Source organism: Peromyscus maniculatus, chromosome 16 (assembly GCF_049852395.1).
Source record: "Peromyscus maniculatus bairdii isolate BWxNUB_F1_BW_parent chromosome 16, HU_Pman_BW_mat_3.1, whole genome shotgun sequence".
Taxonomy (NCBI): Eukaryota; Metazoa; Chordata; class Mammalia; order Rodentia; family Cricetidae; genus Peromyscus; species Peromyscus maniculatus.
Window position 1 is genome coordinate 35,886,578 of NC_134867.1, and position 136,162 is coordinate 36,022,739.

The window sequence follows — 136,162 nt, forward strand, 5'->3', positions numbered from 1 at the left end:
AGTATTGTTTCTGAATGGCCTGTTTATTGGCAACCCTTGGACATTATATCATATGGGAATAAAACTGGGGGAGCCTTAACATTTGCCCTTTCTTCATATTTGTATGTTTTGCCAAGCACTTGAGATCCTTTACCAGAGCTGGCAACTACGTGCTCCCTGGGTGCACCTTTACGTGGGCTTCCTCTTCTCGCGGTAACTTTGGCTAAAGGTTGGTGGTAACATCCCTGCTGCAGCCGCGCTGTCTAGAACTTTCCTCTGCCACACCAACACATTGTTGCCCTCTGACGCCTCCAATGAAGTCTCAGACAAAAACACAGCCGTGTTCTTTCCCATCGCGCTCTCAAGCCTTCATTCCCATGTGAAGCTTAATCAACAGAACCTTTCCTGCCCGCATTTCTACCAGCGTTCTGGACTTTTTCTAACCTGCTCCTTCCAGTTTTTCTTATTTCCCTCCGTAACTTTATTTCAAAGGAATCTACAGACCGCCAGACATGGAGTTATAGTCGATGGCCTCACTTATAGGCACCAATTTCTTCTATTCATCAGTTTTCCATCATGATATCAAAATACCTGAGTTGATAATATTAATAAGGAATGAAGGTAGAAGTCAATTTTGGCTCATAATTTTAGAGATCCTGATGTATGATGGGTGGACCTTTCTTTTGGGTTTATGGCGAGGTAGTATACTGTGGAAGTATGTAACCAAGCAAAATTGCTCATCCTATAGCCAGGACATGAAAATAAGAAGTGTTCGGGTCCTGCTGCGTCCAAAGGAAGTGCTACATTCCTGCTCTATGGCAATACCTCTCCCCGGACCCCCACCTGACTAAGGCCACTACTACCTTCCAACAGTGCCACTTTCAGAACCAGGCCTTGAACAATGGTCCTTTGGGAACACTCCAGATCTAAGCTATAGCAATATGACCAGCGGCTGAGTTTTCCCTATAGCTCTGTGAAATAAGAAAACAATCTTTTACCCTATCAGTTTATCATATTATACTCTTAGTGTACTAGACATAGCCATGATACTGGAGCAGCTGATGCTGTGTCAGGGAAGTGCAGCAGCTGTGAAAGATTACTTCCTGTTCCTATTCTTGACAGACAGACAGGAAAACCAGAAAAAAAGTGTGGCCTGTCATCCTCAGAGCCACATCCATGTGCCTTTATCCAGTTTTCACCGTCTCTCTGGATCCTTCGAAACTAGATTCTACATCCTCAGAAGCAGAATGCTGGGCCAGAATGAAGGAGCGGTGCTTGGGGGTGGGTGATGTGGGAAGCAGGGGAGCGTGACAGCTTATTCCTATTTGCTCTGTAGTCTTATTCACATCTTCAATAGGAGGGGTTTTTTTTTCCAAGTATGTTTTTTAACATAACTTTTTAAATTGATTCTTTGGGAATTTCACATCATGCATTCCAACCCCACTTATTTCCCCGTCCCTCCATGTCCTCCCTCCACCCTCATAGCCTCCTTCACCTAAAGAAAAGAAGAGAAAAACATTTCTCTCCTCCATCTTTCTGCCTCTGCATCATATATTCATTTGTTGTCGTGGACCTGGGAGCTTTGGTGGGTCATACAATATACCTCCTTTCCAGAACAGATTTCCTTGTTCATTGCAATGGATGGCTGGTCTGTTTCAAGGCCTCTGGCTTCTGGTGCACCATCAATACTGGACCCTCACCGAAACTCCTCTCAGGTATCCCGCTGTTGCCTTGAGTCATGAAGATCCTGCAGCTATGGTTCTGCAGGACGAGTCCCTCCACAGGCTCCACCAGATCAATAGATTGGGTAGATGTTGGGTTGGGCCAACCCAAAGCCTCAGATAGAGGTCTGGATCATAGCTGAGTTGGTCAATCTGGACCTCCACCAGGACCACCCTCCTCAGGCAAGGGTCAGGACCAGCTCTCCCATTGCAGTAGCCATGAGGGGGACAGTTCTCCCTTAGCTAGCTCTTCCACACCCACACCACTGGGGCCAACTCTCCTGTGGGGAGTGGGTGCGGGCAGCTTTCCTACCAAGGCCAATGAGAAGCCGGACCAGTTCTCTGGTTCCCAGGCCACCAGGGCCAACACGGGCCGTGGACATCCACACCCGCTGAGGCCAATCAGATCAGTATGGTACCAGTGGACACCATGGCCTCAGACCATGGGCATCCATCCTCATGGCTACAGTGGTAACATGGGCCATGGATATTATCACAGCCCCTGACTGCGGTAGGGCCACAGACACAGACATGACCCTCAGCTGCAACTCAGGCCTGGATGTCAGCATGGCCTCAGGTGGTAGCATAGGCTACCTGTATCAGCCTGTTCCTCACTGCCACTGCTTCTTCACTTCTGTTTCCCTCCACAGTGAATGAACCACTCCACTTCTCCTTCTCTCCCATTTCTCCACTGTTCATCTTAGTGGCGCCTGCCCCCTGGGCCCTGGCACACTGGATGGGCCAGTGGCTGTCTTTCCGGCAGGGCCTGTGACAGGCTTTGGGCCTGCAGGGACTGTGCGAGCCGGGCAAGTCTTTGTTTTATGACTTGTAAAAATTCAGACTACTTCCTGAGGAGAAATTAAATATTCTAAATACACCATTTGACAGTGAGCTAATAACACAATGTTTTATTATTCCAGTTGTGAGAGCCAAAGTTACATTTTAAGTTTTAATTACTATGCCTTAGAGATCCCTGAAACAAAAATGCCTCGGATCTACATACCCCTTGCCCAAGGACAGAGAGTTCCTGAAATGCTGGAGGCTATTGTTTATGGGAGATAACAAGCCATGTGTTTTCACTCCCCTAAACAAGTTTGTTTGACCCATCTGCACTGGATGGGCTTGATCACATGTGGGCGGGAGGTACTTAAGCAGGAAATATGTCAGGATATATGCTTGCCTCTGATTGGACCTGATGGGAAATGCAATGAATTATGGGTTTTCCTTCTTAAGCCCTTGCCATACTTGATTCTGGGTCAGTCCCTGGGAACCTGGGTATGGACCTGGCCAGACCCCATCTACCTGGCCAGTATTTAATTAAATATTTGCTTCAAATTTGGCTTTAAATTGTGGTAATGGTCTTATGGGAAAGATTAACAGAATGACACTTGTGATAGTTACTGTTAATCGTCCACTGGACAAAGTGAGAATCACCTGAGAGGGGGCCTCTGAGTATGGCAGAAGGGGGTTGCCTTGGTTGTGAGAAGAGCCACCTTAACTGCGGTTGGGGACACTCCCTGGAGAGAGAGATTTCTGGACTGTATAAAATGGAGAAAGAGAGCGGAGCGTGAACATGGGCTCCTTGCGTTCTGACTGGGAATGCAATGTGACGAGTTGCTTCAAGTTCCGTGCGCGTGGATGGACCAGAACCTTGAACTGTGACCTTTTCTCTGTGAAGTGGCTTTTGTCGGGATATTTTATCACCGCAACAGAAAAGAAACTAAGACAGCACTTATCAGAGGACACTCCCCCAAACTGATCTCATGGTTTCTTCTACTCAATGGGCTCAAAGTTCAAAGACACACAGCTATTGTCCTGGACTAAAACTACCTCTGCTGCAGAGAGCTTGGTGACACACAAGCAGTTCCCCCCTGGGAAACTTACTGACCACTGAGCTTTCATTTTGTCACCCCCAAAATTAGGTCAATAATAGCCTACTCCACCAGTTACTTTTTGTGAGCCCTAAATTATGTGCAATAATGTTAAAACATTTAGTAAAACTCCTGGCATACTATAAATATTCAGTACATGTTCAAATAGTTACAATTTCTATTACTTTAATTATTTATACTTAGAGTATCTGCAATTAAAACAAACAAAAATCTTTTCTGTGTTTCAGGGCCAAGCATTTCTCAGGTTGCAATCTCCTTGGCATATTGGGCCATGCTGTGGGCCAATGCACCCTGGAGAAGGCACAGTAATGGGCCCTTCGAGTCCAGGCACACAGGCCTTCTAGCAGAGAGTCAAGAGTAGGGACATAAAACCCAGTTGAACTGAGTTTAACCCCTCACTGTGTAGCTTTATATGTTAGTGGGGGATAAAGAGAAAACACTGTCTTGTTCCACAATGTTTCAACAAGGCCCAGATGCATAATGATGGCCTCCTAAGACTACAGTGGACCTGAAAAACTGCCATCACCAAGTAACACCAGAGCTATGTTAATGACATAATGCAACAACACTCATGTCTGTGGATGATTCTGGTGTAGGTAGGGTGATGCCAGTCACTGGAAAGTGCAGTATATACCCTGAAGTATGGATCATAATACTGTCTCATAAGAGTAAACATCATGTGCCAGTGTACATATTTACTATATTGTATATTATTATATCATAAACACTCAGCTGACAGCAGTGTTAGCCATTCTGTTTGACAGGTCTGAGTTGCATCAAGAGGCCACATCCAGTGATGAATCAAGGTTTGTGGATAAATAGCCCAGTGACTCATTTTCATGGTCATGTTGTCATTGTTAATTGACAAATAGGAACTGTAAGTAACATACAGAAGTATTTAATCTTTTTTTCTTTCTTTTTTTTTTTTTTTTTTTGGTTTTGTTTTTTCAAGAAAGGGTTTCTCGGTGTAACATCCCTGGCTGTCCTGGAACTCACTCTGTAGACCAGGCTGGCCTCAGACTCAGAAATTTGCCTGCCTTTGCCTCCCAGGTGCTGGGATTAAAGGTCTGCATCACCATTATGGAGAGATGGCTCAATGGTTAAGAGCACTGACCGTTCTTCCAGAGGACCAGGGTTCAACTCCCAGCACCCACATGGCAGCTCACAGTTCCAGGGGACCCAACACCCATGGCAAAACACCAGTGCACATAAAATAAAAATAAATACATTTAAGAAAACCTGTTAGAATTGCCAGGCATTGGTGGTACATACCTTTAATCCCAGCATTTGGGAGGCAGAGGCAGTCAGACCTCTGTGAGTTCGAGGCCAGCCTGGTCTATAGAGTGAGCTCCAGGACAGCCAGGACTACACAGAGAAACTCTGTCTCAAGCCACACCCCCTTCCAAAAAATTGTTAGATTTACCCTGTTTAAATATTGTATTTAATCTTCTTAAACATCAGATTCTCATCTATAAAAATAACAGTGACTTCACCCCCTTCAGTGCTGCTACCTAGTATGATGGGGACACCTTGAGAAGTTCCACCATCTTGCTATAATTATGTTATATTATGTTGTTACAATCTTTACTATTATTTTCAATCATCCACCTAGCCTTTGACACTATAGACTTTTTACATTTGGCTTTTTGTGTATACCTCTGTGGCTTAGGGAAGAGCTCTAACTCTGAGACTGCCCTCATTTGTATCCACAACTGCCACAGTGGTATATCATTATCTGCTGTCACTCATAGTTTCTCTTGAAGATTTTTTTTTATATCAGTCTAAATTTGGAGAGGCAGACTGTGAGTTTCTTCCCCTCACTCTGCAGTTTTCTATCTCCCGAGACTATGCTGAGCCCAGAAAAGAGTGATGGGCACTCTGCGTGGAAAGGATCCTGGAAAGTGATGCTAAAAAGCAGATGAGTGTAGGGGACAATCGATGTCTGAAACCCTTCACATCACAGCCGAAGAGGAAAGTCTGTGAAGAGTTATTCTTTTTGGCCTTGTGTTATGGAATAGGCACCTCTTGTAAAAATGAACAAATTAATTCTAAATTCATTCTGCAGGTTCCAGAATGAGGAAACAAAATCTAAGGGAATGGAATACTGTAGAATCCAGTCATCAATGCTAACGCCCCAGCCCTAAGCAGCCCCAGAAAGCTATAGGATGAGCAGCCTCTAGAGTAGCTGACAATGAATGAAACCTACTTCATGCTAAGATCTTCACCAAGATCATGTCATAGCAGGTCATTGTGGTGGTATATTGTGTACCCTAATAAAGTTTGCCTGAAGATCAGAGAACAGAACAAGCCACTAGATTAAACAGAGTCCAAGCAGTGGTGGCATACACCTTTAATCCTAGCACTCAGGCGGCAGAGATCCATCTGGATCTCTGTGAGTTTAAAGCTACCCTGGACTACATGAGATTGACTCAGTTTAGGAGAGAAACAGAGCCAGGCAGTGGTAGCAGACACCTCTAATCCTGGGAATTACATGCCTTTAATCCCAGCACTTGAGATCTCATGCCTTTTGCTACCAACATCGTGGGAGGCACACAGGCGTTTTATCCTAGCACTAAGAAGAAAGTGATGGCTGGGCTGAGAGAGGTATATAAGGCATGAGGAGACAGGGACTAAAAGTTGTTTCAGGCTGAGGAGTCCTAGAGGTAAGACACAGAAGTGGCTTGTTCCTTTGTCTCTCTGATCTTTCAGCATTTACCCCAATATCTGGTTCCAGGTTTATTATTATAAGACCTTTAGAAATTCGAACCACAGGTCATGACATGAAGAAGAGGCCTTACGTATCTGGATGCCTGTGGTCCCACGGTTCTACTTCCTGTAACTATTCTGAAAGCAGGAGCAGTCCTCAGAAGGCCATACTATGTAAGTAACTTATGCCAAATTAAACTTTTATCAATCCTCCCTTTATTTTAGAAAGTTTAAAAAAATACACACAAAAAATCTGACCATAAAATTGTATTTCTTTTGAGGAAAATGAAATAAAAATGTGGTTTTAGACAAATCTACTTTGTGAAAATCAGACTGAGAAATACATATTCAGCCAGGGAGGGCTTGGTTGCTTTTATGACTCAGCTCATCCCTAGTAAATGAGAGCTTTATCTTAATAACACGTTCTCCAAATACACTAAAACATTAAATAAAAAAAGCAATGGTTTCCACTCACTCACTGACCTATGTCATGAGAGGAGCCATATCTGAACTGAAGAGGACAGATAACATAATGTGGAGTTTCTACTTATTAATTAACAAATGATGATGCCAGTGAGTTTTCCTTCACCCAGATATCTGCTGAGGTCTGGTTAAGATGGAAGAATTATATTTAACAGCACACTTTGCAAATGGGAAGTGGTAATACATTTGGGAGGTTTTGTTAATGCTTCTTTCTCAGATTAGAGCCACTTACCTTGTCATTATTTTGAAGTGATTCCACTAATGTCCTGAAGATGCTTCAAGGAAACATACTCAGGTTCAAAGCCAAAGGTTTTTGTCTTAACTGGGGTTTCTATTGTTGTAATGAAACACCATGACCAAAAAGCAAGTTGGGGAGGAGAGGGTTTATTTGACTTACACTTCCACAGCACTGTTCATCATTGAAGGAAGTCAGGACAGGAAGCCAGGACAGGAAGCCAAACAGGGCAGGAATGTGGAAGCAGGAGCTGATGCAGAGGCCATGGAAGGGTGCTGCTTACTGGCTTGCCCCATGGTCTACCCAGCCTGCTTTCTTATAGAATCCAGGACCACCAGCCCAGGGTGGCACTATCCACAATGAGCTGGGCCCTCCCCTCTCAATCACTAATTAAGAAAAAGACCTATAGGCTTGCCTGCAGCTTGATCTTATGGAGGCATTTTCTCAATTGAGGTTCCTTCCTCTTAAATGACTTTAGCCTGTCAAGTTCTTTAGCTTGTCAAGTTGTCATAAAACTAGCCAGTACAGGTTTACACAAAATTCCTTTTAAAAGCCTATAATAAGATGAAATTTCTTGTTTGTCTTATGAAATAATATCAGGAAACATGATGGTTGAATAAAATGGCCCCCATAGGCCCATAGGAAGTGTCATTATCAGGAGGAGTGGCCTTGTTGGAGTAGGTGTGGCCTTATTTGAGGAAGTGTGCCACCGTGGAGGCGGGCTTTGAAGTCTCATATGCTCAAGCTATGCCCACTGTGGCTCACAGTCTTCCTTCCTGCTGCCTGAAGATCAGGGTGTCCAACTCTCGGCTCCTTCTCCAGCACCATGTCTGCCTGCACACTGTCATGCTTCCTGCCATGATGATAATGGACTAAGCCTCTGAAACTGTAAGCCAGTTTCAACTAAATGTTTTCCTTTATAAGAGTTGTCGTGGTCACAGCAATAGAAACCCCAACTAAGACAGGAAATATAAAATTTCAGTAAACTAGGCATGGCGGCATACACATGGTGCTAATCATAGCACCATGAGGGGAGGGGTTGGACATAAGAAGATCAAGTTCAGACTTGGCTACAATGCCAGTTTGACAGATGAGATAAATAAATAAATAGACAGTATTAAAATTAAATGGCATTAGTATGGCATGTTGCTTTGCATATTTCTGGGGCAAAATATCTTATAAAAGCAACCTATGGAGGTAAAGGATTATTTTGTCTCACAGTTTGAAGATCCAGGCCATCGTGATAGGCAAGAGACTGAGGAAGTTGGTCATATTGCATTCCAGGTCAGGAAGCAGAGAGAGATGAATGCTGGTGTCCATCTGGCTTCCCCCTTTATGTGAACCCCTGGACTCTGGCCTCACACGATGTTGGCACACACATTGAGGTTGGGTCTTCCCACTTCAGTTCACCCAATCTAGTTAATCCCTCACAGACATACTCGGATGCTTGTCTCTTCGGTAATCTGAGATCCTGTCAAGCAAACATTATTAACCCTCATGTATGTCGTTTGGGATTCCACCAATCCTCAAATACTCACTCAGCCATAAAACAGTATTTATGCTCTTCTTTTTATATTATATATATATATATATATATACATATATATATATTATATAAAATATAAACCATACATGGTGTGGTATTATGTGAGTTTTGAGTCATGTAACACCTATATTAAGTCAGATTAAGTGTATCAATCTCAAATATTATTTTATAATTTATGGTGGAACATCCCGAATCTTTTCTTATTTTGAAAGATGTACAAGTAAAGATGTATATCTTAAGTCGCCCTATTTTGCAATTGCACACTAGAAATTCTTGCTCATTCTTTCACTATAGCCTATGACCCTTTGATCAAATCTTAACCTTCCTGAAGTCAGGATTCCACACATTTGTTATTCTCTTTGCAAAGCAATAGGTCTACCACAAGAGGGCATCGTGCTCACCGTTCACTCAAAACGAACCTAAATTCTCACACGCTTAGAGCCATCCTGGATGGTCCCAGAAAGTTCCAGGTGTTGCAAAAGAAAGCTCTTGCACCTGTCTCTTGCACTGGGACGGAGCTGAAACAGAAGAACCCATTGTGAGCTCGCGCATGAGTTCTAACAGCAAGAATACAAATGTGACCATTGGTTAAGAGAGTCATTTTTGTCAACGCCACACGATGGCGCCTCGTCCTCAATTACAGATGCGCGGAAGCAGGGAGGGAGCCAGTGCAAAGTTTTTTATTTTTCCCCTCAGAACCCTCATTTTGAAAACAGAATATTTCTTCAAAGAAGATGCTTTTTAAACCTTGCAGCTTTTAGTTGTGTCTTGTTTTCTCAACTGATCACAAAGATCTGTTACTTCTAGAGAACGTTGCGCTAACAATGACCAAATGTTTCAAGTTAAAATGAGAAACTGTTCCCATTTTAACCTTGGGATCTTCACCACGTGGTGGGCAGACACCACTCTGTGTAACAGTGTTGGTTTCCGGCGGTCACGTGTGTCCTGTGCCTCTTTATTCTCTTAATAAAAGTGAAAATCCATTAACCATAATTCATCTACCTAACCATAAAGAAGATGTTTGTTGTTGAAAACCCGATGTATAATGGTGCACACCTTTAATCCCATGATAAAAGTCCTGGATAGATTAGGGATACAAGGGACTTACCTCAATACACTAAAGGCAGTTTACAGCAAGCCCACAGCTAATATCTAAACAGAAATTTGAAGCATTTACACTAAAATGAGGAACAAGACAAGGATGTCCACTCTCTCCATAACTTATCTGTATAGAACTTAAAATTTTAGCTGGAGAAATCAAACCATTCAAGATCAAGGGAATGTAAATAGGAAATGAAGAGGCCAAAGTAGTGTCTCTATTTATAAGTGATATAATTTTATACATAAATGACCCTAAAAACTCAACCGGGAAACTTGTGCAGCTGATAATCACTTTCGGCAAAGTAGATACAAAATTAACACACAAAGATTAGTAGCCTTCCTATATACAAATGACAAACAGACCAAGAATGATATCAGGGAAACAACATCCTTCACAATAGCCTCAAAAAGTATCTTGGCATAACTTTAACCAAGCAAGTGAAAGATTGTATATAAAAAGCTTTAAGACATTAAAGAAATAAAATTGAAGGAGGTATCAGAAGATGGAGAGATCTCCCATGCTCATGGGTCCATAGAATTAATATAGTGAAAATGGCCATTCTACCAAAAGCAATCTACAGATTTGGTGCAATCCCCATCAAAATACAATGCAATTCTTCACAGGAAAGAATGATTTCTAGCTTTATATGGAAACACACAAATGTGCGTGCACACACACACACACACACATACACACACACACACACACACACACACACACACACACAAAAACACACACACACACACCAGCAACAACAACAACAACAAAAACAAAAACTGAAGACTGAAACCAGGATAGCTAAAACAGGCCCCCAAACAGTAGACGGCCAACACAAAATGAACTCAATTTTTGAGACTTTTGTTTTGTTTTGTGTTGCTTTGTTTAATTTTTTTTAACTTTACTGGTATTTTGTTTGTATATTATAGTTACTGACTTTGAGGTTTTATGAGTTGTGTGTGAATGTATATGCATGTGTGTGTGTCCCCATATGTGTGTGTGTCCCTGTATGTGTATGTGTGTGTTTCATGTGTCTGTATCCATATGTGTGTCCGATGAATATTTAAAATGCAGTTGTGGATTATGCTGGTTTAGTAAAGTGGTGGTTGTTAGTTCTCCATGACTTCACCAGCCCTGGATAGTTGACTGGGTGGCTCCCAGTATCAGGCTTGTTTTGCTCTTGTTGAGAAGTCTTATGTCCAATTAGAAAGCTGTTGGTTTCTGCCAAGGTATGTGTGGCATGACTGCATCTTTACTGTTTTCGAACCATGCGGATCATTGTTGTGGTTCATGGGCATCAGCTAGGTAGGACTGTTGGGTGCTTCCTTCCTTTGGAAGCTTGAACGGCATCTTCTGGTACCATGAGAGCTAATCCTCAGGGAGGAGTTTTCCAACTGAGGGGTGTCTGGACCCTGCATCTGAAGTATATGACGTCTTCAGCAGTAGGGACTTACCTTCCACCTCTGATCTTCCTTTGATGTAAACACTCTCCCCTCGTCCTATTTGCCTGGCATCTTTCCCTATTTGCAGTTATTAGGCAATGATTTTACTGAGGAAGATGATTTGGAAATGTCTGTTTTTCTAGGCGTACCCTAATGATTGAAGGCAACTTATGAAGAAGTCCAAGTTGCCTTCAGACATAAATCAAATATGCAAGAAAAAAAGCTCACAGAGCAATAAAAGAGAAAAATGTAAAGCAACCATCATAAAAATAAATCATACAAAAGACAAAGGGTATACTGGTTCTATTTAACTCTCAAGTTTTAGTATTGTTAATGAGATTGGACTCCTTACAAGAGGACAAAAAGAGCAAAGGGTGGTACATCTTTTCTTCTCAGGTGCATGAGACCTAAGATGCACAGAACCAGTCATTAAATACTTTCCTGAAAGTGATGGTCAAATCCCGTTGGACCTGATATTTATGATTGTCCTTGGCTCTGCAACTTTCACCTAGCATCTTTCAACCCATAGGTTGAAAAAGGATTAGGACTTAAATCTCTCTCCCTTTACCACTACAGTTCAACATGCATATGCTGTGTTTTTCTGGTATAAAAGCTCATTTAGGAAAGCAGTTTTAATGTTAAATGAGAAACAAAGAATCACTTTGTGGGTTCTGAAATATTCTACACATATATGTTACTTTGGTGGCAATGAGTAATGAGTTGCTGGAGAAATTGGTTTAGTTCACACTTGTTCCCTCTGTCTGTAGAATATCCTTCCCGGTGTCTATTTGTATTTTTATTACATCTACTCTGTTTCAAATATTGGAGAAAGTGGGACCCAAATGATTTCACTAAATAAATCTTAAGCAGAGGCCACAAAGTCCTCTGGGCATGGTTAATCAAAAGACAATTAGTGGAATTCTAACCAAGCAATGTTCAGCAGTGGCTACAGCAGGCCTTCCTTGTGGTAAATGGACTCAGCTGCTCACTATCAGACGAACCACTGGAAACATTTTGCTCTAAGTGATAGAAGACTGACAAATGTCAAAAGGAAGAACAGGTGAAAGAGTTGCTTAAAATAGATCTCCAGGGATCCGTTTCCTGATATTCTCCTTCCATTGTTGGGAAATAATGCATAATTTTAAAATACAACTTTCTCTTGGGAACTAAGTGAATGAAATCAGTGTATTCTCTACATATTTAGCCATATTTGTCAAATTTCTCGATACTCCATTCATACCATATAATTGCTAATGTGTATTCTTCTTAAAATATTTTTTGTTAATTTCAGACATGTATATGTACACAATGTATTTAGATCACACCGCTCTGGACACTCTCCCTCCAATTCCTCTCAGTGATTTATGGTAATATTGTGTCCTCCAATATACTGTGTATCCTAATAAACTTATCTGGAGTCAGAGAACAGAACATTCACTAGATAGACATAGAGGCCAGAAAATGGTGGCACACACACCTTTATTCCTATCACTCAGGAGGTAGAGATCCATCTGGATCTCTATGACTTCAAGGCCACACTGGAAACAGAGCCAGGCATGGTGGCACACACTTTTAATCCTAGGATTTGAGATTTCACATCTTGCTTGGGAAAGACACATGCATTTAATCCCAGGAAGTGATGTCAAGAAGCAGAAAAGTTTATCAAGTCTGAGGACCAGGAACTAAAGGCTTTTAAGTTTTTAGGCTTTTAGTAGCAGTTCAGCTGAGATCCATTTGGGTGAGGACTCAGAGGCTTCCAGTTTGAGGAAACAGGATCAGTTGAGAAGCTGGCGAGGTGAGGTTACCTGTGGCTTGTTCTATCTCTCTGATCTTTCAGAATTTACCCCAATACCTGGCTCCTGAGGTTTTTTTTTTTTTTTTATTAATAAGACCTTTTAAGATTCATCTTACAGTGATTCAACTTTGTCTGCTTCAATCCTCTTCCTCACACTCTGTTTCCTTCTTTTATCCCACTGAATCCAACTATATGCGACCTTCAATGGGCCACAGCCCTAAAGAAAATTGCCTCTCCCTCCCTAGCAGCCATCAATGCCAATAGCTATTCAACTATGGGGGGGGGGCATCATGAGTTGCTCTTCTATCCATACCAGAATCTTAGTGGGCAGGCAAAAGGAGTTGTGAGTGCAATGGCACTGTCACGTCTAGAAGACAGTATTTTACAGGGGTCCTCTCCAAACTCTGGCTCTTATAATATTTCTGTCCTCTCTTCCTGAATATTTCTTGAGCTTTGGGGAGAGAGGATATGATGTAGGTGTCAATTGTAGGGCTGAGCATTCCATGGTCGCTTATTCTCAGTCCTGCTACCAGCTGTGAAACACTGTATTAACTACCATCCACTGCAACAACAACAACAAAAAAAAACCACAAACAAACAAAAAACCCTGAGGGCTAGCACTGTACTAATTGATGAACATAGGGTTAGATGTCAGAAGGCGGTTTGACACTATGCCAATTTAACAGAGTAATAATAGAGGGTTCTCCCTTTGGGCCCGTGAGTTCCCAGCCATAAGTTTTTGGATAGATTACAGCACAAGGCAAGAGTTCTGTGCTTTGGAGCAGACTTTAAATCCTTATATGTTGGTATCCCTGTGACATTCTTTATTAGAAGGTAAAGACTTTTCTTTATTTCTGTAAATCACACCACTCTAAATTAATAAACAATAGGTTATTTAACAATCAATAAAACAGAGTGGCAAAGAACCAGCTTAAAAAGTTGTATCCCAAAGAGTGTTCCTTTACAAATGTTGTCTTACCACCATTGACACAGTGGCCAGTGAGTCTGGGAAACCTTTCATACCAGACAAATTCTCTTGGATTTCAAAGGCACAATTAGATATTCAGGAATTCTATAATCAGTGTGTTGTACTTTGCAGCAATTTTCACCCTTCTTATTTTCCATAGAGCATAGCTCTCACCTGAGCAGTAACAGATTCTTCCATGAGTCTGTTTGATTGAGAATCTTCTGCTCATAATGTATCAATTTGACTCAGTTGGATTTGGACTGCCAATCAAGATCTTTGCAGGGTGTGGGGTGAAGATGAAAACTGTATCAATCAATTGAATAGTTGAAATCATCTTTGGAAAAATTAATTGTCCCTGATGATGAAGTAGGCTGTTCCTAAAGCTGTGTTTATTTAATTTAAAGGACTCACATCTGTTCTGAATCTATCCATTTTCAGAAATGAGCTGTTCATGGTAAGTTTTGATTTACTCAGTTATGAGCTTCACCATGAAACTCTGCTTCTCATCATGGTACAGACAATGCCTGGTTTTGTGCATGTTTTAAATATAATACTCATTGAGAATCTATATCTAAGTAGGCATTTAATGCAATTAACAATGACTATTATTTCTCTTGGCTACTATTTTGCAAAACGTGCAGTTGATATACTCTGGTAGTTATTTCTAGAACTCAAAAATCTTAGAATTACCAGACTAGATAAAAATTAATTTTGCCAACATGTATCCTACATCCATGGAGTCTTTCCATCAGGCATCATCATTGTCGAAGTACCAGAGACCATATTCTTCACCAGTCTTCACATTCTAATGAGGCCGCATGACTAATTTTAATGAATAATGTGCAAACGGAGTGACTTATGTCCCTTCTTGGTAGCCTTTCTCCAATATTAGCTTGGATGCAGAGTACCCTTGGGTGGTAAGGATGCTAGAACCACAGGATCCTAGGGCCTTACCTCTGCACAAGAAGGACCGGAAATCACAGAAATGGGCCATGCCCACTAAACTATTAAATAAAAAGTAAACTTTTTGTAACTAAACTGGTAATATTTTGAATTTCTTCTGGATTTTAGTGTTCCTTCACATTTCTACCAACATCTACATATGGATGCACACAAATAGATACCTTCCTGGGCATATAGTAGAGGCATGCACATCTGAAAGTTAGAAGTGGTCTTACCTAGCCAAGTACCACCACATTTTCTGTTTTTCCCCAGTAGATAGGCACTGCCACACATTAGGTTTACAAGCAAAGGGAAGCCTTTGCTGTGTCTCCTTTGTCATGATCCTCAGGCATAATTCGTCCTTCATCTTTGCTCTTGGGACTCTTCCTCTCTCTTGGTTACTCGTCCCACCTCCCTTTGTGAACTTAGAAACTAATAACAGACTTATTTAGTGACAACCGGAAAAACTGGACGTCAGAAGTCATCTCTCCTTCTTCCTTGTGCATCAGGGCACAAAGCCCAGACACAGCCTTTGTGATCAGTTGTAAGTCCGATTTAGCAAACCGTACAGCCTCTTTCTTCGTCACCCCCAAAGGCAGGGCTGCTATAGAGGACAGAGGGCCCACTGGAGTGTCTGTGCCTTGGATCAAGTCAACATTAGCTGCTCTATTCTCTCCTTTGCATTTGTAACTTCTCATTCTGAAATAGTTCCAAACAAAAATCATTGCAAGAATAATACAATGAATCCCCACACTCTTCCTTCTAGCTCCTTAATTGTTATCCTTTCATTATGTGTAAAAAATAATGTATTCTCCCTGTAAATAGAAGATAAATAGGTAGATGTCAGAAAATTTGAAGAAAAGTTAAAGACAATTTTCAATATTCATCAGCATTCAAGGGAATGCATGTGATTATTTCCCTAATTCTTCATATATTAGATCAGTTGTAGAGACATACTCAGAGGTATGAGAATTTTTCTTATAAGAAACTTAATGATACTCATCATACAGAAAACCAGAAATGGTCTTCATGCTGAGTGGTGAGTTTGATTAAAGCAAACTGTACAACATGATTATTTCTGCTTCCAAATGTCCCTTCACTGGTGTCTACAGCCATTAGAATTAGGGTCAGGTCAAAGTTGCTCAATATATTTGCCTCTGCTGAGTGCATTGGTCTTATCAGTGCTAGGACGTTGCCTGGACCCTTTCAGAAAAGCGTGACTACCCAAGGTCCTCCCAACCATGATGAATTCTGAATTTCATCATACACATTTCTCTTACATGCCCTGCAGCTGAGGATCAAAGCAGAGGTCATCTCGTTTGTTTGGATTCCATTTTCCTTCAAACGTTAGGCTTCTCTGTCTGACAGCCTTAGGAAGCAGCTAATGTGTTGACTTAGTCCAAGGCAACATCACAAAGACCATGAAGAAGCGCTGGCAGCATAAGAAGGTCTACTTCATGTCAGATCAAACAACTTAGCATGTAATGAGCTCTGTGCAGAATTCTCACTACATAATCTCTCCTATTACCAGCATTTTTGTAATTGCTCAAAGCCATGTGTAGTCATAAAAGACCCTAGCAGAACAACAATGCCAGCTTTGCGGCCAGCAATGCCGGTGGAAAGAGGTCTCCTGGGTGGGCTCCTTACATGCCAGCTTCCAAAGCTCTTCACTCTTTTATGGTTGGGTGTGCTCATGTTTCTTACAAAGAACAATGACAGTAAATGGAGTGCTGCTTCATCTACAATGGAAATAATTTGGTTTTGATACCTCAGATCCAGAAATTCTGAAGTAAAATTAAGCCTAAAATTTCAAATAGGGGTTATCTGAGGTGATCATATTTCTTATGCCAATAACTGAATGGGGAAAAAAACCACTCTGATAGGAAACATTTACACAAACAAAAATAAGTAATAGTAGCCACAGAATATCTCAATATTGCCAAAATGGAAAATTCTTTGAATCAAGAAGCAAACACTCTAAAACATAATATTTATTCAAATGACAATATAGTTTACGTTTGCAAGACAGAAAGGGCTTAGAGTGGAAAAAAATACAGTTTCTCAGCTGATTTTATTGACATCAGTATACAATCACTTAATTCTCTCGAGGGCCACATAAGATACTATACAAAAACTTTAATTCCATTAAGTTTATTAATATGATCAAAACATAGACCATATGAATAAAGATAGGACATAAAACAAGATTTAACTAGCTAATTCAAAGAGAACCAAAAGAATGATAAGATCTTCAGTTGGTGGAAATTTTATGTTGGAAGTCAGTTTATTAACTAATATAAAAATAAATCTATCATAGAAATGTGATTCAGATTGAGGCAGTGTGAAACACCCAGTGGTGAGGAACATTACGGACCCATGGCTTCCTGCCTGCTCACACTGTCCGCTTTGCTTTGGAATTTCATCTCATCTAGGACCCTTCACAGCAAGGGGTTTGCGGCCATCTGCATTGTTTTCTTAGCCTACAATCAGCTACCACCACCTCTACATTTATCAGAATCCCTTTCTTTGAAGAGAGTGACAGAGCTTAATAAAAAAAAATCAGCTGAACAGTACTGTGGAGACAGGGAAATACTTAGATCTGGGTTTGGGTATCAACAGACTCAGATGAACAAGGAAACACAAGAGCTACCACTGAAAAGCATTGAGGTCAGAGGTCATAGAAAACTCAGGGACTGGACAATGCCAGAGAGAGCAGGGCTGTGCTCACCCTTGCGAGTTACACCAATGAAGGAAGGTGGAGTGGAAAGCAATTCCTGTGATGTTGTTCGTGAAAAGAAGGAGGGATGTCAGGTTGAACAGTGGATATTGAGTAACACCGAATATAGAAAACAATTAAACATTCTTTTCGTTCTGCTTGTCCAACTTTCAAAGTGGTTAAGTCAGGTCCATTTTATTTTACTAACCATAGGCACAGAACATGAATTTTTACAAGGAAACTCTTGAGAACCCCAGTGACATAGCTCAGGAACACTGGGGAGGAAAATAGAGGGTGTGTGTGTGAAAGTGAAGTTTCTGTGCTCATCACACCAATCTCTTCAGGCCCAACATGAACACAGTCTTTAACCTGACTTTAAAGGACAGTCTCAGATTCCAGACTCTAGTGTCACCAAGGACAGCAGTCACAAGCCCTGGGTGCTCAGCGTACTTCCAAGAAGCAGACAGTACACGAGCAACCTGAGGGAGAAGACGTCATGTGGAGGAGAGGAAGCTGACGTCCCACACACCAAAGGTTCTGCTTTATAAGGCCTTTTGATGTCAGGAGGTAATGCTGTCATCCCTTGAATCTGAAAAAGAACAAGGCAGTTCCTGTGAGCAGCTGTGTAAGAGCAGGGTGTGGCTTAGTTCGCTTCAGGGGCTTGAATGAGAATGACCCCACAGCTCATATATTGGAAGACTTGGTCCCCCATTGGTGGAGCTGTTTGGGAAGGGCTAGACAGTGTGGTTTTGTTGGAGTATGTATCAATAAGAGTAGGCTTTGAGGTTTCAAAAGCCCATGCCATTCCTAGGTCTCTCTCTCTCTCTCTCTCTCTCTCTCTCTCTCTCTCTCTCTCTCTCTCTCTCTCTCTCTCTCTCTCTCTCTCATTTCCCCCATAGGTTCCTATGTTTGAGTACTTGGTCCCCAGTTGGTGGAACTGCTTGGGAAGGATTAGGGGGTGTGGTTTTGTTGGAGAATGTGTGTCACTGGGAGTGGGATTTGAGGTTTCAAAAGCCTGTGCTATTCTCAGTTAGCTCTCTCTTTCTGTTTCTCTCTGTCTCTCTTTGTGTCCTCCCTCTGTGTCTTTTCTCTTTATCCCTCTGTCCCTCCCTCTGTTTGTCTCTCCCCTTCTTGGATAAGAATGTAAACTCTCTATCATCATGTAAACTCCTCTATCATCATGCCTGAATGTATGCTGCCAGGTTCCCCACCACGATGGTCGTGGAACTGTAAAAGCCCCCAATAAACTCTTTGTTCTACAAGTTGCTATAGCAGTGGCGTCACAGCAATAAAGAAAAAGTAACTAAGACAGTTGCCTATCCACCTTCACTTCTGGTGGAGATTAGGGGATAGACTGTACTTGCTGAAGAAGCCAAGCCTCAGAAGAGGCAGAAACTTTAGCCCTGGACAGGAGGGAGGGGTAAGAGGACTAGACACTATTTGGAAAGAGCTAAAGCAGGTCTCCATGGTTTCTAAGCTGCCCCATCGATTCCACTTCATCACAACTAAAGTTCCAAGAAAAAAAAAAATCTCTCTTCAAAGGGAGTTCTCAGCAATCAGAGGTTGGTTGTCCGCCAACTCCAATGATCACCAAACAAGTTCCATGACCAAACATGAAAGGACACTCAGACCACTGATCGGTGGATGGCTACCTGAAGCTTAGAATTTCCTCTTTGGGATTCAGGTGTGACAACCAGGTTCTTAGAAGATGAAAAGCGGGGCTTACCGACCACTCTGCATTGTCTGTCTTGGAACATCTCACGTTCACGGGCAGGCTAAGGACAAGCTTATTGAAGGATAGCCCTTCTTTTTTAGTCCACTTAAATTTGTTCATTGCATCCATGAAAGAAAGGTTTTTATATTGCTTCGGGCTTTTGATAATGAAAGGCCATGTCCTGAAATTAAATAATCACAATTACATTTAGTACATCACATTGCAGTATAGTACATTTCATATTTCCTGTAATTTTCAACATTCTAACATAGACTTCATGCATACTCATTTTTTTAAATATAAAAATAATTCCACATAAGGCATTTATGGACTCATTAGTTGTTACTGGAAGTCTTCTCCAAATAAGGAGACTTTCTCTTTCTTTGACATTTATTTATTTTATGTGTATGAGTGTTTTGACTGCCTATATGTATGTGTCCCCCATGCATGCCTCATGCCAAGGGAGACCTGAAGAAGAAATCAGATTCTTTGAACTTGAACAGTTATGGATGGTAGTGAACTGCTATTTGTGTGCTGAGAACTAAACTTGGATTCTCTGTAAGAACAAGTGCTCTTCACTGCTGAATGATCTCTCCAACTAACAAGTAAGGAGGCTCTTAAAGGAATGATTCATCTTCTTTAGATGCAAGTGGTTATTACTTTTATTTTTATTGCTTTAGGTGAAATTATAGGCAACCTTTATTTACACTTTTCAGTTCCATACACTGATCAAATTTTGTTGCTGGGTGGTTTGTTTTGTTTTCAGAGAGATTCTCTTCGTTCAAATTCTCTTTGTTCTTGAGAATTTCATACACATATACAACAAAATATGACCATATAATTATATGGTCATCCGCATGCCCCCAACACACTCCCTCCCAATTTCATGTCTTTTCCTTTTCTTTTCTTTTGTAACCCACCAAGTCCAGTTAGGGCTGCGCATATGAACACGAGTGTGGGGCTGTCCATTAAAGCATGGGAATCCGGCCAGTGGTTGTTAACTTTTAGACAAATAATTTTGCTTTGGAACTCTTTCCTAGGGCTTGAAAATTCCAGTTAACATTATAGCATAACTGGTAGGTATTAATGTCTGAACTGGACGATGCTACTGATGATTTGGTAAAGAACACTTCCGGTTCTTGAAAGTTACTGTAACCGGTTTAAACTTCAGAGTGTCCAGCAGAAAAGCCACCCCAGAATGTCCTGCTCTGGTTGCTTGAGAGGATAAGCACTAAAGGTTTAGAACTGAATCGGTGGCTTAAGATTACACTGAAGCTGTACGTGGTGGCATCTGCCTATAACCCTAGCACTCAGGAGACAGAGAGGGGGATGAAAACTTCAAGGCCAACTTTTGCTACCCAGTGAGTTCAAGAATAGCCTTGGCTACATGTAACTCTGTCTTAAAAAAATAATCTTACTGAAAAATTATACTTCACACCTAATATACTCTGCTTCCGTGGGCACCCTTTTAAAATAAGACACATGATTTTAAACGCCAAAGAAAGAAGATAACATGGATGTGCCTTAGTCAGCTTGAAAGGAGATTCAGGAGACTGCTTCCCCCAATGCTGCATATTATTGATTTCTAAAAAAGAAAGGTAAACTATTTACATGTCCAAAACTTGACATTAACTAAATCATAGTTGTTACACAAGATTATCATGAGTGACCGATAGCCTGTGACAGCCCCAGATGATGATTTAGGGATTGCCAGTAGTCACAGATAATCATGCCCAGCTGCTGAATCCACAGTTTAAATGCTGGGTCCTCACATCTGTTCATTGGCTTGTTCCTGCCTCTCTCCAACCTGGGCAGCCCGCTTAGGCACCCTGGATGTTATCTTTTTAAACAAGATACACAAACTATAAATCCGAGGGGCAGGAAGTTATAAAAGTAATATTTTCATGACAAAATTGAAAATTGTTTTTCATCTGTTCTAAGAACCGAGAAAATAAGAAAAGTGGGTACTATTTTAGTAGGCTTCTGTCCTTCAGCCCTAATCCCTCCCTCTAATTCAAGTCAATATAACTTTGTAGAGTCTTATATATATATTATTTAACACAGTCTTTAATGCTGAGTACTGTAATAGCAGTCAGCATCATATTACGTTAACTGTGTCATGCAGTTTTCTAAAATCTATAGCATTTTCTAATAAAATTTTGGTGACTTATAGATATAACCCAGAATTGCCATAGAGCAAACCTTGACTAGAAAGAAGCCTGTTAAATTTGCATATTCTACCATTTAAAATTTGCTGCTAGTTTTTTATACATGTAAAGTAGTTTTGATATTCAATATTAAAATGACATTTACCTTTACAGAGACAAGGTATCTATACTGAAAAAGAAAGAAAGAAGGAGGGAGGGAGGTATGGAGGGAGGGAGGAAAGAAAGAAACAGAAAGAGAGAGAGAGAGAGAGAGAGAGAGAGAGAGAGAGAGAGAGGAAAGAAGGAAGGAAGGAAGGAAGGAAGGAAGGAAGGAAGGAAGGAAGGAAGGAGAAAGGAAGGAAGAAGAAAGGAAGGAAGGAAGGAAGGAAAGAAGGAAGGAAGGAAGGAAGGAAGAAGAAAGGAAGGGAGAAAGGAAGGAAGGAAGGAAGAAGAAAGGGAGGGAGGGAGGGAGGGAGGGAGGGAGGAAAGAAAGAAACAGAAAGAGAGAGAGAGAGAGGGAGGGAGGGAGGGAGGGAGGAAAGAAGGAAGGAAGGAAGGAAGGAAGGAAGGAGAAAGGAAGGAAGAAGAAAGGAAGGAAGGAAGGAAGGAAGGGAGGGAGGGAGGGAGGGAGGGAGGGAGGAAGGAAGGAAGGAAGGAAGGAAGGAAGGAAGGAAGGAAGGAAGGAAGGAAGGAAGGAAGGAAGGAAGGAAGGAAGGAAGGAAGAAGAAAGGAAGGAAAAGGAAAGAAAGGAAGAGAAAGAAAGACCAACTTTGTAAACAGAAATGGAGGCGGTTCAGGGGTTGGAGAGCAAGTAGCTCCCTGCAATCTCCTGAAACACCACCAGGGGTCGCCTGGACTTTTACCTAAGGGGTTCAGTGTGATTAATGTGGTGGTCAATGTGACCTTTGTGCAGCTTTGCTGGCCGAAGTGAACACTGTAAGCATTCTGCAGAGCTGACTCTGAAAGCTTTGATACTATAATAAGCCAGTAAGTTAATATTTATGGAGAATTCACAGCAAAAAAAAAGTGAAAGCTGTAACTACGTGTGTTGGTAGGGCAGCCAGGGAGACGAGAGCAGACTGAATGGCCCAGGTATCGGAGACAGTGCTTGAGGACTGGGAACCTGAAAATGTAGGACCAGCCTCCTCTGAGCCTCTCTGCTTCATACTTTGTCTCTTTCGACCCTCCTTAATAAATGTCCCTTTTGTCACCTCTCACCAAAAACCTTCCAAGTTTTCTAACCACACAGCTCAGATTACTCCCTGGAGAACTGAGGAGAGAAGAGGACAGAAGAATCGCAAAAGCAAGTGTGCTAATTATTTGTTTGAAAAGGACTAAGCTTCCCATCAGAAACAGTGGCGGGATTAAATAAATAAATTAAACTAACATAAATAAATTAGATAAAACAACCAGTACCCCTGCTATTATTGGGACTAGGGTTCAGTTGGAGGAATTGAGAATGTTATAGAAACTAAAGCAGTTTCCGGTGTGTCTACGCAGACACACATATGAATAAATTGATATTATAAATAATCACTGTAGTTGATTTGAACAAATTGTGTTAATATTATACTTTAATACTGATGGATAATTTTTCTTTGCAAATCAAATTTAAACTCCGAGATACATTTTTCTTATAACACAGCAAAACGTAATACTCCCCACAGTAGCACAGAGTGTGTTTTGATTTTCTTTGCAAAAAGCATGCAATTTTATTTGTAAATTCAGTTCATCCAATGAGTCATTTCACATGTAATGAATTTAGGCATGGCTTTCCTGCTCTGTATAATGTAAAAGCAGATGGAAGAAAATAACTTGTAGTTGTTAGACCTAGTATCTGCCTGGAACCCCACGGCTGTTTCAAAGGTCTTGCTGCTAGAGTCATTCTTGGGAACAGGAAGGGGTGTGGGGAGAAGGAAAGAAATTAGGTAACTTCAACCAAGAAGCAGGGCCAGGTCCATACAGCGGAGTGAATAGCTTTACAGATTCAACCTCTATCACACAAATAAACATACGGTCAAAAATTAGTAAAACAAACAACATGCTCTTTAATGGACTTTTACTCCCGGCCATGAGGAGTAACAGACACCAACTGACTGTGATAAATGCCAACACTCATTAACAAAGTTGTACAGAATGTCTGGGTTAGGAGAGTGGAAAACAGGCAGGAAAAAACTATAACCCCAAAGGAAATGAACACAGGTCATATTTGAACACTGTGTTCATCCCAGCGTTCTGCCTGTGAGCACGCCCTGGGTCACAATGCCAAAAAGGAGAATTTCCGAGCCATAAAATGACAATCTCAATGAATTAATGAGACAAGAGTCAGAATTAAGGGATTCTGAAGTTCTGCAAGTTTCAAAGCAGAGTGCTACAGAGGGATAGATCACAGACAGAGAGAGCTCTTTAAGTCCGTAGGGTAACTAAATACGCACTTGACTAATGAGTCAAATAGATTTAAGATAAAATGGCACAAGGTTAGGCAAAGAGTAACTGGGAACTATTTAAAAAAAAAACAGAAACAAAACAAAACTATGATTCTGAGAGCTCACACGGCTGGTACACATTCAAGTTCCAAATAGCCAGAGTGGAGAGTCTTTGCTGATGACACAGGCATTCAGTGATATCTCAGAGATCCATCTTGGAGACTGGAGAGTGGATCCGGCCTTAATAGTAAAGATCAGTGGCCCTAAACCTTTATTCTAGAGTCACACTGACAGGGATATTAAAGAATTAGGGACAGTATAGTGATCATCAACACAAAATACATACATACAGTAAAAAAAAATGACTAAGCACATGAACAAGTATGTAAAGATGAACCCTAATCTAAAGACAAATTGGAGAAAGTCCAAGATCTGGAAATTGCCGAGAGACACATTACAAAATTACCACATAAAAGATATTAAAACATAAAAGATCAATATTATTAATAAAACAGGTGAAAACATCTATACTAAAAACTATAAGAAAAACCACACTAAAAACTACTGAGAAGAAGGAGAAAATGTTTTAATGAGTGATGCATACTATGTTCATGGAGTAGAATGACTATGGTTAACATGTCAGTTCTTTCTAGTTGGTACAGGAACTCCATATCACCCATATAAATCTCCTTTGGTCTTGACTGTTTGTTTTTAAACTTCTTGTCCAGGGATGGAAACAGGGGCTGTTGTATTGCTAATTGGGGCTGTCTAGTTTTTATTGGGTGGCTGATGGGTTCCTTCTGCATGCCCTGAGCTTTCTGTAGCGTTTCCAGTCATATTATTTTAGGTTTTTGTTTGGGTATTTGTTTTTAAGAAATCGATAAATTCTCTTAATCTTAAGTGTGAAAATATAATGAGCCTAGACTATCAAATTAATTTGGGAAAAGGTGGGACTTTACAGACTGTGTTTTGCTATTTAGTCTTCCTCCAGGACTACAAAAATCAAGTGTGTACCAAAGTAAACCTAGGTACATAGCCATGAACAGAGTCCACGCCAGAGTCAGCATATGGTCAAATAACTCTGCAAAATTTTTTTCCAAATTTCATAGTAAAAAGGCAATTTTTAGGCCTGCAAGATGGCTCAGCAGGTAGATGCCAACTACAATCTGAATTCTATCCCTGGGGAACACATGGTGGAAGGTAATAGTTGACGCCTGCAAGTTGTCCTAAACACACACACACACACACACACACACACACACACACACACACCCCACATATATATATATATATATATATATATATATATATATATACACACACAGCACACATACACACACACACACATACCACAACACACCACACACACACACACACACACACACATTAATAATAAATGTATAGTTTTTTAAAGATTTCTTGGAGGGCATTTCAAAAGACAAAATGACAGAAGGAACCTCAGTCAACAGTAAAACAATGAAAATCAAGCTATAGATTGAGAGAAATTATCCATGGCTCAGTATCTAACAGGAGATGAATATCCATAATATAAAGATCTCTTACCATCCAGTAATATGTGACTCAGTTTGATAATATATGAAATGTGCATAAAAGTAAAAAGAAATCACACACATTTACAGATGACTTAAGGGAAGTTTCTTGCTGTCATTCTGAAGATTAACTGTAGAGTGTTCTGGGAATGTAAAATGCCAAACAATGGAGGGACAAACTAGAAACATCAGGGGTGGTCCTAGTACCCTTGCTGTGGTCTGAATGTTTGCATCTCACTGAAGCTGTATTTCCACAGTGATGAGCCTATAGGAAGTGGACCCACCCAGGGGAATATTGCTCAGCGAGAAAAAGGCATTGAGTGAAACAGCCACAAATACAAGTGAATCCCAGCATCATTATTAATAAAGGGTCCAGACACAAGCACAGGCTACAGCCACACTTATATAAAATTCAGGAAAGAAAAAATTAACATAGTGACATACAGCAGATTTTCAGCTTCCCAGAACTTTATGGAGGAGGGGGGTTTTATGTTTTGATTGAATATGATAGGTGTGACATTGATGAAATCTTATGAAGATCTCATTAAAGATAGGTACACTTAATTTTAAATTATGCCCCAAGCAATTGACATAAAAGGTGAACACAGCATCTGGAAGCAGATCATCAAGAAGAAAACAAAACAAAATGTAACACGGCGTCGTAATCTTCTGATTGTTGAAGAAGGACAATGGGAAATCTGTCTCAGTAAAGCACAACCCTGTTGAATGACTGGAAGGAACACAGCCAGATGGAGTCTCATAGAGAGAAGACAGTCTCCAGGGTGGCAAGAGACTGGACATCCCCTTCCAAAGCTGACACATTCCTCTACAAAAATGACTCAGCCCACCAGAGAGAAGGTGGCTCCTAACAGCAGCAATAAATCCGAGGCAGGGACAATACACACATTCAACCAGGGAGCGTCCAGTCCCACCCTACAGCCCTTTCCTCTCAAAATAAGTGTGCAGAAAATGACTCATCGAATCCTCCAGCTGTGGTGTGGTGAGAAGAAAGCCTAGGTTCAAATATGTGTGATGAGGTTTGGACAGAAGCCCTCAGAATAAGCAAGAAATGAGATGGGACCCATGAAACCACAAGGCTGAAGACAATCACGTGGTACAACTTAAATACTTATAAAATATGAATAAAAGGGGTTGTAGAGATTTCTAAGTGGTCAAGAGCATTGATTGCTCTCCCAAGAGGACCCAAGTTCAATTTCCAGCACCCAAGCACCGATAGGGAGCTTGCCTATGGCTCCAGCTCCAGGTATCTGACACCTGTGGCCTCTGTGTGCACAAACACACATGTGCACATACCCACCCCCCATACACATAATTAAACATAATAAAAAAAATCTTTAAAAATACAGGAAAACTGATCTCAGAAGAAAGTAGGAACAAATGAAACTGGAGAAAGTTACAGAAATTGTTTCCTCTTAGAGTTTAATTATGTGGGTTTAATAATATGGATTTAATGAATTTAATTTAATGACTAAAAACTCAAGTTCAAGGTAATAAAGCAATAGAATAAGATGGGAGGCAGACTACAGAGCAAAGGAAATAAAGACAAAATAAATTATAATAGATAAAGTGTGGAAGATGAATACTGAGAAGTGTCAACAGTGAAAGAAAATATTTGAAGCCAGGTTTGGAGGTTCACCTCTATTAAGTCCATAACTTGAAAAACTGAGACAGGAGAATTGTCATGAGTATGTGGCCAGTCTGGAAAACACTGTATCTCAGCCTTTGCCTCTTAAAAAGAAAATACTTTCTTATATAAAAAAGGAGAAAACATCCGGGGAAAATTCTAAATAGATTAGAAAAATTATACAGCTATAATACAAGAAAACAAAATACTATTTTTCTGGGTAATGATAGCCCACAGTTAACCTAGTTTTGGAAAGTAATTCTTCCTGTAATTCCACATGACAAAGGCACAAATGTAGCATTTCCCAGGAAGATAGAAACTAAGGACACTGGCAAAGCCCATCAGGCGGTGAAAGGAATCTGTAGAGATGCCCAGTCCATGGTGATCATAAAGGATGAAGCAAGGTACATCTATTCATTTGTAAACATATAGTCATTTTTTTTTACATTTTTTGCTAATAATCACACAATTAGGAAATTTCCTGTTTGGGGTGTAGAATATATTCTAAAGAGGAAAATCTACTTGAGGTAAGGAGCAATATGATAGGAATATTTGGGAAGCTAGAGGTGTAACTCAATGGTACATCACTTGCCTGCCATGTGCCAGGCTCCGAGTTTGATCTCCAGCATTCCAATACATAAACATGCATGCATGAACACATACAAAGACACACACACACAAAGACACACACACACACACACACACACACACACACACACACACACACACACACATGTGTGCCAAAATCCAACCATCCAAATATTCAAACAAATCATACCCTTATGTTTCCAGGGGTTGAACTTAGGTCCTCACTTGCCTGGTAACAAGTGCCTTTTCCCACTGAGTCTCCTCACTGTGCCCTGTCCTAGTGTATTTTAGAATTACATTTCATGTATTGTTTTGATGTCTATTAATAGTTTATTAACCCTATGTACTTTTGTCTAATCACATCATACTTTCATTTTGAAAGGTTGAACTTCTGGAAAATTCTTCCATGCATAGGTTGTGAAGAGGATATTGGATTGTGAACCCTAATTTTCCCATTTATGATATACTGTGCAGTGTCAAGCAGTTTCCTAATCTTAGTTTCTGTTTTCTCCCCTATGGAAATTTAGCCCCATGCCCTCCTCCCCAACTGGGATCATGTGCAAGAAGGTTAAACTAACTCATGGATGTGAACAGACTTAGTAATTGCTGCTCAGTTCACATAAGTGCTTTGTGATCAGTATTTAGTGATGACTAGATGGTGCCTTCTGCACTCATGGTCACAGCAGGGCTTAGAAAGGAGCAGAGGAAAGCATATATATATATACACGATGAACAAGAAAGCACTTAGTTTACAATTTCTAATTCTTGGCTTATTTGGAACATAAATTATTATATGTTTTCTTTGACTATCCACATTTTATAATGTCTTCATTAAATGGTTTTCTTATCCTATTCTTAAAAGCACTCTCAAAAATCTGTGTATATGTTTGTCCAATTATATCAGTCTTTTTCATTTTGTAAAGTCTTAATTATCAGAAAGATCTTCCTGTTAAGACACATTACATCATCCATAAATTTCTGCCAACCATCCTTACGCTTTGTGTCACTGTTCCTGAGAACATAAACTCTTTTTCAGCATCTCCCATAACGCATCCTTAGCATGATGTCATGCCTTGGTCCAAGGTGCCCTTGGCTTTCAATGGACAGTCACAGTAATTTCCTGATCAGTACTCTTTCCCCATCTTATCCTCCTGTGGTCCTTCCTTCTCACCCTCACCAAATTGACTGCCACTATCCCACGGTGACTTCTTTTCATACTACTCATAATGGCCTGTGTGGCCCAGTCTACTTCTGACACTACATCCTCACACATTGGTCTCTGCCAATCTCTGCTCTGCCCCAGCTAAAGGCATCCTCTTGTTCATTCTCAAACCCAGCAGGCTCATGATATACACACACATCACTCTTTTCTCTGCATACAACATCTTTGCCTATCTTTCCATCGTTGGCTCTTCAGTCTGTAGGTCCCTGCTCAAATATTACTTCCCAGAAAGGTTTTGAGTCTTCTGCTGGCAACAGTTGCACATTCCCTTCACTATTTTCACTGTTTTATAACAACCAATACTATTTAATGCCCATCTGTTTGTCTATTACCACCCCCCAAACTCTAGTTTCTATGATATGCAATCATACAGTGTTTACAAAGCATGTCTGAAACTGCTCTTCATAAATGCTTGCTTCTTACCCGAACATGGAGGCACATAACCAGAATACTAGCACCTGGGAGGCAGAGGCAGGAGCATCAAAAATTGGAAGTCAACCCAAGTCATGCAGGAAGACCCTGTCTAAAGCCTGACCACATGGTTCACTTTTGGTTAGCAATTTAAATAGTTGTCAGTTTCCTAGATTGATATAAAACTTCCTCTAAATGATCAAAAGGCTCAGCACTATAATCAATATGCTTTGTGCTGAACACCTGCTTTCTATTGGCAAGTCTGCAAATTGGGCATGCATTAGGCAGGCAGCCCCTACAGGAGCATCTCCAGTAAAAAGCCTAGGCACATCTGCTCTATGGAGCTTATCTAGGAGACCTCCGTAGGGACATTATCACAATTGGGTGGGTATTCTGTGTGGCTACATGGAGAGGCCTCTGGGAGCTTGGGTGCTCTGAACTTTGCCTTTTCCTTTGCTGATTTCCCTTTGTATCCTTTCTTGGCAATAACTTTATCCAAGAGTACAGCTAACAGCTGGATCCTTTAGGATCCAGCTATCAATGATCCCAAGGGTTTTTGGAGGAACTTGGACATAGCAACCAAGATCCTTACTTGGTCTCCTGAGTTACAAGCAATTAAAAAGAGCAGCACATAAAATAGCCCATAGTGTCTCAGTATGGAGATGAGACCCACTCTTGGAAGTCTATAATTCACTGCCACTCACGTGACGGGTCTGTAGATCTCTTTCACACCAATGAACTGCAGCTGTTCCATGATGTCCGGGATGCTGGCACACCTGGTCAAGTTAATTCTTGGATAATAAAGAAGGTAGGAGAGACACATTTCGTTTCTGGTGCTTAATCCTCCCTGAAAATAGAGATGTTTTATTTTGCAAAGTTTCCCTCAGCTCTCACACACAGAACACAAAGCCAACAGTGTCATGCAGATCCCCAGTTCTGAAATACATTTGGTCTTTATCATTTGTAAGTAACAGCTTATTATTATTTCTTGTGGTCCTGAGGGTCAAATCCAAGTCTCAGAGTTGGTGGACAAACCACTACCACTAAGCTCTATCCCGAGCCTCTCTTTAAAATGCTTTAATACTGGGTCCCACTAAGTTACTAGGGTTGGCCTTGAACTCACAATCCTTTTGCCTCTGCCTCTTTTGAAAATTATTAACTTAAAGGACTCTTAACTTTCAAAAATTATTGCAACATTAAAAATTAATATTATTTATATCTCTTTAAAGGGTGCCTTTCTAATGCAAACAAAGCAAAAACAAAAAGGGGTGCCTTTCTTAGATAATCTATTAAAGTCCCGAAGAGTTCTATTGATCTGATATAAATTTGTGCCACAGTAGACATTTCAGAGGTTCCTGATGATGTTTGCATGTTACAAATCACTTTGTTGGAATTATTCAGGGTTATGAGGGTGAGAGAGAGTCTCATGGAGCTCAAGCTGTTTTTGAATTCCTTAGCCTCTTGCCTCTCCCTCCCATGGACTTTTGGAGTGTTTTCTCAGATGACCCGAATTTTCTATATTATTTTTAGGACTACAAATATCAGTAGCTATGTGCCACGGTGGCAATGGGTAACACCTTTTAACTATAAGCGGGTAATATTCCACTGTATCTGAGGAATCTAGAGTTGCTTCAACAATTTTCACTGCCCAGTTTTCCAACAAAAATTATTAAGTAAACAGTGAACTGTTATTTTTACTCAAGAAAAAAATGTCACTAGTCACAAACTGTGAGAGGATACAGATGTGGATTGACAAAGGCTGTAGAAGTCAAGCAATTAAAGGCAAATATGATCAAAATGTGGCAAGAGTACAGGAGTGGCAAAAGAAAGATAAAACCCAGAAAAATGGATGTTTAAGAGCTGAAAGTCCACAAGATGAATTCAACAGCATATTTGCTCCAACCCAGGGAAGAATTAATAAATTTTAAAACCGATTGATAGAAATGATCCAAATAACAGAAAGGGGGAAAATTATAAAAAGACAAATTTATTTTTCTCATTATAAGCAGTCGATCAGGTCAGCATTAAATAAAAACACCCACAATGCCTCATTTATCCAAATGCCCTGACTTATCCACAACCACATTTCCAGATGTAGGATGAGTACGTTTGTTGCTGAAATTCTAACTGTGGACACAAACCACCCTGGATTAGTTGCCACAGCTGTAAAATAAGGTTTGATTTAGCTCACTTCCCATCTGACTCTCATTAGCCATCTTTCCTATTCTTGACCCTTTGATCCTCCAAGTATATTTTTTGATGCATGTAAAAACTAAAACAGCAAACATTTTTGCAAGAATGAAGAAAGAGAAGCTCTTAGTGGTGACTAGGCAAAGGTTTATTAGTTAGCAAACTCCCCAAATCATGAAATTTCCTTCACTGGAATCACATAAATTTATAGACCACTATAAGTAGGTTTTTCTTCATTTTACTTAGTTTTTCCATTTTTTGGTTTTGATTTTTTTCATTGGTGTATATTAAGTTATACACAATACTGAGTTCAGAAGGAATCTTTTATATAAATGTGTAGTATACTTTGAGCATTCTATACATAAAAACAGTGTGTAGAGACCCACAGAGGATTCCTAGTGAGAATTTACTCAGGGTCTAAGAACTTGAGCTTGTTTTACCCAGGAGGGCTGCATAAGGGAATGATTTGACCATGAGCCTGCTTATCAGGTATTTGGAAGGGTCTATACTTGGCTGTGTGGTGTGCTTTGATCTAACAAGGGGGAGGTCTTTGCATCAGAACTAGGGACTTGGGGGCAGAAGAAGTAAGTGAGAGTACAGAAATACCATGGGAAGAAGTTGGCCATGTCTGGTTTTGTATTAAGGTTAAGGCTGTGGTATTTTATTCTTTGTGAGCAAAAACTGTCTATAAAAATTTAGGCTGCAGCAAGTATCTCTCTCTGTTTCTCTCTCTCTCTCTTAATTTTTATCTATCAAATTAGGTAAAAAAAAAATATATAGGGTTTAGGTATAGGAACATTATGTAGGAAGAAACTTAGGCTAAGAGTAGAATTTCCCTAGTGCTGGACCTGAAAATAGCATCCGGGAACAAGCAGCCATCACAGACTTAGAAGTCTGAGAAAGAAAATCTTCTATAGGGCAGGGAAATAGTCGGCAGATGCTTGTATATTTGCTTGTAAAAGTTTGAAAACTAGGGGAGTTAAGGCAGAATTGTTAACAAGTACAGAGGTTCCTGGAGTTCATAGGGTAACTGTCCTTGGTTTTCCAACAATGGGACTCTGGACACAGACTCCTGGGAGAGAATTGGAGCCAAAATGCAAAAATATTATGAGGAGCATTGGCTGAAAAAGATTCCTGTGGAAGCTGTTGGCCTGTTGGCATTAATTCAGGACAGCTTAGATCTAATCCCTGAGCAGCAGGGGGGAATTTTTCCTGAGGTGGACATGGACAGAAGGAAACCTTCTCCTCTGCTGGAACTGCCACTAGATGAGAATACTTTTACAATACTGCTCAATCAGAGTCACTCCCTCTTGGCCATCAAGCCGAGTTTAAGGAACAGAAGCCTTGTGATGAGACAAGGGAGGAACTAAAGTGCTTGAAAAACTTAGTAATTTCTCTTTCTCAAATACTGGATGCACTTCAAGTTTCTCCTTCCCAGGTCTCGTTTTCTTCTGTAGGGGTGGATTAGACTCACCTAGGGGGTCATCTGTCAGAATAGAAAGATCACCCATAATTTCCCTGGCACAAAAACCTTCCAAAACATGGCAAATCCTCACTGCTAGCACTGTGTCTCCTCTTCAAGACAGTATTTGGGAGGCAGCAAGCAGAGGGGAAAGGTGCAAGGCTTTCAAATGTTCCCTGTAATTGAGTAGCAAGACATGCAGGGAAATATCATGCGAATGCATGGCCCAATTCATCTTAAACAGTTTAAAGAGTTAAAAACAGCTTGCTCTTGGTACAGCCCCAGTTGTTACTTTTTCTGCAAGCTTTGTTAGAAAGCTTAGAAATCTTACCTCCTGGGGCCTGGAAATGGATGACCAAAGCTTGCCTATCAGGAGGCAGTTAAAATGCTAATGCCACTTGTCAGGCTGCTTTGAGACCCTCCTTAGAAATCAGGGCTCACAGCAAGGGAGAGATGTTGGGACACCAGGAAGTTGCTTTGGGTGTGGAAAAAGCTTAAGGGCAAATAAAGAACCTGGGTTGAGCCTGAGATGCAAAAGAGGGAAACATAGGGCTAATAAAAGTCTATCAAGGACAAGGCATCATTGAGAGAGCTCGTGGCAGTTTTAGATGCAGTTTCAAAAAATTAAGAGGGGGAAATTGTACCCTCAGTCACCAAATAAAGCTTGATGGCTGCCTGAGCACTTGGTGCACTGCATGGAACAGAGGAATGCCAGTCAGCTCTGATGACACTGTAGCTGCTGACACTCTCCCAGAGGATTTGGAGTGAGAGCAGCCAAACTGGTATTCCTGACATGAATGTTCCATCCTTCAGTCTGGGGAAAGTAGGAGATAAAGGGGGTCCCCCAGACTTCTGAGAAGGAGTTTGGGACAAAGGTATTGTCACTATTTGGTGTTCAAGGACTGAGACTGTAAAGCTGGAATGAAACAGAGCCCAGAGCCACACAGCTTCTGATTGCTAGTGGCAAATCAATGCACGGTTCCTTTAAGAGACAGTTCTTGACTTACTAGCTGAGCAGAGAGGCAGCTCAGTATGGTAATTCCACCTTTGCCCTAGGGCAGCTCTCCTATGGAAAGTTAACTGAAAATGCCTCTGTAGCTGAGAGTGAAGAATCAGCAACATTTGTTACATTCAGGGGAACTGCAATGAATTTGGGTAAAGGGACTGAGCCTTGGCCAGACGACCATCTACCACTGGACACACTTCCACTGGCTCCAGAATGGCTGGGAAGACTGGGCGGAGAAGGTGGCTGGGGATGGTGGGGAAGAGCAGTGGCATCCTGAGTGTTACAGCCCCCTAGCAGTGGCACTCACTGAATACTAAGGTCGAGGGAGCTGGATTCAAAGACTCAAGAGCTGCTGACAAATTAGGCTCTTACTTGAAACTTTCAGGGGAACTACAAGACTTATTAGAACTGACTTTTTGAACTTTGAACTTCAGAAATGAAACAGTTTTGAGTTCACCTAGCAATTTTAACTGTGGTGGCTCACAATTCATGTACTCTTTGTCTTGTTGGAAGAAAAGTTGCAAGTGTAAATAGTTCTGTTAAGAGCTCTCTTTTAGATGTTTGCTAAAGTTTGTAAAATGTAAATAGTCCTATAGAGAGTTTGTTTTTAATATAAGTTTGTAAGAATTGTAAATATGTATACTAATATTCATACTAGAATTATGTTAATCTGTTGATATTAATGAACAATGGTTTGGTGAAGTTAAGGGAATCTTTAAGTTTGATGCAGTTGCATTGGGAGTTTATTGATTTGTTTGATGTGTTTGCATCAAGAGTTTATTGATTTAAAAAAGGGCTTGGCACAGCAAAGGCTGATACAGATATCTTAGACCCATTCAAAAAGGACATTCCATCTTGGTCATTCTCTACTCCTTTATTGGGCAATGTGGCAGCTCTAGGGATTACTGTGGTTGTTCCAACTATTTGCAAGCTCTTAGTAGGGACCTGCCTCAGAGCTCAGTTAAACTCTGTACTTCCCCCTGCCAGAGGCTGGTAGTCAGGGATGAGTAACATTCTTCTTTCTACCTGCCAACCTAAGGCAGAGTACACTTGATGGAAAGCATTTCTCTACAACAAGTAAGGCTGATTAGGGAAGAAAGACAACCTAAGACAGACATAGTCTATCTGAGGAGTCTGAAGGGCTCTTTAATACATTAAGAAGGGAGAGATGTAGAAACCCACAGCAGCTGCCTAGTGAGAACTTACCCAAGGCCCGAGAATCTGAGCTTGTTTTATCCACCAGGTCTGTATAAGAGGATGATTTAACCACAGGCATGGTTACCAGGTATTTGGAAGGGTCTACATTTGGGTGTGTGGTATACTTTGATCTAGCAAAGGGGAGGTCTTTTGCCCTGCCCCTTGGCATTGTTATTAAAAGCCCTTTTGAAGAGGGACATTTGGGTTTTGATCCAGGTCCTCCGAAATCTATCCTGTGTTTCTGTCTGTCTCCTTTCTGCTATCTTTCTATCTAAAAGTCTCTTATCCCTCTCTCCTCCTCATAGGAACCCTTTAAAAGGTGGGAGCTGGCCTCCCACAACAGTGTCTCTTAAATTCTCTAGCTGATAGTTATTGTCTCCCACAAATACTTATATTTTTATCTACAAGATTAACCATATCTAATGTTGGATTTTATTTCTATATAACTTCTTATTTTCGATTATTTAACTTCAAGATTACTCTTTGATGTTAAACTGCAATTACTTTAAAATATAAACTTGGAGAGGTTTGGATGTATTTTACTCTTTTACCTTTTCCTTCTTGATATTTCTAATTCTGTTTTCATTCTTTTACAATAAGACAGAATGAAGTTTCATCATAACACCCAATAAAGACAGTGATTAAAAAAATCCCTACATTCTTTACAAATGTAAAGAAATATTTTAAACATTTGATTTACTATTAGCTACAGATTTGGCCATAGCTAACTTTGATCTAGGTAAGGCAGTTCCTTCCTATTCCTGGCTACTGCCTTTTTTTCTCCCCCCTATGATAGTCTTAAGTTTTAGGGGGTTTTCCCTGCCTCTTCTAGATAAATTGTATCTTTTTCCTTCAACCTCTTAATTGGTAGGATATATTTTCTGACTTTTCAGCTTTATATATCTAAACTCTAACCGGTTATAACAGATTTACATATAAAACAGGAGGCAATTTGTCAATATTTTGCCAACAGTGCATATTGGCCTACTTCATGCCTTGTATACAGTTTTAGAGTGAAGATTGTGTTCTCTTAATAAAATAGGCTGGTGGGAGATGACCTCTATCTATGTTCCTAGCAGAGACTGAGAAAGGCATGAAATATCTATTTCTTCAGAGTTTGGCAGAAGTCCCCAGTAATTCTGTTGGGACCAGATTTCCTTTTGGGTCAGAAGCTCTGAGTTCATGTACTTCATTCTTCCTTTTGAAGTGGATTTAATTAAGTAAACATCCAGGCAGACCCAAGTAATGTAGAGACAAGATAATTCCTTGTCTATCTGGTCAGACAAAGATAAGGAAGGGTAGATTTCCTGAAGCACCAATAAATTACAAGCATAGTCATTATTGCAGTTCCATCAGGGTTTGAAGTCTGATAAAACACTAGCACAGCTTTTGCTTCACCTCTGTGATGCTTCATGCTGAAGACTTTCAGAGTTTTGTTTCAATATAGAAACGGACTTTGCATTTTAGTTTTGGTCTTTAAAAGCAAAGGTTATTTCTTCTTCTCTTTAAATGAACTTTAAGAATAATATTTTCTTACCCAAGTCATGCCAGATCTGTCCTTGGTGTTGTACCGACATTCAGTGATCAGGTTATCTCCCTAAAACAAAAGCAAAAGTCTTCAGGTTAAAGTTTGAGGTCATTTTGTTTATCTAATATATCATTAGACCAGCAGTTTATAGTTACTGCATGAGGGAAAGCATCAGGCAGTTGGATTCAGAAGACTTTGATTTGCTTAACTCCAGTGTGTTAACATAATCAGCAAGCAAGCAAACAGGAGGGCTCTCTAAATTCACATCAGACTCTACAATAGTCTGGCACCTACGACACCTAGGTAAGAAACTGAACAATTCTGGACACAATGTGTTCATCCAAGCATAGTGATTAAAATCAGCACTTTGCAAGGCTCTTATGAGAAGATTTAATGACATAATTAGTATTCATTCTTTAGTAGAGATGAGTTATTTAATGAAACATTAGTCAAGATCCTACTGTGATTACTTAGGCATCCATGATCATCCTTAAACATCTTTAGTTATGTTCTTATTTCCTTATAAATTAATAGTAATTAATTGTTTTAGTGCTTTCCAACATTTTGAATGTTACAGCAGACGTGAAGAATGATGATATTTTTATAGCTTTCCACCATGTAGATAAGATATTTCTGCTGGTGTCATTTCACAAATTGCATAAGAATCTAACTTTTGAGAGCAGATTTAAAAGGCCAGTGAGATGTTTCAATGGATAAAGGTTCATGCTAGTAACAGCCTGAGTTTGATTCTCAGGTCCCAGGAGAAGAAGGAAAAAAAGCATCCTATTGAGTGCACAGAACAACTCTTCATGGCCTGGAGTCATCCCTGGCACTAGTCCCAGGTTTTCCTCCCTGCACCTGAAGATCAATATCTCAGCTTGCATATGGCCCTAATCATAGCATACCCATTAGACAGTGATGCACTAGTAGTATAGAAAGAATAACAACAAACCACTCTTTCTCAACGTATCTTATGTCTGTCAAGGTGTATAAAAATTTCCAAAAGGAATAATGAGTCAGAGCTATGAGTAAAGTGTGATCATTAAAGAAAATAGGTCCCCTTTCTCTTCATTAGTTAGTTCTTTTTTCACACTCTCTTCCAACATTTTGTTTTTTTCTTGACAGTTCACTCCATCTAAAACATTCTACTGCAAGCCTCACTCACCTAGAGAAAACTCGTATGCCACTGTCATTTCACAAATTGTGTAAACATTTAATTTTTAGTAATCTATTTAAGGATAGGAAATGGTGTGACTACTGAGCCTGATGGGCATAGGACAATATCTGAAGGGAGACAATGCTTCATAAAATTAAAGAAAAATGAAAGGTTTCACTATTGTAAGACATATAATTCTCTTCTTACACTCTAACCCCAAGAGCTGCTACAAGTTGGCTCATAAAGCAAAGGATAATTACCTATGTCTAATAACTTTGCTTGGGTGTGTATGTGTGACATGTGTGCATCTGTCCTCCAGCTCCCAGGTCTGTCCCCCAATATACCAGTCATAGGCATGCAAGGCTACTTCCAGTTTCTACAAAGTTGCTGAGGACTTGAAGGCAAGTCCTCATGATTGCACGGCAAGACTCTTAACCACTGAGCCATTTCTCCAGCCCTGCTCTTCTGGTGGAAGGATTATCCTAGGTTCATTTTTCACAAAAAAGAAAGTAGTAAAATGTGTTCCCTCTTCAAGAAAACATATCATAACATGCAATTTCACCATTATCATAATTGCAACCCAAAGAATCACTAGTCAGTGATCTGAACATGTGCTCTTCCGTTGTTTTGTTTTGTTTTTTTCTTTCTTTCTTTAATCAAGAACTTGCATTGCCTCCAGGGGATGGTAGGAAAAGTGAGTTTCCAGTTTGGGAAGAAGATCAAACGCATTCCCTCTGATGTATGCAACACCCACAGTGGGTGGCTTTTAGACTATGAACTTGATGAGCAATTCTCTTGGCTAGCAGGATCCCTACTGCATCCTGGGAGATAAACTTCAAGACACAATAGTCCCTGAAAAAGACCACTCATGCGTACTGGTAAGATTGTTTGTTCTTCCTTCAGATACTGAAACTCCTGGAAATTGAAGTCGAAATCATCATCGTAAGCCAGCGACTGCATTTCCTCCCCATTTCGAAAATGACGCAGCCTGACGCCTCTGCCTGCCAGGTGAGCATGAAGAAGAACTGCAAACACGTGGATTCCACTTGGCTTCTCAGCTCCCAGGGCCTGTGGGACAGCGAGGAGAACCCGATTAGCCCATCAAAGGCATGCTCAGACAGTTCAGACATACTTGAAGTATAACTGACAAAAAAAGGTGAAGCAATTCAAGTAAAAGCCTGAGCTGCCAAATACTTTGAATTTGGATAGTAGACTGTTGTCTTTGTGCTCATCATTTACCAGGAGAACGAAGGGACAGGTATCAGGCCATGGTGAGCTTGGCTTTCTCTTCACTTCCATTGGGAGGTGAAGAGTCAAACAATGGTCCCGTGAAAAGACCGCAGCAGCAGGTCAATAACGGGAAAATGCAAACTCTCACAAGGAGAACCTGTGCCTACTTTCCTAGATAGAAAAGGACGTCGTCCCCAGTGGGATTAAATGATTCACCCAGGTTCTACAGCTGATATGTGTGTTGTCATGGTGATTTGAATCAGGGTCTAAATGACTCAGCAGAACATAATCATTCCATTTTGCCAGGGAACAATCACAGAATCCTGTATTTCAGAAATAACATGATCCACATTGAAATACTTTGATTCAAGAGAAAAACTGTTAATGAGAGTGGTCATGAAATGCCTACAGTTCCCGGTTTCCCTTTGGCATCATCTATTTCACATTGCTTGTTCTTATTAAAAGAAGAAAACTACAAAGCAGAGGAAAAGAGAAAAGCCAAAGTGAACAATGGAAAAGAGCAGAAATAACAGGCAAAATGGTAAAAAGAAAAAGAAACTAGACAAATGAAGAAAAGTCATCAAATGCCCAAAGTAGGAACCAAAGTAGCCAAGAAAGGAGAAGACACCTCAGCATTTCTGCCCCCCCCCCGCCCCCATCATTCTTCTCTTCCAGCCTTTGAGAGTTAACAGAGACAGTCAAAGGTTCTACTGGAATTACACCAACATCTTTACAAGATGCTGTCAGCGAACGCATCGTACACATTCAAGGAAACGTTGACAACACAATAACTAAGACCATGCGCTAATCTGGAGATGGCAGCTTGAGAGCCGTGACACAGCTTACCTCCTCCAGGCACTCCAGAGTGCAGTGACCCTCAGAACGGAACTCAGGCATCCCTGGAGGGATTGTATGGAAGAGGCTCACCCAGAGGCCAGCCTCAATCACTCCTGCGTCATATTTCCTAATATCCGTGGTATGGAAAAACCTCAGCCCAGAACTGTCTATTAAGCCTGTAACAACAGCAAATAACAAAAAGTGAATTGGAATACTTTAAAAAAAAAAAAGCTTTCACATTCATCTGAAATGGGCCATTCATGGGTTTATTTAATGGAAATTAAAATCCCATGAGGAAAAGGAATGCAGGCAGCAATGACTGGAAGACAAAAGTTAGCTTTGTGAAGAGAAGTCACCAGATTGTCTGTGATCATTGTAGACCCACACAACATGCTATGGAGGATATCTTTGAGTTATCTGGTGGAGATGTTTCACAATTATCTAACACAATGGCAGAACAAAAATGTTCAAGTCATTCATTATAAGATTGAATACCATAGAAATTTTATTTCATATTGTTTTGGGGTGACATATTACTCTTACAGGTATAAACCATTCATCTTAGAAATCATCTATGGATAGAGAAAACTACTAAAAGTTAACTCTATACAGTCTATTAACATTCTCTTCATCCTTAACAAACTCATCAGATGTTTAAGGGTTGATATGTGAACAGTTATGTGGTGGGCATTGTGGAGTTAAAAGACAAAAGACAAATAATACATTCTTTGCCATGACATGTCACTGAAGGGAGGGAGAACATGTGACCCAGATGCTATAAACCTGTAATTAATTTGATTAATTGAAACCTTTCCCAGAGGTACCTCGACATATATCTATGAAGAATCTGTTTTTACAAGGAAAACTTTATAGACTTCCACCACATCCATCTGACTCAATTGGGTCAACAATTAAATACTCTCATACTGTCAGATACATCCCTTTTGAATCAACTGGCAGAAACATATAATGTTATTTTAATTGTTTCCCTTTCCTACCAGACTGTAAGTTTGGTTTGTGTCATTTTGTTTTGTTTTGAGTCCGGGTCTCATTATGTAGAACAAACTGGCTTCAAACTCCTGATTCTTTTCTCCCAGGCCCCAAGTGTTGGGATTATGGGCATGCACCACTATACACAGCTAAGACTATAACTTCTACGAGTGAGAGAGTATCTTTTTCACTCATATTAAACTTCAAGCACAGAACAAGCACATAGTTGATTTTCGGTGTTTGTGGAAACATTGTGGATTAAAATAACTAAGATTACTTTCATTGGAGAACTCACATTGACTCTACTATGTGTTTCAGAGGGTTAGTCCATGACTATTACAGTAGAGAGCATGGTGACAGGCAGGCATGGCACTGGAGAGAAATAGCTGAGGGTTTACATATTGAGACAACAAACATGAGAAAAAGAGCTAACTCAGAATGACTGGCGTGGGCTTCTAAAGCTCCAAAGTCTACCCACCTCCAGTGACACACCTCCTCCAACACGCAACAACTCCCAATCCTTTCCAAATAATTCTACCACCTGGGGACCAAGTATTTAAATGAGCCTATGGGTGTCATTCTCATTTAAACTTGTCTCAAACATCCTGTCTCAAAAAAATGAGGTGGAGGGCAATTGAGGAAGACACTCAAAATGGATCTCTTGTCTGCATAAGAGAGGGAAAGGGGAAGAGAGGAACAGAGAGAGGGAGGGAAAATTATTTTAAGCACCACATATAATTGGAACTAATTTATATCACAAAAGGAACTTCCATTTTCCTACTGCCTGGTGGGAAATATGAGAATGTATTCTTAGGATTTGTGACCATATATATATGCCCATTTGTCTAGACGCCGCTGGGTCACAGCTACTGTCCTAGTGTAATTCTGAATGGCAGAATTCCTGTTTGGCTTCAAAAAGCATCTTCATTTTGATGACAACTGTACAGGTTAACACTTTCTAATACAGAGTTCCATATTTCACTTCAACTATGTTACAGACAATAGTCACATGACATTTGAAAACTGACCGTTGAAAACAAAGAAAGATCTTACCTTTCTTATGTGTGGGATTATCATAATGGACTTCTAAAAGCACATAATGAGGATCTAGTGGCGTGCCCAGGGATAATCCAACATGAGGTGGATAGGTAAAGCCCTAAATATGGAAAAAAAAAAAAAAACTTCATGAAATAGTAACCTGTGGAAGTCCCTAAGAGTTCTGATTCTCAAACCCAAACATTCCCACAGGACACTTCAGGTATGGAACAATACCATTCATTAAGCACAGATGAAATATGGTCATTTAAGGGAAGAATCCTTTCCTATAAAAGTATAAATACAAGTAAATCTTCATGTATTTTTGTGTGACAGTGGTGTTTTTCTACTACAACCATACATGCAGGAGAAGCACAGTCAAATAACTGGCTATGAATTGTTCATTATCATCAACATTACCTCTCCGCCAATGGCCCAGGCAAAAATCACAGTTTCACAGGTCAGGAAGGCGTCAGGCATATTTGGGTGGTAGCACTCATGGCCGTAGTCCAGAACACTGTCGTTGAAGGTGCTGCTACACTGATAGAGCAGGATGTGGTGGACCAGGCCCTCATGGCCCCTCTCTATCACTGGTTCAACCTACGCACATACAAATAAGAGGGAGGGTGTCACAAACGGCAGCACCTCACAACATCCCAGAGCGAGCAGGAAAACAAGGTCAATGATGGTTCAGTCTTCAAAGGAATATCCCTCTCTGTTATATAAAGGGCACTGAGATCCAAGTAAGCTTTGTGCTGAAGATGGTCATGACGGTGATGATGCTAGATGGATGGATGATAACAATGAAGATGAGACAATCATGTATTTCAAAAGTTGCTGGACTTCACCAATTTTCTCTTTCCATCATGTTTAACTCGTGTCTCTTTCCGTTATCCATTCTCTAATAAAGCTTACTGTCTCCCAGGCCCCTCACTTTGCATTGCTATTATTCCTTCATATGTTTCCCCTCACAGAGAAAATATACACCAAGGCTACTGGTACAAACTCTCTGTCTCCTTCTTCTCTACCTCAAAATATTATTCTTACCTTACCAGAAGTAACAGATGATATCTTGGTAATTTCTATATATACATGGGCTGGGCATGAAATGGGGGCTCAATAATGGATACTTTTATTTTAATGATAAAGGTTGCATTCTAACAACAATTTGGGAGGCTGGAACTTGGGAGTCAGTCAACAACCCCAACTATTAGTGATGGACTACTATGACATTTCTTGAGTTGTGAGGGGGAATCTGAAGGCAGTTCAAATGGAAAAGATAATTGGAACCATCAGCTTCTTTGTAAGTCTCCTTCCTAGCACTTGTGTCCTTCGAGATACTTGTGTCCGTTTCATCCAGGAATATGTGAACCTAACCAGAACAAGTTATCAGGTCACCCTTCCAGAGATCCCCACACCCATGAAATAGGAGCTTGGGCTGAGGGTGTGGGCATCAGCTCTAGAGGGCCCTGCAATGCTCCAGGTGTTCTGACATCCTTAGAGCTCAGCAACACTCCTGCTTTAGCTCTCAGTCCTCACGTGCAGGCACTGCATTCAGAAACCTTTGCTCTCCACTTCAGAATGCAGATGTAGATGAAGCATCTTCAGCCTTTTTCTTCTAGGGCATTGCATCTGTTATTTCTGTAGATTTTCTCCATTTGGTAGGAAGATCCGAGAAGCCAAAGGGGCATGGGATGTAGTGTGTAGTGATTTGAAGTAAGCTGCTACTAGAGCCAACCTTTTAAATTAGATTCTGTTTGGTATTACCCACTTGACCACTTATGGCCCACATTTATGGAAACAAGTTAGCACAAGGCTTTGTTTGGGCTTATCTTTAAAGGCCACAAGTCCTGAAGCCATACACTATTTTTTCATTTGCTTGAAAATGACAGTTATGGTTTAAGCATCATACAAAATTAGCCATGATTTCACAGAAGTCTAATTCAGAACGTCTATCAAACTTTTGTTTCCATATCTAGTCTAACTGTCTTGTAATACTCAAGACACTTTTGGATGCTTTGGTCCACGCACAAAGACAAAACAAGGATCTCAACAGCCGTATATTCAAATCCATGTGAGGTTTCTGGTACATGCCTTGGAAAAGTTCAGGCAGAGCCTGGAGTCTGCATAGAATTCAGCAAAATGGAACTCAGAAGGGGCCACAAGAACAGGGAAGAGTTGGCTGTCACCAAGACAGCTCCATCAAGGCCTAGTGAGAGGGAGCTAAGAGTATGTGATGCAGGGTGATAGTTGAGTTTAGGGACCTCTAAATACCACTTAAAAACTCTTTTAGAAGCAAATCTTCATTGTTGCAGGAAGCATTGAAATAAATATCAAGCTTCTAGATTACAATGCCTTCTTAGACTAACAATATCTCTCCTATATTTAGCAACTCCCATGTGCCAACCACAGGATCACTCTTTGTTTCTGTATCTGGTCTACACACTTCATATTAACTGCATAGCTTTATGCTAACCGTCTCCACCTTATCAATGAGAAAACTGAGATTATGAGAGAGTAGGCAACAAGCCACACACACTGCAGTTATGGAGTGGGAGATAAAGTTGAGAAACCAGACCGCTCTGACTCCAAAGTCTCTTCCGATGAGAACATGCTGTGGCGGGAAGGTGTGTTGGAAAGCCACCAATGCTACAAGCCACTACCAGTGGGACAGAGATGAAAGGCTACACAGTAAGCCTAGCTGGAGACAGCTGGTGGGAGAGAAATGGCATCACAGGTTAATGCCAGGAGGTTCTTTGGGGCACAACTAACAAGAGGCACCACCCAAAGCTCCCATCAGAGAAACTGTATCAGACCAGAAGTCTTATGCTGGATGGGGTCTACTGGTCTTACTGCCCCATCCCTTGGCCTGTTAATATATTCTTTTCTTAAAGAGAACAGAAGGCAACATGTCTGCCGTGAACCTGCCAGAGCTTCAAGGAGAAATTGATTATGATTCCATCTATACATTACAAATTGAAGGTATAACCTAAAAAAATAATAATAATAAGGATTTTTTGAGGAGTAAACTGCCTATAAAACAGAAAGGAAACTTGATGCAGACCTAGGTACTGACTGTGAGAGAAAACAAAAAGTAGTTTGGAAGAAGCAAAGTCCTTTGGAGCATAAAGGGATGGGAGAGAGAAGGGGGAACGAGAAGGAAGCACTCTAGCCCTGCCCCCACTTTGAGCTAGGATAGAATGTCTGTGGTTTCAAGATGGCCTGCTTGCAACTATTTATTCTAGCATCCCAGAGAGCTGATACATCACCTGTTCTAAATTTTGTACCATAAATTAACAATTTCCAGGTCTGTACATTTATATAGAGGCCGTGACTGCCCCTACAGTTGACACATGGATACACGTGTCCCTTGTGACTAACACTACCTTTATCTAAAGCTAAACCTTTGTGTATTTTGCCTTAGTTTTAATGTGGCAGTAAAAAAAGGGAGAAGTACCTTGCTTGTCCTACGGGACTGGGCTAAGCCTAACCACAGGGCGCTGGTGACTAGAGCTCTTTGGAGCGATTTCCATTTTCTCATCCTTCCAAGTTATCTGCCTGAGATGTGGTTCCTTGCTTGCTGGAACATGAGTAGAGGAGTGGAATGGAAGCTGTCCAAAAACAACTTGCGATTCAATAAATTAAAGTTTAAAACCAAGGGGAGAGGCGATGGGAGGAATCTGGGATGAGCTGGAATTTTTTTGTAAACTCCTATCACCTTTCTTCTTGTTCCTGGCGCTCCCTTCATGTATCCCTCTCCCCAACCAGCCCCAAGTTAGTGTCCATGGGAAAGTCCATAAACTCTCTGGCTCTGACAAAGGGCATCCAGAGGTTAGCAGGCTCTTAAAGTGGTACTACCTCTGAGGTCCCCAGCAGAACAAGCGCTGTTGGTTGGTCTCTGTGAGGATCTCATTGACATGCTCATGTGAAGATGGAAGGAGAAATGTCTACCCTCACCTGCCCTGGCCTTGCCCTCATCTCTGAAATAGATGACATGAGCATAATAATGTATTCAACCACATTGGATATGGAATGGAGTCTTCATACCACAAGTATTCCACTATGAAAGCAAGTCAGGGATCAAAGTAAAGCATGAATTGATGTGGCTTCTAAGACCCAACAAGAAAGAACTTGGCAGCTAAGGGAGGTGACAATAAGAAGAGGTCAAACTGGGGTAGACATGGGGGGAAAAAAAGAATAAAGAAACAGAAGTAGGGAGAGGAGAATTCTGGGAAATCATTCACCCCTTACTGCAGTCCAGAATTCCCAAGAGAATTACCATCTTACACATATCACAAGTGACCAGCTCAGATCTCTATGTCCTTGTTTTGTTTTGTTTTGTTTTGTTTTTTTTTAACTATTAGAAACAATCTGCTCCTCTTAAAAGATGGTCAGTATGAGGTCAGCAGATACCACAAGTGATGTGCTTCTGCACATGGGAAGAAGCCCCAGTGCAGTGGGTGCCACAAAGTTGGCACATAGAGAAGAGATGGACCCAGGGAAGATTTACTATCTAAGGTTTATTAATTCAGTTCCTTCTCTGCCATTTGGAGGTTTAGTCACTTTTCCTCCTAAGCTGATATATTCCTTTTCCTCCCAAGCTGGTTCACTTTGTTGTTGTTGTTTTTCTTTGTTTTTTTTGACACTGGCAATTAGAAGCTCTCAAAACATGAATACAGATCACCAATTCTTCTGTGTGTAAGATGAATCTTAAAAGGCCTTATTAATAAAAACAAACCCAGGGTATTGGGGTGAATGCTGAATGATCAAAGAAACAGAACAAGCCACAGCCACCCCACCTTTACAATTCCTTAGTTGATCCCGTTTCCTCAAACTGAAAGCCTCTGTGCCCTTATCCGAATGGATCTCAGCTGAACTGCTGCTAAAAGTTTAACAAGGCTCTAGTTCCTGGTCCTCACAACTTATATACCTTTCTGCTTTTTGCCATCACTTCCTGGGATTAAAGGCATGAGTCACCATGCCTGGCTGTTTCCAGTGTGGCTTGAACTCACAGAGATCTGGATGGATCTCTGCCTCTGGAATGCTAGGATTAAAGGTGTGTGTGCCATCATTTTCTGGCCTCTATGTCTGTCTAGTAGCTGTTCTGTCCTCTGACCCCAGATACGTTTATTAGAGTGCACAATGTATTGGGGGACACAATATCACCACATCCGTGTGTCCTGCACACATCACCTTGAAGTTGTCTTTTTTTCTTATCTTAGAAATACTGGCACCTAAAGTTGTTCTTATTTACTATTTTAACTAGATCTGGGCAAGTTATTTCAGTGGATTCCCTGTAAAAGCTGTAAGAGAGAGAGAGAGAGAATAAAACACAGTCTCTTGCTGTGGGATGTCTTTCTGTATGCTGTGAATATGTGTGGCTTCCATTGGATAATAAATAAAGCTGTTTTGGCCTATGGCAAGAAAGCTTACAGCCAGTCAGGAGATTCAAGCAGAGATACAGAGAAGAATGGTGGAGTCGTGAGACATCAGCTGCTGCTGAAGGAGCAACAAGATGCCAACAGACCAGTAATGCCACGGCCGCATGGCAACATAGAGATTAATAAGAATGGGTTAATTTAAGATGAAAGCGCCAGCTAGCCAGAAGCTGAAGCCTTAGGCCATACAGTTTGTAATTAATATAAAGCTTCTGATTGATTATAAGCATCTGAGGAACTGAGGGTGGGAGAGATTTATCTGGACTGCAGGGCCAGGCAGGATTGAGAAACATTCTGGCTACAGTCTCTAGTGTACAGACCTTTATCTTTTGCCTGCTGACTCCTGAGTTCCCACACAGGCTTTAGCATTTAAGCTGTTTCACTTGATGAACAGGCAAGTCCCCTTCAGAAAGGTAACACATTGCAAGTGATAGTTATTTATATCTGAAGGGAATCTAAAAAAAAACTTATTAAATAAAACATTGAATATTGAGAACATGCTGAGAGACACCTTCAGAAGGTCTTTCATGTTCCTCTCCAATCAATTATTCTAGCCCACACTTTCCATGCACACACATAGAGCAAGGATCTCCTGTGCAAGCAGGGAACAGCCCTCAGCAGTTAACAGTGCCAATATCTGGTTTTCAAATAAAACTTTGCCATATTGACAGTACATGTCTTGGAAGTTTGGTGTGATAGTTCAACTCATGTGTACAACACTGACCAAATCTGGGGAGTCAGGAGGTCCCCCTCTTTATCTTTCATGTTTGGACCCACCAGGGGCCAGCCTTACAGATCTTCACATTAGTGCCTTTGTTTTGGACTTCCCAAAGGCCAGAACGATAATCAAACTTCTGTTCTTTATAAATTCCAAGGTCTGAAGTCTTTTGTTATAGCAGCATAAGCAATCTAAGACAGATGTTTGGACACTTGCCCTCTGAGAGCACTCCAGCACTGACTGACTAGCCAGTCTCCCCAAGACAGCACTTTGCACACTGGCAATCTAAGCCATATATGGCAGCTGACCAGAGGAGCATTCTTTTTTTTTTTTTTTGTAATAGTGTTTCCCATTTTTTAAATTTTTTATTTTATTTTATAATTTAATTTTACATATCAGCCATGGATTTCTTTGTTCTCCCCACTCCTCCCGCATCTATCCCCTAGCCCACGCCCCATTCCCATCTCCTCCAGGGCAAAGACTCCCCTGGGGATTGAGTTCAACCTGGTAGATTCAGTCCTGGCAGGTCCTGTCCCCTCCTCCAAGGCTGAGCCAAGTGTCCCTGTATAAGCCCCAGGTTCCAAACAGCCAGCTCATGCACTGAGGACAGGTCCTGTTCCCACTGCCTGGATGCCTCCCAAACAGATCAAGCTAATCAACTGCCTCACTTTATCCAGAGTGCCTGATCCAGTTGGGGGCTGAGAGGAGCATGGAAAAAAAATTATGTTTTGAGTAAATTTTCTGACATTCATGGTCTTCTTTCCTTAACTAGCTGCATGTTACCCACACAGTCCTATTAACACAAATTCCCAGGCATCGAGCTCCCCAATTTCTTCTTACACACATCTATTCCTGCCACAATAATCCATTCCTTCCCTTTCCCCACATCCCACCGGTCTCCTTTATTCAACTTACTTACTAACATCTTACTCCTTCTTGGGACCCATTTTGTTTCTTTGGATGTCTCCTCTGAATCTGGCTCATATTTATCATGTTTCTCTTAGTTTACCTCAGGATGCAGTACTGTGTTCACAGCCTGATGCCAGAGTCTGCGTTTGGAATCCAAGGTCTGCCACTCACAGGGTTTACGATCTGATGCCCCTTCCTTTACCTTGGCAAAACTCAGTTTTCTTTTTTATGAGTAGAAATCCAAATCCAATTTTCATCTATTATAAAACTGAAGGAGAAGTGCCTCCAGCACGTAGCTTACAGTAAATAATACTGTACTGAGTTCCATTCAACTTAGTAGATAGCTACATTTCTTTCATTGAATGCACTTATTTCACAAGTTTTTTCCTCCCTTACAGGAGCAACTCACTGTTTTTCTCATGCTGCCAAGGGAACAGAGGTTTGCAAAACCTCTAGTGTGTGTGTGTGTGTGTGTGTGTGTGTGTGTGTGTGTGTGTGTGTGTGTGCAGTGCACACAAATGTGCAAGAGAGTTAACAAAATACATCATGGAGATAAACTCCTGCACACACATGTACACACACATCCATACTAACAAGTACATACAACACACAGAGAAACGCATATACACAAAGAACATGCTAGATGTTCTCTGACATGATATTGCTTAAGTCCTTATAAGTGTGCATAGTTTTTGAAAGATGTATTGTTTTGTATGCTTCAAACATGCTATGACATAAATAACATTTCAAATGCTGAGAACTTACAGAGCTCACTGTGTATACAGTTCACATATATGTGGTTTGAATCTTTCACACTATAATAAAAATGGTTTAGAGAACATTCAAAGAGTTTTTTTTTAAAACAATATATGGTCTTTGATGCAGCAATAAGTCAAAGGGATAAATATAGCTAGATTTATGATGGATCTACCCAGAATGGATAGACAGATATGGAACAATTTGGTATGTGGTGCTTGAACACTGTAGAAACAGAGATCCTTTTCCATAACTACATATCACAGAGCGACAAGGAAGTCATAGCTTGGCAATGACGGGTACACACATATACCAACTTTATTTATGTATCTCACTCCCCATCCTGGAGAAGAAAACTAAATGTAGCAGAAGAAAGAATTGGAAGCAGCGCTCCACTGAGCAAAGAAAGATAAGTAAAATAATGGAGAATGTATTTGCAAATCTGTGCCAAATGGAGGGTGAGACCCTTACTATAAAATAATGACAAGTCAACAACACAATAGTGAAAGCAGACAAAGTACACGAACTAAACATTTATGTAACCGCATCTCTGGTTACAGAGAAAAAGAGGTCACAACTGAGTCATGAGTAAGTATATGCAAACGAAAACAAAAATAACATGTTCATTTACCCACCAGACTAGAAACACTTAGCTCTGTTAAAAGGTAATGTTGGCTCAAAAGAATGTAATGACAAAAACCTAGAAAACACTTTAGGTTGTTAATCAAATTAAATTCAGAATGAACAGATACACTCATAAAAATGAGATACATCTCCGTTTAGAACATAACACTTTAGGCGACACTTCTAAATTTAAAAGGCAAGCATCAAATACCCTATCAGAGTCTGTGTTAGTCCAAGTGTTCCTGGCTGCTACAGAACACCCAAGGAAAGAACCTAGGTGAGGAAAGATCGCTATCTACTCATGGCTTCAGTCAGCAGTGAGCGGCTTCTGTGCTCCAGACCTGTGGTATTTTATGACAGAAGGGTGTGACGTAGAGTTCCTCAACTCATGACAGCCAGCAGGAGAGAGTCACTGGAAGGAGCACGAGACAGGATATGTCACTAAAGGCACAACCAATGACCTCCCTCTAATCAGTCACCCTTCTCTCCCACAGCTCCAACACATGCCAACAAATCTTTTCAAATGCTGAGTCTGCCAAGGGATTAAATTGTTCATTGGGCCAGAGCCCTCCTGATGTAGGCTCCTTTGGAAAACCCTCACAGACACACCAAGAGACTGTGTATTAACCTCTTGGCCCTGATAAGTGATAACCAAGATTAACTAAAGTCTAAAAGCCAAGGGGAAAAAAATATATGTGTAAAGAGCAAATAATATCAAAACAGGCAGGTTTTCATATAGCTATAGATATATAGAAAGAATTTTTTGGAAAAATACATGAAGATATTAGTGACATTTTGTGAAGAGCTTGGGCAGTAGAATTCAGGGTATTTTGCTATTTAGTTTAACAATTTGATTAGTTTTGCTGCTAAGAAAATATTAATTCACACTACATGTTTAAAATTCTGATTTTATCACTAAATGGACTAAGACAAGTTATTTAACATTATGAGTCTCCATGTCCTATCTTGTAAGGTGGTCATGATGACATGCTGAGTTAGAAATCTCCTACAGTAGAGAGTGGACACAAAAGCATCAACCCAGCATTAACACTCATGTTTCTCTCCATAACTTATTTCTTTGAAAAATAAATAATATTTATTATGGGCTACCACAGTTAATTAGGAAAAGTCTGTATAAACCTTCAAAAATAGTTATGTCTATCCACCAAACTCTCCACATGCTAATTTATAGTTTTATAGAAGCAGGTTGTACTGTGCTATGACCCAGAAGGACTAGAGGAAATAATATGCATTATATTTCTCAAGAACTTAAAAGAAAAGATTTCAAATGCCTTCAGCTTAAAAAAATGAGCAATTTTGAGGAGACGGGCATGTGTATCCTGATTTCTATATTATTCAACATGTACATATGCACTGAGTCATTACATGATCTTCATATATGCACAATTTTTATGTTTTTATATATTAAACTTTCTAACTTAAATGTTATAGATATTTACTTTCCAAATACTGAGTTAATACAAGACAATTAATCTCATTTTATAATTTTTATTTAAAATTTATCTTTAGAATAGTAATTAATTACAGTAGATTTGGAGATAGGCTTGTCAAACAATGTATACATTCCTTTTGAAGACTCAGATATGACCCCTGAGGCTTTTGTCTCTTAAAAAATCCAACACAGTTTTCTTATTCAAACCTGGTGTCAAACCTTCCCAGTCCAAATGTGCCGATTCCTTGACAGCTTCATCTCCCATCAGAGGAGGCCAGCAGGTCTCCTGGATGCTACATTTCATATTTTCTAATTTCTGAGCTATCATTCACCTCCAGGTCTCCTTTGAAGATCAGCCTGTAGGGTTCCATCTTTGTTGTTGCGGATATATGTTTACTGTATTTTATTATTTTTTAAATGTATGATTTCAGGGTCTTGATGCCAACCATGATGGAACAGAACTTAACAGATGACTCTCATGGCAAAAATGTCACAGCTCCAAATTAGAAGTGGAAAGAGATTTTCATTTAGTCCAATCTAACTTATAAACAAAACCAAGTTGAATATATCAATTAAATCCTTCATGTTTTAAGCCTTGTTTTAACTTCCTTGTACTATATATATTACAAATAAATATGTATATATAAATATGTATTCCTTGTAATATTATATATTATATATATATATCTTTTCATCCTGAAACTTTGATTCCTATATTAAGTATAATGCATCATAATAATTTTGGAAGTTTTAAATAAAATATACTATTTTAGTATTTATTCATCATAATTTAACAATGAATTTATTTGCCGGAGGAATTCAATAACTGAGGTGTCTTGTTTTATCTTCTGAGAACAGGGAAATAATACAATGGCAGTTTTTATTCCTTCAGACATGATCTATAGATTTTATCTAATTGCACCCAATACAAATTAGGAACATTGCTTCATGCAGAATTCTGTGCTGGACTTTATCCTCAAACCCCAGAATTCCTTACTCTTTTAAAGGCTTTCAAAGTAAATTCTGTTTTATCAGTAACAAAAGCAGGACACTGATGTTGTTTTCCTCTAAGATTCAAAATAAACTTGCTTTAGACCTGATAACCAACTGGCTCATTGACTATTAGTTTGCTTTCCTGAACTTTGGTTTCATCTATGAAGTGTCTGTATGCAGTGCAACAGGGCTCATCTGGCCAGCCTTTCAGTTAAACACAGACTCCTCAGATACAGGTCACCCCCTTTAAAGTTCATTCATTCTAGAGAGAAAACAGATGTGCTGAACATTGTTAGAACTCACCATCACTTACTCCACTCAGTCTAGATTTAAGTCATTGATTTCATAAAGATTGACTAAGCTCCTGGGACCGGTGCCCAGCGCTGAAGATCAAAGATGGCATGACAGTCGTCCCAGGACTTAAGGTCAAGACAGAGATGCTACGATGGTGACCGACATTTGTGCATTTGTATACACACACACACACACACACACACACACACACACACACACACACCACTCCACATATATTACCTGCATTATCTCGTTTAATTTCATGTAATCTTTATGCAATGTTGAGATTCCCTATTTACTATTTTCACTTTATAAACAAAGAAACTGAGGACCAGTTAAGTAATGGGAACACATTGACACAGCTTCTAAGTTCTGAGCCTGAATTTGCCCTTGGAGTTTACTGGTTTCAGTCTCCTTTTGAGGGTGATACAGCTTGTCAGCTGCTCGTACCTGTCTAGGCTGCTGGGGAAGAACAGAGTGAGGACTGAGGTCAGGAAAGGCATTAGAGTGAGACCCAAAACAATTTTATATTCCAGCATTCTTTCAAAAAGTCATTTTAGTTTATGGAATATTTCTTTTTGGCTGAAAAGGGGAAACATTTTTAATTAGAAAAGTCATGTTGTCCTTTTTATTAATCTGTGGTTCCTCATTCCTAGAATTGAAACAGAGAGTCTAGGAGTGGCAAGATGGTTCAGTGGGCAAAGAGCCTGCTCTAGGAGCACGGTGACCTGAGTTTGAATGCCTGGCACGCAGGTCACAGCTGCGTGCACTAGTGTGCATCTCTAACCCCTGCTGTGGGGATGTGAGGAGAAGAAGATCCCAGGTGGCGGCTGGCCAGCCAGTCAATCCCAAACACGACAAACTCTGGGTTCACCGAAAGACTCTTTGCCTCAAAAAATTACGTGGAGAGCAATTGAGGAGAACACCAGATGTGGATGTCTAACCTCCATACCCCCCCCACACACACACACACACAAGAGGGAAAAGGGAACATGGTCTTTTGGATTTTATAAAAGTCGATAAGGTGATAGATTTTTGTTGTTATGACTTTATGTGTTTAAACAGAAGATACCCATTAAATATGTCACCATCCATAGGACAATTGCATGAAAAGGAGAAAATAACAACCTCAGTCGTCTCAGATCATGACTGGGTTAAACACTGGTGTCACGGCCTGCGGGTGACTCTCCTCTCTAGATAGGTAATTCCCACTCCAGTAAGTCTGTCTGTCTTCATAAGCAGGCCCACACTGAATTTGCCTTAAAGCATTTAGGGCTCCTGCTGTTATCCAGACTATGTTAGTCTTTTCCCGTAGATGTCGATATTCTGAGAGCATGGCAAATGTCTTATTAGTCTTTGCAGTTGTTTGCTTGCATTATATTTAATAAACTAGTGCATAGGGAACGTATTTTAGCATTCCTCACACAGCAACTCCCCGGAGTGAATTCACACTTTCTAATGTTTACTTTACCCCTCACCACCCCCACTGAGTCCAGCAAATTTCTGCATTCTCTCCAGGTACTTCTAGTGATAAACCCACTCATCACTATGAGTCTCAAGCACAAACTTGAGTTCATTTGTCTCAATAGAGCTCATCTTTTTTTTTTCCCTAAACATATTGCCTCCTTTTAAAATAAAGCAAATGTAATGGCTTTGCCAGAATTTAAATATCCTTAGATTGTGAGCCATAGAAATTGCATTGAAAACCTGATCCAGTTACAAATGAAACATAATAAAATGGGTGATTTATTCTATATTTGGGTATTTTCCCAGGCAGATAAAAGCCACAGTCCATTTAAACTTTGTAACTCAGAGTCTCCTTAGGTGCTCAAAGAGAAGGTTTACAGTCTTAGAAATGTGGTCAGTTTCTTTTCTTGGCAGAGGAGGACGAGATCTGGGGAGCTGATGAATTGAGTTATAGTTGTCATTCTAAGAAAGAACTTACCGTCCCCTCTCCCCTTTGAACCATGACTTCATTTTAGATGTTTATTACAACCCTATCGCCTAACATTGAATGAAGTGACACACCAGTCTCCTCCTCTGCAACAGCTCTCCTGGGCATCTCTCCTGGTCCTCAAGGCTGCTTCCTTCCTTCTCACCCCTGCCCCATCCTGGTACCTCTGACTGAACTTCTAGCTCTAGAGATCCGAACTCTAAAGTCTACAGCACATCACTCCATTTCTCCAGTTCAAGCACTGCTGTGGGACAGTCTGTATGTCAAATTGCTCTGATTGGTCAATAAATAAAACACTGATTGGCCAGTGGCCAGGCAGGAAGTAGGTGGGACAAGGAGAGAGGAGAATTCTGGGAAGCGGAAGGCTGAGGGGAGAGACTCTGCAGCTGCCGCCATGACCAGCAGCATGTGAAGACGCCAGCAAGCCACCAGCCACGTGGCAAGGTATAGACTTATGGAAATGGATTAATTTAAACTATAAGAAGAGTTAGCAAGAAGCCTGCCACGGCCATACAGTTTGTAAGCAATATAAGTCTCTGTGTTTACTTGGTTGGGTCTGAGCGGCTGTGGGACTGGCGGGTGACAGAGATTTGTCCTGACTGTGGGCAAGGCAGGAAAACTCAAGCTACAAATGGCGCCCAACGAGAGGGCAAGAGTTTCCACCTAAAACCTGAGAAAAGATTCTAAAATGGAGCTTAAAACAGCTTCCTAATTGTCTCTCTCAAATGAGCGGCAGCTGCCGGTTTGAGCTACTGGCGGGTTCCTAGCATGCAAGCTCGATCTGCAGTATGGCGGGAATGAGGCCTCTGCAAGTGGCACATTAAGCTGCATGGTGGATTTAGCCTTTGCTAGTACAAAAAAAGAGGTTTCTGGGCTACACGCTGCTTGGATAAAAGCATAGACCCACGATGGCTCCCAGAGCTGGCGGAAAACGTACCACTGCCATGTTGGGAAGCTGAAGTGGGCGGAGCCAGCAGCCACAGCGCTGTTTCAGGCTTAGAAGGCTGCAGTTTAAAGCAATAGGCTCAAGGTAATATAAAACATAAGCCACATAAAGATGGCTACCACACAGAGAATCTGGATTATGTTCTCTTTGATATTCGTAACTGAAGAGAAATATTTGATTGCAAAAGCTGTTGAGTTATGCCAAAATGTGTGTTTTAAAGGTACCTTAACTTCAAAATGTGGATGTAAGGATATGTTGCTTTGGAAAGGAGGCTCTGCTTTTGTTTCCACAGAAAGCCAGAGGCTATGGATTTGTTCCAGATTAAGATACATCAGGTTTGACCAGCCAAGACCACCTGAAAGGTCTCCGATGACACCATGGCCCAGATGATCCAACATCCAGAATTGTTTCAAGGCAACTGGCTCAGACGATATGGTCTCACGGACTACTCCATGATCCTAAAATTTTCTTTGTGTCCCCATAAGATACAGCGCCCCCCTCCAGCAGGAAGTAGTAAGAGAAGCTACGCCCAAATTCCCAAATATACCAAGCTGACTTTGGAGATGTGTAAAAGTTAAAACCTTCCTTTAAAAAAAAAGAAAGGGGAAGTGCTGTGGGACAGTCTGTATGTCAAATTGCTCTGATTGGTCAATAAATAAAACACTGATTGGCCAGTGGCCAGGCAGGAAGTAGGTGGGACAAGGAGAGAGGAGAATTCTGGGAAGCGGAAGGCTGAGGGGAGAGACTCTGCAGCCGCCGCCATGACCAGCAGCATGTGAAGACGCCAGCAAGCCACCAGCCACGTGGCAAGGTATAGACTTATGGAAATGGATTAATTTAAGCTATAAGAAGAGTTAGCAAGAAGCCTGCCACGGCCATACAGTTTGTAAGCAATATAAGTCTCTGTGTTTACTTGGTTGGGTCTGAGCGGCTGTGGGACTGGCGGGTGACAGAGATTTGTCTTGACTGTGGGCAAGGCAGGAAAACTCAAGCTACAAAGCACAGTAGTTCTGGCTAGGGAAATGACCCAGTAGTGCTTGACTACTAAGTATGAGGACCCTAGTTTGCTACTCGGTACCCAAGGAAAAACAGTGCAGCAGCACATGCCATGTCCATCATCCCAGCACTTGGAAGGCCGGCAGGAGGAGTCCCAGTCTTGCTGGCCTGGAAGTCTGGACAAGTCATTGAGCTCCAGGTTCAGTGAAAGACCCTTTCTCAAAAAATCAGGTGGAAAACCGATGGGTTCCTCTTGCTGAACTCTTCCTCCACAGTCTCATGTTTGTACACATGTGCTCACATACACATGTGTTTGGTTTTTGCTCCAGAAAAACTCATTTCAGAGACTGGGGAGATGTCTCAGGGGTTAAACGTGCTTGTTCTGCAAGCATGAGGGTCTGAATTTGAATCCCATGCCCCATGTAAAAAGCCAGGCATGCCTGAGTGTGCCTATAGACCTGGCATTGGAGGGCAGCGACAGGCAGATACTGACAGCTCCCCAAAAAGATTAGGTGTCTGTCTCAGAGACCCTGTCTCAAGGCAATAAGGCAGAGAGTTATAGAAGAAGACCTCCAATGACCTGCTTTGTCCTCTGTATGTACACATAGGGACACATCCCCACACATTTACATGCAGCATACTCATACATGTGCAGAGAGGGGAAGAGATGGGGAAAGAAACACACACACACAAACCTCTCTCTCACCCCAACCCCAAAATACAGACTTTATTTTATGGCCTAGCATGCATTATCTTTCTGGTCCTTTTACAAACCCTTCAAATACTCCCAAGACTACCTTTTCCTCTATGCCTTTGGCCGTGTCCTCCTAAACTTCTAAATCCCAAGTCTGAGAAAAGAAAGTTGGAGCCCCTCAGAACTTGAGTTTCTGACAGAAGGATAACAAGATTTTTCAAACATCCCTTACAACCATCCATGTTTTTAGCCATCAGTTGGCAATGACCAACATACTCAGTGATAAAAGGATGTGGTGATATATTGTATACTCCAATAAAGCTTGCTTGAGGATCAGATTAGACATAGAGGCCAGACAGTGGTGGTACACACCCTTAATCCTATCACTCAGGAGGCAGAGATCCATCTGGATCTCTGAGAGTTCAAGGCCACACTGGAAACAGAGCCAGGCAGTGGTGGCACACACCTTTAATCCCAGGAAGTGATGGTATGGTGGAGAAAGGTATATAAGGAATGAGGAAATAGGAACTAAAGCAGTTCAGCTGAGACCATTTCGGGTGAAGACTCAGAAGATTTCAATCAGAAGATTCATGGAGTTGGTAAGATAAGAGGTGGTGGTTATGGCTTGCTGTACTTCTCTGATCTTTCAGCTTTAACCCTGATATCCAGCTCTGGGCTTTTTATTAAAAGATTTGAACAATTGAGAAAAGATTCTCACATCCTGCTGGTAATGTGAGAGATGTATTAGAACCTGACCTGGTAAGTATATTTAAATGCATAATGTCTACACCCTTGACCCAGTGCATCTTGTAATCTAACCTACAGAAATGAAGCCATCAATGCTTAAGGTTATGCTTACAACAGCAAAAAAACTCAGGTCACTTTGAATGTTTGTCAGGGAGAGATGGCTGCAGAAACACGACTTAAAAAGAACACAGGAATAAAATAGGAAGTAAAGGCTGTTATATTTTAACCTGTAAAAAAAAAAAGAAAAAAGAAAAGTGTGGGGGCTGGAGAAAAGGCTCAACAGTTAAGAGCACTGGCTATTCTTCCAGAGGACCCAGGTTCAATTTCTGGCACCCACATGACAGCTCACAACTCTCTGTAACTCCAGTTCCAGGGAATATGACACCTCTACACAGACATATGTGCAGGAACACCAATGCACAGAAAATAAAGTAAATAAATAAAAAGCATGGTAATTTTAATTGAATTTCAAAGTAACTTTACAAAAAAAGGGGAATTAAACCAGTAAAAATCTGTATAATATTGTAATTATTTCTTTTTATTTATTTATTTATTTATTTATTTATTTATTTATTTATTTATTTATTTATTTACTTATTTACTTATTTATACATACAGTGTTCTGCTTGCATGTGTCCCTTCAGGCCAGAAGAGGGCACCAGACCTCATTACAGATGGTTGTGAGCCACCATGTGGTTGCTGGGAATTGAACTCAGGACCTCTGGAAGAACAGCCAGTGCTCTCAACCTCTGAGCCATCTCTCCAGCCCAGTAAGTATTTCTTTGAGTATAAAAATTATAAAGAATACACACATGTTATCATTGGTCAACTTCCTCCTGGAAGTGGAAACAGGAGAAAGGCCTCACTAATTTTTTAAATGCTTCTCACTCTTACTTATTTTAACAAGTATATAGACTTTGGATTTGGTTAATTTTGATGTGTTATTTTTTTGTTTGCAAGCTTTTTGTATTAAATTAATGAAATTAAAACATAAACAGGAAAATATTTGAGGAATTAAAATAAAAACACGTATCATTGCATTGGAAATGAAGCAAGCCCATGCAGAGAGTATTCTCAGGCTGGAAAATAGAGTACTGTCTTAAGAGCTGAGGACATGCTCCTTCATCCTCCCAGTGGGGAGTGATCAGAATAAGGTTGCTTTGACTTCTTTTCAAGACCTTCAAAGGCCAGTGTGGGAGAACACGGTGTGACATGGCGAAGATTTCCCATTACTAACTCAAGCTGAAGATATAAATTATTTCATAAATGCTAACTTTTAGCACCTCAATAAATAGTATTTGGAAATATGTGACCACATCAGCAAACTGTCGGAAAATTTTAATAGCTATATAAGTGGAAAACATTTCTCAGAGAACTGCCGTTCCCTGTTTATCGTTAACAAAGAGGAACTTAGTTCTCTGACCTTGTAAGTTTAACTTGGTTGTAAATCTTATAAACCTAACCTATCCCAGGAGAGAGCTTACCCAACAAAGTGTGTTGGCGGTCATCTCTTAAGTGTCTAGAATGAAGAAATGAAAAGTAAAGATGGTCAAAATATTGAATTCCAAGATATAAATACATCTCATGGAATCCAGTCAGCTATAAACAAATACATTTCAATTATCTACTCAGAAATGTCTTGAAACAGTCAATGAAATCAAAGTGAATTTCCAACTGCTTTGAATTATTGGGTAATTACACCCAAGCAATTAGAGCTTTTTCAAAAGCTCTGAAAATTCTTTAATTACAGGTTATTAAAAGATGACCCAGTAGAAAACACTATAAATACCACATATATATGTATATCATCTGGAAATTCTTTTCAATTTCACATGTTAAAAAAGAGACACAGATGAGGAAGTAACAGCAATGTATGATTTAAATTTAAATCCTAGTCTAATTAACAGGTTGAGGAAGTTTTGTTTTGTTTTTTTTCTTTCTCTCGCTAGACTTCATTTTTAACAACCACGAGATAAAGTGTTGACAAAAGCAGACCGCTAGTTTAGACTGTCAGAGGAGGAAAGGTGACTGTAAGTTGACAGTGTTGCATCTATCAACCTTGAGTGCTCTCTGAAGATTTTCAAATAAGTTCCAAAAGCATCTTGAAAACAGGTATCCTATCTGTTTTGCCAATACAGAAACCAAGACTCAGAGAAGTTACTGAAGGTCAAGGGTAGGGCAAGCATTTGAAGCCATCCATCCCTGTGAGCTGCAAGTCAAGGCCCTTCAACCTCAGCTAAACTAAATAAAATTAAACAGATCCAGTTCTTGGTGTCCATTGTGCTCATATTACCTATGGATAGAAGTATGGATATAGGAGACTTGAGCATTAGACTCTGACAGCCTTCCTATCCTGCCTGCCTCCATCTCTGTGACTTCGGAAAAGATGCCTGTCATTTCTGAGCCTTGCTTTGTTCTTTTGGACAATTCCTGGTGGTTAAGTAAAACAGTGTTTAGGGATACAATGAGCAATCGTAAGTGTGTGTTCTTTAAAACTCGGCCCTTTTTAAGCATTTGCATTTACGTACAGGTATGCACACTAACACCACAATTGTGACCATTAAAGGAAAAGCACAGTGGCATTTTTCCCTCACGGGCTGCTGTGGCCACTGTCATGATGAGGAATTTGTGTTGAACTTCCCCCCAAAGAGATGAATTTTACCTCAAAATCATGGGTCAAAAATCAACTACTGCGGATATAATAACTGGTTTCATAGTGGAAGGGATTATAGGGAAAAAAAGATGAAAGGACTGGGAATATGGCTTAGTAGTTGAAGTACTTGATGCAAAAGCAAGATGACTGAATCCATGCAAATGCAGGTAGGGATGGGCTTCATTTGTAATTCCAGCCTAAGAAGGCAGAGGCAGGGCATCCCTAAAGTATACTGGCTTGAATAACTGCATGGGGTTAGCTTGAAAGTTGATGTTCCAACTCAAAGGACAAGGAGGAAGAATGACCAAAGAAGATTCCTGACATCAACCTCAAGCTTCCATATACCAAGGATGGGCGTGCACGTGCGCGCACACACACACTCCTACACACAAATGTGCACACACACAGAGAAACATACATGCACATGTGTACATATACCAAATAGTTACACATGCATGAAATGAAAAAAAAATATGGAGGGTTTAATATTTAAGAGAATTAAATATAGAGTTCAGGTAGGTGGCTTTTACATGACTGTAGCTAGAGTTTTCCTGGTCCTGTCTGGCCCACGGTCAGGACAAATCTCTCTCACCCGCCAGTCCCGTAGCTGCTCAGACCCAAGCAAGCAAACACACAGAGACTTGTATTACTTATAAACTGTATGGCCGTGTCAGGCTTCTTGCTAACTGTTCTTACATCTTAAATTAACCCATTTCTATTAATCTATAAGTTGCCACGTGGCTTGTGGCTGACCGTTATCTTAACATCTGCTTCTCATCATGGCAGCTGGCAGCGTCTCTCTGCCTCAGCCTTCCACTTCCCAGAATTCTCCTTTCTCCTTGTCCTGCCTATACTTCCTGCTTGGCTACTAACCAATCAGCACTTTATTTATCAATCATCCACAGCATATGACAAATTTTCTTTTTCTTTTTTGAGGCAGAGGTTTGCTACAATATCAAGGGCTGCTCTCAAACTCATGATCCTCCTGCCTCAGCTTCCAGAGTGCTGAAGTTATAGATGTACACCAGCATGTCTGGTTAAAGCAATATTTTTCTTAAATGTTGGACAATAAGAAAATAATCTTGATATCATTTTAGGTCTGCATGTCAATAAAGTAGAAAGCTGAATTATACAAACATCTTCTCCACAGAAGCCCACAGCTATGGTACACGTTTAAACTGTAAGAAAGGGTGAACATCAATGAGATGAGGACAGACATTACTCCAATAAACTCAAGTTGTAGTCCCCAAGGAAGATCCCTTCATTTCCATGAGAACTGAAGGGCTATTACCCAAATCTTAGGAACAGTCACAGCTTCACTTCTGACAGTTATATGCATGTGCATGTAATTATGAGGTAGCCTTGATATCTATTACAGAAAGTATGATGCAATTTGCCAAAGTTTTAACACTAAATGAAGTTGTGAAACCCACACAATGATATCATTCAAAGACAAAAATCTGTAACTCCATTTAGGTATGAAAGGCTACAGTATGCAGCCCCTTTCAATATTTCACAGTTTTGTCTTGCACGGTTAGGGCATTCGATGATTAAAAAAAAATGTGGTTTCCCTGACAAGAAGTCACTGTGCATTCAAGTTTGACATATTTAGACTAAGGATCTGAAACTGAGCCAGCAGCTGCTTGCTCCTTGGCTCTGGTACAAGCAGATGCTGGTTATAGCATCAATGCTTCTTTGCCACATGTGGAACCAAATGGAGCTTCCTCCATACTGATGTGTAATGTTTCAGAATGCTAAAGACAAAGCAAAGGCCTTAGGTTTTAGTCAACAGGTGCTGTTTTTTTTTTTTTACAGATACAGTAGTCCCATTTAAGGCTAAAGTAACCAGAGTGCTGTTCATGGTTACTTTTGCAACTTACAGTCTTCCTCAAGGGAAAGGATGCCAAGAGGAGAATGATCAGCCACAGGCAAGTTACTTAACTTGTTGGGCTACAGTTTCCCACCTGTGGAATGAGGTGACATTGTCTCTTTTGTGGGTTTCTATGTGAGGATGGACAGAGCTCTCAGTGAGCCTCGAAAACTTATGGTTTTATGTTAATACCAAGTCTCTTCCAGAGAGCTTGCTTCCAGTCATCCTCAGTACACCATCACTTCTTCCCACTTGAAATCTATCTCCTTTGTATCATCTCCAAATTAGTGTTTCCATAGGACATGGAACTGTACCCTACTATGGGATAATCCTTCTGTGTGCTGTGAATATGTACTGCTCTCATTGGTTAATAATAAAGCTGACTGGCCCATAGCAAGGTAGGATAAAGTTAAGCAGGACAATCAAACTCAGGACTATGGAAGAAGAGCATAATCAGAGAGATATGAGTCAGTTGCCCAAAAAAGCAAGATGTTAGAGGACAAGTAAAGTCATGAGCTACGTGGCAATATATAGATCAATAGAAATGGGTTAATTTAAATGTAAGAGCTAGTTAGTAATAAGCCTGAGCTATCAGCTGAGCATTTATAAGTAATATAAGCCTCTGAGTGGTTATTTGGGAATTGGCAGGCAGGACAGGAAATGTCTGTTTGTAGTATGTCAAACTCTACTGCTCTTCTTCTTTTACTTCTACCATGAAGTTGGGCACAAAGGTCTACAAGTTAGTTGTATGTATGGGCTCTCTTAACTTCTGCATATGCACATTTTCTCCTTATCGGGGCGGTGAGTTCCTTCATGCAGATGGCTATTATGTTACATGACTTTTATGTGATAAAAAGACAGGGCACTGAATACTGTCTGAAGTAGACACTCCATAGGCACTCACTTATCCTTTGCAGTTTAAAAGTGTCAGATGAAAGGATGGTTCTGGTAGTTAAGATATGTACTGGGCATAGTAAGCATCTATCTAGATTGTACTGTTAATTAGTGTTGCATATATTTTAGGGCTTCTTCGAGCTGAGAAACTATAGATATCAAGCACATGCTAAAAGCTATTGCTAGGTGGTAGTGGTATACACCTTTAATCCCAGCTCTTAGGGGGCAGAGGCAGGAAGATCTCTGAGTTCTGAGTTCAAGGCTAACCTGGTTTACAGAGCTAGTTCTAGGATGGCCAGGGGCTATACAGAGAAACCCTGTCTCAAAAAAGTTATTTAATTAGTCTTGCTGTTACTTAACATTTAAAATACAGATAGTGATTCAGTGAGAATTTGGTTTCAGTGATGAAAGTTTCTCTAAGATTTGGTGAGATTTTGAGTGATGAAATGATTTAAAAAAAAATCACCTCTTAAAAGTCTGCTAGGCAGTCTTCAGTATTGTTTCTAGAATATCATTACATTATAAACATTACTGTCTCCACATAAGGTCAGTGCATCAGTTTCACTAGAACATAAGACTTTTCCTTCATGAACAAAGCATCCTTGAGCTCTGAAGTGGCTCAGGTTTTATAATAGAGTGCAGCTGTGGCTCCAGGATGCAGCTGGGTTTCCAGCTTCTCTATTTCTGCAAATACACATACAATGTACCAAGGAATAAATGATGCCAATACCATAGACTGTTGAATTATAAGATTTGTTTTTGAAATTGCTATGTGTATGTCTATTCCTGCCTGAGTTCATACATCCTTCATCCCATGTGTGTGCCATCCCCCAGAGGGCAGACAAAAGCATTGGATTCCCTAAGCTGAAGTTAGATGGCATTATGAGCCACCATGTGGATACTGGAAATAAAACCTGGGCCCCCTCCAAGAGCAGCAAGTGCAGCCACCTGGGTTCTCCTTCACCAGCAGACTACAACATTCTGATAGTAGATGTTCAACATGTGTTCAACCTTCCATTTTACTACAATTAAATGTACTATTAGTGTTACTATGAAAAGCACCTTACTGTGTGCTAGAAACTATTAATATAATAATAAGTGCCATCTGGGAATTTTAAATAAGTACAAAATAGTGATTCTCAAACAGTAGGTTGGCATCAGGGTTAATTGGGGGAACTTTTCCAAACAATATCAACAATTACCCCTTCACACAGGAGTTGGCACCATCCATCAAGGTCTAACTTAAATGATTTTTAAGCTGTCCCCTAAGGATATGAACCAACAGAACAATAGTGACTCAAAAGAGCAAGATGCATCCATAAGGTTTTTAAATTTGGTGTAATTTCCCCTTTCTAAAGTAGTTATATTATTAAGCTTTTATTTTGACTTTTTGATGAGTAAATAAGCTTAATAGTGTGTCAATTCAGCTTTGAGAATGTAAAGTACAAAGTTGTGAAATATAGGCAATTCATGAGTTACACAAACTTGGATTTCAAATATCTCACTTATTAAAAGTCAGTTTTCATTGCATGCATGATTTTTTTTACTAATTGTTAAAAGTTCCAACTCTAAAAACTATAATAATTTGTGCATCAGTTGGGTCTGATGTATACTAATATGATTTTTTACACTGAAGGTTATAATATAATCTGTTCTAGGAACACACAAAAATTATCTGCATTATTTTTAAAATTTTAACATAATTTTGTATTACAACTTAATTTATAAAAAAATGCAAAGAAACACTTACAAATGTATGTATTTATAAATGCCTAGCTTTGCCACTTACACTACTTAGTGAATGAAGGCACAACATTCTTAAGGATTAATAATCACACAGAACCACTTCTCAACATCACAGATTTACTGTGTTTTGGGTAACATGAATTTCATCTCCTAGAGGCACCATGGTATTGGTTTCCAGGTGGCCAGTGGTTGGGGTAGGATTAGAATCTGGGATCCCAGTGGTTCTTAGGCAGCTCTGAGATGCTAGTTTTTCCAGCTTTCTTCCCAGTGTGTCCTATTCTTGGTTTACAGTACTACAGGGGTTTTTAAGGCCAAGCACAAATGTTAGTATTTCATCTCACGGGTCACTTTATATAGACCACTGTCAGGATGGAAATAAAATGGCCAGTTATCATTATTTTCATTTCTGAGGAAGATTTTTAACTTGACCAAAAGCTGCTTGTTTCCAATGATCCTTAGGCTGTAGCATATGCTCAATAAGATTAGAGCTCATAACCTTCTTTTCATTTAAATTATCGCTAATTCTTTTCCCCCTAGCATCATCTCAGATTCAACATTCTGTCCCTTTCTATAGCCATATGCATAATCTTTAATCTAAACATCTTAACTCTAACCTTAAATAACTTCCTAAATCATTCATGAAGCTTTATATGCATCATTCATCATTGGCAGTTTGTTTGTTTGTTTGTTTGTTTGTTTGTTTGTTTGTTTTAATGTGGAGCATTGCAACTCCAGGCCTCTGTGTACTCAGATGCCACACAACATCTGCCAGTTCCCAGGATCTTTAAGCTGAAGTTTCTGAAGGTTCTGGTTAGGGTTGCCTTATGCAGCCTGAGAAATATGTTTACATTCTATGGGACTCAAAAGCACCCTTGCCCAATATGGTTCTGTATATTTCAAAGTTTGTTAAAATGGCACAACTCATGTTACGTGTTCTTACTTCAACAAAAGAAAAGCAACATTAGGAAACTTTGGGAGGTGGTGAAAACATCTTTTACCTTGGCTTTGGAAATAAGGTCAGGGGGATTTACATGTGTTCAAGGTCATCACTAGGGCACATTACACATGTACAGTTCTTTGTATAACATGTCTCAGTAAAGATGTCAATAACAGGAACTAAAGCAGCCTGAGCTCTGAGAAGTCTACTGAAAAAACTCAGGCTGAATGTGTGCTATCAGACATTCCCCACATGGATCTTTTGTTCGTTGTAACACAAATATCTTGTGTATGTTTGGGGGGGGGTGCAGTCAAAAGGCATGAGTTAGTAAGACTATACAGAGAAAGGTCTGTTAGTTTTTCACCGAGGATCTATGCTCAAATCTTGGCTCTGCTTCATATGCATTGTACGGTGTTAACTATGTTACTTTGACCTTGTCTGACACCAGAAAGTTGTAGAAAGTGAGTTTATCTTGTAAAGAAATCCTGATGAGATGATATATCTAAGTAGCAAAAATAAGCACAGGTTTTACCTAAATATTTCCTTGGGTCAAGGCAGTCATTCATATCTCAATGCCACCAACATCTACTAATCTGGCTGGACCACCCATACCTAGAATTCAATATAAATATTTTTGTCCTCTGTCCATAAAAGTGATGATAGAGTCTTTTGCCAATTTTACAGCCATTAACTTCCATTGTATGTGCTAATGCTTTATCATGTTCTCATCCAACCTCTGGCACTACCTGAAAGTGATCCACTAAATAGGGGGTAGGACTGGGTGGTAGAACATAAACCGAGGAACATAAGTATCCAATGTCTGTTGAAAATGTCATTATTTAAAGTCACCATATGCAAGACTAATGGGAGAGCTAAGAATGTCCAAGAATGTCCCCGAGGAGAGTCACCAGCTGGACTTTGTCCTTACTTAGACAAGAGTAGGGGAGAGAGTAGCTTACATTTCATTTGGCTTAGGGTAATGGGAGCAAGCAATGAAATCTAACTCCTAGGGAATCTTTCTTTCAAAATAAAATAGTGACTTACTGCCTAGCCTGGCCTCTGTGCAGCCTGTGAGAAAATACTAGAAGTCAGTTTTCGTCATCCATCGCTATAATCCCCTTCGAGGGAAGAAAACAAGCAGTTACGAGCTTGTTATGCAACAGGTGGTTTCACTTGTCTATTTATCTTCACTGAGAATTACTCTTCCTACTTTACGACTGAAGAGGCAAGCTCTGATGGTTTACTTTGCCCAAGGGCACTTAGCTAATGAAAAGCAGAGTCAGGATACAGTCACTGTGCTCTGTTCCAGCCCATTTCAGGAAAGCCTTGCCTCTGTCTTATCCGAAGATTTAAGAGGTTTGAAAACCATGGTAAATTGGTAACATGACTTAGTCCTTATTAAGCCAATATATGCGGAACATGTAAACACTCATTTGATAATAACAACTAACAATTGAGACAAGCTCTTTTACTAGACCTGTTTGTAAATGGTTAGCCTAAGACTCAAAGAAGTGAAGTAACTTGCCTGGGATCAGCATCTAGTGCCTAAGGAGCCAAGATTTGAATCATAGACTCTGTTTGAGCCAGTACATAATAGAGACTGTAAATGTGTGATTTCATTGTTTTGTTTAATGTAAAATCTGAATATGTTCATAAGAAACTGTTATAGAAATGAAATAGTCATTGAATAAAAATAGCAGCAAGTTCAGTAACTTGTAGGTATAAGGATTAAAAGGTGAATGGTTGATAGCCCAGATAGAATAAAGTCTCCTGATCTCTTTTTTACAAATTGAGTCTTGCTGTTAACATACTAGATTGCCACAATTGTGTCTAGACTTCCCAGAGTCTTCTGGTGGAATGCCCAGGAGAGGATTGAGATGCATCAAAATCTACGGTAAAGGAACCCCTACCAGGGTCTTTTAATTTCGAGGGGAGGCATTTGCACTCCGGACTGCTGCAGGGTTGTGAGAAGCTGGAGTATGGGAAACTCAGACCACGGGACATCTGGTCTCCCACACAGACTCCAGCTTTTGTTTTCAGCAAGTCATAGACATTTAGAACCAGAAAGAGCCAATTGAGATCATCTGGTCAAATCTCTTTATCTGACTGCGAAGGAATTTGAGGAGCAGGCAAGGTTAAGTGTTTTCTCTAGGGTCGGAAAGCTAATTAGCAGCAGAGCAATAAATCACGCTCACGAACAGACATGCTTTCAGAGTGAACTCAATAACTTGTACTGTATGTGACCATAAAGAACACCCAGGTAGCTAGACAAATCCCCAATGTATCTGTGACACAGATGTATCTATGACATAGACAAAGATCTGTGACATAGAGGATACAGAGCAAAGTCTTTAAAACTGAGCACCCGTATCAAAAACCTTTAAAATGTGCTACTTCGAGTCACATCATTATCAGTAGGGCTGGTGTTCCTACTAACAACTTTCCATCCAAAGTTTTAGGTTTAGTCATAGTAAATACCCTAGTCTTTTCATCTCTTCCTTAATACACACACACACACACACACACACACACACACACACACACACACATACACACACACACACGTATATACTCGTGTTTATATATAATCAGATTATTTAAATATTAGGGATATAATTATTTTACACCAATAATCTTTGTGACACAAATCGTCAAAATGTGGATTTTTAAAAATTTTATATTTACAGCATTAACTTTTACTAGAATAGTTAGTGTTGCAAAGTTTTTTAAAAGGAGTGAAAGGTGTTTTCACATGAGGCTTCTTGTGAAAGTTCATTTGTCTCAACTTGTTAAATAGATCCATCTAAAGATCCAAAGATTTGCCTCCCGGGAATATGGTAAGAGCCAGGGATGAAAGGGAGACAGCGGTGAGCAAACACCATCCTCCACGATTAGAGAAGATCTGGGAAAAGCACAAACAACCATTGAGTCAGAAGTCGATAGCACACCTCGAGTTTCCCACAGGAGAAAATGAAACAGGAGGTGGACACATGAACAGGATTCAAAGCATGGAGACTTCCTGATAACAAGATTGAAACCGTTTCCATGAGGAAGAAAGCCAACACCAATTAAGATGTCAATTCAGGGGGGAAAACAGGAATGAGATGCACTGTGAGAAAAAAAGTTAATTCTGATACTCACAAAAAAAAAAAAAAAGTCGTTTTATACCAGTCATTCCCAAATTCTCACGATGACTAATATTTACTCCAAAGGTTTACCTATTACCACATCTGGTGTTTTTGGCATGCTTTAATGATGAAGTTCTCCATCTAACAATGTCTTTTTATTTTAGGAAAAGAGTGAATGCAATAGGGAAACTGGTCAGCTGCATATATTTAATATAGGATATGAGGACAAATATTTATGCTATATGCCTAGGGCAGGGGATCCACTTTCTAGTAACTATTTATGATTATACAGTATTCAGCTTTCAAGGACTCTTCATGCCTATTTAATGGCAGTTATGCTCAGGTTTTCCTAGGAAGCATTCACAATCCATCATTGCAATTTAGCAGCCATGTTGTCCAAAAAGCCCAGAAGCATGTCTAATCACATGAAGAGGGCTGTGCTTGCTTCAGGGACATACAAAAAGCATAACATTTCCCTCCAAGGGGTTATTGAAGATGACAGTGTTTCCTTTTACCTCAACATTTTTTTTAGTGCATTCTCTAAAGCACACATTTTTCAAGGTGCTCTCTGTAAATGAAGTGACTGATAATCTAGGAGCTCATTGTTGTTGTGTGGTGCATGTGTTCATGTAGAGGCCAGAGGTCAACACTGGATGTCTTCCTCAATGGCTCTCACACTGAACTTGGAGTTCAAATTCAGCTGGACTGTCTAGCAAGCTCCCATGGGTCCTCCTATCTTGGTGTCTCCAGAACTGAAACTACAGGCATTTTACTTGGGTGCTGGAGATCAAACTCAGTTCCTCACGCCCACTCATCAAGCACTTTACTAAGTTATCTCCCAGCTCGATTATGTAGGTTTTATTTAAATCTCTGAATATCTAGAAAGGCTAATGGAAAATCTCTCAGCAACTCAGACACCTAACAAGATGATCAACAAACTAGCAGCTATTTGTTGCAAATGCATTATTTGATAGAGTAGGTGCCAGTTTGCTCATGGTTCTAAATATTAAACCCATTTGATTCATTCATTTGTCATAGTAACATTGTTAATAATATCTATCCCCGCCCCCAATTTTTAGGAGGGGAAATTAGAGAAAGGTAAACAGTTTATCATTAGTCAAAGCAACCCTATCTTAAACCTCAGCTCTGGTTAAACTTTTAGCATGGCACTTGTCCTTACTCAGGCTTTCAGTAAATATAGTTTTCAGTGAAAAGTCATTCCAGGAGAAACGATAAACATAAATCGCCCAATAACAACAGTCAGGTTCATGAAGAGTTTCTGTGCCCAATGCTGTGATTAGAAAAAAAATCAACTGCCCAAACTCCAGTTTAACTTTTAGTTTTAACAATTCCTAAGGTACATATTGTTTCCATTTAGTGAAGACTGGGATGTGGAAATAGCTAACACCTTTACCATAGACACGTTGAACAAATGGTTTGCAAGGATTCAAGTTCAGTAAGGCTTGATGCTTCCTATAGGAAATCAGTAAAGACAGGCTCTGAGGAGATGCGGGGACCATGATTATTCTAAGCTACACATAGATTATTTTCTTTTCTAACAGAGCCAGCTATCAATGAATACTTGTTAGTTGAATGATATTGTGAGATATTTGATCTCACTGAGAAACTCCAAGAGTGTGTTAATAAAATTAACCTTGGATCAGGAGGCAAAGCCAGGGACTAGTTGACAAAAATTAGCCATAGAGAGTACAGAGGACCAGGGAGATGGATAGAGAGATGCACAGGAAGTAGTAGGGAGAGACTTAGAGATTTGAGGTCTTTTTTGGTCTGGGACCTGTGGAGAGATGCACTTGCTGGGTCTCAGATAAAAAAAGGGTAGGTCAGCTGGTCGCTCCTCTCACCATCTCTTTGATCCAACAGGTTTCACCCCAATATCTGACTCCCAAGTCTTTATTGGTAATAGAACAACTTAGATAAAAACAACAAAATGATATACCTGTTTGAACAGATAAATTCAAGGTGCGGATTACCTGTGAAGAGAATTCCCTGATGATAAAAACCCTTAAAGGACACTGAATTAAACCAACTAATAACTCCAGCTTCTAATGCAGCATGTTTAAGTGTTATTTGTCATTACAATATTTTCACTGTTGAGCACATCACATGAAGAAATCATTTATTAAAATGAATTCCAAGCTGAAGGTAAGGACACAATGTGAGAAAGCTACATAAAGCAGCCCATGCTGAACTGTGGCAAGATGGGCTGAGCATGGGTTGCCAGTGTGGGGAGCAGATGATGTGAACAAATGATCCTCCCAAGCAAGAAGAGTGGGTTTAATAGAAATTACCAAGAACTTTCTACAATTTCCACAGTCACTTGCAATAATGAAATGCTGTCATCTAACACACACATTTTTGAAGCCCCAGTATTTTATAAATAACCCAGGCTTGCCTTTGGACATTTGAACATTACTCCAGCCTTAGCCTCCTGGGAGCTTAGAATACAGGGATACCACTATGCCTAGTTTCAATTCACAATTCAACCAATTTTTTTTCAGTAATCAAATAGAAATCAATATATTGAAGTCATAAGAGAATTTGAACAAATAACTTTTGTTATAATCCCATCTTGCTCCAGAAAAAATATTTATTGTGTGATTTTAGTAATTTTCAATATTATTTACCTTATCATTTCATAATCCTTATCATAAATCATTTTACATGTTAAAGTTAAAATTTTAAATTTAAATAATGTTATTAACTTCAGTCACTCCCATAAAATTAATTCATGATTAGGCTACTGATATGACTTATCTGTTTAGTTTTGTTATTGTTTACAGCCATAAAATATATAGCCTCAACATTTAAGCTACAAATAAGAAACTTTCTTTGAATTATAGTGAAATTTTTATCTTGTAAAAATCAATCTATAATCAATATTTTAAAAACTCCGTATAAATCACATACTTGATAATCCAAAAACTATCTTCTGTAAAAAGTACTTTGTATCAGAGAAGGACCAAGGCCTAAACTTTTTTTATATTTTGTGCTGGATAGTTTATATCAACTTGACATAGGCTCAAGTCATCTGAGAGGAGGGCATTTCAATTAAGAAAATACCTTTATAAGACCAGACTGTAGCAGGGCTTGTAGAATATTTTCTTAACTAGTGATTGATGTGGTGGGGCTAAATCCCTTGTGGGTGGAGACACCTCTGGGATGGTGGTCTTGAGTTCTATAAGAAAGCAGGCTGAGCAAGTAATGAGGAACAAGCCAATAATTACTCTATGTCCTCTGCATCAGCACTTGCCTCTAGGTTCCTGCCCTGCTGGAATTCCTGTCCTGACTTCCTCCAATGATGGACAGATGTGGAAGCATAGTCAAATAAACCTTTTCCTCTCTACTTTGCTTTTGGTCATGGTGTTTCGTTATAGAAATGGCAACCCTAACCAAGACACATTTGTTTGTTTATTTTGTGTGTGTGTTGGGAGGTATGTGCAGGCAGCACAGAGAAATACATAAATCACATATAGAGCTTGAAGAACAACTTGTGAGGGTTGGTTCTCTCCTTTGACTGCGTGTGTTTCGGGTTGTCAGGCTTCCCAGCCAGTGCCTTTCCCTGCAGAGCCATCTCTCCAGCATGGCGGAGCCCTTTTAACACATTTCATTGTTGGGCAAGGTGCAAGGAAAAATGGGAAACACCACCACTTGTGACTTTTCAAACAAAGCAGGAATCTTTGTTTCCATGGGAAGATTACATATTAGAGATCATCTCTTCCAGGACAGAGAGGCTGGAAACTAGATGATATCTCTAGGAAAGTTCTAGACCTATGAATTTTACTTCAGAAGCTTACTAGAACTTCATTATAGCATTTATTAAAATTAAAACATCTTCTGAAATATGGTCTGTAAACAAATTTTACAGCACAAATATTTTGACCCTGTTCCCAGTAGGGCTTGATTCTTTGTATGTTGTCTTAGTTGGATGATTGTGCTTCATGATATTAAGTGAACTTTACTTTGGGGCTGTGAGATAAGATCAGAAATCTATCCTGTGAGGGATACTGTGAACTGATTAATAGAATTTTGAAGTGCTGTCACTAAAAGTCTTCTCAGGCACAAACTTGACAGGAACCTCCTTCTACTTGATAGCCCTCTTTCAAACTCTGTCTTACTCAAAGTAAAGATCTATTGGGTTTTAGTCGAACTGCAAATCCTACAATTGTGTGCGTGTATACATATGTATGTATAGAGTCTTTCGTGCAATTGTTTTTCTTGCTACAAACATGTAGTAAAAGCATCAATGGATTTCACAGTACCTACTTCAAGGCCTTCTTATCTGTGTTACTGTGAGAGGCTTGTGACAGAAAAGCTACCTAAGAATTCTCAGTGAGGTGTCAAGCAAATGAAAGCCATACTGACATTCCACAGACAGACACAATTATCTTTATTTCATTCAATTCAGTCTTTAGCATTAATGATGATAAGAATAAAGTATGTGAGTGGAAGCAGTTAAGGATTTTACCATCTATCAAGGTTTAAGATGAATAAAGGACTTATTTTGTGAAATGTTTGTTTTCATTTCGGGACCTAGTTTTACATCTGTTTCTTAGGCCAGAAGCTTGTAAATGGCTCACAGTGTTCATGAATATTCTATTTTCTGACAAAGACTTCACTGACACGAGTGAAGAGCTTTGGCCCTGCATTAAGTACATATTCGAATCCACCTTCTGCTTACACATGCATGAAGTCAAAAAGAGCTTCTTTTAGAGGCAAGCAATGCATTTACTGTTGTATGGTTGCTAAGACAACTGTTGGCAAAATACATCCTGTAAATGTTTGGGACTATGTATTAACTCATACATTCCCTGTACCCTACACAGCTGTGAAGCATCCTAGAAGCAAAGACAGATCTGGGCAACTGGATGAATACAATAGAAATCAACATATATAAGTCACTCTAGAGGGTATGAGAATTTCCTTCCCTCAGCTTAAATGCTCTGAGCTCGGTAGGGAGAATGTTATGATCGAGACTGTTTACAGCAGAGAAAACTGAGGCTACAGCATTATTCCGTCATTTACCCAAGCATGTAATGATAATGAAAGGAAGAACCAGTTCAAACCTATGTGTCATCTAGAGGCCAGAATCTAGTCATTGGCTCCTTTCTTACATCCATACTATTTCATGACATAATCTGGGTGCCAACAAACAGGTAGCAACATCAGGCATTCTAAGGGTTCACATTATTCAGTTGGTGATATTTAACTCTGTCTTATTCTATAATAGCCCTGTGAAGTTTTGGAGAGCTTATGGCCTAATTTTCAATCTCTTTGGAACCGCCAATAATTGTCAGAGGCAGAGGTCTGTTCATTCACCAGTTGGATGTTAAAGTTTTGGGAGACCCAATCTCAGGGAATGGGAAGAGAGAACTGCATGTCAAGGGCAAGAGAGAGCTTATCCATGCTTTGAGCTTGTCCAAGTTTTCATTTTCATCAGTTGAGTAGCGATCACTAATTATCTTTTTTCCTATCTTCAAGCAAACACAACAGTCTTCTTTATGACAACATCTAGTATTTTGAATGAAGTAGATATTCTCAAACAACATAAGTGGGAAATGTCACTTTCCTGCTTAGGATTTGTCAATATGTAAACATACTATTTAAAACAGCAGTTCCTACTATAGCAACATCGCCTGCTTACTTTAGATGTGTAAAACTGGAAGATACCTGAAATACTAACTGTAACCCAAACTTTCAATATCTGAAAACAGTGTGTGGATCAGATAAAATAGTTTCTTCTTTCTCACTAACTTCCATATACTTAGAAATCATTTCTATAGTTTTTTTTACTATTTTTCAATTTAAGAAATTTTTTTTTTCTTCATTCACATCAATGAAATTTTGCCCACATGAAAGTCACATACCTTTATTACGTGATGCTTTTCCTGGAATGCAGGAATCTTAAACATTTGGCACCAGTATGTTGTGCCTTTATTTGGAATGGGGACCTGTCTTAAGAAGAAGGAGAAGAAAATAAAAAGTCACATTCAGTTGACATGGCATTAAATTTTTTTTTGTTATCTTATCTTTTTTTTTTTTTTTTTTTTAACAGAGCTGAGGACCGAACCCAGGGACTTGCACTTGCTAGGCAAGCGCTCTACCACTGAGCTAAATCCCCAACCCCCGACATGGCATTAAATTTAATAACATGAGCAAATAGTCTTTTACAAACTTCCAGTTAACTCATCTCTTTGTTTAAAAAGAGAAGAGGAAAGAAATAAGGAAAGAAGAAACTTACGTCTTGATTTACCAGATCAAAGTATGGGGAGGCTGCAGACAACACATTGGCTTTCTCTGGGTTCAGCAACCGCAGACTCCTTGTGCCTCGATTTGAGTCATGGTACTTGGGACCAGATTCTCCAGGATCTTCATGGTGGTAGGCCCAGATAACTCTCACTGTGCTGTCCTGGTAATCAGACATAGGTACATTATGTCTCATAAGGGTACTTTCCTTGCCGTTGAGTTATGTTTAAATGACTCTACTTAAAGCAGTGTATAAGAATGAAGAAATGAGAATAAAGATATTTAAAGTATCCAAAGAGTTGATTCTAATCTCTCCTGAAGAACCCTAAAATGATCTAATTCTAGCCAAACTAATCAAAATAAAAAGCAAGAATATTCAAATTAATAAAATTGGAGATTAAGAGGGGGAATGTTATCAAAATATAATCCAGAAACTCAGTAGAGAACCCCTTGAAAACTGATATTAATAAAATGGAAAAAAATAGAAGAAATGATAAATTTCTAGATATACATGTGTTATGTAGAAATTTCCTCTTGAATAAAATCTTCCATCTTTGAAGGACACTCACTAATCTACAGGATGTTATAAAGTGAGGTGAAACATTCTGTCCTGGAAGTAACTTCCTTAAACACGAAAAGTAAACAATTCAAGAGCTTCAGGAAGTCCCTGAAATTGACCAGATACTCTAAGCTCCTCCTTCCCCAAGTGTATATGAGCACTAAGGACTTCTGAGAGACACACTCAGACAAATGGAGGCTCTGAGAATACTTTCTAACCAGCTGAGCTATTTAAAAGATTCAGACAAGCTGAACTATCTAGAATAGGCTCAGTTCCCATCTGCCCATATACCCGAAAGAAGTAGAGAGCAGTTGAGCTACTTAGAAGATAGAGTCCAGCCTGTCCAGCTGCCTGCAAGTTGTACAGTGTGCCCCAGGTTTCCAGCTTTCATAAGCTGTGACCCATGCTGAGGCGAGCTTTTAGTAATGCAGCTACCTGAGCATCCTCTCACCCATCCTCCTGTTAGTAATCCCAAGCCTGACTTTGGTACTATCTTTACTTTGATTTGTTACTCATTTCTTATCAGGGCGAGTAGATGTTTGTTCATGTCTACCCATGAATATGTTACAACCACATAACCTACCCAAGTTAAACTAAGAGGATATAAACAACTTAAACAGGTGTGTAACAATCAACAAGACTGAAATGGTAATACAAAGTCTCACAACCAAGAAAAGTTTATGACTAGATGAAGTCCCTGCCAAATTCTACCAAATCAATTTCAACATGAATACATAGGCAAAAATTCTTGTTAAAATACTAGCAAACCAAACTCAAGAGCATAATAAAAAGATCATACTCCATGACTAACTTTATCTCATTTCAGGGTTGTGAGGTTGGCTCAATATACACGTCAGTAAATATAATACAGCACTTAGACTTAAGAAATCACCTAATGATGTCAACAAATTCAGTATAGGCCTTCTAAAAGGTTCAGTATTCCTTCATGATAAAAGTCCTGAAGAGACCAGGAATAGAAGGAACTATCTCAACAAAATAAAGACCATATATGACAAAACTGTTACCAAGTACAGAATATAGTGGAAATCTAAGAATATGTTCTCTAAAGTTAAGAATGAGATAAGGGTGCTTCTCAACTTTTATTCACTATGGTAATTGAAATCTTTTTTTTGTTGTTGTTGTTTTTGTTTTTGGTTTTGGTTTTTTCGAGACAGGGTTTCTCTGTGTAGCTTTGCGCCTTTCCTGGAGCTCACTTGGTAGTCCAGGCTGGCCTTGAACTCACAGAGATCCGCCTGCCTCTGCCTCCCAAGTGCTGGGATTAAAGGCGTGCGCCACCACGCCCGGCTAGAATTCTTATACTACTAAGAAAAGAGGAGGAAATAGTTATACAAATAAGAGAGAAAAAAGTCAACTTACTGCAATTTGCTATTGACATGATCCTACATCTTAAAGACCCTAAAGATTCCACCAGGAAATTCTTATACCTGATAAACACATGGGGTAAAATAGCAAGATATAAAATTCATTTACAAAAATCAATAGCTTTTATATAGATCAATAATAAACTTGTTCAGTATGAAATTAAGGAAAATATCATTTGCATGACTTCAAACCAATAAAATGCCTAGGAATAACACTAAACAAGGACGTGGAAGAGCTCTACAATCAAAACTTTAAGACACTGAAGAAAGAAAATGAAGAAGTCCCTAGAAGATGGAAAGATCTTCCATACTCATGGGTTGGCAGAATTACTATGAAGCAGACATGTAGGTCAATAGAATACGATAGAGGGCCTAGAAATAAATCCAGGAAGCTACTGACAGCTACTTTTCAACAAAGCACACCTTGAAGAAGAGACAGTGTCTTCAATAAACAGTTCTGGAGAAACTGGATTTCCACATGAAGAAAAAGAAAGCTAATATTTTACCTGAACAAAAATTGACCCAAAATGGATCAAATAGACTTTAATGTAAGACCTGAAGCTTTGAAACTACTAAGTGAAAACACAAGTAAAACACTTCAAGAAGTAGACATAGGTTAGAACTGTTTTTAAATAGAACTAGAAATAATCCCAAGAGTTGAGAAACGGGAGGACGGACAGTATCTGGACATCAAAAGAAACACTCACCAGGGTAAAGAGACAGCCTGACTACAGCATGGAATATGTCTTTCCCAACAGCTCGACAGAAAGGAGAATATTATCTATGGTACATGAGGAACTACAAAAATTAGTTAGCAAAATTCCAAATCATCCAGTCAACAAATGGGCTATTGGACAGAATAATATATTCTCAAAATAAAGACAAATGACCAATAAATATAAACAAGTGCTTTAAATCCTTTGCCATTAGAAAAATTTCAAATTAAGCTTCGAGATCTTTTGGGTTTGTTTGGCAACCCTTTGGGTAACAAATCAACTAAATGAGATCCAGTCCTGGTAATGAAGGTTTCACTTGGTGGCATAAAATGTCTGCTTGAGCTTTTATCGCCCACTGTTTGGTACCTCCATTTCTGCTTCTTTGCTAGATGTATATATTTTCAGAAGCTTCTACAGTAGCAGGTTTCCATATTGTCCCTTAAATGGCTCTTAAAGCCAGTTGTCTTTCTCCATATTCCCTTCCTCACCCCTCTCTTCTCCTCCTTTTAGTCTTGAGATTCCATTTTTTCCTCAGTCAGAATAGCCATTGCCAAGAAAACAAATGACAACAAATTCAGGTGATTGTGTGGGAAAATTCACCCTTAATTCACTGCTGCTGGGAGTGTAATCATGTGCAATCACTATAGAAATTAATGTGGCATTTCTGCAAAAAGTGAAAAATACAAGCATATAATCCAGCTATTCCACTTCCGGACATATCCCAAAGGACTCCATATCCTACTACAGAGATACTTGTCTATCCATGCTCATTTCTAGTCTACTATTCAAAATAGTTAGAAGATGAAATCATCTTAGATGTCTATCAACTGCTGGACGGATAATGAAAATGTAGTACATCCAGATAATGGAACAGTGATATTTTAAGGAAAATGGATCCAGCTGAAAATCACCATGGTAAACAAAATAAGCCAGACTCAGAAAGCATCTGTATGTCTTCTTTTTTAAATGAACCTAGAGTTTAAATCATATGTATGAGTGAATTTATGTCTGTGTGTGTGTTGGTAGGTCCTGAAATTAGAATGGGGATCATGAGAGAGCTAGAAGAGATCTCCAAGAAGAGAGAAAGACAGACAAGAAAGTGGGGGAAAAAACTATCATGAGAAAGAAAGGAACCAGCCAGAAAGATCTGGAGGCACAGAGAGGGCAGTGGGGGAGGGGAGCAAGTAAAACAAAGTAGAATGGCCTGTTTGTATGAAAATGCTAGAATGAAGTCCACTACTTTGTAGGCTAACTTAAAAATATTTTAAAAATAAAAAATACTGTTTTAAAAAACATTAAATTACTCTAAGACTGGTTCCCCCCCCCACACACACACACACTACAGATTTTGCTCTAGGCATTAACTCAATTATGGACTTACAGAAGAAGGCAGTTCTGTGTCTGGGCTTGTTTATTTTATAACTCAAAGCTGTACTCAGTATAGGAATACTGGGAATTTCCAAGGGGAAGTGAGCGAAACTGGCTTTGACTGAGCCACAGAGGGAGACTGCCTGAGGGGCTGTGGGATGGGAGAGGTTTGCAGGAGTATAGGAAAAAAAAAAATGACTGAATCCTTCTACAGATAAGGGTGTTTGGCCAGCTCCTTGGAATAAGAACTCTGAGAATAAATGATTTAGAAGAGCTACTTGTGTTGAATGTTCCCTTGGCTCTGTTCTTTGTGTGGCCGATGACGACAGCAGTATTCCAACTGAATTATTATTGTACTGTGTGCTCCACGAAAAGTGATGCTGGTCTGTTCGTGCGTGCTCTTCCTCCTTCACGCCTTAGGCTGAAGGGTAATCAGAATGACTTCAGACTTTTTACATTCTCTTTTTTGAAGCTTTAGTGGGTTGAATAAAAAGGACAATTTTATTGGTCTATACAAAAACGAAATGGTAAAAAGCAAATATGGAAAGCGCCACAGGAGTGTATTTCCTCTAAATATTTAATTTGCATATTCATGAAGATAATTTTGTGTGAAATCTGAAAATAAGAAACCTCGTATAACATGCCAATAGGTGATTATAATCAACTGACTATTCATCTGGATTTCAGAAATTTACAAAGCCACATCGGTTACAAATCAGATGAATTACACCCTCATATTCAGCATTATGACTGTCTTTTTTGTAATACAGTTCTTTAGACCTTTATTATTTATTTTCAAATTTTATAGGGAAAAAGCTAAGATGTGCTTTTATTATTTTTTTAAATCAAGTGACTTAAACGAGAGCTTCAAATGTTAAATTTGCATACAAATGCCTTCAATGAAATTTAAGGTTTTAAAACTGTGGGAGTTTACAAAGAAGAGTTTTAAATATTCCCAAGGGTTGTGTGACTTTGCCAATACCGACCGTTTTCAGTGTCTCCTCCTTGTACTCTTATCAACTGCTTCATATGTGTAGACATATGTTACCCATGAGAGTGTTCACGCTCACCCTTCTTACCGTGATTCTCTTGTCGTTGGCATCACACGTGTGCAGGTCTCTGGTAAACTCAATTACCGTGTGAGTGCTGTTTTCCATGGCGTAGTCTAGGTGGTAATCCTGCTGGGCGTCTTTTTCCAATTCTCTGTTTGCATTTGTGAAGTAGTCCTGTCCAAAAGGGAAAAACAAAGATCAGGATATTCTAAAAGCAGAATGAAAATAATGTAAGAGAATGTAGGGGACATTCCCATGTCCATTCTTGGTTTGTTCATAGTAAAACCCTTTTATCCAAACCCATTTTATGAATCTTGGGACTTTCCAATGGACTGGATTATTATACGTCAAGAGTTGGTTATCTAGGAAACTGGTCAATGTTTACACAATTGGTCCTTTGTGGGAAAAGCAGTAACACTTCACACTGTTCACTGACCGTCATTAATGAATGACTATTTGAGGTCACTGGGTGGATTTCTTCTGGTGTACAAATGAAAAGGGGGAGACCAGCACCATGCCATGGCTTGTCCCCACAAGAGACAGACAGAAGCAAAGCCGGAACCAGCCCCAAGATCAGCACTTTCTACCTGTCTGTTGCTCACAGCATCTCTTCACTCATGAAGTCAGAACACTGAAGGGAGTCACAGGTAATTCCAGTACAAGCTTTAACAGAATATGCTTATTACAATGAAATGCAATGAGAAAATATGCAAAGAAATTAAATCACTAAATCATACTATACTGACCAACTGAAAAAGTTCTAGTTTTGTGGATCATTTCTGGGAGGTGGACAAGAGCAGTATGGGAAGCATGGGCTTAAACCCAGGTGCCTAGAATCTGACCCTCAGCTGTCTTGGTAAATGGCTTTCTAGGATATTAGAGGTCACATTTCCAGATCTTCTATTTGCGCACTAGCAAAATGGGGGTAGCATGTTTTTCTGTTGTAGATTTTTAAGTAGTATGTGACTTACTACACTGGAAAGGATCAAAATAAAGGTGTTCATATTTTGTCACAAAAATACTAAGTTTTATGCACAGTTTGTTTTTCAATATCTAATGTATTTTATTTTTGAAAAAAAATCATACTGTGTTAGAATCTACATACCAGAACATAATTATAATTACTGTAACCAATATTAAATTATGTTTGAAGCATTGGTTGCTGTGCTGGACTCAGAACACACAAGAAAAGTCTTTAACTATATAAGAGATCAACACTTGAGTGACATGTGGCAATTTTATTCTAAGTATACTTTAACATAATTATCAAATGTGTAGGATTTTTACATTCAAGGTCTAGATATTTTTAATACAAGACAGCCTCAGATTACTGACAGCACACAGAGTCTAACTAACCTATCTCTACCCTTGTAATAACAATTACAACCTATATGTATCTTATGCCCCAGGCACTGGTGCAGTGTGGTACTTGTACTCACTCATTCACCATATGTCAAATCGATGAGATGAAACCATTTTTCCATTTGCAAACAACACTGAAGCAATGTATACTGGATAATGCAGTTGGAAATAGGAACAGCAACATTCAGATGCTGTAGCCTGAGCCCACAGTCTGTATCCTTCTTCACTATGGTGACCACTGATGGAATGTGTGTTTTTATTTCTTTTCCCTGCCTGTAGAAACTCATTGCATTAACTTTTACATAAAACATTACCAGTATGTGCTAAAAATGAGGGCTGACCATTTATTCTGAGAACTAGGTTATAAAAGTGAAAGCAATTTAAATAACATATCCTGTGATGACACCTATATGTCTACTGGTTTCTATCATATAGATTTGAATCCTTCAGTGAGATCCCAACACCTATGGAAGGAAGGAATTGGGATCAACTGTGCCTTTACACTCAGGTCATATTTCATTACATTAGCCATACAATTCATTTTATACAAAATGAATACAGTACAAAACATAATGAGTTCAAAGCACAGAATAATTATCCTGATCTTGCAAATGTTTCCCAAACCCATAGTTGCATAAAATATCCAACTTGCTTGCCAAGTTTCCATTCATCTTATTTCTGCTCACCGAGACTAATTCCTACCAGCTACTTTTCTCTGGCTTCTCAGAGAACTTAGCTACAAGAAATTGGGAGAAGCTTCACTTAGCTACTACTCTGGATCTCTTCACTCTTCTGTCATAAATAAGTCAATAAGGACTATTTATGTGTGCATGTACGTATGATGAATTTTGTGGTACTGCATGTTAGGCAAGCATTCTACTATGGAATTATGTCCCCAGGCCTCTTTTTACATTATTTACTTATTTATTTTGCAAAAAAGTTTTACTAAGATGCCAATGCTGACTTTGAATTTGTTCTGTAGCCCAGGATGGAATCTGAGTTTGTAATCCTCCTGCCTCAGCTCCCAAACAGTTGGAATTATAGGTCTATGCAACCATTAATGTTTAGAAAAGTCTGGAGTGGGCACGGTGGCTTTTATCCGTGGGCCCAGCATTCAGAATGAGACAGGAGGATACTTTAGGGAGTTCAGATCTAAATAACATTGTCTAAAACAAGTTGATAATCTCAACATTACTGAACTAAAATATGGCTGAATGTTATTAAAATTAAATTGATATGTAAAATAATCTAACCACCATGGTGATTTTTCCCCTCGTTTTCTCATTTTTTAGGCTTGTTTGGAGACATCTTTGTACCTTAGCTATCCAAAGGGTGTTAGTGTTTATATATTTAGTTTAGATCATCAATGACTGAAGATCTACATGTCTTCAGGCCTCCCAACCAATGGAATCTTTACAAGATGTCAACATTTCTCTACCCTCACCCTATATGTTTTCTGTCATTTAGTGAGAATTTCAGCCATGATACTTGAGGGCTCTTTTCCTACCTTCTTTCTATCCTAGATAATACCAACTCTGCTAAATTATAAAATATACTAAATCTAAAGAAACACATAGAACAGGTGAGATTTAAAAAAATGAATGTAAATGAAATTTAAGGGAAAGGTCAAAGGTCAAACATATTGTGCAAACATTCAAAGTTTATGACATCGTGCACTTCTTAGTGGGAAAATACGGAATCATTTAGACAACATAACTTTCTAGAAGTTGCAAAATTGTCTCGAGCCCGAGGTAACTGCCAAGAAATGGACAACTAATCCTCTTAATCCAATTACATATTTTTTACATTTAAAATAGTCAATTATATTGTCAATGGAACCACGCAAAGGAGATCCAATCAATTAATACATGCTCTCAATTATATCGTTAAGGTCTGGTGTGGAAGATGCTGGAATGGATTTGGATTCACATGATTGACTGTGGAGCCCAGCTTTCTGGGACATTCTGAAACACTGTCATGATCCCTCAGCCCTTATATGAAAAGTATCTTGGGAGACTGAGCTCATGATTTAGGGGAAAAAAAGAGAGAGAAATTACAAGGCAACTACTTAATGCAATGAGGACATTTTAAATAGGAAATAAGAAAAAGGTGCATCTGGTTTGTCTCTTCACTGTAGAGGAAAAACTGAACTTGGTGGGCCACAAGGAAGTGTGTGGACAACCACCAAGCACAGCCTTGATGGTGTTAGCGTCGCACAGCAAAAATGGCACATTGGAAAATCTTCAAGTGCAATTTATTAAGGGGGAGGGGAGAAAAGAGGGCAAAAACTTGTCTCAAATTTCACAACCTTCAAACTTTCTTACTAGGAAAACAAAGGAAAAAGCAAAAGAGAGCAAAGATCAGTGCTGAGAGTTAGATTGGTTAAGCTTTTTTTTTTTTTAAAGGTTTAATGAATTTGTTTCCTGACAGTTTGAGAAAAAAAACAAATTGTTGTTCAGTGGGCTAATCAAAGGGGTGGTATTTTTTTACTATCCTCTAGGGAGAAGAAAATGAAACTGGAACACTAAAACATTAACCAATTGAGAATTCAAATATTAATAAAGTGACCTAGCCATTGGAATTAACAAAATGATACTGTATCATAATTTCGGTATTAAATTCCCCAGTTCATTTCCACTGTATCTTATTTCTGCCTAGATGATTAAGCCAAATGATGCCCTGACCACTCCCTGTTCTACATAGGAAATGGAACCATACACATGTGCATTGCACAGGCAAGAAGAAGGTCGTGACTCAGACCTCTTCCTGCAGTGCATGATAGTCTGGGACTTCAAATAAGAATAGAAATGTGGCTCACAGTGCACAGGCATTTGTCATGGTAGAATGTTGAAGCCATTATAAAACTTATCACCTATGCCGTAAGTGAATTTATTGTAAATATAACAAAATAGTGACACGTAACAGTTCCAATTGAGATTAATTAGAAGCAAGTGGCTCAATTAGTAAGTGCCTGCTGCACAAACGTGAGGTCCTGAGTTCAGATCCCTAGCACTCCTGTAAAAAGCATGCCCCTTTAACTCCACTACCATGGCAGGATGGGTGGGCAGAAATAAGCAGATCCCTGAAGTTCATTGACAAGCCAGCCTAGCAGAATCAATGAGCTGAATCAATTCAGAGAGAGAAAGACTCTGAACAACATTTAAAAAATAATCAAGAAAAGATACCTGATGTCACCTGATGGCCTGTACACCGACTCATATACATACACATCCATACTATGTACACACACACACACACACACACACACACACACACACACACACACTTTTTTTAATTCATTAAAGGTGGATCTCATAACACAAGAGAGCCAGAGAGGATAGAAGAAACCATAACTTCACGGGAACTTTAAGAATTTAGGAATAAAAACATGCAGATGTCATTAATAATGCCAACAGAAGCCAAGCTTGGCTGTGCTCAGTCAGTCCTAATGTTCTGCAGAACAAACATGAATTGCCGCTACTCACCTATTTGGTTGCTTTGGGTGGGTCTTCATTGATTCTAACACAGACCCCCCAGCCTGGCTTCTGTACAGACTGTCATTGTTCTGACTGTGGACTATTTCACGGATTACATACTGACCTTGCTTATATTTTCCCAATAAAATATCACCCAGAACCCTCAAAACTGAGTTAATAAACTTCAGTGATGATGATACTGTTTGGCTGTATCAAGGAAAGTTCACCTCCTGAAGCATGTTCTCACAGAGTATTTCCCCCTGGAATGCATTACACTTAAAAAAAAACCCGAAGTGTATAATTGAGGTTTCAAAATGCTGTGGGACAATAATAAAGTAAGGTACCCCCACCAGCAGTTGGCAGGGAGTTGACATGAGGGGCTGGCTGTCATTTCCAAAGTAAGATAATGTACCCGAAAGCTAGTTTTGCCAACTGACAGGATCGCTAAGGTCTCTTGTTCAGAAACATGATCACACAGATGTTCAGTTGCTTCTCGCTCATTGTTCGTCTTTTTCCTCCTTTCTGAAATGAAATCTCTGCTACAGAATAGAGCTTTGATGGCTGCTGTGTGGAACAGGATGAAGCAAAAACTCTGGTGGGTGTAATAAAAGATATGAATAGACTTTGCATCAGCTCGGGGAAAACTGGATGTAAGCACAGCTGCACAGAGATCTTGAGAAAAAAAACAACACGACTCCATCTGTCATCATCTTCCTCAACAGGTGCCTGCAGCTTCTCTCCTGTTTCTGCTTCTCAGACGTCCATTCCATCGCACATTTCTGTTCATGACATTAACTATAACATTGACTGTCTGTATAATAAGCATTCATGTATCAAAGAAGCACCCTCGATCCTAAACAATCGGGAGGCTGTCTAAAGCTGTACAGGCAGATTCTAGAAACAAAAATCTTTCCATTTCAATAACTTTTGAAGGAATCTCTTCACTAAGAAACCAAACTGGAATTTCAATGTGCTTAGGAAACAATGTCAGACAGACTTTTCTCTGGGTCTTGTAAGAGTTGTTAAATGTCTATCTGAAGTCCAAAATATCAACACTTCTGCTTCGTTAAAGGGCTCTTGAAGAGTGTGCTTTCCTGTAGGTACTTCACTCTGACACACACACACACACACACACACACACACACACACACACACACACACGGTCAATAACAGCCGATCACTTCATTTCAGCTTTCATGGAAATAATCTATACAATTATGAGAAATATACAATAAAGTTAATTGTTTCACTCTTCATTCCCAATGATATGCTTTGGCAGAAAAAAAAATCTCAGTTTTAATCATTCAAGGAATGTTATTTTACCTCCATCCTAAGTCATCTTCTAATATATATATATATATATATATATATATATATATATATATATATATATATATATTAGATAATTTCACTTAAGAGCCCGTATCCATTTTATCCAAGGAGTGAAAAAATAATCTGTAGAGAATCAGGCTTATTATTTCTTTCGAGGCTCCTTTCCCCTTTTCCTGCCTCCACCCCTATTCCCCCTTTCCCCTCCTTGGTTCCTCTCTTGCAAGTGTGTGTGTGTGTGTGTGTGTGTGTGTGTGTGTGTGTGTGTGTGTGCCTATGTATGAAGTATTCGCAGATTACTGTGGCTTCTGTGTGGAGAACGATGAGAATGGTGGCCAGGAGATCGAGAAATGTCTCAGTAACCCCGCTGGATTCAGCTGAAGAGAATTGAGCAGATTTGAAATTCTCATGTGAAGGACAGTAGGACCTGAAGATAGGGTTTAGATCATGGGTAGAGGAAAGAGAAGAAAGATTGCTCTTAATATTTAACTGGAGCTAGCAAAAAAAACAACAACAAAACAAAACAAAACAAAACAAAAAACGCCATTTACTAAGACAGGGAAGGCTGGCAAGGAGACAGGTTGGGAATAAATCATGCTCAGTTTGAGTAGCCTATCTGAATATCATGGTGTGCAGGCCAGGGGCCAGAAAGTGCTTCAAGAAAGGTCAAAGAAATGCGGAGGGGAGCAGGCCTCAGAATCTTAACAAATTCATGTTTGACTTTGCTCTTGAAGCCATCCGAATACTGCTTTGAAAGACAAATGTTCTTGTTTGTATGTTCTCCAGATTTAAAGATGAGTACACCATTATACATATTTAAATATACTGAAGTTTATGAAATGGCTAGAGATGACATACTGTCATGATACTGTACCAGCCCCATACATAACTATCCACAAAAACAAGGAAATCTGTCATTTAAAAGGTAACACGAAGTTAAAAATCTTCCTCTTTTCATCTCTTGGATTATCGGAAAGCCTGTGTGTAGAGTGAAGTTCTCTTCAGCATCAGGCTATAGCTGGAAGCTATTTCTTAGGGAAACCTAATCCTGGCTGGCACTTAGCAGGCTTTCTCTCAAATGCATTCCTATCACGTGTGTGTACATGTCTGGGAGCGCTTGGATATCCTTCCTCAGGTACCATCCACCCCTAAAACTCTCCAATGAGACTCCATCGTCTTGCCGCAACACCCCTCCAGTTTCCACCTCCCCAGCTCTTTTACTTGGTTCTGGAGATCCAAACTCTGGTCCTCATGCTTGTGAGGCAAGCACTTCATTGCCTAATCAATCCTTCTGTCTCTGCAGGTCTTCAGAAGTGTCTCTAAGAGATGGCCACACAGTACTGAACACTTGCAGTATCAAGTTCATGACCTTACAGTCTCACGAGGCCACCGACTCCTATCTAGTGCCTCTCATTAACAGAAACTGATGCTAAGCTAGAGCATTCTTCTTCTTCGAAGGTGTGCCAATTGGATCTTTATTTTTCTGAAGCATAACAGGTGATGTTTGACACACATTTCTGGAGGAAGTCTGTCCACTACATGATAAGGATCATGTCCTTGAATCATTCTTTCACCAATGAAAACAATGCCAACTATTTGTCTGTCCTTGAGCATCCAAATTTCCAGAAGTTTCAGTTACCTTTCAAATACCCTCATTTATCCACATGTCTTTGGAAAATGCTATTCCTAGAAAGGGCCTTTTGGTGTGGTCAGCCTGGCACAGTACAGTGTCAATATTGCATCCTTTGATATGAACATCTCAGATCACCAACTAACACAACTTCTCTGTGTTTACCAGCCACATTATAGTGAACTGAAATGTGACCTACTGAATTAACTCTTTATCACATGAACCCAATTTAGTACAATTTTACAAAGCTGTACATTATACAGTTAGCTTTATTCAACTAAATTGTTCCTCTCCACTTTTATTTTCAACAAATGTTTAGCCTTTGGTTTCCTTGCATTATTTTAGTGTACCACTGTTTTTAAGCCCTCATCTGAAACCTAAGATGGCCACTTTAATATCCTGTTTTGGTATGGATATTAAATATTTATGATTATAATGAATTTGATATTTTAATCCATCTTCTATGATATAAGGAGAAGCCCTGCAAAATGCAGTACTATATCATTCACATATACCATTTGTTTAAGACCCTAAACTACAAGAACAGCATATCAAATACAAAGGAAAATACAGTTGCTGGCTATAAATTATGCTTATGGAAATAAGCTGGCCTCTAGTCATGAAGAGTTCGAACAATCACCACGCAACTGCTTGAAGTTTGTCCTAAGACGACCTCATGATTTAGTACCCACCCCCCTTATCTGTGTATTTAGTGAATGACTTTTTCCCAAGCTGAAAACCTGGGATACTTGTCCCCATGTGGTCTTCTGTTCCCACAGTTCACAACTTCATTACAGTCATGTATCTCACTTATAGAGCTCTGCGTGTAACATACTCTGCTAAGAGCTTTAATGCCTATGTTGCTTAATCCTCACAAAACCTGGGAGCTAAAGAACATGATCTGCCTTCTGCACGGAAGGAAAACTGCCACTTAGAGGGGAGTCAGAGTTTGCCAAGGCCACACAAGAAATAAGTAGCTAGTGTTGAGGCTCACAGTCAGTCTAGAAGACTCCCTGCTCTTAGCTGCACTCAGCCATCTTTCTTGAGGTCCTGCCAAGAGCATGGAATTGTTCCTTGGTACCTCAGGGAGCTTTGGCAGCGAGGACACAATCGTCAATCTACAATGTTCCATCCATGCCCTAATAAGATACTAATTATCCACCACTCCTGTACCTCTTCTCCTTCTCCCTGCGCAACTATAACTTGAGGGCATTTTCACAGCTTATTAGCAATCTTGCAGAATGGAGGAGGGAGGGGAATGGTATCTGTTTATGTAATGAGAAACACTAGAGAATATTTCCAAATACAAAAGAAAGCATTAATCCAAAGTTTCTAGTCAGAACCCTTCTCTTGGTAAAATTATAGACCTGAGACCGCCAATTAATAATGAAAGAAATGAGGTAGCCTGTGGCAGCACATACCATACATTTCACACTGTGTGTGGGTAGATATTGCTGTTGCTTAGAAATACAGCAACTGGTACAGGCCAGCAAAAAGTGTGTAGGTAGAAAGACGTCTGTGGGAAGGAAAGAAAGACTCCTTGCTGAGCATGTTTTCAAACATGCTTCTATTCAAAGGGTAAAAATCATTGCTCTTGCAGCAGCATGTGAATTTGAGGAAATGCTTAGAACTATGGACAGAGCCATTAAATACATCTCATCAGTGTTCCCATGCTATGAACAACAGCCTTGTGTTTCCATTTTAAAACATAGTGTTAAATGGTCAAGCCAGTATTAGCCCATCAAATGGTCACTGTGAAATGACTTTATATGAACTTTTCTGCCTGGAGTCTTCCAAATGACTGCAAGTTGGTTTCCATAATTTCTATCATAGAGCCTGACCACAGAAAATCAACAGTTAGCAGACTTGCCTTCATACTGGAATTACCTCAGAAATCTGAAACATGGCTTCACTGTATCCATATGTTATCTTTATTAGTTAGGGGTGGGTAGAGGAGGGTACCTAGGCCTTGAATATTGCCGTGGGAGTGCCTTTGTGTGTGCACGTGTGTATGGAGGCCAGAGAAAGCCTCAAGTGTCATTCTTCAGGAGTGCCCACCTCACTTTCTGAGACGAGATCTCACACTGGGGCCTAGTGCTCATAGACTAGGCGAGGTTGACTGGCCAGCAAGCCTCGGGAATCTCCCTGTTTCCACTTCTCCAGAGCAGGGTTTACAAACTTGACACTATGCCTGACTCTTTCACATGGGTTCCAAGGAACAAACTCAAGTCCTCGTTCTGAGTCAGCAAGTACTTGACCAATTGATGATGTCCCCAGTCACTGGGGGATATTTCAAAAGAAAATCAAAGCACTTCATTTTTGATGTGGAGCTAGATGATATCCTTTCTGGTTCTCAATTATCTGCCAGCTTTATCACAGCTCTTTAATCTGCCATAAATGAATCCCTCTCTGTTCTGGACCACCATTGCACCCAGCATCTGTATGATGGCATCAGCCACCAGTTCCCTTGTTGTGATAGTTTGAATGTAATTGGCCCCTATAACCCTATAGGGAGTGGCACTATTATGAGGTGTGGCTTTGTTGGAGGAAATGTGTCACTGTGGGAGCGGGTTTTAGGTTTCCTATGCCCAGGATACCACCCAGTGTTTCAGTTGACTTCCTGTTGCCTGTAGGATGTAGCACTCCCAGCCACTACTCCAGCACCACATCTGCTGGCATGCTGCCACCCTGTCATGATGATAATGGACTGAACCTCTGAAACTGTAAGAGAGCCACTTCAGTTAAATATTTTCCTTTATAAGGGTTGCCACGGTCATGGTGTCTCTTAACAGCAATAGAAACCCTAAGACACTTGTGTTAATTGGGTTTCAGGGCATGACATCTGCAGAGAGATTTTTAGTTATTTCTGTTATTATAATGTAATTGTATCACTTCTCTGTTGTTAGTTGTTTTCACTATTTGGTCTTTTTGGGGACCCACCACCCAGCTCCCAAATAAATCACATACGAAGGCTTATTTTTAATTACAAATGTCTGGCCTTAGCTTGGCTTGTTTCTTGTCAGCTTTTCTTAAATTAGCCTGCCTACCTTTTGACTCTGGGATTTTTCCGTTTCTTACTTCTGTATTTCTTACTTTCACTCTTGCTCCATGGCTGGCTGTGTGTGGCTGGCCCCTTCTTTTTGTGCTTCTTGTTCTCCTGCTTTCTTTCTTTCCTCCCAGATTTCTCCTTCTATTTATTCTCTCTGCCTGCCAGCCCTGCCTAGCCTTTCTCCTGCCATGCTATTGGCTGTTCAGCTCTTTATTAGACCAATCAAGTGTTTTAGACAGGCAAAGCAACACAGCTTCACAGAGTTAAACAAATGCAACATAAAAGAATGCAACACATCTTTGCATCATTAAAGAAATGTTCCACATCACAAGCAAATGTAAAATATCTTATAATAATATACTACAATACTTCCCCCTCCTCTTTCCTCCACCCATACCCTCCCATACAATCCTCTGTGCTCAGAGAAAGACTTATAAAAGCAGAAATTCAGAACTCTTCTGAGATACTGAGATTCCTAAGTTTTCTTATAAAAATGTCATATAAAAAGATGAAAATCTTCCTCAAATACATTGATGTAACTTCTCAAGGGTTGTTAATGCTCTAATTTCATCTGATCAGCTAGAACAAATATTAAACATAAATGTTCACACCAGGGCTAAGAGAGAAGCTCTTACACAAATACCATCTCTAGAGCTTAAAAGATCCTGGATAAGCTTCTTCATCATCCTTTCTCTGTCTCTCTCTCTCTCCCTCTCTCTCTCTCCCTGTGTGTGTGTGTGTGTGTGTGTGTGTGTGTGCATTTAACTGTCTCAGTATTTATCACATGCCTCAGAGCAGAGATGGAGAGAGAGCCCAAGCAGTTTAGATACCTTTTTTTCTTTCTTTGTGTGTGTGTGTGTGTGTGTGTGTGTGTGTGTGTGTGTTGCAAATAGCTTCTAAAGCATGGTGTTTGTCTTTGTTTGTTTGGTTTTTAATTTTAATATATTTTAACTATTTATTTATTTATTTATTTATTTATTTATTATAGCCTGGCTGCAGTTTCCCCTCCCTCCTCTCCTCCCAGTCTCTTCCCCCCCCGCCGCCCCCCCAACACTCCCCACTGCACAAAGAGCAAATTCATTATTTTCTCCAGGTAGATAGTTTCCTACATTCAAAGTCCTCTGAGTTCTTTATTCACATGCAAGACCACCTTCTTCCCACTATGTGATATTTTGAATTGAGAACACTACAGTCAACAGCCAAAGACAATCCTTAAAACTCAGGGTGCTTGTTTTCCTCCTGTTTGGGTTTGTTGGCATCATGGTGTGAGTCAGACACACAGCTGCACCTTCTCGAACACATCCCCCTGAATTCTCTGCCCAGTATTTCTCACTTTCTGATAATTTTTCATAATTATTTGTTTCTGAAAACCACTTTACCAAAACATAAAGCTCATAAGATCCCTGATGCCATATGGTTCTATGATGCGCACCCCCCCCATCTAGCATCTAGAACTGTCGATCAATATTGCCCGAATGGAAGAATGAGCAGCCCAACATGCTCTGCTGTATGGAAACCACGGATGATTTCCAAGATGTAACCAAGAACCCAGGGTTCCTATATAAGATATTGGCCTCACATGGGCCATTTGAAAGTTATATGGATAGCAATCTAAGAGAATTATCACAATGAAGGGCATACAAAATCCTATCACAGAAATGAACGTCTGTGACATTTAAAATGGAATAAATATAGTAAGAGACATACTTCACAGCATATATATTTTCACTATTTAGAAAAAGAAACTGGAATGTGTTTTTATGGAGACATTTTATGAAAGAATAAATGACAGCAAACCAGGATTCAGAGGAAATAACTAGGCTCTGGATCTATATGACCTCCCAAAAGTCACTTGACAATTACTTAAGGCCCTCCTTTCCTCACCTACAAAATGGGGAGAGAAGGATGTGTGGCAGGAAGTTTGAAAGGAAGTTATCAAACTCTGAACTCATAAAAGGCAATGATTAAACACACAAGCCACTAACATTTAAACCTGCAAATACAGTGAGATGCCAAAACTTTTGGGCACAGTGGGTGAACACACAAGCAAACAATACCTTCTTAATAAATTATTTATTTATACTGCACTCCAGTCGATGATCCCAGGACCACAGTCAATAAAGCCATACTTTTGCTACATTTTTATTGGGAAGAGAAGAGGTGTACGTGCGTACATGACATATGTAGGCCAGAGCACGACTTTTGGGAGCTGTCTCTTGCCACCATGTGGGTTCCAGACATTGACTTCAGGTCATCGGCTTGACAGCAGCATGTTCATTGAGCCAGGCTCCCTGCAATTACTTCTGCAACTGTCTCTGCTGTATGCTTGCTGTATGCTGTCCTCCAAACAGATTGTTTTCTTATAGAATTTAAGAAGCTTTAAAAAAGGATACAAATCTGAAGCGGAGTGTATGGCGCACGTCTTTAATCCCAGGACTTGAGAGGCAGAGGCAAGTGGATCTCTGAGTGCAAGGCCAGCCTGGTCTACAGAGTGGGTCCACATGATGGCCGGGGCTACATAGAGAGACCCTGTGTCAAAAAACAAAACAGAAAATTCTGGATTCGAAAGAAATTATGCTTTATGTGTTACTTTCTTTAGTCATGTTACATGCTCTGTCATTTATTTCTCCCAGGCATGGAACAAGGCAATTAAGCGTGGAAGAATCTTCCTAAAAAAATTATTTTTTCCTACTTTCAGGTTCTTTCTGTTTGAAAGTTCTTTACTGATGATTAATTCTATGTTACAGGAAAGCATTGTGAGATATCTGTATACAGAGTTTTTATTATTGTTATTATTATTATTATTATTATTATTCATGGATCAAACATTTCCAGAAACAAAGTAGTGTGTAATGAATTCATCTCTCTTGTGAGACACTTTAATAGCACCCTTCTACAAACAGTGCATCAGCCAGCCACCCTTCATTTTCTTTGAAGTGGACTCTGGCCTCTCCATCCAAGATTCCCCAAATCTGCCTGTGGTAGCCCAGAGCCTTGAACTCTGTTTGTCAATCTAGGTGCGTTGTTTCCTTGGCTGTGAGGTCTGCTTGTTTCCCCGGGGCTAATTAGGAAACCTTCCGTTCTTGCCAGGAGAAGTACACAGCTTCCAGCTGAGGACCATCATCTTGGGTTTGAACAGTGGGACTTGTGTCCCTGTTCCTCAGGCCCAGAGCAAGAAGCTCCTCGGAAAGGTCCCTTCCTCATCTGGTGATTGTGTGTGTGAGGGGGGCATCCTCCCGAGATTTATAAATATCCCTTAACGATGCTGCAGCTGAGCTGTGTCAGGCTTGCGCGCCTCCAGTGTGCTTTGCCAATGTTGCTTTGTTGCAGTTGGCTGGTGTGAGCTCAAAAAGAAGCACGTCGTTAACCACAAAGAATGCTTACTGTTTTCTGTGATTTTTTAGATCACTCACAGGCACTTCCTCAGTGAGGGGCCCTGGCAGCAATTACCCAGATGCTCAAGACACTGCTCTGCACAGAAAGCCTCCAGTTTCTGAAGGGGCCAACCAGCGAGGCTACCACCAAGGATGACATATGTGTCGGGCTCCATTCACTGGTGATGACTATCCCCTTAGGAAGGGTGAATCCATTTTTGTGCTAATCAAGAGCACATCCGACAATGATGCTCTCTTCTCTCACTCACACAAACTGGGCATTCATCCGCAGGGTTCCTGGCTCCCAATGGGCACTCACATTTGCTAAATGGTTCCGATGGGGGTGGGGTCATTGTCGTGTCAAAGAGAGGAAGCACAAGCACGAGGGAAGGACAGGGATCCACCAGAGAAATGAGAGTTGGCCTGATTCAATGAGACAAAATCCTGAGGCTCTGAGACACCCATTCGAAAGGACAGAGTGTTTCCCACCCAGCCTGGGTCCTGCTGTGAAAGACAGAATAGAAAAATGACCTGCTCGGCACCCCACAGGGGATATTTCCATGAGTGTCAACGACCTAGTTCATCCTTTCTACAGTTTATCCTGAAGATTTCCTGGAGGCGGGCTTCCCTTCCCAGCAATCCCTCCCTCCTCTCCTCCCCATTTTGATTGTAGCTGGTCAAACATAAATGAGGACCCCTCTCCAGAGGGTCAAAAAGTCACAAAACGGGCAAAGTCGATTTCCATAACTAACAGGTCTCGTGGTGTAGGTGCTGTTAATTCTTTGGTTTGTTTGTTTAGATACAGCGTTTTATCCTATATCCTGAGCTGGTTTCAGCCTTAGGATCCTCCGGCCTCAGCCTCTCTGGTGCTGGAATGACAGATGTGTGCCACCACGCTAAGCCTCCGGTATAGTTTTAAGAGTTATGAAGCTTGTTGTTCTGCTGACTCACGGAAATCCAAAGTTTGATCTTTATTTATTTATCTTTAAACCTCTGTAAGCCAAGCAGCAAATGTTTCCCTGTCATCTACAGGTAGTCCCTTTGGGTCTATGCTGCGTAAATGATTGGCAACCATAGAAACAAGCAAACACAGGATTGTTAAGGTTCAGAAATCTTATACTGGGGAGTAGGTACCCAGAGAGGAAATCGAGTGGCTAAACAGGGCAGTGAGAAAATTACCAGTAGTTCACCAATTCCTGGTGATCGGAGGTGGGGGTGGGGGTGGACACAATGAGAAGAAGAGGGAATGGTCAGTAAGTGAACATTACTCTCCTGATGGAAGTAATGTCGAAATTGAGCAGGTATGCACGCTTAAGGGTTTAAAGTGATGGTGTTCGATGGGAGGCGTGGTAAGTGGGGAAAGACGTATAGAATCGATTTTACAACAATGGCCACACTAATATGTCCCATTATCAAGATAAAGTGAGGTCTATGCGCTTTCCTGACTCCATGAGCCTGTGGTAACACCAGAAGTGCATCAATGACTCGAAGGCAAAGTCATCAAAGGCTATCCACATACAATTGCCATGTGGGCCTTGAGGGTGTCCAATCTGGGACCAGGCACTACACTGTGCTGTGAGGAAGCTAAACAGCCATGTGGAGAGGCCACAGTCACACCACAGAACTGACTGAGGGAGGCCCCAGCCATCGTCCCAGACAGACATAAAGGTGAGTAAGCCTTCAGATACTTCTAACCACATACCTTAGAATTGACACACAGTGGAGAATAGCAAGCCCGGCTCAAATTACATACTTTTGAGCAAAATACTGGTGATTGTGTCAAACTACTGTTTGGGGCATTTTGGTTTTTTTTTTTTGTAACATAAGAATAAATAGTCCAAATAATGGCCAAGGCCCCCAGATGCTGAAATCATCTCCTGGCCCATAATAAGCACTCTGAACAGAAATTGGGCTTGCCTTTTTGTCTCCCATGGATTTTCATACTTTGTATTGATAATTTATTCAACTTAGTTTTTTTTTTTTCCTTCTTGGTCCAAGATTACACCCTCTGTAAGATAGACCCCAGTTGGAACTGTACATGTATGCACACTTTGTACACAGTGCTGTGTACAGACTTGAGTGGGAGGCAGTATGAGTGAGTCAAAAGTACACACACACACACACATTGAATTTCTGTCTTCTCTCTAAAACAAAACAAACAAACGGTCTGTCGATACTGGATTTGTAGCCCCCCGAGAAGGTAACTCTGGCTTTCTAGTATACCCCAGTTGTTGCTGCGTTCTGCCTGTTCTTCCCAAGCACACCCCATGCTTAGACCGCCTCCCTCTTGATTTCTCCAGACATTTGGGTTTGTGGCATCCACTAAGCCAAAAATTCTCTGCCTGGTTGCTTAGGAATTACTCTCTTAGTCATACCAGAGTCAACACCCATCTGCAAAGACGTGTTTATAGATAATTTGTTTAAAAATAAAAATCAAAGCATCAAGAAGTCAAAAGTGTAAGTTGAAAATGACATTGAAAAGGCTGAGAGGTAAGGGGAAAGCCATACAGTGAAATGCCTGGGATGTCAACTTATGTTAACTCACACAGCCTGATGCCATTGTCCAACTAGTGGTGCCTGCTTCATACACTAACGCCCCCAGGAACCAATGCTTTTTATGTCATTGTTCCATGCAAAGTCTGTTTTCACTGGAAACAGAATGGCATAAAATCCAAAGTCTGCTAATAAAATCATATACGCTTCATTGAAGAAGCACTTTTTAGTTTCAATATAGTTACTTAAGATACCCTTGTCATACCAGTGTATGAGAAATCTCAAATAATAATCTAGGGAGAAGAGTCCATTTTAAGTATTAGAAAATGAAATCTCCCACCCAGCATTACTGGCTATAATCAAAATATTTCTTTTTGTTAATATTATTTTTTTAACTTTATTTGAAAGGTTTTGAATAGGCTCTCTTGCCAGTTAACTGACTAATAAAATAAAATGTGTCCTAAAAATCAGTAGAATCTCTAAGGAAATGGAGTGATAAAGGATATCATCCAAAAAAGAAAATGAGTAGCCCTTATATATGAAAACAAAGAACACATTTCTGGACCAAGAGAGAGTAGAAAAATGCTATTTCTTGTTCATTACATACACAGTGTGTGTTTTTAATTCATCTCACAGTAGTATGTACCCATTGCTTTAAGAAAATTTCAAAATCAATCTGAAGAACCCTTAATTCTTATGCAATCTTGGGATAGCCACCCACAAGATGGAAATATCCCATGGTTTAGCAAGATGTTTGTGATGGGCCCATTATGGCAAGTTGGGTCAGGACTCTGGCTTCTGACTTTCATTTGATATCTAATTGTGTGGGCTTTCTAGAAATGCTGCTCTTTTGGCAAAAATAGTGTCGGGTTGACTTTTAAAGTGTGCCCTATTGCTATTACAAAGCAAGATGCCTCATGCCCACTTCTATATCGTGTGCAGGGGTGTGATACTTACTCTACAAAAACAGCTTTTTAAAAAACCTTCGCTGTGATAGACATAAAAGTAGGTAGTGCCTACCTCAGATCATGGGAGACTAACTAAGCCAGTTGATTAGTGAGGCCTTTGCGTGGGATCAAATCCTTACCTATCAAGTTTCATATCTGAGATGATGCAGCAACAGAAAATCCCCACGTGGGGAAGCCCGTACTGTGAACCTCGTCAAGCTTTATTCTGTCAGAGCTGCATAGTATTTATATGGAGAGGAAGCGAGGAATTGGGGATAAAAACGCGATGGGGTGGCTTGGATATCTGAATTGCTGTCATTTTTATTTCCAGCCAAAGTCAGGGTCAGAACTGAAGATAAAATGTCAGGGCTCCTCAGTCAGAATGCTGTGAGAACCCAGCTTAGAAATCGGGAGAAATTTCTGAGTCATACACGTTGAAATCGGCGTAGGACATTTTCATGCCTCCCAGGGGAAGACAATTTCAGAACAGCAAGTTTTCATGATGTTTATCAAAGGGTAGTATTCTTGGATGGAAGTTGGCCCATAACAAAGTGTATATATCCACTATAACCCAAAAGTTGTTCGGTAGCAAAGGATCTGAACCTGTTATTTCAAATACCTTTCCCCATACATAAAGATGCCCTTATCAGGTAGCATCTTCCCCTCCCCCCTGCACCCCGAAGAGCAAATGGGCAGCGAGCGAATCAAACGAACTTTGTTGCCTATGAAAGTGGAAAATTATCCCTTAATAGAGGATTCTGCACCTAGACTCCGAGCTGTGAAGGTGGCTAAAACTGGCTACCCCCAAAACTGTCAACAACAAAACTTCCTTAAACAGCTCTTCAGGACCCTTCATTCATCTTGTCCACGATGTAGTCAGTGTTGATCCCGCTCCTGGGGCGTCCAAAACCACCCACTAGAGACTTTCTGCGATTCCCAACCCTAAACAGCAAGATCCCCAAGTGCACCCCGCCCTTCCTCCCAACCTGTCCAGTTAGGTCTCCAAAGCTGTGGTCCTCTTTTTCCTGAGGAGTGGAGGGGAACGCGTGGCGGGTGCGCGGCGGTCTGTTAAGTGGGGCACTAAGACTCCAGAGCGTCCTCCGGGGAGGAAAACTTCCCGGGATGGAACTGCAAGTGGCTTAGGCAGGGACCCCAGGGCGGGAGCGAGTGGCCCCTGGGCAAAAGGTGGCAGGGAAGGGGAGAGAGACTCGCCACGCCAAGCCAGTGTCAACCTCCCTCGAGCTTGAGTGGACTCCGCTGCCCATCCGCTCCTGCACCGCGCTCCTGGGGTGAGCCAGGACGATCGATGCTCAGGGAGGTCCTGGAAGGGACCCAAGCTTACCTGGAGGTAGGGCCGTCCACGGGCCACGCCGCCCACCACGATGTCTGCCGCGGCCATGGTCCCGGTGGGCGAGAAGCCGAAGCCCACGTAGCCGGTCGTGCGCACCTCCAGGCGGAAGGCCAGCCGTCCGCCTTGCCGGCCCCAGCGCAGCCAGTACTTGCCCTCTGGGTCGAGGACCGTGCTGTGCGGGTACCAGCGACCCGAGCTCCCCGCAGCCGTCGCGGGGAGCAGCGCCCACAGCACCAGCAGCCTCCAGCCGCACATCCTCCTGTCCCGCCGCACCTGGGCTGCAGCCACTTGGGGGCGAAGACCCGCACCGCTGCGAAGCCCAGTTTGGGACCGCCCCGGGGCTGGCTTTGCTCGCCCGCTGTCCCCGCCCCGCTGGAGCCCGGTCCTACCAGGAGACTTCCTAACCTCTCTCCAGGCATCCACCTGCTGCCACCCATCTCTGAAGTCTGGGCTGAGAGGAGTGGAGTGCAAGGAACTTCCTGGAAGAAGCAGAGAGAAGGGGATCCGTCCCGGTAGAGGGGAAGGAGGAAGGAAGGACTTCAAGAACTGGAAAGTGATGGGATAGAAGGAAAGCATCCTGATCAGGACCAAGGAGAAAAGAGACGCTGAGAGAGCCTGGGGTTTGGTGGAAAGAAAGTGAAGGCGCGCGCGCGCGCGCGCGCGCACACACACACACACACACACACACACACACACACACACACACACACACGGTAACTGCACAGTCTGCATCCCTGGCTGTGAACCTTGCTCAGCAAGGGCACCTAGCTATGCCTGCTCTCCAAGGAAGGCACAGCTCACCACCACCTCCATCCCCCCTTCTTCAGTCTTTCCTCCTGTGTGTATGTGTGTGGAGGGGGAGGGGGAGAGCGTTCTGGTTTAGAAGCTTTCCCTCAGGATCTGATTTGGTTTGGTTTGGTTGTGAAGGGATGGCTTCTGCCAACGCCATCAGAGGAATAGGTCAAGGTCAACTTCCCTTTCAGACCCTTTACCCTGATGGTTTAAGTTCTGGCCATGGGCCTGTTCATCAAAAACCTTGTTTGGTTCATTTGTCTTTGAACACAACACTCCTGTATTCCAGAAGCTCAGTACTCATATTGGGGATAAATTAGATTCCTCATTTATGTACGTACACATTACCATGTTTCAAAAGCAAATTCTAGCTTCACTTAACAAATACAAGGGTATGGATACAGATCAAGCATCATTGCTCTGGGTTTGGAGATGCGCAAGCCAATTGTGTTTCTTATTCTCTCCATGTGTGTTAAATGTCAGCCTGGGGTGTGTGTGTATGAAACACCAGGACCAAAAGCAAGTTGGGAAGGAAAGGGTTTATTTGGATGACACTTCCACATTCTAGTCCATCACTGAAGGAAGTCAGGAGAGGAACTCAGACAGGGCAGGAACCTGGAGGCAGGAGCTGATGCAGAGGCCATGGAGGGGTACTGCTTACTGGCTTGCTCCACATGGCTTGCTCACCCTGCTTTCTTACAAAACCCAGGGCCAGCAGTACAGGGATGGAATCACCCACAATGGGCTGGACCTTCCCATCAACCACTAATTAAAAAAATGACTCAGAGGCCTGCCTACAATCCCATCTTATGGTGTTATGGGGGCACTTCCTTTTTTTTTTTTTTTTTTTTGAGACAGAGTTTCTCTGTGTTGTTTTGGTGCCTGTCCTGGATCTTGCGCTGTATACCAGGCTGGCCTCGAACTCACAGAGTTCAGCCTGGCTCTGCCTCAAGAGTGCTGGGATTAAAGATGTGTGTTACCACCGCCACCGCCGGCTGGAGGCATTTTCTTAATTGGGGTTCCCTCTGCTCAGATGACTTCAGCTTGTGTCACGTTGACATAAAAGTGTGTGTGTGTGTGTGTGTGTGTGTGTGTGTGTGTGTGTGTGTGTGTGAAACCTGTACATCTCTAAACTCTGTTAGAAGGAATCAAGCACATTTCCTTTTGAAAACCAAATCATATTTATATGAAGCTAATTTTCTAGTTTGGAGCTAATTATCTAGTTTGGGGCTTAAGTTGTGGAAATTTTCAAAATATTAAAACTGGAGCTCCAATTTAGAGATGAAATAAAATCTTGCAGCATGGGAAATAACCATACACATATTTTACTTCTTTATACCTGTGTTGACTAGAGTACTTTAAAACCATAGCAATCATTTCTCAAATATGCCCTAAATCTGCCACTTTCCATATGAAAATAAATGCTTATTGTTCTAGTTTTTCCTTTGTTTATCATTTCTAGAAATGGCCACAATGAGGTCAAATGAATTTTTTGTACTAATATATTAATGACTATAATAATGTCAAATTGTTTTGTGTGTGTGGGGGGGTCTTTTTTGAAAGTAACTTTGAGATGGAACTGCCTCCTGAAGGATTTTGGCAGTTGTCTGGAGAAATGATTTGTTCCCAGAAAAAAAAAAGGGACTAAAGTCCCCAGGGCTAGCCACTGAGAACAGGACAGCAGAGACAAGAGCGATGTGAAGATCTTAGGTCAAGTTAGAGATAGCAGAGCCTTGAAAGAGGTGGAGAACAGGGAATGGAACTCACAGCCCCCGGATGAGTGTTTGTGCTACCACAGAGCCCTCCAGGGAGATCCTGAGAGCTACAGCGTAAGGGCCACAGCCTTAGTACTGAGTTTCTACCAGAGCGTTGGCTGATGCTGCTGGATTCCACCATGAAGAAAGAGGGATGTGGAAAGAACAAGAGAGCAGACACTGGGGGCAAGAGGAGTGGACTATGGTACCACCAGAGGCAGTGCCACCAAAGGTGGACTCACTATGTTGAGTAGTCTCTGCCTCTAATGTCAGGGATGTCATGATATGTGTATGCTTTGTGACTCTTCCGTTATCCTGATGTCTTAGGGTTTTCACAGCTGTGAAGAGACACCATGACCACAGCAACTTTTATAAAGAAAAACATTTAACTGGGGTGACTTACAGTTTCAGAGGTTTAGTCCAGTATTCTCATGATGGGGAGCATGGTGGTGTGCAGGCAGACGTGGTGCTGGAGAAGGAGCTGAGAGTTCTCAGTCAGGTGGCATTAGCTCCTCAGTGACAGTGCAAGTTCCGGGGATAATCTGCCCAGATTTCCTATAGCATCCAGGACACGTGAGTGCATGGATGGTCTACTTGCTTGCTTTCCTCTAGTCACTTCTTTGGGCTGGTGGTCCCTTAACTGCCACATTACCCTGCACACAGACAGGCAGGAAAGAGATGCTTAATGGGCGTCTGTAGGAAGACCAGATCTAAGTAACTATGTGGGTTAGCAAGGGCAAGTGTGAGCCCCAGTTGGGATCGAATGTTATACTGTGCATGGGTATTAAGGCAAAATAGGAGACCACACACGAATACACCACAGAGAAAAGTATAAGTTGGCTTCATGAAGATCACTCAGTGTGAAGTTACTGTCTTTTGTTTCCAAGAAGAAAATAGACTTTAATGATAACATTAAATGCTAATGTTGTCAAATAAGTGATGAAAACAAAACCACATATACTGTTGTGGAATATATGAAACAATTTTATAGATAATCCACAGACACGAAGATAGCTAGTAAAAGTTATATGTATTAAATATCCGCTTCAACAACACAGGGTTTGTCCGTATGCATCACTCGACACCACAGCTCATACTAACTATGTTGATTGGAGTGCAGAGATGGGATGGGCTTCTATGTATTTCACTGAAAGATCAGTTTGACAACATACATTTTTTTACAAAAAGAGATTATTGCCTTTTGTCCGTCATGACTGGCGCTACGTCTCCAGGCTCTGGGGACATGAGAAATGTCAAAACGAATGTATTCATCTTGAGCTTAGCTGAACACACAGAAAACTATCAGAACAACTTCTCCTCAAGAGACCCACTCCACTTTGGCCTGATTAACCCAGTAATTTAAGACAAAATAGAAAATTGTGTCGTGTTCCCTTTGTCAGTGCCCGAGTTCCCTGGACCAAAAGCCTCTTTTCAGCTCATTTGGAAATCCGTTACTGTATTAATGGCTGCCTTCAATTTATAAGGAAATCCGAGGGAGGCCTGGGGTGTGTGTGGCTCAGCGGCTGCTTAAGTGTGGATAACCAGACTTGATCCTTAGCAATAGAAAAAAAAGTTGAGGGTAGAAGGAGGAAGGCTTAAGTCCATTAAAACTTGGTATATGGCAGGAAAGAGAATGAAATCAAAGATGAAAGAGGGTTCAAGCTCATCTGTAAGCTACTGGTTTTGTAAAAATGAAATGTATTTTTTTAGAAAGAAAACAGTCAGGAAACTCTGAAAAGCATAAGTAAGAAAGTAGACTTGGAAAAAAAATCACCTGAAAGCTCTATCATCCAAACATAACCCTGCAGACATTCCTGGACCTTGTCTCCAGGACCTCGTTACATTGAAACATCCCAGGAACAGCCTGTGGGACAAGAATGTGCCAAGAAACAAGTGAATTAATTCTGTGAAGACTCTGCTTGAAATAAACAGTGACTGGAAACCTTGGGTGGGCTTATTTTCTTCCCATGCTCCTTGGAACACATGCAGAGACAGACAGACAGACAGAGACACAGATAGACACAGAGAAACAGAGAGACAGAAAGAGGGAGAAGAAAAAAGAGCAATAAAGGAAGGAAGGAAGGAAGGAAGGAAGGAAGGAAGGAAGGAAGGAAGGAAGGAAGGAAGGAAGGAAGGAAGGAAGGAAAGGAGAAAGAAAGAAAGAAAGAAAGAAAGGAAGGAAGGAAGGAAGGAAGGAAGGAAGGAAGGAAGGAAAGAAAGGAAGGAAAGAAGAAAGAGAGAGAAAGAAAGAAAGAAAGAAAGAAAGAAAGAAAGAAAGAAAGAAAGAAAGAAAGAAAGAAAGAAAGAAAGAGAAAGCAAGCAAGCAAGCAAGCTAGAAATCATGTGAGATCCTACATTCAGCCAGACTATTCATTCTTAAAATGAATCACTTTCTCACCCTTTTCATTCAGGAACTCAGGATTTAATGTTTATGTTGACTACCCTCTTATGATGATGCACAGCTTGACATCAGCCAGTGTGACTGTACCCAAGCTGAGCTTGCTCGGCCCCCCACCCCCCCCACCCCCCCCACCCCCCCACCCCACCCCCCGCCCACACTAACCTCTGTTGCTAATATTTATTTATACTGCTCCATTAGTCAGCTACACAGGGCTGGTTTAGGGAGGGAAAGCCTGCAGACAGGCAGGTGGGGGCAAGCCAATGTAAAAGTCTCTTGGTATGCACTAGGAGGGTCTGAAATAGTTCACTTTTTGGGAGGATCATCATTTTCCTGTCTCCTTGTATCTAAGGTGCAACAATACTACTAAATATTTATAAATTTCCTGTCTTCCAGGGAGCACAAAGAAAAATATTTATGTGTCAGCAGTTCTTCAGCTCCAGAAGACGAATTTTGAAGTATTTCCTCGCTTCACTCTGTGTAACTAAGCTGCGTTTGTGGGTAGGTGACTAGTTCAAATTTATACTGTGAGTCAGTGGCGGAAAAGACTGAAAGAGAAATGTAATGTCTCTCTGACTACATACTTTCTCTAGCTCTCAACACATCTCCAACAAAAATAAGTTTAATAATAAAACTTAAAGCCACAGGTTCTTGCCTCGGAGCTTTCAGCAGGGCTGATAATTTCCTTATGAGCAGGGAGCTGCATGGGTTGATGGCGTTCTCCTCTCGGTCAAGGACGTTGTGACCGACGGCAGAGATGTGAAGGGAAACGGATGAGGGAGGATCAAGCACATTTGCTTCTACTACCTGGGTCTAGAGGGGACTTTGAAATGGGTGCCAGCTGACAATGAAAATCACTTCTAGGTTCTGCCTGCTGGAAGTCAGAGAAAGCAAACTGCTACAAGCAAAACATACACTTGAGTGTTACCTTTGAACCATGCTCTGAAAGTCAACTGCTTGAACTTTAAAAGGCTGCAGGGTGGTGGGGTGGTGTAGTAGAACTTCTTTTACTAACACTATCTGCTAGAATTTCCCTTTACAAGAAAGCATGGTTGAAAAGTTTCTGCAACCCTATAAGCCTCTCTCCTCCGACCCAGCAATCCAAATTAGAGTGGGCAGTGCGTACGTCTTTAATTCCAGTACTTGGGAGGCAGAGCCAGGCAGATCTCTGTGAGTTCAAGGCCAGCCTGGTCTACAGAGCAAGATCCAGGACAGGCACCAAAACAACACAGAGAAACCCTGTATCAAAAAACAATACAAAACACAAAAAAAAGACAAAGAAAGAAAGAAAGAAAGAAAGAAAGAAAGAAAGAAAGAAAGAAAGAAAGGAAGGAAGGAAGGAAGGAAGGAAGGAAGGAAGGAAGGAAGGAAAAAAGGAAGGAAAGAAGGAAAGAAGGAAGGAAGAAAGAGAAAGAAAGGAAGAAAGAAGAGAAAGAAAGAAAGAAAGAAAGAAAGAAAGAAAGAAAGAAAGAAAGAAAGAAAGAAAGAAAGAAAGAAAGAAAGAAAGAAAGAAAGAAAGAAGAGAAAGAAAGCAAGCGAGCCCCGGTTTTATGGATAAAGCATTCTGAATAATTTTCTAACACCCCCACCCCCACCCCTCTCCCAGAGGAGACCAGGAAGAGAGACCACTGAAAAACCATGTGTCTGTTTTCTGGGGTGCAGTTTAAATACCCTGTGGGAGTGGTCTTGAGCATCTCTGGAGCGTGATAAGCCCTGTTTGGAGGGACTTTCTGGGGGAGGGGCAGGGTCTGGGCAGAGAGGTGGGGCTTCCAACAGGACAGGGGTGACCTCAGCAATATGTTAGGACAGAACTGATTTCCACCAAGCACTCAACTGTGTTAACATGAAGCCACATCTAAACAGCTGTCCGAGGGCAAGCCTTGAAACTGTGCTTTTATCAGAATAATCGCTAACATTGGGGAAATGCCCATATTTTTGGTTTGTCGGTGCTCACTTCAGAGGGGACCAGACAACTGAGCTGTCAGCAACTATAGGAGGAGAGGCGAGGGACAGGGAAAGGACTGGATTACTTATAGAATTGTCATCTTTGCAAAGAACCACAGAAACGTTCCCCCCTCCATACTCTTATCTTGCAAATAAAGGACATGAATCCCATGGAAAAGTGAATTGTTCCAGACTGCAGTTGCAAAAATAAATAGACAGGAAAATGGGTTGTCCGACACAATCAGCAATGCCTGTCTCCTCAGCATCCTCCCAGTAAAGGACAGATACTCTTGAGTCTCTCCAGTACACCATTGACAGTGGTTTAACAGCTTGAAGGAGACGTGTAGTGAAGAGCAGAGAGGAAGAAGACGTAGTGTAAGCATCATTTTTCTCACTGGAACCTATAATTCCCTACACACCACCCTTTGTGCTAGACCTGACAAATATTTTGACACTTTTATACTTCTGTGGCCATCCATTTAAAGAAAGGCACGCGTTCTTTCAAAATGGGATAATGACATTGATTCAAAGTTGAATGCAAATTTAACTACACACTCAGAATGACAGGCAGATTCAGAGTAACTCACTTGATTCCAAAATTCCACATGTGGTTTTGGAAATTTTACTGAAATCTATACTGTACTGAAATAATATACTATAATCCATATTGCAATAAAAGAAGAACGTCAAGACCAGAAATATAAAACTAAATTTTAATATCCAATAACTAAATTAAAGTCATTATGGCCATTACCAAGAATAACAAACAATGAATAAAGTTTCCTCTGAAGAGGAAAAACTGGAATTAAGTGTTTATCTTCATATGGAAAATTACAGATTTAGGGCATATTTGGGGGATGAGTGTTGAGACTTTGAAGCTCTCTAGTCAACATGGAGATGAAGGAGAAAACTATGTGTCCCTATTTCTTATGTTGTAAGATTTTATTTTGTCACTAAATCTAATCTCTAGTCTCCATTTAATTTTTTGAAATTTCTACTCTTTCCGATCCAAACTAGATAATTAGCTTCATAGAAATGCAGTTTGGTTCTCAAAAACAACCATTTCCTCTCTTTTGATTATTACAGAATAGAACTCTTCAAATAATCTGATTCAACATCACAATTGTAACAGGCCGTGCTGGTTGTTTTTTTATCAACTTGACACAAACCTAAATGTATCTGAGAATAGGGAACCACAGTTAAGAAAATACATCTATTGGTTGGCCTCTGGGTGAGCCTGTGGGGCATTTTTGTTTATTAGTGATTGATATAGGGGCAGTACTCAGCCTAGTCTGGGTGGCACCCTCCCTGGACAGGTGGTCCTAGGTTGGATAAGCAAGCCACGGAGAGCAAGGCAGGAAACAGCACTCCTCCACAGCCTCAGCTTCAGTTCCTACCTGCAGCTTCCTGCTATGAGTTCCTGCCTTGGCTTGCCTTGGTGACGGCCTGTGATGGGGAAGTCTAAGCCAAATAACACCTTTCTTCTCCCAAGCTGTTGTTGGTAATAGTGTCTTTAGAAACCTTAAGTAAAGCGTGGGCCAGATACTCACTTTCACTTTGTGTAAAGCAATGTTTGCCCAGATGGAGCTCTATCTAGAAACCAGGCTACTCCAAGATGACTTTAAACAGCAAAATATTCAGTGGTGTCTCATCAGCCGAGCAGAGCCTAAGGAGTCTAGGCTTGGGGGGAACTTACTCTGTGCACAGTTCCTTCTTTCTCTCTACTCTTTCTCCTCTATCACATTGATGGGAAGTTAATACGTGATGCGGACAATGCAACCCTTGCCTGAGATGCCAGAAGCAGAAAGAACAATTGCCAGGAGGAGGTGAAAGGAACCAGCTGCTGTTAGTATTGAGTGTAAAGCAACAGTTCGGCGTCCTCAGCTGTAATCCATGAGCTATCTCAAACTTCATGGAAACCGTTTGGAATCAACTGGAGAAGAAGCAATTTTCCAAATCCTGTAAGAGCAGGATCATCTATCTATCCACTGTGAAGGAAGAATTTTCCTACAATGATGCTTAGTAGACTCTCAACTGCTACCTCTTTTAAAACGGTTTCATATCTCTCATCAAATAGCTGTATGGACACTATTTTTGTTAGATACAGATTAAGTAACAGAGGACCAATTTGCTATGGATGTTTAGAGCTATTCTTGATATAAGTTATTAGGATTTTATATGGTTGCTGAATTCACAAGGGAGTGGATATTAATTAATCATATGGCAATGGAAATAAAAAATTCAATGTGAAAAAAGTCATGTTAGGGGGAAGTGAAGAGCAGAAATGAATGAAGCTGAAAAGAGTCTCTGTCTCTGTCTCTCTCTCTCTGTCTCTCTGTCTCCCTTCCTACACACACACACACACACACACACACACACACACACACACACACACACACACACGGGGGGGGGGGGGCATGCTACTCTTGAATCTATTTTGTCCTGTTTTAGCTATGTTAGGAATAGGAAAATCGAGAATGTTGAAATTCAAACTTTGAGCAGCATAAACAGAGGGAGGCTATCTTGTAAGATATAACTTTGAAAACCAAAGTAATCCAGCTCTCCTTTTCAAGTATGTAATCACTGCTTAGATTTCATAGCAGCAGAATGTTATGGAGAAAATTGCCAGGATCAAATGTTTTTAATTATGTGTTTATCTTGTGACCTGCAGTGACATCAGAAGGCAAAAGCATTTAGTTCATTCAGACCATAACTGCAGATATGCCTTAACCCATCACTGGCTGCAATATATTTTGAAATTCTATTGCATTATAATTACCTGATTATGTTAACTGTATAGATCAATGGGTTTCTCTGTGGCATTTCCTCATGTGTACATGGCTTACTTTGACCATACCCACCCCCATCCGTCTCTCCTGCCCTCTCTTCTCCTCCCTCTCCACTCTATCATGTTTCCCCCCAAGTGCATGTCATGTTTGAACATCTATTTTAAAAAGAAAAAAATCTTCATTTTAATGGACCTGAATGACAAGGTTTTATTATTGCTATTTATATGGCAGGTCTATAAATAAGAAAAAAATTAAACCTAAAGCAATTAAAAAATATCCCCTGAGAGATAGCTAGGAAATCCACATTACTTTTATATCTCCAATACTGTTAAAGAGTTTTTCCCCCAGCAGAACCCAGATTTTGTTTTGAAAAAAGACCAACTATTGTAAGATTTATTTATGTAGAGAACATTGGATGCATAAATATTCAAGGCAGGGCTTTGAGTTGCTGTGTGGGAACTGCCCTTTCTGTTTTCCACAAAGAGGAAGCCAAATGATCAACATAGTCAAACCAGTGCCTGCTCTCATACTCCCCTCTTTAAAACTCATCATGATCATGGGAAATTTTGTACATCAGTCTAGGTGCTGCAGAAATAGTAAGTAGTTTAAAGAATCTTGACCTTAACTCTTTAATGCATGGCGAGCCAGGGAAATTAACAGGTGAGCTGCATGTTACTTCAAAATGGCAAAGCTTGACAAATGCTGACTACTATTGAAATCCTTAAAGCATATATAATAACTAACAAGGAAGAAGAGCCTTTTAATATGGAGAAAAGGTGGGAAACAGCTAACAGAACCTAGATGGTGAGTCTTCACTGCCTGAGGACAAGAAAAGAAAGAACTAGAAAGTAGTAGATAAAATTCCTCCGAACAGGTCGGAGGATTGAGACCTGTATAAAAATGGAAGGGGCAAGGATGACCCTAGAATTTCAGAGTCCTGTCAGCGAGAATCTGCTGGCTGCAAGCTCATGAACTTCACCTCCCATGGTATCCCATTTCAAGGTAACTCTATTCTCTGTAGCTGCTGCCTTTCTTGGCCATTTTATGAATTTTCGCCACTAACCCAATGAACCAGTAGAACAAAGCGGGTGTTTCCAGCCGAAGATACAACTCGCCTTGGGTATGTTTCCCAACGTATTTCCGCCCAACTGAAAAAATGGGTCTGAGGGAGACAATGGTGCAGCCTGAAAAGGAGTTGAAGATTAAAATGGAAAAGGAACATGTATGTGTGCAGTAGATGCCTCAGATGTGTGAGAAATCTCTGTGGCTCTGACTGTAAGAGAGAGCTCCATCTAAAGACTTCAACTGTGGGAATACTTTAAAATCATAAAGTCAGATTTTTGTAGAAAAGAAAATTTTAAACTAAGATACATCACTCCAACACTTAAATAAGAAACATTATCAACAGACATTCTATAATAAAAAAATTATTTTAAAAATCAGCTCTGTGAATAGAGCTACCAGATTTCTGTATTTGTGGGCAGCTGATTTTCACATAGGAGAGTTATTCTAGACAGACAGTTTGTAAAAATAAATCGTGCTGACAGTTCTGTAAGAGAACGTTTCCTTGATTCATTGAGACTAACCCTTTTATGTTTTGTTTGTTTAAAAACACACACATTTTTCACTTATCTTGCATCCTGTGAAGTTACTTTGCTCATTGATTTTTGCCAGTTTTTCTGAGAACCTGCCATGTACCTGTGGGTTGTCTTGAGATACAGTGCTGAACAAAACTCATCTCACCCCTACACAGTTCTTGCATTCTAGTCCTTAGGTGACTTAAAAATATTGGAGATGAGCAGGCGGGTGGTGGTGGTGGTGATGGTGGTGGTGGTGGTGGTGGTGGTGGCACACACCTTTAATCCCAGCACTTGGGAGGCAGAGGAAGGCAGATCTCTATGGGTTCCAGACCAGCCTGAGCTACAGAGAGAGTTCCAGGACAGCCAAGGCTACACAAAGAAACCCTATCTCAAGCCCCGCAGAACCTCCCCCTCCCACCCCCACCTCCACCCCCCCCCCCACACCCCCCCCCCCCAAAGTGTGAGCTATCACACTAGCAAATCTTTAAGCCGAAATAGCTCAGTTGGGGTCACATTAGACTGAAAAAGTATTGGAGAAAGAATATAGCTGCTGGCCACAAACTTGACAACATCCCCCCCTTTAAATATGGGACATGTTTTTCTTTGATATGAAATAATTTTAAAGATATTACTCACTTATAGCTAGGAGTGGTGGTGCATACCAGAAATTTCAGCATTTGGGAGGTAGGGGCATGAGGATCAGGTGCCAGCCTTGGCTATATAGCCATTTAAGCCATTTTGGAAGATGTAAACTATCTCTGTCTTTCTGTCTCTCTGTCTCTCTGTCTCTCTGTCTCTCTGTCTCTATCTATCTATCTATCTATCTATCTATCTATCTATCTATCTATCTATCTATCTATCTACTCTCTCTCTCTCTCCCTCTCTTTACTCATCATCTATTTATCTATCTACTTGCTATTTGTCTTTTATTTATCTGGCCTACTTTCTTAACTTTGAGCTCTGCAAAACAAAGTACAAAATGAGGCCTCCACTCTCCTAAATAAAATGTTGGATTGTTTTGTCCATGTGGTAAGAATTATCAGAACTAAAACAAAACAAAAACTGTGGGGAAGAGTATTTACATAAAATAAAACTGCATCAAGATACTCTTCATGGAGCCAAGACACAAAGTCTTGCACCAGCAAAGGTCATGCCCTCAGGCTCTAAAGAAACAAATAGAAAAGTGTCATTCTGGGTAGGGTTTTAGTTCACCAAAGTCAGAAATAGCTATGTGTTTTGTTATGTGTTATCCCAAAACACAGCTGTTTAGCTTATCAAGTTAAATGCATTTGGGAAGCAAATTCAGCTGAGCAAAGGATAGTTTGGGGCTATGTGGAGCGCTTCATTGTTAACCTCTAGGGAAGTAGAAGTAGTCTCAGCTTCTCTCCTATATTCATTCAGGTGGGTGCACATGCCTGTGTCCACTGTCATTCTGTGAGACTCCCTACTTCAACTTCACCTCCCAACCTTACTTCCTGTGCAGCCTACATCCCACTGCAGCCCATGAGCCAGCACATGGACACATGTTTACGAAATCTTCCTAGAAAACACACACCTATAGCATCTAGCTAAGATCAATTAAATCCATTTTTGTGAGAGTTAAAACTCAGTCATCCAGTCTGTACTTTAAAACAGAATCTTATATTTAGGAAAAAATGCTGAAACTTAAACCTTTTCTTCAAAGTTTCGATCAATATGTATTGATCATATGTATAATATATACGATGACAGAGACTTATCATTGCCACTTATGATTTTCCTTCCTGTCCCCTTACATTTCACTTCTATTTTTTTCTCTCTCTTTCCCCTTCACCCTCCTTTTGCTATCCTTTTGTCTTTCCCTTCCTTCTCTGGGTTTCCATAATCAGGTAAGCTTTTAAGTGAAGTACGGCCTCAATTCAAATTTTGGGGCAGGTAGAGCATGAATGCTGGGACAGGGAAGTGAAATAATGGAATTGAGCCTCAGCCCGGCCAGCTCCACTTTCTGCAACTTCAATTAAGTTCGTTAATTTCTCTTTGATTCATTTTTTATCATTTGTGAAGTATGGGTAAAAGTAATCAATATCTCAGAGATTGTTAGGAAAAAGGAAACATATCTGCAATATTCTCAGAGTCTGGCACTAGGAAATAATATGTAAGCATGTAGTCAATAAAATTAGTAAATAACCCTAAAGATAAAATTCATATTCACTCCTAGAAATAGTTTCCCTAGAGCAGAGACATGGAAAGTTCCTAAAGATGACAGATTTTTCCATTGACCCGCCCATATTACTTCCCTTCTTGCACAATAAATACATTGTTTCAAGAAGCTGAAGTTATTTCTTTTTATCCATTGAATTCACATTTGTACAAGTTCCATAAAGTGCCTACTGCTTCCGTTGCGTAGGTCATCACTGAGAGGCGGGGGTTCTTCTGAAATTAGATGGAATAAGAGATGAATGCACCAGGAGCACCTAAAGGTGCAAGAAAAAAAATATTTACAAGTGCCATAATTAAAAGCGTTCAGAGTCCTGTTAACCTTGGCTGGCTCCTGCCACACGGCTAGAAGAGAAGTAGCCGCTTTCCTGTGTCATTAGCCAAAAATACAGAGGTGAAGAGTTGCAGAGCAGATCACATCAAAAGGGAAGGGAGAGGGGTCCCGCCCATTCCCCCTGGACCAGCTAGATTTTCCAGTGCACTAACCAAATCTGCAGCTTTGATGCTAAGTGTGAATTTTTTCACCAGCCCTGCCACATGAGCATGCAAGAGGCTTTATAAAAAGCCACTCCTGGGGACCAGCTAAGAAATCCTTGAAGTTGGGTACCAGATGTCTCTCGAGCCATGAGACTGCTGTGTGGTTTCCTTGAATAAGGCCCCCTCAGACAGGCAGACACCCCTGAGGGCTTTGACATTCACTCACAAAACACTCACCCTCTATGAGCTGCATCAAGCTGACCTTTGACCAAATGGAAAGATCTAGTTCCTGAGAGTTCTGAGATAGCCATTCATTTGTAAGGCAGCGAGAACACAAGTCTCAGGAAGTCATCTGGAACTAGTCAGCAATCCTGAGAGTCTGAAGTGCGTATAGTTGGTTTTTTATTGCTAACTTTATATGTTATCTAACTCTTTCAAAAATAGGTAAGCAAAAGAAACAACCAAATGTGAAGACAAAGAGCAACTAAGTGTTTTGACTTTATTTCAGTGTGTTAAGAGAAGGACAGAAGGTTTTCATGATCAGAGGAAAGGGCTTCTTGTAGGGGGCGGGCTATTCTGGTGACTGAGTCAAGCAAGATGACCACTGGGCCTCTCCTGACTTTACCTATTTCTAAGCAGCAGTGTTTCTAATGAATTAATTTAAATTACAGAAACTTTCTGGCATGTGAAAAGACGTGGTGACTATGATCACACCTCTGAATGGAGGTGGCAGATTGATTCACTTTGGGGCTTGCTTTACCTGGACTCCCTCCATACCCTCATTAAGCTGACTTTGCAGAGCCCGAAACCCATGAGGAAAAGAGCCACACTCTCCAGACAGCTATGATGTCTGTAGAGCAATGTTCACTTGCTCCCCAAAGCTGGGGAGACAATCCTAACCAGGAGAAGGATGACTTCTTAAATCAGTTCCACACCCTCCAAATGATGCATTAGCATCAGGGATTCCAGGAAGTTCTCCAAGAGATGGTGAGTGGAGAGAACCATCCAACAGGACATCTATGAAAACTCAGGAAAAAGACTACTAAAGCCTTCCTGCCCTCCCCCCCCCATTCCACACAGCTACACCTATAGACCCTGGTCTATTCCAGCCCCAAACAGGAGGCTATTCTTTAGAAAGAGTGACCGAAGAACTGATGGGGGCAGAGGCAGCTTTGATGGAAGAAGGTCTGTGAGGAAGAGAAGAAGTGGTGCTGTGGGACGCCCTGTATGCTGTGAATATATGTTGCTATGATTGATTGATACGTAAAATGCTGATTGGCCAGTAGCCAGGCAGGAAGGGTAGTGTAGGCGGAACAAGAAGAGAGGAGAATGCTGGGTGGAAGAAGGCTGAGTCAGGAGATGCTGCCAGCCACCGCCATGAGGAGCAGGATGTAAAGTACTGGTGAGCCATGAGCCACGTGGCAAGGTACAGATTAATAGAAACGGGTTAATTTAAGAGATAAGAACTAGATAGCAAGAAGCCTGAGCCATTAGGCTAAACAGTTTAAATAATGTAAGCATCTCTGTGTGTTTATTTGGCTGCGGGACTGGTGGGTAAGAGAGATTTGTCCTGATCATGGGCCAGGCAGGACCAGGAAATAACCCTAGCTACAAAGTGAAGTGTTGGGTGTTAGAGTCTTGTGCCTAGATTCCTGGGAGGGAACTTAAACCCCGAGGATGGGAGATTGAAGATTCTTCATTGGAGGACCCACCCAGCCTGAGGACTGGATGTAGGGCTTCTCATTAAAACTGCCACCTTTGACCTCTAACAGCATGACAGCTCTATTGCATGAATCCCTCCAGGTCCCTGGGCTTCCCATTCCCCCAGCTCTCAGAGTGATAAAAGTACAAGTATTACGAAGTGTTGGAGGGAATCCAGCTACTCCAAAATGAAAGTCAGGGATGAAAACAACAGCAAAACCGACAAAAGGAGAGGCAGAGAATGACTGTTTTATTTGTTGACAGTGTCCAATATGGTGCTGAACAGAAATAACAGCACTGGCTAGCCCTGCCATAATGGTGATCTTTAGGAAGAAACATCCAGTCATTCACAGTTATATAGGATGCTGCTTAGATATTTTCACAGGTGCACTTGGCCTCTTCCAGAAGTTTTCTCTTATCTCTGTCTCACTGGGGTATTTTTTTTTATCATAAGTGAGCAATGGTCTTGTCAAGCACTTTTCTACACTTATTGAAATGAACAGATGTTCATGTCCAGCTTCACGGGGAAAGAATTTACTTCCTCACTCCCACATGCTATGAGTAGGGTATCCCCACGAGATGACCATACTGATTTTATCACTTATTCCTAGTGTTTTGTTCTTTCTGTTTTGTGTTTTTCTTTAAATTGGGTGATCTTTTGTGTGTGTGCTTATTAAATCTTTATCCCCTTAACTCTTTTATACAGTTACATTATTATCTTAATAATTATTAATTCCAAGTTTCTAGTGTTTGACTCTGTTGTTTGTTATTCCTGTGATTCTCACTCAGAATGCCTTTTTTGTTTATGTGTTTTATAATTCTGTGACTTGTTCTCAGGTTTACTTTGTATACATTGCCTAAGAAACCATGGAAGCTGTGACTGAAAGACTTGCTCCTCATGATTTGAGTGAGGAAAGTGCCCTATGGGCTTATGTATTTGAACACCTGGTTCCCAGTGAGTGATACTGTTTGGGAAGGTTCAGGAAGTCAGCCTTGTTGGAGGAAGTACATCACTGGGAGTGTAGGGTGAGAGTTTGTAGCTTCATCATATTTCCAAGTCACTCTCTCAGCTTCCTGCTTCTACCCCCACACTTCCCACTCATTGCCATGCCTGCCACCATAATAGACCCAGCCCTCTGAAACTATGAGCCAAAATAGACTCTTCAATAAGTCGCTTTTAGTCATGGTATTTCTTATTGTAGCAACAGAAATGATACTTATACTATACGCCTTCAGAGATGACTTACAATTGAGGCTTCCATGTATCTCAAAGCTACCAACTCAGGACCACTTTATGCATTTTTTAAAAGTATTGGGCTTTTGGATTCTTCATAGAGTGTAATTACAAACCCAGAGTCATGTGAAAGTCTAAGGGTACAAGTCCTTAAGGAACATTTCCACCTACTAGTACCCAGGGCAGTAAAGATGACAGTTCACTGGGGTCTTTTTATGTTATTTTCCTTTCTCAGTGGCCATGTGTTTCAAGTCCCCGTTTTTCTATGGATTCAGCATTTTGAGGTTCTCATCACACTGTTTATCTTGTTCAAAATCATTATTTTTCTAGTATTATTAATAAGTGATATTATTTGCAAGTTCAGTGATATGCTGTCTATGCCTAAGACCCACGGCATGGTAATTACTAATTCCATGTGATTTCTACAAAGGTTTTTCCCTAGGCTTTTCTTATTTATGAGTGCACACCTATCTAGGCATTAGTTGTACATGGTTTTGAAGATAGTCTTTAATACTCTTTTTCTGTTGGTCCTGAGATCTTATGTAGCTCCCTCCCCTTTGAATGTCAAACCCTGTGATCATTTGGGTAATGGGGAAATGACAGTCTGATTTCCAAGTTAGGTCATCTTACAGCTTAGCTTTTGCCTGGCTTTTGTGCTCCTGTTTCTAAAATTTCAATCTTCTTTTCCACTTACTCTGCTTCCCTGATCCCTTCCACAGATTTTTATCACTATTAAAGATAGGAATAGCTTTCAACTGTCTGCATTTTACTAGAACATATATGTTACAGAGGCATAGATTTAGGTATGATAAGTTCACTGCTATGCTTTGTGACATTAAGTGGTGCCTGGGAATGGGAAGTATCCAATAATGTGTGTAGAATGAGTAAGTGAACAGGAGAAATTTTAACATGAGCCTCATTCAGGTTATTGTGTTAAATCTCTCTCCTGGGAACTCTAATCTAGCCCCAAAGATTTCCAGAAAGATCGAATGTGAGGCCCCTGGTCTCCAAATTCAGGGTTGTGTGCACTATGCTATCTCCCATATTCATTTCTACTCTTCTCAATGCCTATAATGCTCACTGGGTTCTCAGCCACTGAAAACACTCAGCTATTCAATTTCCCTGAGTTTCCTCTTTCACTTTGGCCTGTTTGATATCTTCTTTGCTTCTTAAATCTTTTTTATATGTAACAATCACTCCATATTGAAACTAACCCTTTTCAGATCTCTGAACTTGGAAAGTCACATAACTTTTATCAGGGTTCAGCATTGTTTCTATAAACTTTCCAAAAATTTAAATGTGACAGTATGAACCCTGCTGTTCATAATATTCAATTGAAAAAAAACACCTATGCAAAATAATATTGGAAAATTCCAGTGAGGAAATGAATATAAATAATTTTAAGAATTTTATTCCTCCTTGCATTCTGAACCAAGTTGATCTTTTTGTCTTGGCATAAATATCACAAAAAAATATGATGATTTGATTTCTCTTTATAAGAAGGAGGAGGAGGGGGCAGGAGGAGGAGGAGGAGGAGGAGGAGGAGGAGGAGGAGGAGGAGGAGGAGAAGAAGAAGAAGAAGAAGAAGAAGAAGAAGAAGAAGAAGAAGAAGAAGAAGAAGAAGAAGAAGAAGAAGAAGAGAAAGAAGGCAAAGCTGTAGTCATTATTATAAATATTGAAGAATGGAAGACTGTGGGTTACCAAATAAGAATGTAACCTGATTAGGCTCCTTCCTCCCTCTCCCCTTACAGATTTCTGTTGTGCCAGCAGAACATGATCAAAGCATGGCCACTTCTGCATTAAAAGCAATACAAAGGAACAGTTGTTTTAACTTAAGCAATGTTTCTCTTAGAAATACTACTTGGAAATAATTACTTGGACAGAATATGGAAGGGAAGTTATTTCTGATTCTTTAGAGCATATGGATGTTTGAAGTATACCATAAGACTGCCATTCAGCTGACTAAAGTCAGATCTCCACATGGTAAATGAACCAAGCCAATTACACGTGGAATGTTCATTGTTCTGAGGTTAATTCAGCTGTCATAGAGATGAAGCACTACAGGAGGAGACCAAAAGGCAAGCCTAGGAGAAAGTTCTCTGGAGGAACTGTCATGATCATATGACAATTTAAGGAGAAAATATTGGTCAAACATAATCCCGAGAGGAGCACAAGATGTTTTCCTGTTGGGAAATTTTTCCAGTACAAGATAAGGGAGCTGATGCTCTCTCCAATACCTTATGCCTATTCATAAATGCATTCCATATATACTTACTCCTGGCTCTGCCCCCTCTTTTCATTTGGGACTTGTTATAGTTTGGATATGAAGTACATTCCATGTGTTTGTTTTAGACACTTGGTTCTCAGCCATTGTCACTGTTTAGAACAGGGTTTCTCCACCGGTTACAACCTCTTTTAGGGCCAAACAACCCTTTCACAGGGGTTGCATATCAGATATCCTGCATATCTGATATTTACACTATGGTTCATAACAGTAGCAAAATTACAGTTATAAAATAACAAGAAAATAATGTTATGGTTGTGAGGGCCACCACAACATGAGGAACTGTATTAAAGGGTTACAGCATCAGGGAGGTTGAGAAGCACTGGTTTAGAAGGTTACAGAACCTTCAGGTATCGGATCTTCAATGGAAGAAGCAGCTCACTGGGTCCTCAAGATTTATGACCCAGATAAACTTCTTGTCTTGTCTCTGCTTCCTGTTCTCCCAACAAGTGAGGAGGTGAGAAGTTAGAGCTGCATTCTCCTGCTGCCATGGAGCCACCAGCTACCCCTGACTTCTCCACTATGATAGGCTGACTGTATTCCTTCAAACTGTGAGCCAAAGTAAATTCTTCCTCCTTTAAGTTGCTGTAAGCAGGAATTTTATCATGGCCAAGAGAAAAATGACTAATATGGGGGTCCTGGATGTGATTACCCAATACATTTCTTTGTTGATTATAGTATGTCAACTATTCACTGTAAGCTGAAAATAATAAATATATATCAACTAACTGCAAATTACTAAGTCCACAATTTGGGGGATTGTAAAAAAGCCACAGGTGAAAATGCAAAATATAAGCATGAAATTCAAACCGAAATAGTTCTAACCGAAATAGTTCTCATTCTGTTGAACTGTTTAAAAGTTCTCTGGTCAAAATGGTAAAACATTTAGCTATATAATATGTTCTGTTGTACATATTTAATGCCACATAAATTTTCTTTCTTTGAATATTCTGGATATAAATTTTCAGTTGGTTATTTGATTCATAACATTCTTCATAACTATTAATCTAGTATCTTTTTGCCTTTATGTTAATTTGTAAAGTCATCTTTCTTCTGAAGAAAGGCTTTGAACTAAAACATAACATAAATGAGAATTATGATCATTGCCTGCCATGAACAGATGGCTTCATTTATCCTGCTTACAGTTGTTGAGCTTTAGGAAAAATATAATTGAAGGACAGTAATATGAACATACAACAGAACTTACCCAAGTGTTTATAAATGTCTTTAAATTTATGGGAGAAAAACTTCAGGCAGATTATCTTAAATGTAAACAGTATTGATTTTTAAATGTCAAAAGTTGCTACTCAGTCATGTTCTTTGTTCCAATGGAGCCAAATTAAATAGTAACTGCCACTGCACAAATCATTTTAAACAAAATACGAGGCTGGAAGCAATGAACACCTCATTTTCTCTCTTCTTTCTAAATTGTAGAACCATTTCATAGCTACTGACATCTTACATCTGGGTTATTTTAGGTACTTAACATCTGTCACATATCAGTGATGGTCTTAAATGATATTAGATGTATAATTGACTTGATTAATCTTACTGACTTCCCCCTGTAGAATATCTTGTGTACCCATCTTCATTTCTCCTCTAGTCAACTAATTCAAACTAGATGCCAAGTAATGTGGACTATCCAGTTTTTAAACAGTAAGTTTTCTAACTGAGAAAAACAAACATGCCATTCAATCTTTCAAGCTCTGTCTTAGGGAAACCTTGTGATAGTATATTTGAAACTATATATATAATTAACTCTATTTCAGAGTTATTTATCCTTTAAACATTAATGTTTAAAAATTATAATACCATACAAATACCCTCAAAACTATCAATCAGTTAAAGCAAGTTTTCTTGCCTACAACCCCTAAGATTGTAAAGGAAGCTCTGTAAGCATGGCTAAATATAGCAAGAGCCACATGTACCCACAACATCCAAAAGCACACTTCCAAGGAACCAAAATGAACACAGCAAGCCTAACACACAGCCTGGTCAACTAATGTTACTCACAGGCCTTCAAATAGGAAGAAGAGTCATCTGCTCACTTATACTTTCCATTAAACCTATAGTCTGTTTAATTCTAGTGAGACCTCTTCCGAAGCTCAGAAGAGAAGATGATCCTTTTCTATGCCAAGCACAGGACCTTCTGTCAAGTAGGAGAGCTTGCTCTACAGGAAGTTCCTAGTTTGAAGGAAAGGGAGCCACATGCTCCCTTCTGATCAAGGTGTTGAGTTAAAACTTTTAAAATTTTTTTGTATTTATTGAATAAAACAATGTGTTTCATTGTGGCATGCTCAGATATAAATGATTGTATTATGTTCATCTTCACCTCCTCACATCGCCCCTCCGCATCCCTCTTCTCACTCTCTTATTATCTCCTTCCCTTCTCCCAGTCAGTCCTCTCTCCACTTTTGTGTTGCGCGCGTGCAGCGCGCGCACGCACACGCGCGCACGCGCGCACACACACACACACACACACACACACACAGATTCCACAAGAGAGATAATACATATTTCTGTTCCCCATTCCCTTTCTTGATCCCCTTCTCTTTAGCCCTGTTCCTTCCTCATAACAGCATCCCCCCACCACTAGATTCTATGTATGAGAGAAAGTGTGTTTGTCTGAGTCTGACTTAGTTTGCTTAACATGATGACCTCTAGTTCCATCCTTGTCTTTGTCACTGTTCTACTGTTGTGAAGAGACACCATGACCGAGGCAACTCTTTTAAAGGAAACATTTAACTGGGAGCTTGCTGAGTTTCACAGGCTTAGTCCATTATCATCACGGCAAGGGACATGGCAGCGTTCAGGCAGGTCCTGGAGCAGTGGCTGAGAGCTACATCCCGATCTGTAGGCAGAGAGAGGGGAGACTGGGCCTGGGGTAAGCTTTTTGAAACCTCAAACCCCACCACTAGAGACACACATCCTCTAGCAAAGCCATACCTCCTAATCCTTATAATCCTTTCGAGTAGTGCCACTCCTTGGTGACTCAAAAATATGAGTCTTCAGGGGCCATTTTTATTCAAACCACCACAATCCTTTTATTCTTTTACCTGCAAGTGATGTAATTGCATTTTTCTTTATTGCTGAATAAAACATTGTATATTTTGTATACAATTATACATCCCTTTATGCATTGATCTGTTGGCCAGTGGCTACTTTGTTCTCACACCTTAGCTCTTAGGAATTCAACCCCCTTTTAAAAAGCTGCTACACTGTCATTGTAAGGGAGACGATGGACTCATGTGACCCATGAAGACTTCAACTCAGGCATGACACAAATGTGTTGACACTTGAATACCCACAGAATGTTCAGATAGTAAAGCTATGTCATAAAACCTAGGTGTTTCCAACAGGTAGGAGAGCAACAGGAACACTTTGACCTTAGGCAAAGAATATGAAAAGTACCCAGGAATACATTTTGGGGAGGTGGGGGGAAAAGCCCTCAATTCATCTCATCTCTGGGGATCAAGTTGATAGGGAAATATGATCTCTAACCAGCCATTGAGTTTCCAGAGTCATGAGCTATGTGTGGTGGATGTATGTCCACAGATTGAATGCTTGGGTAAAACAGAATCTGCACTTGTATTTAGAAGTGGTACACACAGTGAAAGCTCACCTCCTATACCAATATGTACCTCCACACCAGGACATGTGTTAATTGATCCTTTTGGGTCAGGTAAGGTTTTATTGTGTAAAGCTGACTGACTGGTCTGGTCCTTATTGTGTAGCACATGCTATCATCATACTTGCCAGAATTCTCTGCTTCTGTTTCCCAATTGCTGGGATATAGGCATGCAGCACCACTTCAGGCATTATTTCTGTTTTAAATGTTTTTTTTTTAACTTTTCATCTCCCAAAAGCACAGATGATAGATGTAAAAACTCAAAGCCAGAATTTTTCTGACTTTTAATTCATTTGTTGTAGTATAAGAGCTAATTAACAATAATACTTTTTCCTAAAGAAACTATACCTAGAAGGACATATTGGAATTTACAGTGTGTAATTGATATTATCTTTAAATCAGGAATTAGTGATTTTTTTCCTCAGTGGGGACAAAAGAAAATCTTTCTTTTCTGGATGTTACATAAATCTACCAAGTATTTTAACAAATTAAAAACAAAAGACAACTTTGAAGTACTTTTTTTAAACTCTATATAATGGAAGACTTAAAAAAAAAACAAAAGCAAAAACAAAAACAAAATCCTGTTGGCATATATTCATTGCACACCGCGATGAGTGTCATAAAGACATTTTCATTCAAATAGGGTTTTTCTGTTGTTGTTTTATTTTGTTTTTCCTGTACTGGTTTAAATTGGGGGGGGGGGAATTCAGTGAAATTTCATCAGTTTCATAAAAGGGATGTGGGGTTGGTCACATTTTGAAAAGAATGCATTAGTGACTGTTACTGCCCTTACCTCTCACATTCCCAGTTTCTCATGCTTCTTCCTGTGAAGACCGGGCTCAGGACAAGAGTGAAGAGTGTTATAGGGTTAGAGGGAACAGGAATAAGGTGCCAAGCATCAGAGTTTCAGCAAAATGCTCCTCAAGAGCATAAAAAACAAAGCCATTACTCCAGGTCATACACATCTAAAGATGTGCAGCTAGGAACGCCAATGAGAAAGGACATGTGAGTCAGTTTGTCTGTGTGGTTCTGGGTTACCTCATTCAATGCAATCTTTTCTAGTTCTATTTCATTATTTCGTTTTTCTTTATAGCTGAAAAATATCCCATGGTGTATATGGACCACATTTTCATTTGGCACCCCTCAGGGAACAGAGATGTGTTGCCTTCGGTCAGTAGCCCGCTGTTCCCTTCCTATCAGGAGATGCTCCACCTTTCACAGTTCTGTGCGGGAATCCCAGCTCCCATTTTATAGAGTCCATTGGATTTTCTGCACAATGTTCTTGGCAGGTCATGAAGCTTTGCTTCATCATCTCCCACTTGGATGTTTTGTATTTCCTTTTCTCAAGGAAAGCCTGAAGCCTGCTCTGACGTTCCATGGAAGTGGTAAAAACAGTCCGCCTAGTTGTTTCCACTCTGAGTCTCAAACATTTGGTCCCTCAACATTATATATGGTGTTTCTTCTAAGTTTTTCAACAATATTCTTTGTCAGATTGTGTTTCCTTGTCATCCCAGTTCATTGAGAGTTTTATTATGAATGGATGTTGAATTTTGTCAAGCACATTTCCACACCATGTGGGAGTCACTTATTCTATTGGAATTGTATATTACAGTAATTGCTTATTGCCTTTTAGATGTTATAATTCTTTGTAAATGACACAGGGTCTTATCGTGTAGCTGAGGCTGGCCTGGGACATACTATGGTTGGCTTGGAACTCGAGACTTTCCTGCTTTAGCTTCCCAAGTGCTTGGCTCAAACTCACATACCAATACTTTTTAACACAGATACATAGTTTTTTCATCATTTTTTTATATCAGTGAAAAAGAGTAGCTATTTACAAACAGAATTATCATGACATAAAATTTAATTATGCTGTTAAGCTTAGATAATTTCAAAACCATCCTAAATAAAAATAGGTAAGATGGACTGAAATATAAGATAAGGTGAGGGAACAAGAGATTTTGTTCCTCTGCTGAGGGCAATACTTCTACTTGCTTCAGGATCTTGCTCTGTCAAATGTTTCCCAGCCAACAATTCATCCAATTTTTCCATCTCTCTTTGCTCTGTTGCAAAGAGTTCAAGCTAAGGTTGTTAGAAAAAAAATAATAATCAATTGTCTATGGGAAGCATTAGGTGGGAACAGTGGACTTTTAATATGCTCTTAATACTAGGATTTTTTTTTAAAGGAACAGAAACAAAAGGCAGGAACAAATGTCTGTAACAAATCACAAACAGCTTGGAGGATGAGGAAAGACCTTCAAGCATTCTGCTTTACTTGGTCATCTTCTCTGAGGCCCATCCAACCACATCTAGGAAGTTAAACTTGCAGACAAGAGGCATGCCCTGAATTGGAGTGATCCTTTCCCACTTGCATGTTCTTTATGACCACACTTGATCTACACATGGATCTCACACCATGGACCATAACACCTACGGTATGCTTTGGATCTTACATATCCCCCTGAAGCTCTTCTGTTGAGAGCCTTTTCCGCAGCTGGTGGCATTCCTGGAAGATAGCCATTCAGAAGGTAGGGTTGGAGGGTACTGAGGTATGTTCCTAAAGAATGTGTGGGGGCCCTGGCCTCTTCCTCTTTTCTCTCACAGTTTGGCAGCCACCATGATGTAAGCAGTTTTGTTCCTTGCCCCAAAGGCCAGCCTGTTGCAAGCCCTAACTGACAGGCTCAAGTGACAAGGGGTTGAACCTTTGAGAATGTGGGCCAAAATAACCCTTCTCTCCTGTAAGGTAACTTATCTCAGGTGTTCTGTGACAGCGACAGAAAGCTGGCTGGCATACCTACACTGTTTTATCTAAACCCATATCTCTTGATCACTGCAAAAACAATGATGTATGTAAGGTTGAAGGGTGTATTCTATCCATTCAATACAATAAGCCCAGAGGAGCCCAAGCCAAAACATATTGTTTCCTATAAATGATCAAATTCCTTTCTAAATAACATTATGTTATTATTTGTTATATTAAAATCGCCACATAGATTTTGTAAAATTATGGCAAGATTAGTAGGTACTTGAAATGTAATCAGTGCTAAATTAGCCAACAGACTAAGTAAACACCCCTCAAAGGGTACCCACAAAACAAAGGACTCAGAAATAACCAAGAAAAGCTTAACTAATATTTTATTCATTATTTTGAAATAAGGAAGGGTCATTTGAATGTCAGTGTTGGTGTGAGTTTAATAACCTTGTGAATTTCAAGTGGTGCTGTCATAACCAGAACTTTAAAATTCTAATCCTAGTCTCTGAAGAGCTCTAAACATGTGGGCAAAGACATTGCTGATAAAAGCTAGCTCCCTTACTGCTGTTTTTAATGCGAGAGCTTTGCTGGTCTCCAACAACAGGCAGTTTCCCTGACACCAACCTCTCTTCACAGGGTTATGCTTATTCGCTAATCCATCGCTCAATAGCAACTCTGTTCATCCTTGCTTCGATTCAGATTGTAATTTCTTTTTAAACTACCTGACCCTTATAATCCTATGGTAAGTGGGTCTGGTCATTCATCTTCCCAGGGTCAAGTACTCAGTCTGAACACAGCATCATTTGTGTTTCCGAGGCCTCTCAGCATCATGGTGAGCAGAGCAGGAAAACTGTCGATTGGAGAAGTTTGAAAGGAACTTTTTATGCATTGTTTTCATTGTCTTGTTTTCCTCCTGGAACTAAAATTCCCAGATGGAAAAAACAAGTCTTCCTAGACACCAGGATGAAATTTTAAAAGATACACTTTGCTTCTAATTAAGTATGGAAAATGATCAACTACTTTGTTACTGACAATATTAGAAACTATTGCATGAGATTTTGCTCTCAATCAGGGCCCAGCATTCAGAAAGCACCCAGCAGATGCATTCTGAGTGAATACAGGAAGGAAGGACTCTATGAATTCATGCCTTTGTGTGGAAGATGTCATTCATCATAGGATGAAAATGTTTCCTTTGGGGTCTGGCTTCACCATCAAAGAATGCTGTTCTACATCTTGCTCAATGTGCATCACAGGTTGGAGGGAAAGCCATACGTCAATTGATGACTGAGACAGGGTTTCTATCTCTGAACCAACACTGAAACAAATCATGATTAGACTGGCTGGTTCAAGTAAAGCCATGTCTGTAGTCTTGGCAGTTAAGATGATGTCAATGACACCTATAGCCTTCCAGATGAAGTATCTCCTTACCAAAAGATATGGTTCCAAAAAAGAAGCCTGGGTGCCATTGAGAACTGACAAGTGGTGGCTGAGGAGATGGCTTAGTGGGGAAATCACTTGACCCAGAAAGCATGAGAATGGAGTTTGGATACCAGCATCTATGTGAATACTACGGGCAGGCAGGGTGGCAGCCTACAAGCCAGTGCTCCAGAGGCAGAATGGGGATTCCCAGAGCAAGCTGGCTAGCTAGAATAGCCTAATCAGAGAACTCTGGGTTCTGAGGGACCCTGTGTGAATACATAGGTGGAGAAAGAGTGAGAAAGACACTCAGTGTTGACTTCTGGCCTCCACAGGCACCCACACCTATGTGCATGTGCACTCACACACCTGTGAACACTCATACATATCCATGTACTCACACACATGCAAGAGAGCCAGAGCCGGCAAGCACGCTGTGGATGCTGCACAGGCCACCAAGAAATACTGACAATAGAATTTGTTCTATGACTCAATGTGAAATTAAGGATGTGACATGAATTAGAAACAATCCCACGTTTCTTAAGTTTTAATGAAAAACGGCCGGGCGTTTTTCGAAAAACCAAAAAAAAAAAAAAAAAGTTTTAATGAAAATCTCCTTCACATTGGTAAAAAACACTAAAAGGATTATCATGATATATAATGCCATATTTCTGTTCTTAAGATAGCATGGTATCTGTATATGAAAGAAATGCTTTAGACTAAATTGATGTTAATTAACTGACTACATTGTTACTTAAGCGATTAGCATTATTTACATAGAAATTTTAAGAAAACAACTATTTAATTTTATATAGGTGATTTTGCCATCTTTTGCATATTTTCTAAGTAGTTCTTTCCAGATATAGTCAAGTTGACAACCAACCATTGCAGTGTGTATAGCCCTCTGTTGCTGTGGGATGTTCTGTTTGTCCTGTGGGAGCCCTTCTTGGGTTCTTTGTGGCGTTGCCCAGCAGGTCCGTATAGAGGATGATTAGGACCATGGGCCTGAGTGCAGGTGTTTGAGATGGTCTGCACTTGGCTGTGCTGGGGGATGGTCTGTATGTCAAGTTGCTCTGATTGGTTAATAAATAAAACCTGATCGGCCGTGGCTAGGCAGGAAAGATAGGCGGGACTAACAGAGAGGAGAAATAAAAGGACAGAAAGGCAGAAGGAGACGCTGCAGCCGCCGCAATGACCAGCAGCATGTGAAGTCACCGGGAAGCCACCAGCCACGTGGCAAGGTATAGATTTATGGAAATGGATTAATTTAAGCTATAAGAACAGTTAGCAAGAAGCCTGCCACGGCCATACAGTTTGCAAGCAATATAAGTGTCTGTGTTTATTTGGTTGGGTCTGATAGGCTGTGGGACTGGCGGGTGACAGAGATTTGTCCTGACTGTGGGCAAGGCGGAAAACTCTAGCTACACTCTGTGTTCAGAAAGATTTCTTAGAAAATATGCAACAGAACATTCTGTCTTCTTACCTCAAAGGTCTGGACTAGAAGTGGATTCACCCGCTTTAAAACAAGCAGAACATCTGTTGCATATTTTCTAAGAAATCTTGGAAGACATACACCTTTAATCTGGGACACACCTGCTGGAAGCCTATATAAGGACATTAGAAAGGGAAGGTCTTGCTCTTTGCCTGCTTGCCCTTACCTTGCTAGCCCATCCATTCTTTCATTGGTATTGGATATTACTTCTTTGGGATTACAGCATATACAGAAGACCAGCTGAGAAATCCAGCCTTGTGGGACTGAGCAACTACTAGATTCTTGGACTTCCCATTCACAGCTAGCCATTGTTGGATTAGTTGGATTGCTGCCTGTAAGTCATTCCAATACATTTTATATATACACGTATATATATACATATATATGAGAGAGAGAGAAGAGAGAGAGAGAGAGAGAGAGAGAGAGAGAGAGAGAGAGAGAGAGAGAGAGAGAGAGAGAGTCATTCCATAAGTTTTGTGGCTCTAGAGAACCCTGACTAATACACACACATTGCTCTTAAGCCCTTCAGGCATGCTTGAAGAAATGAGCAGTCTGTAATTTTTGGAGTACACAAGTCTTTATGAGCTGAGTGGTTTGGTTACTGTGATTTTATTATTATCTAATTATTGCTGAGCCCCTCATCTCCCTGTCTGCCTTCCCTTTGTCCCCATCATTCTCCCATCCACTTGGCTCTATCGCCACCACCCCCCACCCTGTCCTTTACCACCTCTTATTTATTTGCAGTCTCATGGGTCCCTTGCTAGTTTCCTGCCTGTCACTCATGTTTATCCCCACCAGGATACACATGTTTACCAGTTAAGAGACTGTATTCACATGAGAGAGAACATAAATAGTACTATGATTTTCTAAGTTTTATTTTATTTTGCTGTTTAAGCTAAAAAATTAAGGTGGATATATGAAACATGAGGCTTCTCTGGTTTTCTCTGAAGTAATACTAATTTTTTTCTATTTTGTTTAAAATTATTAATTCTAACTGAATTAATATAATTAAGTTGAAACATCTACCCTAACAACCTCTTCATCCCTACTAATACTTTCCATTAAACTGATGGATTCACAAGAAAAGATGCAGAGGGGATAAAACAATAAATTTGAAGATACAACAATAAACATTAATTTCAACTCAAATAACGGGTAGAAGACAGGTATCAACCCCAGCAGACCTTAGAGACCTATGGGACTTCAGCAAGAGGCCTGGCATTCACATGAGAGTGCCAAGGAGATAAGAAAGGGCCATTCTAAAAAGACTTTAAGAAACGAGGACCCCAGATTTGGCAAAAGACATAAATACACATATCAGCTGAAAACCCTCAAATAATGTAAGTTCCAAAATTCCACTGAACCATACAACCATGTTCAAGTTTAAGTGTTTGAAAACTAAAGACATGAGAAAGAAAAAGACAAATTAGATATCCTATCTACAGGGAAAAATTAGAAAATTGATGACTTTCTTATGATGAGCCATGAAAGCCGGAAAGGAAAGTGGGACAGTACTTATCACATGCTGGCAAACAAGAACTATTAACCTTGAATTCCATGTTTAGGGCAAAAGATGGGTCATGCAGCAATGAAGAAGGAATGGAGACAGTGATGAAGAAAACCTCCTAGGATTGGTTGTCAGCAAAGCAATGACAGCAGTAACAATTATAGGCCACAGGAAGTTTGCCAAACAGAATGAAATGAAAACTGAAGGAGTTTGGGCTCTCAGGAAATGAACCCAGCAAGGAAAAATGAGGAAACCACCACATTCCTTCCTTTTTTTAAAGACTTCTAACCTGTGTTTTTCAGTTGAGTTAAAAACTATGACCTTAGTGTGGCTCTAAAAGTGTGCAGAGAAAATATTTATAACAGGCATAGGAAAGGATAAGAGACATGAAGGAAGGACAATACACTGTCTGTTCATGCCCACAGCTGGCAAAGTGGGAACACTACAGAGATCAGAGTTAGACACTTAAAATCGGATAGCTAGAGCAACCATGAAAATAGCCACTTAGCGAGACACTCAGGATAAGAGTGGCCAGTCTCAGAAAGAAAGAATAGAGTGGAAATGCTGCATCTATTCAAGACTCCTTGAGTGCAGTAACCAAGACTGTTGGCATTGCTGTGGGTGCAGAGTCACAGATCGGTGCATCACAGCCAATAACCAAGAGGCTGGCTCCCCACCTACATCTTATTTGGAGATGATACTCTACCTCGTTGTTGACTAACTGATATTGATAGAGAAGCAAAATCAACTCCGTTGATGGGGGATGTGAAGATAAAATTTTATACAAACACAGTTCTGGTGCTATTGGACATCAACAGGCAATGAAATGGATCTAGATTCAAGTCTCACTCTATCTGCACTTAAAGGTAATATAAAGAGATATTGCTCATAAACACAAAAAAGAAAACTTTTGGAGTCTAGGGCTAGGCAAAGAGATCTTAGTACCAGAAACATGAGCAGCAAATGAAAACTTGATAAATGGGACTTTATCAGAATTAAAATATTTCACTCTGCAACAGGTGCAGTTGAGAGGATGAGAAGGCAAGCCACTGAGCGGGGGGGGGGGGGGGGGGGGGATTATCCATGAGCCATATATCCAGTGAAGGATTGTCTTGTGAATATATGTTTTTAAAACAAAGCTTAATTAGACAAAGTGGCAAGACCTGAAGAAATTGGTCATTTCAGAAGAAATATTGTTGGCCACAAACATAAAAACAGGATGTTCCACATTAGTCTGAGGAAAATATAAACAGCAGTCAGTTAGCATTGCATACCTATCAGAAAGACTAAAATAAAAGGCAAAGGCATCATGGAGTGGAGGCATGAAGAACCAGGCTCATTCTAGACAGTTATTATGGCAACCAGTGATTTTCACATTTTCTTAAAAATTAACTATTCTGGGGCTAGCAAAGTGCCCAGTGGTTAATAAACTGGCTGCTCTTCTAGAGGACTTGGATTCTATTCCCAGCACCCACATGGTGGCTCACAATCACATATAACTTCAGCTCCAAGGGTTCCAATGTCATATTCTGGCTTCCATGGGCATCAGGCATGCAGGTGGTACACAGACATATACATAGGCAAAATATACATTCACATTAAAAATAGTAAGAGTAAAATAAGGAAAAAGTAACTGTTCAACTAGCATACAACCCAAAAATTGTACTGTGGGACATTTATCCCATAGAAAGGAAAATTTTACTAATGTAAAACTTGTACATGCCTGTTCATAACTATTTCATTCATAGTAACAGAGAAGGTCAGATGTTTCTTAGCAAGTAAATAAACCAGGGTAAATGCACACTATGAAATCATACTCACATTACAAAGAAAATGCTGGCTGAGTTGATATCCTACCTGGGGTGAATCACCTAAGAACTGAAATTAAAAATGTCAACCATAAGGGCTACATGCTATTATATTATTATATAATATACTACTATATTATACATATATCAACAACAATGAAAACCTCAATGCACCTCAGACAGAATTAGATGAATGATGTGTGACAAAAGTTGTATTATTAAATTATGGTGTGAAACCCACTGCATATTACATCATATATGATAACCTTTTTGGAAGTTACATCATTAAATCTGGCACTAGAAAGAGGTCAGATGTGGTCAGTCATATCAAAAACAGACTGTGGCACCTTCAAACAAATTCAAAACGACCATAGCACCTAGTTTTGGGAAATCCCCTAAATCATAATACATTCCTCACTAAAACATGACTTACGTTTCCTGGACCCCTACTGATGAAAAGACTGGCATGGACATCAGGCACTCACTGCTTAGTCTTTAGTGATGCACAATTAAAAAAAAAAATCTCCCACATTACTTGGGTTTCAGATGCCTGATTTTTAGACTATTTTTCTTTGTCAAAGTTCAGGATATCAGTTAAGTCACTGAAAAACAGGCATTCTGAAGAGAAAACAGGAGTCAGTACATCTTAGCTGAGGCTTGGTTAGAGTTCTTCTGTAAACATTCTGCCAATGCCCATAGCTTTTGGAGGGAGCAAGTACTGTCCAGCGGTACTTACAGTAAACACTTAAAAATTTGTACTTTGGGTTGGTCCAAGTGGGAATTCATGCTCTTTCAAGTTTATTTAAAGACTCGGTTCAGCTCTAGAAGACTCCCTGGAAAACAAGTAGGGGTGTTATGCATGCAGGGCCTGCACAGGAAATCTGGTTTTACCTTCTACCGCTCCCACGAAAAAAAAATGCTGTCACAACACAACCTACAGGAACCCAGTCTGAGTAACTAAATGACTGACTTCTTAAACCCTGCCAGAAGCAACAGTGTCCGCCCTTTAGCTCCATTTTAGTGTGTAAAATTAGGGTTATTTGGATAGTAGTGCTCACTGGTTAATTTTGTGTGTCGATCATATTTTTATGTGTGTGTCAATCACAGAGAAATGATTATGAAGACAATGGTTTAGAATGAGCCTGTTGATACAATATCTGACTTACAGGAAATTACTTACACTGGCATCAGCTATTAGGGGAGTCTTTATCCTCCCTTGTTCTTCCTGTTCCTGTCACCCCGCCCCCCTTACCTCTTCCCTTCCCCTCCACTTTTGTTTTTAAGACAGTGTCAGAGGTTAGCCCAACCTGGTTTGGACTCGTTATGTGACCAGTGGAGGCTAGTGTTAAATTCCTGATCCTCCAGCCTTCACATCCCAAGAGCCAGTATTCCAAGGATGGATTACTACCTGCCTAAGGAGTTTCTTCTATACCCCCCTTTTCACTACAGACAAAACAAAACAACAACTGTTGAGGGTGGGGTAGGATTAAATTGAAAACATTGTGTGGTATCTTGCAAGAAGCATAGTCAATCCATTTGTTTGAGGGCATAGTGTTGCAACAGATTACACGGTCCCCTTGCTCCCTCCCTTCTTTATGTAGCTCTGCCCTCTGCTGGAAGCAGTAATTCCGTGACTGCTTTAGGAACATGGGATCTGAAATTCAAGGTACCCCAAGTCCAGCCTCAGACATCAGAACAACTCCATCTGGTGACTTTTTGTTGGACTGCCAAAATAGATTCTTTCTAGAAAGCTTGATTTTCTAGAGGTCTTCTGAGTGAGGAAAGAAAACGAAATCCAGTCACTTTGTGAGTGGGAAACAGGAACAACAAGAGAGACCAGACCTTAGAGTGGTAGGGCCGGTTGTTTAAGTGTCTGGTGCTCCCAAAGTGAATTCACCCTTGCACACTCCCTTTCTTCCTATCCCTCCCCCCATTTTCTTATGATACATAAAAAAGGTAACCCAGGCTGACCTTAAACTCATTGTCGTGGATGATGGCTGTGAACTTCTGATCATCTTGATTCCACTTCCCAGAGTTCTGACTGGTTTATGTGGTACAAAAGATCAAGCCCATGGCCTTGTGAAAGCTATATAAGCATTCTACCAACTGAGCTCCATTCCTGTGCTAAGTGCTTTTTTATATGTCAAATGTCAAAACATATGCTCTCTGTGAAAAGGAACATATTCATTTGGTTCATTCATATCTTTATGCCCAGACATGTTGCGCTCTGGCAAAGCTGACTCCAATTAATGCCAAATTAAGTCAAGTATTTCTTGAGAAACAATTGTGGGGATGGAAGTGGGGAGGAGCAGGGAAGTGAAGGAGAAAGAAACTGCTGGCTGCGGATGTCCTAGCCAGCACACATCTTGTTGGGGCTGGAGAAAACGTCACTGCTCTCCTCAACACTGAGGACAGTTCCCAGGAATGGCTTACTCACTGTCGGTTGAAAGCCAAAGTCAAATGTATTTCTTACATGTGGCAGTGACTTTTTATTTTTCACCATGAACTTCACTTCTCTGCGTGAAGAAAGAAAAATAGATGAAGTCAAAAATATTCTGAGTATTTTTTTTTCTTTTTCTTAAAACCATACATCTGTTTCATGAACAGCGTCACCTTTTTTTTCATTATAGATTTATCGAAACATATTGGTATTTAAAACATTCTGGGTACAAAAAATGGGGCATTTTTACCAAAAGCAGTAAGGACCATGACTGACTGGCCCAAGGGTGATATCGTCAAAGTATGGTGTTAGCAGTCACCACTACAATCATGGTCCCGGGCATGCTCCAGGGGCCTCCTCCAGCCAGCCCACATGGCTTCTTGTTCTATTCTGTGCCCACATCTATAGTAGAAGAAGCTGGAAAACATTGCACTGTATTCAAAGGGAACAGTTATTCTTTCACTATCAACTGTTCTGCAAAATGGTAATCTTATGTTTTAATAACCTAAACACACAATGCTAGGCTGTCGTTCAATTTAAGAGGCCAGTTAATCTAACTCAGTCCTGCCTGAGAACACTGAACAAGATGGCACTCAGTGGGGAAATTTCTTCAGTTTTAAGAAGATTCAGACGTAGTCAGTCATAAAAGCCTCTCACTTTATTTTCCTAAGGATGTGATGAGAGTGTAATGTTAGGGCAGTGCCTGCAGATTTCTGCAGCTGGTCTGATTCGGAACATTAGCGCCGAGCCTTAATCTGCCTTTTGTGACTGCTACCTTTAGTCATTGCTGCAGGTACCTTCTGTTTGAAGTGTGTAAATCTTATCTGAGAGTCTCCTAAGGGTTCAAAGCCTATGAAAAACTTGGTTCGTGGAGGAATCTGCAAACAGAGATGTCTTTTCACTGGGAACTTGTATTGGCATTGTCTCTTTTGGGGAGCTTAGATAAGAAAGAGGTTTCGGCATACGGAAATTGATTTGCTAAAGGTGTGGACTGTATAACAACAAAAAGGCCCTTTGTAAAGCAGCAGTGAGTCAGTCTGCCAGAGGCTGATCTTCTTGCATCTGGAAAGGCTAAACATTCATCCTTAGGGTGCTTCTGTGTCTTCTTTCCATGGACCCAGGTGAACCCACACCCTACAGTGTAGGAGCGGGAGGATGGGGAAGGATGCTGTGAGATGCTGTCTTCTGGACGTGGTATTCCCATCACACCCATGAACTCACAGCATGTGGGAGGACCTGCCGAAGGCTGGCATATGATCACGCCAGACAAACTTCCAGCACAGATAAGATGGTCGATTTCCGCAGCCCACCACTTACGGAGGGAGCAGTTAATGGCAGCTTATAGTTGCTAGCGGTGGGGGTGGGATAATCTTTTTTAAGGACGTGGTCATGGGTAGAATTCCATGCTCCCAGAGACGGCTCCACACTCATGTATATGTCAATAACACTAATAGGACTCAAAGAGCTATAAAAAATTAAAAATGAATAATAAAAAACCCACATAAAGTTGGGATGGGAACATGCTGAAGAAGATATGGGCAAACTGCTTATATAATATTCTAAATAATTTAAAAAAATGTAAGACTTAACATTCCATAAAAATTCTAAAACTGACCTGAGGGAACCCTCAAGCTTTTTCTTCTCACCTAGCTATTCTGTTATGTTTTGCATTTAAATGTTTCCAGTCAAAAGTAATTTTTCTGTTCTAAATATCTTGTAAAAGTTTCCTCAAGTTAGTGCTTTTTTAAAAGAAGACAACCAGCTAAAGTTGCCATCTTAGATTATTGATCAATGACCCATCTAAAAGAATTACTTAAGATTTTTTAAGTAAAGTAGCTAAGGTGATGCCCTGAGTTTTGAACATGCTCTGCTGTTATGGGGCACTCAGTGTGAAGGGAATGGGTGAATGGGCATGGCCTACGTGAGCACAGATGTGTGATTACAGATGCTCGGCACGAAGCTGTTTCGTAGATGCCACTGAAACTTTCCTTTAGCTACAAGATGCAGTGCA

At 40.4% G+C, this 136,162-nt stretch overlaps 1 protein-coding gene across 1 annotated transcript; it reads right to left on the reverse strand.

Annotated features, from left to right (window-relative positions):
- Positions 1–16,783: 16,783 nt before the first annotated feature.
- On the reverse strand, positions 16,784–100,307 carry Moxd1 (monooxygenase DBH like 1). Its single transcript, XM_006986693.4, has 12 exons — positions 99,951–100,307; positions 80,976–81,122; positions 75,867–76,034; positions 75,493–75,576; positions 42,278–42,457; positions 41,876–41,978; positions 39,842–40,008; positions 38,642–38,833; positions 36,619–36,678; positions 29,931–30,073; positions 19,250–19,418; positions 16,784–18,112 (listed from the first exon to the last, which is right to left on the reverse strand). The coding sequence occupies exons 1-12, from the start codon at positions 100,212–100,214 to the stop codon at positions 17,948–17,950; spliced, it is 1,842 nt and encodes a 613-aa protein (XP_006986755.1). The 5' UTR covers positions 100,215–100,307; the 3' UTR covers positions 16,784–17,947.
- Positions 100,308–136,162: the final 35,855 nt, after the last annotated feature.

Excerpts from the sequence above, each read along its gene's own strand:
- Moxd1 (XM_006986693.4), bottom strand. The coding sequence starts at position 100,214 with ATGTGCGGCTGGAGGCTGCTGGTGCTGTGGGCGCTGCTCCCCGCGACG. Across the intron at positions 81,123-99,950 it reads GTGGACGGCCCTACCTCCAG|GACTACTTCACAAATGCAAA; the intron begins GTAAGCTTGGGT and ends CCTTTTGGACAG. Across the intron at positions 19,419-29,930 it reads GAGATCTACAGACCCGTCAC|GACATGGCCTTTCATTATCA; the intron begins GTGAGTGGCAGT and ends ATTTAATTTCAG.